Here is a 144,179-nt window from a genome sequence, read left to right as displayed (position 1 = left end):
TTGATCCTTACGAGGTTATATGCCGCCCTCAGGTCGAGTTTGGTAAAGACCGTGGCCCCTTTAAGGCGATCGAACAGCTCGGAAATCAAGGGTATCGGGTAAGCGTTCTTGATCGTGATGCGATTGAGACCCCTGTAATCGATGCAAGGCCTCAACTCACCACCCTTCTTTTTCACAAAGAAAAATCCAGCCCCTGCCGGGGACGAGGATTTGCGAATGTGTCCGCGTGAAAGCGCCTCCTTCACGTACTCCTCCATGGCCTCATTCTCCGCTACCGACAGTGGATAGACCTTGCCACGAGGAGGAACGGCACCAGGTTGTAACTCGATGGCACAATCGTATGGGCGGTGCGGAGGTAGGGCAACCGCGCGCACCTTATCGAATACATCCCGGTACTCCTCGTATTCAGGAGGCAACAGAGAGTCTGAGGAAGTACACAGCAACTTGACAGGCCCATGGATGCAACTAGCCCCACACTGCGGTGACCACGAGAGGATCTCGGCCGATCTCTAATCGAAAGTCGGATTATGCTTCTGGAGCCAGGGGTACCCCAAGACCACCGAGTAGTGTGGAGACGAAATAACCTGGAAGCAGACCGACTCTCTGTGAACGGCACCAATGGCTATCCCCACTGGAAGGGTCTCATGAGTCACGTGTGGCGGCAGAAGGGGTCTGCCGTCTATCGCCTCAAGAGCCAGTGGAGAACCTCGGGCCTGCAGAGGAATGGAATTGGCGGCAGCGAACACACTATCAATGAACAAACCACCAGCACCAGAGTCCACCAACGCCTGGGTCGTCACTGAGCCCCCGACCCAGGAGAGGACAACAGTGATCAGTGGTTTGTCAACACAGGAAACCGGGGACGAGGAGACTCCACCCAAGATCTGCCCCTGACAGGATCTCAGGTGCGAGCGTTTCCCGGACGGTTCGGACATGCCAACTGAAAATGCCCACCGAGACCACAGTACATGCATCGACCCTCGCGTCTTCGGAGTACCCTCTCCCCCTTGGACAGGCGAGCAAAGCCCAGCTGCATGGGTTCACCCCCAGCCAAGTCATCCCCAGGAGGCGTGGGAGGAGAGGGAGGCACGGGTGGGACAGCAAAGGTAGGCGCCAATCTGTTAGGAGGTCTCCGCAAACTCTCCTTAAAGGAAGGTCTCTCCCTGAGTCTGGTGTCAATCAAAATCAAGAAAGAAATAAGAGACTCGAGCTCCACTGGTAGGTCCTTAGCTGCAACCTCATCCTTCAAGGCATCCGAGAGACCATGAGAGAAAGCAGCGACCAGAGCCTCATTATTCCAGCCCACCTCTGCTGCCAGGGTACGAAACTCAATGGCGTATTCAGCTACGGATCGTGAACCCTGTCTGATGGACATAAGGAGCTTCGCAGCAGAGGCAGCACGAGCCGGCACATCGAATACCCTCCGAAGAGAAGCAACAAAACCGGAAAACTCGGCAACCACCGGATTGTTGTTCTCCCATAAAGGGCTGGCCCAGGCCAAGGCCTTGTCCGAGAGCAGCGAAATTAAGAAGCCCACCTTTGATCTCTCAGTAGGAAAGGCATGTGGCAGCAACTCGAAATAAATGCCCACCTGGTTAAGGAAACCTCGGCACTGAGTTGGCTCTCCCCCAAAGCGCTGTGGAAGGGGGGCAGAACCGGTCATACTCCGAAACACCGCAGGCGCAACAACAGGTGTCGAGGTAGACTCTGGCGCAACAACCGGAGCGGCAGTAGGAGCGGACCCAGGAGCGACAACCGATCCATCGGCAACGGGAGCGAAATGAGCCGTGCGTTCCAGCAGGGTTTGCAACGCCACGGCGAACCGACCCAACAGGTGATCCTGCTGATCAAGTCTGGCAACCAGCGTGGGTAGCGAGGATGGCCCTGTACCGTCAGAATTCATGGCTTGGTCCTAATGTCACGGAACCATGAACCAGACGTACAACAACAGATAAGTGAAAATAAGAAGGCTTTATTGAAAATCAAGCTGTAAAGCAAAAGTCCAAACGGAAGGCGAAACCGAGGCAGAGTCCTTGCGAAGCCAGAGGTCAGGAACCAGGAGGGTAGTCAGACGAAGCCGGAATCAGAAACCAGCAGGGTAGTCAGACGAAGCCAGGATCAGGAACCAGCAGGGTAGTCAGACGAAGCCAGGATCAGGAACCAGCAGGGTAGTCAGATGAAGCCAGGATCAGGAACCAGCAGGGTAGTCAGACGAAGCCAGGATCAGGGACCAGAAGCAGCAGCAGTCTTAGAAGCATGTGAACACAGGAGGACCAAGCAAGGAACTGAAGCCACAGACCTCCTATATATATGAGCTAGGCATCCAGCTCCTCCCAGTGGGAAGGAGGAGCTGCAGGGTGGGAGGCTACAAGAAACCCAGAAACCAAGATGGCCGCCAGCACATGTCAAACGAAGGAGAACAGCAAGAAGGTAAGACCATGACAGTCACGGAGTACTACTTTACTGGAGTGCATTTGGTCCAGACACCGCGCGTGCTGCCAGAGCCGCGTTCCCACTGTGTTTAGACACAGCGGAAGGCGGGCCGCGGGAGGAGAGGCGGCGTTTGACATGACATAAAATCTTTCCCATAGTTAGTAGACGAGATAACTTTTGCGGAAACCAATCAAAATAAGCTTATTGCGTTTTTTTTTTTTTACCAGAAATATGTAGCAGAAAACAAATTGGCCTAAAATGTTAAAAAATTTAGATTTTTAATTTTTTTTTTTTTTTTTTTGGGGAATGTCCTATAAGTGGTTAAAATGTGTCTTTGCACAGGGACCAGGAAACATAACACCTACTACTGTTATTATATTGTGTTCACTGAATGTATTTTTGAAAGACAATTTTAGTTGAATAACTGCTTTTCCCTTAATTAAAAGTGAGTCAAGAAATCAATTTTTAACAACTATTTTTCACAGATATTTCCAGTTGCTATGAGGAAGAGAGATGAGACTGTTAACTGCCGCCTGTCATAGAAGCTATTTATTTTCTCATAGGATGATGGATTTAACAAAGTGCAGTGATAGTTGAGATTAAGCAGAGTTCCAGGAGAGAGTGGGATAAGGTGGTGGTGATCATAGTCGCTGTATATCGCAAATAAAATATATTAATATCTGATGTGGAAACTCAGAAAATATGTCACTTCTAAAATGTTGCAGTTGATTGCAAAGATTTAAACTTTCAGGCTTATTTGTTAAACTTTTATAATTCAGAGTCAAAAGTTTTCGATTTGGAGATATTATGGTTCAGTATTGACTTCCTGAGATACTGGGATTGATTTATTAAAGGCAAATAGACTGCTCCTTTTGCAAAAGCATTATCGATTTGTAAGGAAATTTTATCTTAGCTTAGTGAATGAGGTGAAGCTCTGTTGACTCCCATCATCAGGGCAAGGAAGTTGTTTTTTACATTTTTCTTGCATGTGGTTGGGTATTATTTTCACATTCATTAAACTAAGTAAAACGACCTTGCAAAGTAAGCATCCTATTTGCCTTTAGTAAGTCAACTCCTTTGAATACTGAATTTAGTTGTGGTGCTAAATGTAGCAGGTCCGTGGCATATTTAGGTCGGTTAGGAAGAGGTGCAATTGTGACAGACTAAAGGCAGAATGTCCAAAAGGAGGAAGGGAAAATGAGTCATGTAGTATTCCATAAAGTGCTACATGGCATTTTGGATTCCATTAAATGACCTCTTAAAGTGGAATTTCAGCTTAGACCTAACTATCCTTACAACGGTCAACTTCACCCTCCTAAGTAAATACATGTCAAATACATATAGGGTCCATTCACACATCTGTAAAATGGGTCCGCATCCATTCCACAATTTGGCGGAACCTTTACAGACCCATTAGTTTTCAATTCCAGTCTGAAAAATTAGGCATTCACAGGAAAAAGAAGTAAGTGTCGGCCATTCCAGGCCCCAAAAATTAGCCCACATGCGTTTACCTGACAGCTAAGAACGTTGTATTCAATGGCTGAAGGTACATTAGGCATTCACAGGATACAGAAGTCAGTGTCGGCCAGTATTGGCCCCAAAAATTAGCCCACATGGGTTTACCTGACAGCTAAGAATGTTGTATTCTGTGGCTGAAGGTACATTAGGCATTCACAGGATACAGAAGTAAGTGTCGGTCAGTATTGGCCCCAAAAATTAGCCCACATGGGTTTACCTGACAGCTAAGAACGTTGTATTCTGTGGCTGAAGGTACATTAGTAGTGTTGAGCGAACACGGACTGTATTATTCGTGTTCGTACCGAATAATTGGATTTTTTGTACCCGAACACGGACACGGACACTTTACTGTATGTTCGGGTAAAAATCCGTGTTCGGTCGTTTTATTTCCGGGTTTTGCATGCTTTGGCGCTCTTTTCATGGCGGGCTTTCAACAGCCAATCAACAATCGTTTAACTGGTGTGCCTTAAGCCATCCCAGCCATGCCTGCAAATGTCTCAGTAGCTGTGATTGGCCGTCTGAAGCATGTGACCAAGTCTTTATAAGTTCGAGGCAGCCGCAGCGGCGTCATTATGCTGCTTAGATTCAGGGACAGAGCACACATCAACGTGCTGGCTGCTGATTAGGGAAAGATAGGCAGGAAAAAACCATTTGTGTCCGGATAGAATTGAGGGACAGGTCGGAGTGTTTAGGCAGGGCGAGTTGTAGGCATTTTAGGGATAGAGTCTGCTGAATTATAGGGTCAGTGTCTTCTACAAACTACAATCGATATTGCTGTGTGGGGGGTGGGGTGAATCTGCACTCAATCCTGATCTACGATCTCTTCTCAATCCTGTTAGGGACAGAGTCTGCTGAATTTTAGGGAAACTGTGTTCTACAAACTACAATCGATATTGCTGTGTGGTGTGGGATTGGAGATAGGCAGGTGTCAGTGATCCACATCCATTTTTCTGTGTGTGAGCTGCAGTGAACACAATCTTTTTGGGCTGCAGTGAACACAATCTTTTTGGGCTGCAGTGAACACAATCTTTTTGGGCTGCAGTGAACACAATCTTTTTGGGCTGCAGTGAACACAATCTTTTTGGGCTGCAGTGAACACAATCTTTTTGGGGTGCAGTGAACAAAATCTTTTTGGGGTGCAGTGAACACAATCCTTTTTGGTGTGCAGTGAACACAATCTTTGTGGGGTGCAGTGAACAAAATCCTTTGTGGGGTGCAGTGAACACAATCTTTTTGGGGTGCAGTGAACAAAATCCTTTTTGGGGTGCAGTGAACAACATCCTTTTTGGGGTGCAGTGAACACAATCTTTTTGGGGTGCAGTGAACAAAATCCTTTGTGGGGTGCAGTGAACACAATCTTTTTGGGGTGCAGTGAACACAATCTTTTTGGGGTGGAGTGAACAACATCCTTTTTGGGGTGCAGTGAACAAAATCCTTTTTGGGGTGCAGTGAACAAAATCATTTTTGGGGTGCAGTGAACACAATCTTTTTGGGGTGCAGTGAACACAATCTTTGTGGGGTGCAGTGAACACAATCTTTTTGGGGTGGAGTGAACAACATCCTTTTTGGGGTGCAGTGAACAACATCCTTTTTGGGGTGCAGTGAACACAATCTTTTTGGGGTGCAGTGAACACAATCTTTGTGGGGTACAGTGAACAGAATCTTTGTGGGGTGCAGTGAACACAATCTTTGGGGGGTACAGTGAACACAATCTTTGTGAGGTGCAGTGAACACAATCTTTGTGGGGTGCAGTGAACACAATCATTGTGGGGTGCAGTGAACTCAATCTTTGTGGGGTACAGTGAACACAATCTCATACTTCTGAAGGTTTGAGGGTGCTGCCTGTTCCATACTCCCCCTACTCCTCATCTAGCCTTTTAGGGGTACAAACAATAGTAATTGGGGCCTAGTGTGGTTGTGTACGTGTGATATACATACACTTTTTTGGGATCATATTTTCTATTCCGCTATTTAATCAAAAACCTTTGGGGATCAGTTAAATTGGGGGATAGTCTGTGTTGGTACGTGTGAGAGAGATCCACCTTTCCAAGTTGTTGGGGTTCATCTCATACTTCTGAAGGTTTGAGGGTGCTGCCTGTTCCATACCCCCCCTACTCCTCATCTAGCCTTTTAGGGGTACAAACAATAGTAATTGGGGCCTAGTGTGGTTGTGTACGTGTGATATACATACACTTTTTTGGGATCATATTTTCTATTCCGCTATTTAATCAAAAACCTTTGGGGATCAGTTAAATTGGGGGATAGTCTGTGTTGGTACGTGTGAGAGAGATCCACCTTTCCAAGTTGTTGGGGTTCATCTCATACTTCTGAAGGTTTGAGGGTGCTGCCTGTTCCATACTCCCCCTACTCCTAGCCTTTTAGGGGTACAAACAATAGTAATTGGGGCCTAGTGTGGTTGTGTACGTGTGATATACATACACTTTTTTTGGGATCATATTTTCTATTCCGCTATTTAATCAAAAACCTTTGGGGATCAGTTAAATTGGGGGATAGTCTGTGTTGGTACGTGTGAGAGAGATCCACCTTTCCAAGTTGTTGGGGTTCATCTCATACTTCTGAAGGTTTGAGGGTGCTGCCTGTTCCATACTCCCCCTACTCCTCATCTAGCCTTTTAGGGGTACAAACAATAGTAATTGGGGCCCAGTGTGGTTGTGTACGTGTGATATACATACACTTTTTTGGGATCATATTTTCTATTCCGCTATTTAATCAAAAACCTTTGGGGATCAGTTAAATTGGGGGATAGTCTGTGTCGGTACGTGTGAGAGAGATCCACCTTTCCAAGTTGTTGGGGTTCATCTCATACTTCTGAAGGTTTGAGGGTGCTGCCTGTTCCATACCCCCCCTACTCCTCATCTAGCCTTTTAGGGGTACAAACAATAGTAATTGGGGCCTAGTGTGGTTGTGTACGTGCGAGATACATACACTTTTTTTGATCATATTTCCTATTCCGCTATTCAATAAAAACCTTTGAGGATCAATTGAATTGCGGGATAGTCTGTGTCGGTACGTGTGAGAGAGATCCACCTTTCCAAGTTGTTGGGGTTCATCTCATACTTCTGAAGGTTTGAGGGTGCTGCCTGTTCCATACTCCCCCTACTCCTCATCTAGCCTTTTAGGGGTACAAACAATAGTAATTGGGGCCTAGTGTGGTTGTGTACGTGTGATATACATACACTTTTTTTGGATCATATTTTCTATTCCGCTATTTAATCAAAAACCTTTGGGGATCAGTTAAATTGGGGGATAGTCTGTGTTGGTACGTGTGAGAGAGATCCACCTTTCCAAGTTGTTGGGGTTCATCTCATACTTCTGAAGGTTTGAGGGTGCTGCCTGTTCCATACTCCCCCTACTCCTCATCTAGCCTTTTAGGGGTACAAACAATAGTAATTGGGGCCCAGTGTGGTTGTGTACGTGTGATATACATACACTTTTTTGGGATCATATTTTCTATTCCGCTATTTAATCAAAAACCTTTGGGGATCAGTTAAATTGGGGGATAGTCTGTGTCGGTACGTGTGAGAGAGATCCACCTTTCCAAGTTGTTGGGGTTCATCTCATACTTCTGAAGGTTTGAGGGTGCTGCCTGTTCCATACCCCCCCTACTCCTCATCTAGCCTTTTAGGGGTACAAACAATAGTAATTGGGGCCTAGTGTGGTTGTGTACGTGCGAGATACATACACTTTTTTTGATCATATTTCCTATTCCGCTATTCAATAAAAACCTTTGAGGATCAATTGAATTGCGGGATAGTCTGTGTCGGTACGTGTGAGAGAGATCCACCTTTCCAAGTTGTTGGGGTTCATCTCATACTTCTGAAGGTTTGAGGGTGCTGCCTGTTCCATACTCCCCCTACTCCTCATCTAGCCTTTTAGGGGTACAAACAATAGTAATTGGGGCCTAGTGTGGTTGTGTACGTGTGATATACATACACTTTTTTTGGATCATATTTTCTATTCCGCTATTTAATCAAAAACCTTTGGGGATCAGTTAAATTGGGGGATAGTCTGTGTCGGTACGTGTGAGAGAGATCCACCTTTCCAAGTTGTTGGGGTTCATCTCATACTTCTGAAGGTTTGAGGGTGCTGCCTGTTCCATACCCCCCCTACTCCTCATCTAGCCTTTTAGGGGTACAAACAATAGTAATTGGGGCCTAGTGTGGTTGTGTACGTGCGAGATACATACACTTTTTTTGATCATATTTCCTATTCCGCTATTCAATAAAAACCTTTGAGGATCAATTGAATTGCGGGATAGTCTGTGTCGGTACGTGTGAGAGAGATCCACCTTTCCAAGTTGTTGGGGTTCATCTCATACTTCTGAAGGTTTGAGGGTGCTGCCTGTTCCATACTCCCCCTACTCCTCATCTAGCCTTTTAGGGGTACAAACAATAGTAATTGGGGCCTAGTGTGGTTGTGTACGTGTGATATACATACACTTTTTTTGGATCATATTTTCTATTCCGCTATTTAATCAAAAACCTTTGGGGATCAGTTAAATTGGGGGATAGTCTGTGTTGGTACGTGTGAGAGAGATCCACCTTTCCAAGTTGTTGGGGTTCATCTCATACTTCTGAAGGTTTGAGGGTGCTGCCTGTTCCATACTCCCCCTACTCCTCATCTAGCCTTTTAGGGGTACAAACAATAGTAATTGGGGCCCAGTGTGGTTGTGTACGTGTGATATACATACACTTTTTTGGGATCATATTTTCTATTCCGCTATTTAATCAAAAACCTTTGGGGATCAGTTAAATTGGGGGATAGTCTGTGTCGGTACGTGTGAGAGAGATCCACCTTTCCAAGTTGTTGGGGTTCATCTCATACTTCTGAAGGTTTGAGGTTGCTGCCTGTTCCATACCCCCCCTACTCCTCATCTAGCCTTTTAGGGGTACAAACAATAGTAATTGGGGCCTAGTGTGGTTGTGTACGTGCGAGATACATACACTTTTTTTGATCATATTTCCTATTCCGCTATTCAATAAAAACCTTTGAGGATCAATTGAATTGCGGGATAGTCTGTGTCGGTACGTGTGAGAGAGATCCACCTTTCCAAGTTGTTGGGGTTCATCTCATACTTCTGAAGGTTTGAGGGTGCTGCCTGTTCCATACTCCCCCTACTCCTCATCTAGCCTTTTAGGGGTACAAACAATAGTAATTGGGGCCTAGTGTGGTTGTGTACGTGTGATATACATACACTTTTTTTGGATCATATTTTCTATTCCGCTATTTAATCAAAAACCTTTGGGGATCAGTTAAATTGGGGGATAGTCTGTGTTGGTACGTGTGAGAGAGATCCACCTTTCCAAGTTGTTGGGGTTCATCTCATACTTCTGAAGGTTTGAGGGTGCTGCCTGTTCCATACCCCCCCTACTCCTCATCTAGCCTTTTAGGGGTACAAACAATAGTAATTGGGGCCTAGTGTGGTTGTGTACGTGCGAGATACATACACTTTTTTTGATCATATTTCCTATTCCGCTATTCAATAAAAACCTTTGAGGATCAATTGAATTGCGGGATAGTCTGTGTCGGTACGTGTGAGAGAGATCCACCTTTCCAAGTTGTTGGGGTTCATCTCATACTTCTGAAGGTTTGAGGGTGCTGCCTGTTCCATACTCCCCCTACTCCTCATCTAGCCTTTTAGGGGTACAAACAATAGTAATTGGGGCCTAGTGTGGTTGTGTACGTGTGATATACATACACTTTTTTTGGATCATATTTTCTATTCCGCTATTTAATCAAAAACCTTTGGGGATCAGTTAAATTGGGGGATAGTCTGTGTTGGTACGTGTGAGAGAGATCCACCTTTCCAAGTTGTTGGGGTTCATCTCATACTTCTGAAGGTTTGAGGGTGCTGCCTGTTCCATATTCCCCCTACTCCTCATCTAGCCTTTTAGGGGTACAAACAATAGTAATTGGGGCCCAGTGTGGTTGTGTACGTGTGATATACATACACTTTTTTGGGATCATATTTTCTATTCCGCTATTTAATCAAAAACCTTTGGGGATCAGTTAAATTGGGGGATAGTCTGTGTCGGTACGTGTGAGAGAGATCCACCTTTCCAAGTTGTTGGGGTTCATCTCATACTTCTGAAGGTTTGAGGGTGCTGCCTGTTCCATACCCCCCCTACTCCTCATCTAGCCTTTTAGGGGTACAAACAATAGTAATTGGGGCCTAGTGTGGTTGTGTACGTGTGATATACATACACTTTTTTTGGATCATATTTTCTATTCCGCTATTTAATCAAAAACCTTTGGGGATCAGTTAAATTGGGGGATAGTCTGTGTCGGTACGTGTGAGAGAGATCCACCTTTCCAAGTTGTTGGGGTTCATCTCATACTTCTGAAGGTTTGAGGGTGCTGCCTGTTCCATACCCCCCCTACTCCTCATCTAGCCTTTTAGGGGTACAAACAATAGTAATTGGGGCCTAGTGTGGTTGTGTACGTGCGAGATACATACACTTTTTTTGATCATATTTCCTATTCCGCTATTCAATAAAAACCTTTGAGGATCAATTGAATTGCGGGATAGTCTGTGTCGGTACGTGTGAGAGAGATCCACCTTTCCAAGTTGTTGGGGTTCATCTCATACTTCTGAAGGTTTGAGGGTGCTGCCTGTTCCATACTCCCCCTACTCCTCATCTAGCCTTTTAGGGGTACAAACAATAGTAATTGGGGCCCAGTGTGGTTGTGTACGTGTGATATACATACACTTTTTTGGGATCATATTTTCTATTCCGCTATTTAATCAAAAACCTTTGGGGATCAGTTAAATTGGGGGATAGTCTGTGTCGGTACGTGTGAGAGAGATCCACCTTTCCAAGTTGTTGGGGTTCATCTCATACTTCTGAAGGTTTGAGGGTGCTGCCTGTTCCATACCCCCCCTACTCCTCATCTAGCCTTTTAGGGGTACAAACAATAGTAATTGGGGCCTAGTGTGGTTGTGTACGTGTGATATACATACACTTTTTTTGGATCATATTTTCTATTCCGCTATTTAATCAAAAACCTTTGGGGATCAGTTAAATTGGGGGATAGTCTGTGTCGGTACGTGTGAGAGAGATCCACCTTTCCAAGTTGTTGGGGTTCATCTCATACTTCTGAAGGTTTGAGGGTGCTGCCTGTTCCATACCCCCCCTACTCCTCATCTAGCCTTTTAGGGGTACAAACAATAGTAATTGGGGCCTAGTGTGGTTGTGTACGTGCGAGATACATACACTTTTTTTGATCATATTTCCTATTCCGCTATTTAATAAAAACCTTTGAGGATCAATTGAATTGCGGGATAGTCTGTGTCGGTACGTGTGAGAGAGATCCACCTTTCCAAGTTGTTGGGGTTCATCTCATACTTCTGAAGGTTTGAGGGTGCTGCCTGTTCCATACTCCCCCTACTCCTCATCTAGCCTTTTAGGGGTACAAACAATAGTAATTGGGGCCCAGTGTGGTTGTGTACGTGTGATATACATACACTTTTTTTGGATCATATTTTCTATTCCGCTATTTAATTTAACTGGGCCTCCATGCGAGACCTGTGTGCCTTGTTGCGCTGTTTTGAGTACTCCACCAACATGGCCAGTGGCAATGACGCCGTTCTCAGCTTAACTATCCCACTTCTATGCCTCCTTGAAAAAACAATTCGGGCGATGATGGAAGAGGATGTGGCACAGGATGAGGAGGAGGAGGAGGATGAAGAGGTAACATTTCCAAGGCTTTCAGGGCAGTCATTCGCAAGGGGCTCCGAGGGTGGGTTCCTGCACACGCAAACGCCAGGGACGCAATTGTCCAGCAGGGGCACAGTTCTGGAGGATGAGGAGGATGAGGAGGAGGAGGAGCTGGAGGAGGAGATGGAACCATGTTCACAGCAGGGTGGCACCCAGGCCAGCTCATGGCCATCACTGGTGCGTGGCTGGGGGGATACAGAGGACACGGACGATACACCTCCCACAGAGGACAGCCTTTCGTTGCCTCTGGGCAGCCTGGCACACATGAGCGATTACATGCTGCAGTGTCTCCACAACGACCGCCGAGTTGCCCACATTCTAACTTGTGCTGATTACTGGGTGGCCACGCTGCTGGATCCCCGTTACAAGGACAACGTACCGTCCTTAATTCACTCACTGGAGCGCGATCGCAAGATGCGCGAGTACAAGCGCACGCTGGTAGACGCCATGCTGCTGGCATTCCCATCTGACAGCGGGGCCACAGTGGAAGCACAAGGCAGAGGAGGAGGAGGAGGAGGTCGCCAACGCAACCAGGGCACCGCCAGCACCTCAGAAGGCAGGGTTAGCATGGCCGAAATGTGGAAAAGCTTTGTCAGCACGCCACAACAAACAGCAGCACCAGCAGCTCAGATGGAACGTCTTAGCAGGAGGCAGCATTTTACCAACATGGTGGAGCAGTATGTGTGCACACGCCTACATGTAGTGAATGACGGGTCTGCCCCCTTCAACTTCTGGGTCTCCAAATTGGGCACATGGCTTGAGCTTGCCCTTTACGCCTTGGAGGTGCTGGCGTGCCCTGCAGCCAGTGTATTATCTGAACGGGTATTTAGCACGGCTGGGGGCGTTATAACAGACAAGCGCAGCCGCCTGTCCAGAGACAATGTGGACAAGCTCACGTTCATTAAAATGAACCAGGCATGGATCCCACGGGACTTTTCCGTACCTTATGCAGAATAGCAATGGATACCGACCTTACCCACCCATTGTTCCATTTTTGCTCTTTCTCACTCTTTTGGGGTGTACCCTCATTTAAAATTTTTGAAAAGAAGCAGTGTTGGCTACCTCGTCCTCCTCCTCAGGGCCAGATTAATGTAGGGGCTATTGGAGCTGCAGCTCCAGGCCCCTACCTTTTATATAGGCCCCGGGTTGGCCATATTCACTGTTACCGCTCTTCTGTCACTTGTAAACACAGAAGTCTGGCTTCTATGCTTGCTTCCCCAGGCAGCACCCTCAGAACCTCCCCACACAGCGTGAAGGCCGGACAAGGAGGGACAGTTGGCGATGCATGGATGTGTTTATGGGCTTCAGAGACAGCATCCCATGTTGAATTAGGCATGCATGGCTGCACCCTTCCTCCTCTGGGTGCATGGCAAGGCACGGCCCTTAAGGCCCTTCAAAATCCTCAGCACCAAGCCCATGATGCTGTTAATCCGGCCCTGGTCCTCCTCCACCGCCGCTTCCACCTACACCGCCCATAGGTGTGCGCAGCCTATTGCATTAAGGTGTGCACCCCAAAGTTGAAATACACATGCATGTGTTTGCCAGCAGGGAGAGTAATGTATCGGGGCCATGTACCTGTAGGCAAGGAGAAATAGAGCAGAGCAGGTCCCAGGGAGATCTTTCCCATCTCCTCACTGGCAATGCTATGTGCCCTAGGTGATTAGGGTGTGCCCAGGCACACCCAGCACACCCTGTGCGCACGCCTATGTCACCGCCACATCCACCACCACCTCAACCTCCCTCCTACTCCATATGGGCCTCGTCCTTCAGAGATGAAGAAGAACATTGTTTTATTTTTCTGTTTTTTTTTTGTTGTTTTAAGTTATTTCCCTATCCACATTTGTTTGCAGAGCACTTGCCATGCTCTTAATTACGTTTTGCTGCCATTTGCAGCACTCTAGCCCTTTCCTTTGGTGTTTTAGAGCCATTTTAGTGCCTTAAAGTTCGGGTCCCCATTGACTTCAATGGGGTTCGGTGTCCGGGAAAAGTTCGGTAAAAGTCCGGGACACGGACCCGGACTTTTTTTTAAAGTTCGGCCGAACCCGTCGAACACGGACATCTAGGTGTTCGCTCAACCCTATACATTAGGCATTCACAGGATACAGAAGTAAGTGTCGGCTAGTATTGGACCCAAAAATTAGCCCACATGGGTTTACCTGACAGCTAAGAATGTTGTATTCTGTGGCTGAAGGTACATTAGGCATTCACAGGATACAGAAGTAAGTGTCGGCCAGTATTGGCTCCAAAAATTAGCCCACATGGGTTTACCTGACAGCTAAGAATGTTGTATTCTGTGGCTGAAGGTACATTAGGCATTCACAGGATACAGAAATAAGTGTCGGCCAGTATTGGCCCCAAAAATTAGCCCACATGGGTTTACCTGACAGCTAAGAATGTAGTATTTGGTGGATGGAGGTACATTAGGCATTCACAGGATACAGAAGTAAGTGTCGGCTAGTATAAGCCCCAAAAATTAGCCCACATGGGTTTACCTGACAGCAAAGAAAGTTGTATTCTGTGGCTGGAGGTACATTAGGCATTCACAGAAAAATAATTGTCGGCCCTGAAAGGCCCCAAAAATTTGGCATTCTATGGACATGAAATGCCTTTTATGCCGCTGTATTTAGCGAAGACAAGGACCAAGAATTGTTGTGGGTGGATGGCGGTCTGGCGGATATTTGTGGCCTGGCATGAGGAATTTCAATGAAACATGGTCTACTGGTCACATGTGTTGAATTCCTCAGAGATCCATGCCTCATTAATTTTTATAAATGTGAGGTAGTCTACACTGTCATGAGCTAGGCGAGTGCGCTTATCGGTCACGATCCCCCCTGCTGCGCTGAATGTCCTTTCGGACAGGACACTGGACGGGGGGCAAGCCAACATTTCCATTGCAAAATGTGCAAGCTCTGGCCTGCCCACCCTGTAGTCCAGGGGTTCATCACTCCTCAGAGCATCCACATCGGCCGTTAACCCGATGTAGTCGGACACCTGTCGGTCTAGGCCAGGGATTCTCAAACTACGGCCCTCCAGCTGTTATGGAACTACACATCCCATGAGGCATTGTAAAACTCTGACATTCACAGACATGACTAGGCATGATGGGAATTGTAGTTCCTGAACGACTGGAGGGCCATAGTTTGAAGACCCCTGGTCTAGGCAGTCCCTGATGCTGGATCCGGAGTACAGCTGTCGATCGTTTGGAGGAGTCAGCCGAGGAAGAGAGGGAGGATGGAGGAGGAGGAGTAGGAGAAGAAGAGGCAGGCCTTCATGCAATCAGTGCGGTACAACCAAATCTACACGGGTGCCACGGGTTACATGCTTGACCGCCGTCAGAAGGTTCACCCAGTGGGCAGTAAAAGTGATATACCTTCCCTGCCTGTGTTTGCTAGACCATGTGTTTGTGGTCAGATGTATCTTGGCACCAACACTTTGTGCCAGAGATATATTCACTTGCTGCTGAACATGGCCATACAGCTCTGGAATGCCCTTCTGCAAGAAATATTTCCTGCCTGGGACCTTCCATTGTGGTGTTCCAATGGCCACAAATTTCCGAAAGGCCTCCGAGTCCACCAGTTGATATGGCAGTAGTTGGCGGGCTATCAGTTCCAACAAGCCAGCAGTCAAACGTTGGGAAAGAGGGTTATCCGGCGTCATCATTTTTTTCTGCTCCAACATTTGGGCCACAGAAGCCTGCCTTCTTCCAGAAAAACGTGACAACGGCATGATGGAAGGTGGAGTGGAGGACAAATGTGAGGAGAGAGGAGAAGGAGAAGAGGCTGGACGGTGAGAGCCTGGAGTGTGGCTTTGTGGGTTCTCACAATGTTGCTCCCACTGGGCTCGGTGATGGGAGTTCAGGTGCCTTCTTAAGGCGGTCGTCCCTAGGTGAGTGTTGGGCTTACCGCGACTTATGCGTTGACTGCAAAGGCTGCAGATTGGCTCGCTCCTGATACATTTGCAGTCTGCTTTGTACCTCTTGTGCAATGCAAGTTCCGCCTGCCAGTCCGTCTCTTCCTCTGAACTCCCCTCCTCGTCTCTTGTGGCCACCCACGTGACGTCCATAGACACGTCATCATCCACGTCACCTTCCCCACCACTAACATTCGAGATCTCAGAGTAGGCAGCAACAGCAGGGACCAACCTCCTTGGGCTGATCTGGGTACTGTTGTCAGACTGCTGAGTGGCGGCTGTTGCTACCTCCTCTTCCTGATCCGATGCCAACAATGGCTGTGCATCGCAAATGTCTTGTGATGGATCGGAAAATAATTCCAGTGACTCAAGCGGAGGGTATGTGGTGGTGTTTGTGGTGGTGTCTTTGGGGGTGCACACAGCAGAGAGTGAAGAGGGTGCAGATAGAGAGGATGAGGAGGGTGCGGAAGAGGAAGGCTGAGTGAGCCACTCAACCAAGTCTGGTGCATTCTTTGACGTAATCAAATGCACCTTCTGAAACTTCACACTTTGGCTCCGGCCTACTGCTCCTGCCCTACCCCTGCCACCCCTGCATAAGTGTCTGCCTCTTCCTCTGCTTGTCATGTTTTTAAATTACCCTGTGACAAAAGTCTCTAGAGAATCGCAGTATATCTGGAAAAAGGTATATAACACCCGCTTCAATCTGTAGTATTGGGGGGCCTCAGGTTTATCACACCAGTTCTACAAATAATTGGCCAGTAACTGCTGTCACTGTGTTTAGCACAGTTAACACAGCAAAAGAGGCCAAATTTCTGCACGACTAAAATACAATCTTAGAAAAGTATACTGTTAAATAACACCCCGCTTCAATATGTGGTATTGGGGGGGCCACAGTTTTATCACACCAGTTCTACAAATAATTAGCCAGTAACTGTTGTCACTGTGTGTAGCACAGTTAACACAGCAAAAGAGGCCAAATTTTTGCAGGACTAAAATACAATCTTAGAAAAGTATACTGTTAAATAACACCCCACTTCAATCTGTGGTATTGGGGGGCCACAGTTTTATCACACCAGTTCTACAAATAATTGGCCAGTAACTGTTGTCACTGTGTGTAGCACAGTTAACACAGCAAAAGAGGCCAAATTTTTGCAGGGCTAAAATGCACTCTTAGAAATGTATACTGTTAAATAACACTCCACTTCAATATGTGGTATTGGGGGGCCACTGGTCTATCACACCAGTTGTTCAAAAAATTGGCCAGGGAGTTTGGCACTGTGTGTATCAGAGTTAATGCAGCAAAAGAGGCAATATTGTTGCAGGACATAAATACACTTAGGAAAGTATACTCAGATAACACCCCACTTCAATATGTGGTATTGGGGGGCCACTGGTTTATCACACCAGTTGTTCAAAAAATCGGCCAGTGAGTTTGGCACTGTGTGTAGCAGAGTTAACACAGCAAAAGAGGCAATATTGTTGCAGGACACAAATACACTTGTAAAAGTATACTCAGATATCACCCCACTTCAATATGTGGTATTGGGGGCCACTAGTTTATCACACCAGTTGTTCAAAAAATTGGCCAGGGAGTTTGGCACTGTGTGTATCAGAGCTAACGCAGAAAAAGAGGCAATATTGTTGCAGGACACAAATACACTTATGAAAGTATACTCAGATAACACCCCACTTCAATATGTGGTATTGGGGGGCCACTGTTCTATCACACCAGTTGTTCAAAAAATTGGCCAGGGATTTTGGTACTGTGTGTATCAGAGTTAACACAGCAAAAGAGGCAATATTGTTGCAGGACACAAATACACTTATGAAAGTATACTCAGATAACACCCCACTTCAATCTGTGGTATTGGGGGGGGGGGCACAGGTTTATTACACCAGTTCTACAAATAATTGTCCAGTAACTGTTGTCACTGTGTGTTGCACAGTTAACACAGCAAAAGAGGCCACATTTTTGCAGGACTAAAATACATCTTTAGAAAAGTAAACTGTTAAATAACACCCCACTTTAATATGTGGTATTGGGGGGGCACTGGTCTATCACACCAGTTGTTCAAAAAATTGGCCAGTGAGTTTGGCACTGTGTGTAGCAGAGTTAACACAGCAAAAGAGGCAATATTGTTGCAGGACACAAATACACTTGTAAAAGTATACTCAGATAACACCCCACTTCAATATGTGGTATTGGGGGGGGGGCACTGGTCTATCACACTAGTTATAATACCTTAAAACTGCTTTTGTCACTGTTTGTGGTATTGCTGCAACAACGTTCAGTCACCACACCAGTCACGATGCTGCACAGTGCACAATACAAATCCACTATAATATGCTTTCTGAATTACAAAGTATATTATACCGTGGATAACACCCCTATATAGTGCACTGCACACCTATACCAAATAAATTGCAGCCCTTTAAATTACTTTTGTGGACATTAACAGAGCGATTTGTGTCACTGCCGATCTCTATCTGTCCGTAAAGCACAGACTGGATACCTGTCCCTAAACTGAAAAGAGACTGTAATAGACTTAACCTGAAATACCAGCCCTGAAAAGGACTTTTGTGGATCTTAACAGAGCTATTTGTGTCTGGCAATCTCTCCCTGATGAACACAGCAGACCTTTCTCTACGCTGGCAAAAAGCAGAATGTGAAATGGCCGCCTGCTCTGGTCTATTTATAAGGTAGGGGGCATGTCCATGTGCTGAAATGTTTCAATTGGCTGTCCCGTTCCACCTGACGGCTGTGTCATGGGTCAATGTTCTCCCCAATGTAAACTAATATGGCCACCGCGAAAAACGACATGTGTTCGCAAAATTGGCGGGTAGCGAACAAGGAAAATTTGCCGCGAACTGACCGGCGGGCGGACCGCAAGGCCATCCCTACTCCTAACACCTATGCTGACTAATCTGTGTAAGAAAGATAAATATATCTACCTATTTTCATCCCTTTCTGGTCCGGTCTTCTGATCCCCTGTGCAAGTCAATGATGGCTGCAGGGGAGAGGATAAAGCGCTCAACACTGGCTTATAAAGCCTGGAGGGGTGACATCATCCATAATCCTTTGGCCCATCTTTTGTCAGCTCTCCCTCTTCCCCCCTGCAGCGGGTGCTGGCTTACACAGGGAAGCTGAATTGCGTGACCAGACCAGAGCAGGCTGAAAATAGGTAAATATACATATGTTTCTTTCCTGCTTGCCAACCGCCCACCACTGATTTACTGCGGCAGGCGGGCTCTGCTGCGCGAACCTACAAAGGGGTACGTCGGCTCGCGGGAGCGATCCTGGGGGGCGAGCGTTCGCCAGTGGCAGCACGCACTTGCCTCCAGTAGGCAGCGCGGATGCCGATGCACAGGACCGACTACCCCGCTGAGAGAGAGAACACCGGTCAGCTGTTGAAAACACAACAGACCGTTCTTCTCTCTGAATTGATCACATGATCCTATGTAGGATCACAGGTCTCTGTGATCATTTCACAAGACCTTCCCCGCCACAGTTAGAAAACACTACCCTAGGCTCACACTTAACCCTTTGACCACCCCTAGGTTAACCCCTTCCCTGCCAGTGTCATTATTACAGCAACTATGCATATTTTTAGCACTGATTACTGTAGTAATGTCACTAGTCCCCCCAAAAGTGTCAAAAATGTCAGTTAGGGGGTCCGATCTATCTGCCGTAATGTTGCAGTCCTGCTAAAAATCACAGATCACTGCCATTACAAGTAAAAAAAAAATGAAAAAATAAAAATGACATAAATCTTTCCCTTAGTTTGTAGACGCGATTACTTTTGTGCAAACCAATCAAAATACGCCTATTGGGATTTTTTTGTTACCAAAAATATGTAGCAGAATACAAATTGGCCTAAAAGGATGAAAAAAGTAGATTTTTAATTTTTTTGGGGAATGTTATATAGCAGAAAGTAAGAAATATTGTTTTTTTTTCCAGAATTGTTGCTCTTTTTTTGTTTATAGCACAAAAAAAAAAATTGCACAGGTGATCAAATACCACCAAGAGAAAGCTCTATGTGGCTGCAGCATTGATCCTATGCTGCAGCTGTCCCCCGCTGGTTCTAACACCAAGAACTGAGTGATAACGTGACCACTGATTGCTCAGTTCTCGTCTTCAGTTAGCAGAGAGCAGTGACTGTCAGTCACCAACTCTGTGCTTTGCCCTTCCAGGGGCAGGAGTGACGGGTTCAGGTTCTCAGTGGCATACTGAGAGGCTGAGCCAGCTGCTTGTCAGGCATCTGGGAAGGTTCCTTGAAGAAACAAACAAAAGGATCTAATGCTCTCTGATATGTCAATTAAATGATTTAATCAATGATAAAGCACTTACAAAGACGTCACTTCACCAGTGCAGGCTATATCACAATTCCGTACAATACACTGGAGAGGATGTGACGTATGACAGACAGGCTGGGGGCCTGTCTGTCATACGTAATTTGAAAAGAATTGTGGAAAAAAATGACAACTTCAAAAAACTCACAAAAAACACAATCCCTCTCTGACCCAAGAGTCACCAATGGGTCAGATACAGCAATACCCTTCAAGGGTTAAGGGATGGGAGGACAGATCAGACTTCACTTTACTCGTGGTAAAGCCCCAGGCATAGAAGAAATAAAGGAAGGATCTAATGCTCTCTGATATGTCAATTAAATGATTTAATCAATGATAAAGCACTTACAAAGACGTCACTTCACCAGTGCAGGCTATATCACAATTCCGTACAATACACTGGAGAGGATGTGACGTATGACAGACAGGCTGGGGGCCTGTCTGTCATACGTAATTTGAAAAGAATTGTGGAAAAAAATGACAACTTCAAAAAACTCACAAAAAACACACCATACTAAATACATTGGAATGTCTGCTTTCCAAAAAGGGGTCATTTGGGGATATTTGTAATTTACTGGCTTGTTAGGGTCTCAAGAAATGTACGTCAGTACATCGGGTGTGATCAATTTTCAATGATTGGCACCATAGCTTGTAGACTATAACTTTCACAAAGACCAAATAATTTATACTTATTTGGATTATTTTTACCAAAGATATGTAGCAGTATACATTTTGGCCAAAATTTATGAAGAAAAATTACTAAATTTGCAAAATTTTAAAACAGAAACTAAGAAAAGTGCATTTTTTATACCAAATTTTTGGTCTTTTTTCATTTATAGCGCAAAAAAATCCAATGATGATTAAATGCCACCAAAAGAAAGCTCTGTTTTTGTGAAAAAAATGACGAACATTCCATATGGGTACAGTGTTGCATGACTGAGTAAAAAAAATTGGTCTGGTTAGGAAGGGAGCTTAAGTGCCCAGTGGGTAAGTGGTTAAACCAGTCCACTCTACTTTCTTTTCATAGTAATCTTGGATTGCATAGAACTCAGATTAAAATAGTATTAACCCTCCTGTGTTAGGGTCAAAACTGACCCGTTTTCAGGTTTTGAATGTCTATAAGTATCACATAAATTTGTTTATTGCATCAAGATTTTTTTACTTTGTCAGGAACCTCTATTTAAACAATGTAATAGAAAAATAATCCTTTTCACTAAATTATAAAATACTGTGGTGAAAATTAAGACGTTCATGGTGTTAGGGTCAATTCTGACCCAGTTATAATATAGGATTTTAGGACACTAATAAGTGCCAAAACTGAAATCATAAACACTCTCTCTGCTTAGTAACAGTGACAGCGAATCCACTTTCAATCCTGTGAGCTGTAGTTAGGGAGGGGCCTATCTCTTTTCCTGCTTGTCTGCTTCTCTAAATAAAGTGAAGAAACATAGGACAAATTCATTTCAGAGTTGCTGACTTTATTTTACATTTTTTTCAATTTGACAATGAGAGGTATGCTATCAAAAGAAAGGTCTAGGGGTCACACCAAAAATATTAAAACCAATCTTTTCAAGGATAAAGAAGCCTAACAAGGTAACCAAGAGGTAAGAAACAAATTTGATGATAAATAATTATTCAGAGGGTATTTTATGGCTGATTTAAAACACGGGTCAAAACTGACCCTAACATCATGGATAGTAACGGAATTCTAACATAAGAGGAGGGTTAAACCCTCAGCATTTTTTTAGCTTACACATTGAGCATGGTAAAATGAACTACAGTATTTGTTAAAATTCTTACACCAACAATTGCAGCTTTCAACACTGCTGTCTCAGTGCTGCTTTCCTGAGCTTCTGGTGTTCACAGGAAACAGGAAGCACGGGAGCTAACAGTGGACAGTAGAGTCTGGAGTCATTCTGTTAGCTTATAGAAGGAAGGGGGAGGAGGAGAGAAAAGCAGGTGTGCCATGCCATCCTAGGCTATTGGCTTGTGTGTTTCTATTGATGCACACTGTGTAGGTAGACACAACTTTAGTCTCTGCATGCAAGGGTGGCTTCATAGGATGCTGCAAGAGAAAGGAGCCAGCGTGAAACAGGAAACCTGTGGCAGTGGTCACGGCACCAGCTGGAACATATTGTAGAAAAATATTAAACGATAAAGAAGCTGCATACTGAGTAGGTGATTAAAACAAGTGCTTAATACAGGTCTTTATTATAACTTTAGGTAAACTGGGAGGGTTTTATACTTTTGATTCATTGTAAATTTTCCTGAACAGTATCAACAGTTATTGTTGTTATTATTATTAATATTATTATAGAGGATTTATATGGCACTGACGGTTTATGCAGCCCTTTACAACATAAGAGCAGACAGTACAATTACAATACAGTTTAATACAGTACAGTAGGAATCAGAGAGCTCTACTCGTTAGAGCTTACAATCTAAGAGGGTCAAGAGATACAAAAGGTAATAGCTGTGGAGGATGGGCTGATGGAGAAAATAAAGTTCACTCACTGATCACTGACCTAAAATTTCATGCCAAGAACACAAGTCAGCTAGCAGTCCTGGCTCCCAAGCTTCAGCATCACTCCATTCCTGAATTGAGCCCGTCTCCAAACGCTACCTACTTACCGACAACTTTAACTTACGTTTCAAATCAAGACTACCTTTGCATGCAGAGTCAGCTGTCATTAGTCATCCAAGAACAATTTTGTATTTCTTGGTACAGGCATGTCAAGCTCAATTAAATTGGGCCAAACTGTGTAGAATAAATCTTCACAAGGCCATATAATGACCATTGAGGGTCACATCTACCAGAGAAAGATTATAGCATTTTGGTAATGTACATTATAGTAATATCTGCAATTCACCACCTTTTATCCCAGAAAAATGGTTTATAAAACATTTCCCAACTGTTTTTTGATTGTTAAGTAGGGAAAACATCTGTTGTATATTCAGATTAGAATTAGATACCCACTTCCCAAAAGTTGCACAAGTTGTTGGGATATCAAACATTACAATGAATGAGACCTTCCTCCCCTTTTCCTTTACTCTTCCTTTTTCCCCTTATCTTTTCCCTAACTGCCCACACCTGTTTGCCCTAATAATTGTCACTTTCAGTCACATGACTGTTATTGTCAGCCATCATTGGCTCTTGCCAGTAAAAGTCATTATAGCAAATGATGATTGTTCCAATTTAGTAAATTGAGCCTTTTGTCTTCTGCAAAGACATTGATAAGCACACCACAAATTGCTGTTTTTTAGTCTTGTTTTTTATCTTTCATAAATTACTTTGACTCCATTTATTCTCCAAACAGAGCAATAGTGTTTTAGTGAAATACGTGCATCATTGTGTGTCTTCTATTTATTAGCCGTGCATACAGCAGCGTTAAGTAAAGTGTTATCAGATTATCGCTTTTGCAGCTAGATCTATTTCCTGCTAATGTATTTTCCTCTGCAATCAATTACTGTGGTGGCTTTCTGTAATGTGTTTTAGGTGGCTCTGATACTTGTAATTCTTACATTAGAACAGCATTCAATGGAACAATTGACATTATTATTATTCATCTACTGGGCTTGTCTAATTTTTGTTTTCGTATTGTATGTTGTTATGTTCAGCAAATTCAATTATTTCTGCTGAAACAAAATAAGAGTAACAAACAACTGATTATTTGCTCACAAGATTAAACCTATCTCTATCAGTACACAACAACATTATTTAAATATACTGTAGGTGTATGTATTGGTAAATGTTTTTTTTTTTTGTTGTTTTGGATAGAGCAGAGAAGGGTTAGACACTTTGTCAAGTTTTTGTTGTTGTGTATGTCCCTGTGGGGGAGATTTGCCCTCTATATTGACCATTTCCTGTAAGCATGCTGGAAATCAGTACTCTGTGTGAGAGCTGTGGTCTATTCCCAGCAGTCTGGCATGCCCCCTGCATACTCCCAGCTACTCAACCCGAAAAAAAAGCCACTCCTACTCTGTACATGGATTCTGTTTGATCGCTGTAAGCAAAGCAGTCCTGATCTTTATCTATGTCAGTATAAATCTATTCTCACTGGCTGTACGGCTGCTGCAGAGCGAGTAGGCTTTAACACTGAGCTACTGCACATACACTATATTACCAAAAGTATTGGGAGGCCTGCATTTACACGCACATGAACTTTAAGGGCAACCCAGTCTTAGTCCGTAGGGTTCAATATTGAGTTGACCCACCCGTTGTAGCTATAACAGCTTCAACTCTTCAGGGAAGGCTGTCCACAAGGCTTAGAAAGGTATAGGAAGTGTCTATAGGAATGTTTGATCATTCTTTCAGAAGCACATTTGTGAGGTCAGGCACTGATGTGGACAAGAAAGGCCTGGGTCGCAGTCTCCACTTTAATTAATTCCAAGGGTGTTCTATGGGGTTGAGGTCAGGACTCTGTGCAGGCCAGTCAAGTTCCTCCACCCCAAACTCGCTCATCCATGTCTTTATGGACCTTGCTTTGTGCACCGGTGCACAGTCATGTTGGAACAGGAAGGGGCCACCCCCAAACTGTTCCCACAAAGCTGGAAGCATGAAATTGTCCAAAATGTCTTGGTATGCTGATGCCTTAAGCATTCCCTTCACTGGAACTAAGGGGCCAAGCCCAACCCCTGAAAAGCAACTCCACACAATAATCCCCCTCCACCAAATAATTTGGACCAGTGCACAAAGCAATGTCCTAAAACCATGGGGTTGATTTACTAAAAATCTGGTGAAGCTCTGCATGGAAACCAATTAGTTTTCAGCCATTTTTTCAAAGCTTAATTGAACAAGCTGCAGTTTTAGAAACTGATTGGCATGGGAAGAATAGCGTCTGTTAAAATGACAGTGACCTCTCCAACTCCTTTGAAGCCAGAGTGTGCAGGGCAGGGAGTCCCCAAATGGCGGATGGCACACAGTCACCTGCACAGGCTCTTCAGCAACTGCAGTTGCCAGTCTCCATGATGCTGAGCCCAGTCTCCGGGGGCTCCATGAGTAACTCCTATGTGGTCCCAATACCCTCAGCCTCCACCGAGTCTCTTATTGGCCACATGCTGGCTAACATCCCATGCTCCCTCATGGAGGCTGGGATTAGCCATGTACAAGGCCCAACACAATCCGCAGGCCTATTCCCTGGCAACTATAATCAGGTCTCATCAATGTTTAAAAGATTTGCCGAGCTGCTGGACAGAGGCCTTTCTAACACTGCATCCAAAATCACAGGGGACAATAAAGCTGATTTACAGCTGATTAAACCTGATTTACAAAACATTGGAGCCCACATTGAACCATTGAACTAAAACTTGACCATACTGTAGCCAAAACCAATCGAAATTCAAATTGCATACAAGATCTCCACACTCGAGTCTGCGTTTTTAAAAATTGATGACCTTGAGAACCGAAGCAGGAGATATAATTTCAGAATTAGAGGAATGCCTGAAATCGATTACAGACGTTCCTGAGGCTGTTTAAACTTATTCCAGATATTCAGCTCCATAGACTGCAACTGGATAAGGCACATAGGGCCCTTAAACCATCGCGCATGGATGGGGTACCTCGGGATGATATAGTAAAAGCACACTACTATAATGTTGAAGAAGAGATTATGCGGAGATCCCGCTCACAAAACCAACTAACCTTTCAAGGCCAACCTATCCAAATCTTCACTGACCTATCTCCAGCTACGATTCAAAGGCGGAGGTCCTTCAAGCCACTACTCACCATCCTATCTCAAAAGGAAATCAAATACTGGTGGCTTTTTCCATTCAGCCCTTAATTCATGCACAAACAGAAAACCTATTCTTTCGCCACCTTTGATGAAGGTGAGAAGCTGCTGCAGAAACTGAAGTTGATCCTACAAGAGCCCTCCTCTCCTCCACACGTTTAGACCTCAGGAGCCTCCAAGCGTCAACTACCATCCAGTCCACTATTTTCACTATGGCAAAAATCCAAGACCAAGAAAACTAAACATGGTTGTCCTTCCTGATAGGGAGCCTTAGGAACTGAACTGATTTTTTATTTTCTTTCAAGTGGAAGCCTTCCTACTTTTGATGATTTGTAGTGCTCTTGTTCATATAGTTGATAAACCTCTATTACCTTAATTATGATATGTTCTGCCAACTGTTATTACGGCAACTTTTTGTCTCCTGTTATATGTGTTTCTAGTTTGTCACCAGGAAGTCTATAGCTCTGGGTGCAATTTTGGGCCCTTCTCAGATCAGGTCCCATCTCCGGCGCTGACCTAGGGGTGACTCCTGAACTGGGAGAGAAAGTCATGTAATACCTTAGAAAAGCACTATTATACTCAGGGGTTGTACATATCCTAAGTTTACATATGACTTATTACTAGTCTATTGTCTAGCCCTTGTGGTTTTTTGTTTTCCTTTTTTTGTCCCTTCTTTGTCGGAGGTTGAGGATGTCGAGGCGGTACTCATGCCCCTCCCCCGTCCTGGAAAACTGTATTTTCAGTTTCCCCAGAACGGGACTACCTCCTTCCAGTCAGAGGAGGATTTTTTGCTTACCAAAGAAGGTCTGAGGGGTCTTCCCCCCTCACTCCTTCAGGGTCCATTCATGCCCTATCCTCTTTTTCTGCTTCCTTCATTTTGCTATCTTTCTCTTTCCTCACTAATGGTATATATTCTATTTCACAGAGACCAGTTTGGAAGATCCTTCTCCATGCAACCTCGATATTTACAAAGTTAGTCTTGACTCAATGTCCCATCGAAAGCTCATTGGGTGGAGACGATTTGTCTGATCGTGTTTACATGTGTGCTATCTTCATTTGTTTGTGAGAATAATGTATGTTGCTTTTTGATTTTAATAAACCTTTTTAGTGGTAATGCACTAGGTCGGTGCGCCCCTCTCTTGTTGTTGTCTTTTAGTGTTTTTGAATACCCTTGGTCCTGAGGGGGTGGCAAAATCACCTGTGATGCCTACAAAGACCATCTAAAATGATTTATCCTTTGTCACACACCACTCAGGAGAATTACCATGTTTTGACCTTTGCCAAGGCCTTGGCCTACGAGTAAACTATAATAAATTGCAAGCTTTAAATATCAACGTACCACCTACCCTGATCAGAACTCTCCAGGAATAATTTAAGATCTCCTGGAGTGACAAAACTATCCCGTACTTAGGGGTCAACCTGACCCCAAGGATGGATAAACTCTTTGAGGCCAATTTCCCTCCACGAATTGAAAAATTTAATTCTGACCTTGCCCGATGGAATTCCCTAGAGTTATCCTGGTTAGGATGCATACATTTGATAAGGATGACTTTGCTACCACAAGTTCTATATTTTTTCAGATCACTCCCTACTCCAGTCCCTAGGGATTTTCTGAGACACCTGCAGACCAAAATTGTTACATTTACATGGGGATCGAAAGGTCATCAGCTGCCCAAAACTGTTCTCTTTCGCTCACACAAACAAGGGGGCCTTGGTTTACCAAATATGCTTTGGTACTATCAGGCTGCCCAATTAGCCCAATTATCTGAGGTCTACAGGCGCTCAGATATTCTTGTCTGGATTTCTATAAAACAGCAAGCAGTACCCCGCTATACATTAGATTATCTTCTGTGGTGCTCGCCTAAATGAAGGCCCTCGATCTTGGCACCGACCCTCTCTCATTCATTTTCTCTATGGGACTCCTTCAGGAACCACGCACATCTGGTATCCTCCATTAAGCCTTTAGCCCATATCTTTAGAAATCCCCACTTCCCCCCTGGTATGGAAATTCAAGCCTTTAAATGGTGGCTAGACAAAGGGCTATATAGAATTGACCACTTTTTCCTTCCAGCTGGTCCAATATCTAAAACATTCTGTGTTAGTAAACTTAACATGCCACCTTCTGAGAATTTCAGGTTTTCCCAAATCTCCCATTATTTACATAAACTTTGGAACAAAACAACAAGTCCTCCATTTATCACGCCTTATGAACACTGGTGTGGTCAAGCCATGGAGCGGAGGGGAGGAATATCGGTGATATACAGCACGCTTTCCTCTAACTAGACCAAAACGAATTATATCTTAGCTTGGGAAAGAGATTTAGGCTTTGAGTGATCTCTTTTAGACTGGAATATGTACTCTCTTAGAGCCACCAAGAGTATTTTGAACACAACCCTGGCCGAAGCCAACCTAAAAGTTATAATGAGATGGTATTAAGTTCCCTCACGATTAGCTAAATATTATCCTTCCTCTACCCCAACCTGTTTCAGAAGCTGCGATCACATAGGGAACATGTTGCATGTGTAGTGGTACTGTCCCAAAATAAGATCTTTCTGGAATAAAACTTTCAACATGCTCTGCAAAATCACAGGCCTTCCTATTGCCAAATCACCCCAAATTGCCCTGCTCGACTTCCCCGATGCTTTGACACCTAAAAGCACCCAAAAACTCATTATATTCATTTTAACGAGAGTTAAGCTAACCATTGTTAGCTCCTTGAAACAACCTTATGTGTCTTTTTTTTTTTTTTTTTCCATAAGAAATTTTATTAAAGTTTAAATAGAAAACATACATAATATGTACGGTAAACAAAGACAGGTACATGAAACGTGTACAGAAAAAGTGAGGATGTCTTGGTAATACAAAGTTGACATAACAATGCAAAAACAACGGGTACATTATATATCAGTGTGATCGTAGTGGGTCAAGAGTATTCGGATATACAACTAGGCCAGGTGACATTATAACCTGTATGACAGGGTCCCTTGACGCAGGGGTCCCGTCTAACCGAGGGCAGGCATGGAGGAGAGATCATGAGCCACAGCGGCTTCTCTTACTGAGTAGTGTTAGCCAGGTTGCATGCAGGGTATGAAAAGAAATTGGCCAATAGGCAGGAAAGGACCCACTGGGTTTAGGGTTATGAGGCGGTTACAATAGATAAAGAAGACAAACATCAATATGGGAGGGAGAGAGGGGGAGGGGAAGGAAGGGAGGGAGAGAGAGGGTGAGGGAGGGGGGGTGAGGGGGGAGTGTTACTGAAAGGGGGGAAGGGGCAGAGAAGGTAAGAGGGAAGGAGGGAAAGGCGGGACGGGGTCGGAAGGGTGTTAGTGGATCACCTTAAGTTGGGTGGCAATGTGGGGTTAAAGTACAAGTTTATGCTTTAGTCTTGGTGGAATGTATAAGTTTACGTGGGAGGGCCCTTGGTCTCCATAATTGATTTGTATGTGGCGGTGTCTTTAAACCGGATCCAGTCGATCCATATGGCTGAGAATTTGTGGATTCGATCATTTGAAATGCTGATCAGTTCCTCCATTACCTCAATTCCATTGAGTCTAAGGAACCACTCTCTAGACGATGGGATGGAGGTTGATTTCCAGTGGCACGGTAGGCAAAGTTTAGCAGCATTTAGCATATGTCGGGCAAGAACGGGCCTGCGTGCTTTATGAGTATCTGGGGTATGGTTGAGAAGAAAGTGGCCAGGGGTCAGGAGGAGGTCACAGGACGTGACTTCGCGCACCAACCTGTGTACCATCTCCCAATAGGGTTGGATAATGGCACAATTCCACCAGATATGAAGCATGGTGCCTGGTTCCTTCTGACATCTCCAGCAGGTGTCTGGAACTCCCGGTTGGAATTTATGAATCCTGTCCGGCGTTCTGTACCAGCGTGTTAGGATTTTATACCCATTTTCTTGGGTTGTGACGTTAACAGAGGCCCGGTGGACTAAGCTACAAATAGATTCCCAATCTTTCTCAGAAAGAGAAAGTTGGAGGTCACGGGACCAGGCCTGTGTAAAGGGGGCAAGAGAAACTAAAGGGGCGTCAAGTAAGTGGCAATAGAGTTCAGAGATCAAGTGTCGCTGGGGTCTGGCTCGGATGCTAATAGCCTCCATGGGGGTCGGGGATCGCGACCACTCTCTGGGGGTCGCTGAGGTGTTAAGAAAATGTTGTATCTGAAAGTAGGACCAGAGTGGGAGGGTGCAAGGGGCTAGGGACCGGTTGACCTCTTCCCATGATAGGAGATTCCCATCTTTAAAGAATTGTCGGGCCAAAATTTCTTGGTGGGGCCAACTGTGTCGAAGGAAATTCACGGAATTGCCGGGTGGAAATGCGGGGTTCAACCTCAAGGAGGTCAGAGGGCCCACATGTGGGTCAATTTGGAACTTTTTCCGCCATTTATCATGGGCCAGTAGTGGTGGGCCAATTAAAGGATGGCGTTTAAGAGTTGGAGAGACCGCAGAAAGGGGCATCCAGGCCAGCAGGTGAAGCGGGATCTCCGAGAATGTGTTTTCAAGATTAACCACCAATTTGCAAGAGGAGTGGAGATTCCAGTCCAGAAGTCTAGCCAGGATGCAGGCCTTGTGATAGGTTTGCAAGTCCGGGAGACCCAGACCCCCTTTGTGTTTAGGGGCCGTCAGGCGGGCGAGCTTGATTCTGGGAGGTTTCCCATCCCATATGAAGCGAGAACTGTCAGTCCGAAGGGCCGAGAAAAACGATGTCGGGAGTTGGATGGGAACTGCCTGAAAAAGATACAATAGTCTGGGAAGAATGGACATCTTAAGTAGGGCAGCTCTGCCGAACCACGAGATGCGTAAAGTTTTCCACGTCTGCAAGTCCCTGCAAATAGACGACAGTAAAGGCTTATAATTGGAATCGAAGAGAGAATCGAGGCGACGAGGTATTTGTATACCCAGATACGGGATGGAGGCTGGTGCCCATAGGAAGGGAAAATTGGCCTTGCAGCTCTCCACTTCTGCTTCAGAGAGAGTGACATTCAGGGCCATGGATTTGGAGTAATTCACTTTGAGGTTTGAAAGGGAGTGAAAGAGCGTGAGGTCTTGAAGTAAGTTGGGCAAGGAGATGTGTGGTTGGGAAAGAAAAAGCAGCATATCGTCTGCAAAGGCCGCCACCTTATGGGTGGCGCCACCAATCGGAATCCCGCGAATATTGGGGTTCGAGCGGATCATGTTTAAAAAGGGTTCCAGGGAGAGTACGAAAAGGAGGTACAAAGTGAGGTGTGAGTATGTCCTCAAAAGCTCTAAAGTAGAGCAGGGGAAGGCCATCCGGTCCAGGTGCTTTACCCGGTTTCATCTCACGAAGAGCCCTAGAAAGCTCCCCTGTGGTGATGGGAGATTCAAGAGCTTCAGCGTCTTGAGCGGAGAGGGAAGGCAGGCCATAAGATTTGAAGAAATTCCCAAGTTGGGCATCCCTCGAGGCAGTCTGAGAAGGACTGTTGTGAGCGGGGGAGAGGTTGTATAAGCCTTTATAGAATTCTTCGAACTGGCGGGCAATATCTACGTTAGAGGAGTGTAGGGTGCCAGCCGAGTCCCTGATCGTGTGTATGGAGGTGAGATTAGTTTTGGGACGGGTGGCTCGGGCCAGGAGACGGCCACTTTTATTACCTTGCTCGTAAAATATTTTACGACTGAGAACAAGTCTTCGATGTGCCTGGAGACCCAGTAGGTCCTTCAAGCGAGTGCGGACCTCCAAGAGTTCTGCTGCGGCCGCTTGAGCAAGAGAGCGCTTGTATACCGTTTCAAGGACGGTCAGTCGAGAGTAGAGGTCTCGGAGGTCACGTTGGTGTTGCTTTTTCAGGGATGCTGCTAAAGATAGGAATTCGCCTCTAATTACGCATTTATGCGCTTCCCATTGGACTAAAGGATTAGTGTCGGGGGTGTCGTTGATCTTGAAATATTCCTTAAGTGTAGATGACAAACTGGAGAGAACTGTCCCGTCTTTGAGGAGCGAGGGGTTTAATCTCCATGTTTTGGACTTCGTGACAAGTTCGGGAAATCGGAGTGTCATGGTTATAGGGCTATGATCCGAGAGGACTCTAGGCTCAATAGAGGCTTCCGAGAGGAATTGCAGGTCCGGCTGTGAGAGGAAGATGTAATCAATCCTCGAGAATTTTGAGTGAGGGGCCGAAAAGAAGGAGTAGTCCCTGTCGTTAGGGAAGAGCGTCCTCCAAGAGTCATGGAGGTGCAGGGATCTAAGCTGGAGGTGGATTTGGCGTAGCGCCCGGAATGGTAGAACCGAAGTACCAGTTGAGGAATCCAGGAGGGGGTTGAGGGGGGCGTTAAAATCACCTCCAAATATCAAGAGCCCAGTAGCAAAATCCGCGAGTTCTTGGCATACTGTTCTGAAGAAGGGTACTTGTTTGGTATTTGGCGCATATATATTGGCCAAGGTTACTGGACGGGTGTCTAGGTGGCCTTTCACAAAGAGGAATCTGCCTTCAGGGTCTAGTCTAACATCCAAAGGCTTGAAATCAACGTGTTTGGAGAGTAAAATAGAGACACCCCGCGACTTGGAACCCTCAGAAGTGGCATGGAACGCCGTGGGGAAGTGCTTGTTGGAAAAAGAAAGCGGATCGCCCGTTCTGAAATGGGTTTCTTGAACTAATACTACTTGGGCCCGTAATCGCAAGGCTTCGGCTAGGAACTGTGAGCGTTTTTCGGGGACGTTCAATCCCTGGGCATTGGATGAGAGGATCTTAATAGTGCGATGTGTTTTGATCACTGCAGGGTCAGACATGGTAGCGTCCACCAGGGGAAAAGTTGTGTTAGGAGGTAAGGCAGAAGATATCGGAGGTTAGGGGAGGATGAGGGAAGGGGGGGAGAAACCGGGGGTAAGAGGGAGAGGGTGGGGGAGGGAGGAGATAAGGAGGGGAAGTAGGAAGGGGGTTGAGGGAAAGGGAGGAAAGGATTAGGGGGGGGAAAGGTGAGGAGGAACAGGAAAAAGGGCCGGGAAAGAACACAAGGATGAAAAGAGCAGGAAAGATCCCCTAGCCGCCCTCTATCAGCAAATCAGATCAATCCACCGCTAGAGGGGGGGTAGGGGGGAAAGACACAAAGTGTCACAGGTCAACAAACAGTTGTGAACTGTCGTTGAGGTGGGGAACAATAGTCCGGATACGGCCCCAAGTCAGGCATGGGACGGCTCTGCACTGGGGATCAATAGACCACGTATGGGAAATGTTAGCGGGTGCCTCGAACAGGCTGGCTAAGAGGGTCAGTGGAAGCATTAGGGTGATAAGGAAGTAAGGTGGGGATCATCGGACGCCCATCAAGGAATGAGTTTTCAACTATTTCATTCATAACAGGGTCAGGGGAAGTATGGCACAATCATAAAACAAGAAATTGGTAACATTAGCTGAAACAGGTAAACTGTACCACATGAGGGTAAACATTAAGATCAACAGCGTAGCGAGTCTGCAACTGGAACAGGCAGTTAGTAAATTGGCAGTAGGTACTCTCGACCCAATCCCGTTCCCCAGTCTTCCAGAGTCGGGGAGGGGGGATGGGAACAAGACAGAGTCAAAAGTTCCAAGGGGGGCCAGAGTCAATATTGGGAACATAGTACAGGGAGGTATGGGGGTCCCCTCAGGTTCACGTGATGTCAAGTAGAGGTTGGTCGGGAAGGGGGAATGTAGGAATACGTGGGATGTGGCGAGAATGGCTTGGGGATCTTCAGTCCAGTAGGGAAGTCTGGGATGTTAGGGAAGAAGTAGTCACAGGAGGTCAGAGGGAGAAGAGGTGGGGGGAGAACGAGAAGTCTGAGGAGGAAATACAGTCATCACTAATAGGAGTGGGGAGAATGTGGGAAGGGCAGTGGCAGACAGTCAAGGGACCAGTCATATTCATTATCCCATACATAACCACCTTATGATACATAACATCCTAGTTATACTTCAATATTCTGCAATGGCTATAGTGAGATTACAGGCAAAGTAAAGCGAGTCATCTCCCTCACCCCCCATACCTTACTCAAGCGTTAATCCCCACATAAAGTAGATTAGCAGAGGTTAGTATCAAGCCAACATGTGCAACAGACAATGAGGACTAAAAACAGCAGTAAGGAAAAACCTGTTGCAGCAAATGATGTTGCGGGGGGCACGATGCCCGGGGAAGGGCGATGAACCTCGCGGTTTGCGAGATAAGGTCAGGCAGACCAATAGTCCCAGATCTTCGGGGAGGTTGCATCGGGATAATAAAACCTGTGGAGAGTCAAACAAAAAAAAAAAAAAAAAAGGGGGGGGGGAGAAGCGAGGGGGGAATAATGGGGAGAGAAAAAAAAAAAAAAACAAACAAAAAAAAGTCAGTAGCAGTTCCATGGGTGACATAAGAGAGGGATCGATTGTCCAGGAAGGGGGGGGGGAAAGCAAGGACTGAAACATGATAAACAGTCTTATTCAAGTAGTGTCAGCTCCCGGCAGACGGTGTTCAATAGAACAGGGGAGGGAGGCTGTTAAGTTCGAGGCGCTGATTGGGATAAGGCCACAGTGGCAATGTCCAGAGTGGGGGAGCGTAAGGGGGACAAAGGAAGGCAGGGGCAGGGGGGGAGACAGGGCCGGAGTACCTTATAGATGATGCAAGCAGAAATCAACGATCATCTTGAGGGGTTAAAGGATCAACTTCTCCCGATGGCTAGGTGGAGATCGGAGAGGGCTGGAGCGACGATCTTCTCTGGAACGCATGGGGGTCGCATCATGTTGGGAATGACGGCGTCTGCGCTGTCTACTCCTCTGTGTTTTAGGAGTAGTGGAGGTGGTGACTGAGATCCAGGGATCCGAGGTGTAAAACTCGCCATACCAGTCAGGTAAGTCCAGCACTGGGATCTCGAAGGCTTCGCAGAAAGCAGGGATGTCGTCAGGAACTTTCAAAGATGCAGATCTGCCTCGATAGGTGGCAAAGAGGCAAAAAGGAAAACGCCATCTGTACGTAATCCCCCTGGTGCGGAGAGCTTCAAGTAGGGGGCGTAGGGCTCTGCGGTTCTGCAGAGTGATGGGCGAGAGGTCCTGGAAAAATTTCAGCTCCGTCCCCTCGAACTGCACACGGTCCCGGCCCCTGGCTTTCCGAAGAATAGCTTCCTTAAGGGGGTAGCTCACCAGGCAGCAGATCACATCGCGAGGCAGATCGGATTCTCCCGCTCTAGGGCGTAGGGCTCGATGCGCCCTCTCAAACTCAATCGGGGTATCTGCCGGTCGTTCAAGTAGGTCATTGAAGATCGTGGTTAGCGAGGTGACCAGATCGGGGGTTTCCACTGACTCCGGGAGGCCCCGTAGCCGGATATTATGCCTCCTACCTCGGTTGTCCAGATCTTCCAGGTGACGGTTGATCTCGATGAGGTGGGATGTATAGTGGTCTGTACCCCTCTGAAGTTGTTTGATGGCGGCCGCATGAGTGGCAGAGGCCTTCTCTGTGATGTCCAGCCTGGCAGTTACTGAGCGCAGTTCCGCAGCTAGTTCCGAGATGGCGGAACCCAGCGTTGATTTAATGTCAGCGGCCACATTCTGGAGGTCCATGAGGCTCGGAAGAGGTACCGCTGCGGTCGGCTGGGGTAGGGATCCGGTGGATGTGGATGATTGCGCCATAGGAGAGTCAGGCGTAGGAGCCGGGGAGGAGGCCGCACGGCGGTCAGACTTCTGTGTGCGGAAGATGGCCGGGATGTTTCCCGTGAGCTGGGATTCTTGGTCAGGCATCACCCGGCTGGCTGAAGCGCTGCGACCCGATCGTAGCATATTAGGAAGGTTATAGGCACCCGAAAAAGCAAGATATAGATCCCCAGTGCACGGAGCCGAGCTAACAAGCGGCCATTCGGGTCCGATGCCAAGCCACGCCCCCCCTTATGTGTCTTTTACTAGAGCTAAAAGAAAGATCTCCTGGATCATGACCCAGGAGAAGATGGTTGGCAAGCTTTTAGGCACCTCTGAAGAATTTGAAGCAACTTGGGAACCTTGGGCTAAATTTATGAAAATTCCACTCCCATGATTCTTTCACCACTATATCATATAAAAATGTCTTGTTCTTCTCTGGTCTGCTTTTACCTTTTTTTTTTTCACCGTGGTTTCTTTTTAGCCTTTCAAGCTTTCTCTTTTTCTCTCTTTTTGCCTAGTCTTACATTTACTGCTTTTTCCCCATTTTCCCCTGCAACATCCAGATTCATGCAAAGAGTCCTCACTCTATCTCCCAATCCTAACTACTTTCCTCTTCCCACTCTTTGCGTGGTCTCCTTCAGGTGACTTTACCATTGTGGTTTGCTCTTTGTCTTTTCGGTTATCCCTATACCGGGATTACCGGGATGTTTTTCTGTTAAGATATCTTAACCCTACTGTGTATTTGGGCATCTGGGGTGTTCTGTCAATCTCCCCCCTGACACAAAATGTTCCCATTAGGGGGTCTCAGGAGGTGAGCGATAACTCCCAGCATTTCATAACTAAACAGTGTTAAAACCAATATAGTTAATGATGACATTCTAAATGGATAAAGTCAATGCAATTCTATCTATACTCATTATTAATGTATGTTGAGGATCAATGACTGCATCTCTTCTCTATCTGTTCTGTTCTTACAATAGAAAACTAGAAAACAGACACAGAAGATGTGCCTGTAAATTGTTATTTAGCATGATACAGACGTGTCAAAAACACATGTAAAACGTGACAATATTGAATCTTAACGCAATAGATGCATTGATGGGCATCCATGGTACCTAAAATTTTAAATTACATCTAAACGATCCCTAAGTGTTATGTGCTGTGAGGCATAATTCATAAAATATTAAAAAAGTTGGTGTCTTAGCAACTTAGCAAGTATTTGGGATTTATTACACAATAAGCCAAGAGAACCTCCTATGAAAAATGCTGTGTACTTTTTTTTAAAGAGACTGATAAGAGCAAGCATTAATAGGGTATCTTTAACCTATAACCAAGTGGTCTCAGCAATTTATTTCTAGTGTTTTTTTAGAAGTAAATGTAGAGTTACAAAGTGCAACTACAGCAAGTTTACTGACCCACTGATTTTTGATTGAAGCAAACCATTAAAGGATGCAATTAAGATGCAGTTTCAAGGTAAGGATGCATTTGATAAGAAGCTAGATGTTTCCAGAGCACTTACTGCATTGAGACGGACAGAAAATCAGTGAATAAATATGTAATCGCTGTTCTTTGTGTTAGGCTTTTATTGTCCAGGTTCGTACACTGTTCAATTTAACAAACCATTTGATCTGCTCCATGTTTCCTGCATGCTGAGACAGAGCACAACCCGCTGAGCTGGCTTTAACACCCCAAAACAAAATGTGTAGTTTTATACAGTATAAACAGAATTTTTTTTCTTTTGAATATTAAAAATTAATTAACTAATTGAAAAGCCAGAAAAATAATTAACAAATTGAATAATACAGGTAAATGTGATATTGCTGGGTGGAAAAGCTAAAAAATCAGCTTAGTTAATAGTTATTATTACATCTTTTCCTTATGAATTTTTCATAAGGCTAAACTCCAGACAAACAGCTACATACACAAATGAAATGCATATATGGGAGCTGTTTCACCTACCAAAATATTTGTGTATTTGTTCATCCAGTCTTGAGACTAAGTGCCATTTCACATTTATGCGATGCGGGAACGCTGCAAATATACAGCGTGTTCACGCTCGCATCCGCACAACAGGCAGTTCCCACTGCCATATGCGATACGCTGGGGGTGTCAATTCAAAGTTAACGACACCCCCAGATCAGATCGCATATCGCAGTGCGATCTAAAAGTTCGCACAGAATCGGATCACACTAGTGTGAACCACCATGCGATCCGATTCTGTTGCAGACCACAAAAAGGGTCCTGTGCGTGTACAAACTGTATGGCTGAATTTGCACCGCATAGACATCGCATGTAATTTTAGGAACAGTGCACTCCAAATTACATGCGATCTTTGTGATCGCACAAATGTGAGCCGACACTTACACAGCTCTGCCACACAGCACAACCCCGATTTGGAGAGGAGCGAACTTGATTTTTCTCTGCTGCAGTTAAAGTAGTATTACCCTCAGTCAATACAAAATCCCCACACCCGCACAAAGCCAATATTTAATTAGAGAAGAAAATAAACCCGCACAAATAAAAAGTGAAATATCAAAATATGCTGATATAAAATAATGAAATATGTATGGGTTGAGTGCTTCTCGTCATAAGATTTACAATTAAGTCTAAAGACCAACCAAACAACCAAAAAGATGAACTGCGCTCTCACAATCCCCAGAGAAGGATAATACTGTCATCAAAATATAAATCTGCATGTAATTGAAATGTCCATAAAAAAGTCGAATTAATGTGCTCAGTGCAAAAACGCCTAACGTGATAAAAGGTGACAGCAAAGGATATCATGCTCTTCCTTTCCACCAAGTAAGTGCACAACACACTCAAAGACTCAAAAAAAGTCACAAAGCACTTTATATATCCCCAACTGGCAGTCTCTCATATGGGGCTATGGAGTTCAGATCTCTGTTCCATCCAACATAGAATTTGGACAAATGGATACCAGCATACACTTATTGGTGCTCCTGCACCTTTAGTAGACTCTACAAATAGCTTAGTGACATTAAGCGAAAGCTAGAGGACCTTCTAATAGTATAGTACATTTAGATTGTAAGACGAAACGCATTGGAAAGGACTTTCTACGACATGTTACTTCTTACTGTTTGAAGTGCAGGTGGAACACAAACCAGCTTTTTTAATTTCCTTTTTAGTACCTGAGTATTTTTAATTGATGTAAGTGCAATTTTATTTTTTCCATTCATTAAACTGAATGTACTACACTATGAGAGGCTCCTCTATCTTTCTCTTGTGTTTTTTAGCAGAATGTAAAAAATATATATATATATATTTTTTTTTTTCAGAATTGTCGCTCTTTTTTTTGTTTATAGCGCAAAAAATAAAAACTTCAGAGGTGATCAAATACCCCCAAAATAAAGTTCTATTTGTGGGGGAAAAAAGGACATCAATTTTATTTGGGTACAGCATCGCACGACTGCGCAATTGTCAGGTAAAATAACGCAGTCCCGTATCACAAAAAATGGCCTGGTCATTAAGGGGTTAAACCCTTCTGGGGCTGAAGTGGTTAATGCAAGGGTGGCTCCATAGAATAAACAGACTATTCACTTTTAATCAACCCTAATTTGCAGATATGGTCTACTATTGTCACTTTTAGAAAACCCACACTGAAAAAAGTCATGTAGCCATTGCTGGAGTACACAGAAAGTGGCTGCAAGGAAGCTGCAGGAAAAAAGCAGCACGGAGATGTAATAAGGGATAAAAAAAAAATGGAGAAGACAAGTATTTTATTTAAAATAAAAAAGGAAATTACATTTGTTTAGGGTACATACTGCTTTAGCAAATGGAATGCCAGTTAGGGTTTACATCCTATTTTAAATTTATAAACAATTCATTTCCCTTCAGCTAATATCTTCTAGGGGTGAAGTAGGGTTTAGTGAATATTACGTAGCTTATCTTTATTTGTTTAATCTAATTCTAGCTTCAGTCAAATAAAAGGTGAAAATTAGCAAGAACTATTGTGTTAGACTGTGTGATGTCCGGGAGCTGAACATAATCTGCCCACAAAATCTTCACCAAAATCAATACGTGATGTAGGCGAAAAACACAGTGTGGCACACTAATGTGAGCATTTTTTTTTTTTTGTCTTCATGTCAATGCCAGCAATATTTTTTAATCATATTAAAAATGTTAATTTAAGTCACACTACTATGGAGGTAATAATCATTATCATCATCTGTATTATTGTTATTATTAATATTATTTTCCCTAAGGTCTCAAAGTACTGTACAGAATATGATAAAAAGAAAGTAGCATCGTCAAAACAGTAAATGGATCCCATAGGACTGATAAATATGTGCATTCCGTATTTACAGCTAAGCTCTGGCACAAGAGAAGGAGAGTGGCTACGATAGGACTGTTAGGCTAAGCCAAGCATTGCTGTTGTAGCACATTATTAACCTGAATGGTCAAGTTTGACACTCAACTTGCCATTCAATGTTAAATTTGCTGCTGTCGGCTCATAACAGCACAACATGGTCAGTTTTCTGGCTGTGCTGGGAACTCAGCCTGTTGACACCCCCCCTCCCCCCCCCGCACAGATATTCACTGCAAAGACCAGTATGCTGCTGTTCCTCTTTCTCCAGCTCTCTGAGCTCTTTATGCACCTGAGAATAGAGGGAATGTAATCACAAAAATTGTATTTATAATGTTTTTCATATACATGCACATAACTTTTGCCTTTCATTTATATTTTAAACTGAAAGGGTTATTTACAAGGTGAGGGTTCACATATACTTAAAGTGAGAGAAAAACACAGTACCTACATAATAACACCCATCTTATTTGATTGATGGGACTTCTAATAGTTTGTAAGGAACTCTGTAATGCTGCGGTTAGAATGTGGAGAATCATAAATTATTAACCAGTTATATTAACCACTTAAGCCCCGGAGGATTTGGCTGCTAAAAGACCAGGGGGTTTTTACTGCGTGACTTTAACGGACAATTGCACGGTCGTGCAACGCTGTACCTAAACAAATTTGATGTCCTTTTTTTCCCACAAACAGAGCTTTCTTTTGGTGGTATTTGATCACCTGTGCGATTTTTTGATCATGCGCTATAAACAAAAAAAGAGCGTCAATTTTGCAAAAATAACAATATTTTTCACATTTTTTTATATGAAATTCCCCCCCAAAAAAATGTAAAAATCAAAATTTTTTAACATTTTCGGCCAATTTGTTTTATGCTACATATGTTTGGTAAAAAAAATCTCAAAAAGCGTATTTTGATTGGTTTGCGCAAAAGTTATCGTGTTTACTAACAAAGGGAAAGATTTTTGTCATTTTTGTCATTTTTGGTGTTTTTCGGCGATCTGCGATTTTTTTTCAGTACTGTGACATTGCGGCGGACAGATCGGACCCTTGACTGACATTTTTGACACTTTTGGGTTTACCAGTGACATTACTGCAGTAATCAGTGCTATACATATGCACTGTTACTGCAAAAATGACACTGGCAGGGAAGGGGTTAACTGTATTGGAGAGGGAGGGGTTAAGTGTGTCCTAGGGGCGTGATTCTAACTGTATAGGGACATGGCTATTGGTGTAAAAACAAAGATCAACGGTCCTACATAGTAGAACCGTCTGATCTTCATTTTTACACCAGGGAGAATGACGGGCGGCTTGTTTACATAAGCCGCTCCGCCTTTCTCCCTTCACCGGAGCGATCGTAGTGTGACCGGCGGACATCGGGTCCGCCGGTCACACGCACTGACTTGTCAGTGAACGAGCCGCGGCGGGCGCGCGCCTCAGCGGGCGCGCGCCCGCCCGCAATTGGCTCTCAAGTCAGTGACAGACGAGTGACGTACCCATACGTCACTCTGCCTGGCCGGGGCTGACCGCTGCAGTATATAGTCGTGCGGCGGTCGGCAACCGGTTAATGTGTGCTACTAGTGTGAGGGTAGGCAAACTATATCCTGACTTATGTTTAAGCCTGTGAGTCTTTAATTGGGTCAAGGTTAATAGAGTTCAGGGCAGCATCACTCCTACAGACAGCTATCTGGTGACTCCACCTGGTTCTAGAAAGTTGGAGAACATTATAGAGACTGGAGAGCAGAGGCTAGGATTGGCCGTTCTGTCTATTTAGGGGCCCTTAGCCAATCCCCACGAAGTGGGCCTGGTAGGGAACTATTGGCACTTTTCCACTGCAAGTACCGGCTCGTACCGGCTCGGCTCTACTCGGCCCGGCTTGGCCGGGTTTGCTTTTCCACTGCTGGTACCGCATGGTATAGTGTCGAAACGGTTCGGTACGGTACGGTATAGGTTTGCTTTTCCACTAAAGTAGTACTAAAGTTAAGTGGGTGGGATAACAACGGGGTGGGTGGGATTCTCTGACCAATCAGTGGCTAGTAGTGACTGCATGCAAAGGATTGTGGGATATGGTACCAGTTTGGTACCTGTTGGAACCACAATCGAGTAGGTACTATTTTTTCAGAGCCGTACCGTACCGTTCGGTTCCATGCAGTGGAAAAGAAAACCTATACCGTACCGTACCGAACCGTTCCGACCCTATACCATGCGGTACCAGCAGTGGAAAAGCACAAAAGCGTGCCAAACCGGTACGGTTCCATGCAGTGGAAAAGCGCCATAAGTGAGCCCCTTAAAAAGACACGAGTCATGCTGGGTAGTGAGTCGGGTGGAAGATGGAAATGCAATACTGAGGAGGCTGTCAGTGGCCCTTGAGACAAACCCCCTAGTCTGGGGGAAGGTGCTCTGCCTCAGGCCGGGGCTAAGGTGTTGGCCTGGAAGGATCCTACCGCAGAAGAAGTTGGAAAGAGGCTTTCCTGAGAGGCAGTGGGAGCAAGAAGGACAGTGTGAGTACTACAGCATGGTGCAGGGATTTACAAGGAAAGAGACTGCCACAAGTAGCAGTTCTCTCTTTAAGTCTTGCCTTGCCTTGGGAGATCTCCAGTGTCAGTCGAGTAGACTGGTGAAGAGTGTCAGTCAGATAGAGTGGTGAAGAGAAGAAGCCAGGTGGGCTAGCATTTCCTGCAGAGGTAGAGCTGGGACCAGTGTTTACAGGGGACTGAGAGATCCTAGCCTGTAAGGGGCTGTTGCTAAATTCAACAGAGACTGTTAGCCTGTGCAGAAGGATCAATTGGAGCCAAACAGAGGAATCAATTGAAACTGTAGAAAATAATCAATCAGAGTTGTACATAGGGAGGAATATGTCCCTGGTTTTTGATACGTTCATGTTGGGCATCCCTTAATTTCTGTCCCATTCCAAGTTATTATTCCCCAATAAAACAACCAAAAGCAAAGCTCAAAGATTGATCCCTGTGTTTGAATAAATGCTGCAAATGTTATGTGCCTGGCTGTGCAGCAGTGGTGAACCCTGTCACTTGCAGCCCCTATGGGGGTAGTGCTACATTAACGTCATATGAAGTCCTCCCGGATCATGCTCGGCTCAAGGCAGCAATGTGGCGCCATCTGACACTGGTTGTGTCCATCGGACACAGCTGATGATTAAACAGTGTACCGGCCCGCTGCCGGTAACATGTGATCACTGTGACCAATCACAGCAGATCACATGACAATTGTAAACAATGGATGGCTTCCTTTCTTGCCATCCATTGTGTACAATTATGTTGCTAGCTGTGATTGATCACAGTGATCACATATAGACATAGTCAATCACAGCCTATCTAGACCACAAGATTAAATGTGGCCAATCACAGCTAATCACAACAAAACACACTGAATGAATCCGTTTCATTCAGTAAAAATGGTTGCTTATACCAGTGAAATAAAAAAAATTAAAAAAAATTAAAAAAAATTATATTATTGTTTTTTTTTTAACATACTGTCACCAGTCAGTGTCCTTGATCACTGCAACGACTGTTATATGATAATGCTGTTCTGCACTGGTGACAGTATGTAAAAAAAAATATATATATATTTTTTTAATTTCTTTATTTTCCAGAAAATTGTGACAAAAAATTACAACTTCAAAAACTGGCCATGCCTCTTACTAAATACCTTGGACTTTCTACTTTCAGGCCTCAAGAAGTGACATAAGCCATCAGTACATCAGAGAATTGATCGATTTTCATATATATATCATTGCTTGTGGACTCTATAACTTTCCTATAGACTAAATAATATACACTGACTTGGGTTATTCTCACCCAAAAACTGTAGCAGAATACATTTTGGCCTAAATTTACGAAGAAAATTATTTATTTGCAAAATTTTATAACAGAAACTTTGTCTTTTTTGTTTATTTAGCAAAAAAATTTAAAAAAGGAAATTTAATACCACCAAAAGAAAGCTCTATTTGTGTGAAAAAAAAAAGATAAAAATGTCATATGTATACCGTGTTGCATGACCGAGCAATAATCATTAAAAGTGCGACAGCACTGAAAGCTGAAAATTGGCCTGGGCAGGAAGCGGGTGAAAGTGCATGGTAGTGAAGTGGTTAACATGAAATATCCACAACAGTTTGCCTAATGGGGCAAATGTATCAGTTTTTTTTTTTTTTTTTAAAGAACTATTCCTTCCACTGATATTCATCTTCTCTATACTCTCACATTATGAAGGAACTGGGAGTCTAACCCTGTGTGATCTACATGCCAGACATTGTTGGATCTTACCCAGGAAATATTGGCCTAGGGGTCAGGGAGGTTCCATGGTTGTTGGACTATAAGAGATGGCAATTTCAGAGTTCCTCCACATTTAGTTAGAGAAGCACTCAGTACCAATACAGTAATGTACTTCTTCCTTGTGTAGCACTGCCTCCGCATCAACTGCTCGATATTGTCTTTGCGGGCTCCCCTGGTTACCAGCACGTCTTTACTTAAACAAGTCTCTGAATCCCTCCTTGTTCCCAATGGCTCGTCACATAAATGAACAGTCTAGGGGTGTTGTTTGTTTTGTTGTGTATTGATAATTTGGGATAGGAGAAAGGGAATAGTGGGATACTCCAATTGAACTATTCACATCGTTTGAGGACTTCTAACTTCAGAGTTCTGCTTCAAAATATGGAACAGCCAGGCTGTTAATCCACACTGCCACTAGTATGGATGGGGTTAAGTCTCTTGTTCTCTTTGCTCTCTAACAAGGCAACTTGATGGACGATAATCTTTCTTCAGGACACTCTCACTAGCATACTCTTCTCGCTGACACGCGTCCACTGACTATCCTAGGAGCAGGGGTGGCCCCCTCAGGTCAGGCCCCTTGACACGAGTTCCTGTACTCACAGTATTGCAGTGACAGGTCCTCCAGTGTCTCCCCTCTCAGTCAGCTTCCCTGGACCTCTGTGTTCAGCTCCTCTCTGCTACTCTCCAGGGCCTCAGGGCGACCCCCTCAGGCCGCATGGCACCTCTACAGGGGAGGAGGCAGCCGCCCCCTCCCTCTGGGACTCCGCTTCCACATGAAAGACCTCAAGCACATGTGCTCCTGGCTTTTATACAGTATCCCAAAATGCACCAAGGGGACTTTCCCTCTGCCAATCATCAGGACTGTATCAAAAGCCCATGCACCCATTCGTCAGATTTCCTCTCACTGTCCAACATGCCTCCCTATTCGACCAGTGTGAAACAGTCTCTAGACAGAATGAGTTGCACCCTGAGCACAATGAGCAGACCTCACTAACAGATCCTGCTCTCTGGTAGGCAGAGAACAGTATAGATTTACCTGCAGTTCTTCTGGACTGGTAAGCAGACAGAGCTCAAACTATACTTTCTCACTAGCACCTACCTAGGAGGGTGCTACACTTGACCGATTGCATTTCTTGTAGTTTCTAGGGTTCTCTGTGATGCTTTAGCTAGAATTTGGAGAATCATAGATTTATCACTTCCAAACCGTACACTTTCACCCCCTTCCTGTCCAGGCCATTTTTCCATTTTTAGCGCTGTCACATTTTGAATAACAATTACACAGTCATGCAACACTGTATCTAAATGAAATTTGCATAATTTTTCTAAAACATAGCTTTCTTTTGGTGATATTCAATCACCACTGGGTTTATTTTTTTTGCTATATTAACTAAAAAAAAGGAAAATTAAAAAAGCACATTTTTTTTTTTAGTTTCTGTTATAACATTTTGCAAATAAATAATTCTTCTTAATAGCCTAAGACACCGTTCACATTAGGTCGCTCCGACTTCGGGGGCGACCTGTGAAGTCGCGTGCAGCGTGACTTCGGCGTGGCTTGCACGGACTTCATAACATGAATGTCTATGCAAGTCGCCTCCAGGTCGGCCCGAAGTAGCACAGGACCCTTTTTCTAAGTCGGAGCGACTTGTGTCGCTCCTATTAGAACGGCTCCTGTACTACACTATGGGAGCGACGGTGCACGACTTGTCAGGCTGACCAAGTTGCCTGACAAGTCTTAATAGTGTGAACCGGCCCTTAGTCCAAAATGTATTCTGCTACATTTCTTTGGTAGAAATAACCTGTGTATATTATTTAGTCTGTGTGAAAACAATAGAGTCTACAATTTATGATAAATATATTTGACAAGTGAGCAATCCTGATATACTGACTACCTATCTCATTTCTTGATGCCCTAAAATAAAAAATACCCCCAAAATTACTTCTTTCTGGAAAGGTGGCAGTCCAAGGTATTTACTAAGAGGCTTGGTGAGTTTTTTTTAAGTTGTAATTACGTTGTCAAATTTTTTTAGGAAAATTTAGGATATAAAGGCAAAAATAACATCTAATTTCCTGACTACCTATCACATTTTTGGAGGCCCTGGAGCGCCAGGACAGTGGGAACACCTATAAAATGACCCCATTTTTAAAAGCAAACACTCTAAGATATTTTCTGAGACTGGTGTGGCTGTGATCAGGGACACTGTAACCTGTGTGGTGGTGATTAGAGACACTGTAAGTGGTGTGATGGTGATCAGGGACACTGCGACTGGTGTGGTGGTGATCAGAGACACTGTAAGTGGTGGGGTGGTGATCAGGGACACTGCGACTGGTGTGGTGGTGATCAGAGACACTGTAAGTGGTGGGGTGGTGATCAGGGACACTGCGACTGGTGTGGTGGTGATCAGAGACACTGTAAGTGGTGGGGTGGTGATCAGGGAAACTATAACTCATGTGGTGGTGATGGGACACTGTAACTGGTGTGGTGGTGATCAAGGATACTGGGACTGGTGTGGCAGGGTTTGGGGCACTGAGACTGATGTGGCTGTGATCATGGACACTCTAATCTATGTGGGGGTGATCAGGGGCACTATAACCTGTGTGGTGGTTATCAGGGGGACTGTAACTGGTGTGGTGGTGATTAGAGACACTATAATTGGTGTGTTGGTGATCGGGGCACTGAGACTGGTGGGGCGGTGATTAGCGACAACATGACTGGTGTGGTGCTGATCAGGGACAATACGACTAGTGTGGTAGTAATTAGGGACAATATGCCTGGTGTGGCGGTGTTCAGGGACATTGTGACTGGTGCAGAGGTGATTAGAGACACTGAGTGGTGACAGTATGTGTAAAAAAAGACATACAGTATATATATATATATATATATATATATATATATATATATATATATATATATATTTATATATTACCAGACGTATTGGGATGCCTGCCTTTACATGCACATGAAATTTAATGGCATATCAGTCTTAGTCCGTAGGGTTCAATATTAAATTGGCCCACCCTTTACAGCTATAACAGCTTCAACTTTTCTGGGAAGGCTGTCCACAAGGTTTGTGAGTGTGTCTATGGGAATGTTTGACCATTCTTCCAGGAACGCATTTGTTAGGTCAGGCACTGATGTTGGACGAGAAGTCCTGACTCACAGTCTCCACTTTAAGTCTTTCCAAAGGTGTTCTATTGGGTTGAGGTCAGGACTCTGTACTGGCCAGCCAAGTTCCTCCATCCTAAACTCACTCACCCATGTCTTTATGGACCTTGCTTTGTGCACTGGTGCGCAGTTATGTTGGAACAGGAAGGGGCCATCCCCAAACTGTTCCCACAAAGTTGGGAGCATGAAATTTTCCAAAATATCTTAGTATGCTGACTCCTTAAGAGTTCCCTTCACTGGATCTAAGTGGCCAAGTCCCTCCCCTGAAAAACAACCCCACAACATAATCCCCCCTCCACCAAATGATTTGGACCAGTGCACAAAGCAAGGTCCATAAAGACATAGATGAGTGCGTTTGGGGTGGAGGAACTTGACTGGCCTGCACAGAGTCTGGAACTCAACCCAATAGAACACCTTTGGGATGAATTAGTGTGGAGACTGCGAGCCAGGCCTTCTCGTCCACATCAGTGGCGCAGACGTACACCTTGAGGTTGGCCATGCTTGTGGTTTGAGACTTATTATAAGTTTCCATCTTTGTAACTCTGCTTTCAAATTTTATATGACTGTGAGTATCTTGTGCACAGCTTGCTTTTTAAACTTAATAAATTGCTCTCAGTGATGCTTGCGCAATGATCGTTTTTTATGTTTGCATACACACATTGGTGGAGTCCTTTTCCATGAATCCAAGGATCCTGGATTAAATGACGGTGTGATCATATGAGCATGTGAGACTGCTGCTAACCCCAGCAGTCACCTGGATCTGGTAAGAGTCAGTGTGTGTCTCTCTCCTGGTGGTGGATCCATTTTTCCCCTCTTCACAGTATATGTTCTGCTTCACTGGAGAATCTTGTACTATTATCTGAGTGTTGCTGTTTTTTTTTTTAATCGTCCACATCAGTGCCTGACCTCACAAATGCACTATGATATACATTTTCTGTTACAATTTTTTTTACATACTGTCACCAAGGGCAGTGTAGTGTGACCATATTGGTGATCACATGGTACCAGGGCCGCTCACAGCAGTGGACACAGTGGTCACAGGTTGTGCCGCTGTGTGCTCTAGAGAGTGCGCACAAGTGGCTGATGTGGGGGGACATATGGGTATGTCCAGTTGCATTGGGGCTGCTCCCATCAGGCCGTTTATATATGTAGCACCCTCCTAGGTAGCATCTATTTGCTCCTTTCGCTTATCAGGGGAGCCTGATCTGTTAGTTTGCCGGTCACATGTTTCCAGGTGTGATTCACTGGGTCTGAGGGAGTGTCCCCACTGTATCTAATAAGGGAGTTGTTGGACAGTGGAGGAAACCTAGCCAGTGACACATTGTGTTTTATGGCAGTCCCAGTGGAAGGGCATTCCTGCAATGCATCCTGGGATTGACCATACATATGGAGGGGACATGTGACAGGGTGTCTTTGGCGGGAAGCAGAGTCCCAGGAGGAGGCAGACGGCTGGTCTCTCCTCCTGCAGTGTGAGAGGTAAGTGGTCTTAGGCAGTCGGCCTAATGAACTGGGTGTGGAGCTGAGCTGCAGAGGATCCAGAGTGCTGACGGTGGAGTTGGGGGCAGAGTCTCCCAGGAAAAACAGTGTCGTGAGTACTCGGGGACTTGCCAAGGGGTCTGCCCAGGAAGGTAGACCACTCCAGAGAAGTCAGGAGAATAAAGGAGCTAGCTCACACAGGAAGTGTAACAGTAAAGGGGGTGACGTGTAGTTGACCCTGAAGTATAGGAACAAAGGGGGTGCCAGGAAGGACCCTGAAGTTTGTTCTGCAGCACAGTACAGTTTACCTCAGACAGTTCATTTCTTTCTATGTCACTGCTACTGACAAGGTAGAGCAGCGGCCTAGCAACATTCAGCATTATTCAGTCGTCCCAGCTACTTGCAAATTATTGCTGCAGATCTGGTAAGGAGCCATCTGACAGTGTATGTCCAATCCTATTTTTGTTTGAAGTTGGAGTGTTTGGACTTTTCTTTCACTGGAAATCACATTTAGCACCTTTTACAAGAAGGAATCACCCGATATACACCTGTTTGAGAGACTTTCTTCTCCCGAGATATTTGTGCAGTCATATACTTAAGGTGTTCCTCTATTGCTAATTGCACGTAGCACTTTATGTGAAGGGATCTTTGCATTCACACTTATGTTGAGAGACTATTGCACATTAATTATGTTTTTTAGTAAATTTGTTGACAGAGATCAAGTGATATTTGTATCATTTCTCACATTGATGTATTCGTTTGCATTACATTCAGTTGGTGTTGTGTGAGTTGAGACTCACACATAATACTAAGCACAGGTAGAGCGCACTTATATTTTTTTTCTTTTTTTTCTATACTCTCTAGTTCTTAGAGTTTAAGTGCAGCCACCATATCATAGGTTAGCGCACCCATCTACATTTATTATAATGTGATCGATTGCCATTCATCCTCATGTGACAGCTCTTAGTCCTCAAATATCTACCTGTCAAGGCCTGAACTTGACCCTGGTACCTGTGCTGTGCCAGGCATTGACTCTTCTTGCTGAGCTACCTGAGATGCCAGACAACACCCTGCCTGATCCATTGGAAAACACTGCCTTGTGCATTTACTTCTGCTGAACCTCAAACTATTTGCTCCTCCCATGAAATTCCTAATTTAAGCCATTTCTCTGCACTTCCTGTTTGCCAGATTTTTGAGCTCCACACAATATCCCGCCCGCTACCTCAAGCTACCTATATTGCTATTTGGAATCAACCTTGTCCTGTGAGCCCCAACTATGAAACTCTTCTTCTACCCCAACCTTGGCTTGTGACTTCCGACTACGAAACTGCTGTTTTCGGCCATTGGTCTCCACTCACTACAGGTATTCTCCTAACAGAATATTCTGGCCAAAAGAACTGGCACACTTCACGATCCCTGAGTGAACATATGGTTTCCCTAACTGAGGCTGTTACAAACCAAGCCCAGATAATTCAAGGCTTACAATCACAAGTACAAGAGTTACAAGGGTATTTAAATTTAATTTCAATCACAACTTTTGCAGCAACGACAACAAATAGCTACAAACAGTGATCTTAACTGTCTTCCTCTGCCTAAAAAATTCAATGGGAATCCAAAATGTTATACAGGCTTCATGAATCAATGTGAACTGCACTTTTAGCTGCAGCCTTACGAACCTGCAACCCCACGTTTCAAAACAGGCTTTATAATATCTCTGCTCATTAATGAAGCCTTGGCATAGCGTTCTCCATACTTGGAGCAAGACCAAGCTATTCCAAGAGATTTTGAGGGTTTTGTGGCAATCATGGATTTCATTTTCAAAAATATTAATCACAGAGCAAATGCTGAAGCTGTTTTATTTAACTTGTGCCAAAGGAAAAGTCCTGTTGGTGAATATGCGGCCGAATTTCATAGATGGGTAACTGATACCACTTGGAACAACAGTGCAAAGCCCTCTCACTTTAGAAAAGGAATTTCTGAGGATATAAAGGATAAGGTATCCAGAAAAGATACACCAAATTAAACTGAGCATTAAGATCGATAGACGATTTATGGAGAGATAAATTGAGAAACAAGGATTAGTTGGCTTTAATTCCTCTTTTAATCTTCAACCAATGGCTAGACCTTTTACTAGCTCTGAACCGGAACCTGAACCTATGAAGATTGGATCTCTCAGCATTGCTAAAAACAGACTTAGACGTGAACTGAATCTTTGCTTGTATTGCGGTCAGTCAGGTCACTTCATCCACAAGTGTCCAAATAAATCAAGACAAACAATTGCAGTGGCCGGTCAAAGAGAATTATCCACATCTAGAAAAGAAGTGGGATCTATTACACAAACCTTGTCTTCTGTAACACAAGAAGAAAATGAGATTGTCCATCATCAGTTGCACTTTTTTTTTTAATCATCACTCTTAAAGAGAGAGACCAGTTATTCTCCACCTCAGCAATGCTGGATACCGAACTGGTGGTAACTTTATGAATTTAAAGCTTGCTGAAGAAAATTGCAATACACTAATACCTAAACCATCCCCAGTACATATGGAGACAATAGATGGATCTTTACTCACCTTTGGAGTAATCATTCATGAGTAGGGATGAGCTCTGTGTTCGAGTCAAACGAGTTCGAGTTTGTGTGTTTGCAGAACACAGGAACAAATGGGGCGCTCAGCAGGAAGTTTGCCCGCCTACGAGTGCCCCATAATGCACTGTGTTGTTGCAGTGCATGGATTGCTGATGATTGGCCAAAGAATGCACCTGACCTGTATGCTTTAGCCAATCACAGCACAATGTCCTGTCAGAGCCATGATTGGCCAAAGGCAGAGCACGTTTAGCCAATCATGGCTCAAGAGCTAAGTCCATGCCCCACACTATATAAGGCTGATGCTTACACAGCAGCCATGTATAGTGTTTTACAATAGAGATTAGGCAGATAGTTAGTGGATAGTGTGTTGAGTTAGTTTAGTGCAGTTAGTGTAGTGTACAGGCAAACTCCACTTCTAAATGTATGGATATGTTGTAGTCCTGGGTCTCCTCTCGGTGCTCCCCAAGTTTTGTGTCCCTGTCATTTAAAGTTCTGGAGCAGCGCCATGCCAAGCTGACCAATATTTCCCATAGACACTAATGTTAAAGACAGGGAGCAGTGCTATGCCAAGCTGAGCCATATTTCCCATAGACGTCAATGTTAAAGACGGGGATCTGTGCCATGTCAAGCTGACCAATATTTACTATAGACGCCAATGTTAAAGGCAGGGAGCAGTGCCTTGTCAAGCTGACCAATATTTCCCATAGATGCAAATGAGCACTGAAAGCTGAAAATTGGTCTAGGCAAGAAGGGTGTGAAAGTGCCCTGTATTTAGGTGGTTAAGGGGAATCGTATGACAGAATTAAAAAAAAAAAAAAAACAGACCCTTTGGATCTGGTATAGATTTTAAGGGGAATTCCACATCAAAATTTAAAAAAAAAAATGGTGTGGGGTCCCCCCAAAATCCATACTAGGTCATTTGGGTCTGGTACAGAATTTAAGGGGAACTCCATGCCAAAAAACAATGGCGTGTGGCCCCCCTCAAAACCCATTCCAGACCCTTATCCTAGCATGCAGCCTGGCAGGCCAGGAAAGGGGGGGGGGGCAAGCGCCTCCCCCTCCTGAACCATACCAGGCCGCTTGCCCTCAACATGGGGAGGGTGCTTTGGGGTGCCTCCAAAGCATCTTGTCCCCATGTTGATGGGGACAAGGGCCTCTTCCCGGCAACCCTGGGCTATGGTTGTGGGGGTCTGCTGGTTGGGGGCTTATCGGAATCTGGAAGTCCCCTTTAATAAGGGGGCCCTCAGATCCTGCCCCCCATGTGAATGGGTATCGGGTACATCATACCCCTACCTATGCACCAAAAAAGTTTAAAAAAGTAAAACCACAGAACACAGTTTTTGCAAAGTCCTTTAAAAAGAAAAAAAAATTGTGTCCCTCGATGTAAATCCATCATCAATCACACGCCCGCCGGACCCGGAAAATAGAACAAAATTAAAAACGCTTTGCATCTTCCGAGGCTACCCGCCGTATGCCTGCTCTTCAGCTTTGACAGCTCTTTTATAGGCAAGGAGCGGGACCACCCAGTTACGTCACCCAGTGGCATTGCCTCCTTTTGACTTCACATGATGCGCCAATTTACAGGCACATAAAGGGGACCCCCCAGGCACGATATTTGAAGGAATTTTTCATTTTTATTGTTTCACTGCTCCTGTAAAAACGATTGTTTAAAAATGTTTTTTTGCATTGATACATGTCCCCCAGGGCAGTACTCAGGTCCCCATACAATTTTTATGTCAATAGCTTGTATATAAGCTTTTAAAATGAGGACTTTTGATTTTTCATATTCATGCTCCATAGACTTTAATAGAGTTTGCATGTTTGTTAGAACTTTTTCCCTGTTTAAGATGTTCTAGTGCGAACCGAACAGGCCTTTGCAGTTATGTATCGAACCCAGACATCAAGAGTTAATATCTTTCAATCTGATGTCTTCCCCTCAATTTCCTGTTTTTATAGAAATACCATGGCTATCAGTTCATAACCCCACTATTGACTGGCAGGCCAGAAAACTTGCCTTTTCTTCTGTACATTGTCAGTTACACTGTCTAAAGAAAGACATCTCGCCTGCTATTATCAGAATGACATTGACTAACCCGGAAAGAAAGGAATTTGATCTGCGGGGTGCATACAATCTTGTTCGCATTCAACCTGGAGAGGAATAAAAGACAAGATATGGGCATTATGAATCCTTAGTATTGCCCTTTGGACTCTGTAATACTCCAGCTACCTTCCAACATTTCATAAATTATGTTTTCAGAGACCTGTTGGATCATTAAGTTGGAAAGAATTGATTTTGAACAGACCCATATACAGTTTTTGGGTTAAATCATTTCTCCTGAAGGCCTGAACATGGATCCCCAGAAAGATGCAGGACACCCTAGACTGGCCTACCCCCAAAAACAAAAAAGACGTGCAACGGTTCTTAGGAATAGGATTCGCAAACTTTTATCAGGGATTTATTTTAACATTTTCAAAAATTGTGGCCCCCATGACTCTAGTGACTAAAAATGAGTCATGTTTTCAGTGGTCCACAGAGATGGAAATGGCCTTCTCACATTTGAAAACCTTATTCACCACTGCACCTGTACTAGTACACCTTAATCTAGAACTTTGTTTTATAGTAGAAATAAATGCCTCCAATTCAGCCATTAGAGAAGTTCTTTCTCAAAGAATTGTTTAAAAGATGTTATTACATCCATGTGCATACTATTCTTGTCAAATGACAACAGTATTCTTCCCACATTTGTCACTTTTTTCACTTTTGTTTGTGTTTTATTTCACTGGATGAAGAGCGTGGGTCCTTGGACCTACCCTGAAGTCTAGGGGAAGGATGGGTGGCCATTAGGTCCCTTTCTCCCCTGACCCGAGCGCCTCACCCAGTACTCATTGGTCAGCTTCAGCTGACCATGAGGAGAGGGGTCCACCATGTCTTTTGGCCGGGTGGACCATGTTTGAACTTGTCCCAGAGGTCGCCAGAAATGAGGACAATTAAAGAAAAAGAAACCACAGTTTAAGCATTTGTGATTTTGCTATCCACACCACAGGCAAACAAATGTCACATTAGAAATAAAGCCCAGAGGAAGATACAAACTACTGAAGGAAAATGTTACCACTGCGGTCTTTTGGGGGCATGCATTGTATCAGCAAACTCTTCCTTATTATGGCTACCTGTCTTTCTTTCTATCTCTGCCATTTCTCTATTCCATCTATAGCTCATGTCTGATTTTTTCTGTCATGTCTATTTGTACTTTTTCCCTCTGTTATAATGACATTTCTATCCAATTTTTAGTGATCAGGCTTGATACTGGTCTCACTTTGGAGGGGATCTGGTGGTCGGCAGAAAATCAGCAAGTCTCTGCTCCCATGAAGCTTTCCTGACTCTCTTAACTCACACCCCATAGTCACCTGGGGCCCCTACACAGCACCACAGTCAGTACAATGTGGTATGTTTACCCCTGAATTAAATTATCTGCAATAGCAATGCACATATGAAAATCTGTTCCAAGATATTTACTTTCAGAATATTTAGCAGGTACAATTTGTTCAAACTTATTTTAGGTTCTGTTGTTTCCAATGTCAGTACATATTCATTCATTTCAAAATTCAAGGTTTTAAAAGTCTGCACACAGCTTGAGAGACATGTGTTCTGCAATTAATACAGCAATAAAAAGTGCTAATTAATTCAGCGCAAGCTATATATGTAAATTGGCAGTGCTGTCAAGAACTAATAATTCAGAAGATTGGAATTCAATAGCATACTTTATTTTACTTTAAAGTTTGCCCTTTTTAACTTCAGGGCGTAAGTCAGTCAACTGTGTATGTTGAAAGAATATTGCCTTGCAGTAGTAGATAAGGACTTCTAAAGGAACCCACACAGAAAAGGAGTATAGAGCCCTTAAAACGCTATTTCCTGTTACCTTACACAATTTATTTTCTGATGCCAGGGTCAGATCATTTTAAGTCCATGGTCCTTTTTCCTTATCAACCCAATCAGTCATATTACATGCATTGCACTCCTCCCTGGCTGTTGCATTTTGTAAGGGCCTAGGATACTTTCAACCGAACAAAGTAAAAAAAGTCAGTCTACCCAGAAATGTTACTGCCATAAAAAGAAAGGACTTCTGTGCAAGTGCAAATATGGCATGCACAAAACACAATAGTGTGAACCTAGCCTTAAGTAGTGACAGGCCTATGCTTTGTGACGTAATGAGATGGAATATGGTTGGCATTGGTTACTAAAGTTTGTACATTGAATGTTCATATTAAATATTCCCATCTGAACTCAACATATGCCCTATCTCCTAAGCTGGTTCTGCTTATGGAAAAAGTGGCCAGTAGCCTCTGACTTTTAGGGAAGAACCCAAAGAGAAAATCTCTTACAATACAAAGAGAAAAAACAAATAACTGTGTTCCACTAGTAACCATCTACAACCCAACACTAGAAAGGAAAAGAAAGATAATCAAAGAACTTCAACCCATTATAACAGAAAATGAATCGCTGAAAGAATTTTTCCAGCAACCTCCAATGCTGGCCTTCAGGCAACCTCAGACATAATTTACAAGCAGGAACTTCATTTTGATTACAGGGATGTGAACAAAAAAAAAAAAAACCTTGTAACATTAAATGCTGCAAATGATGCAGTCACATCAATCCATTAAAAAGTGTCACACACACAAAAGGAACCTTCAATAATACAGGATTATACAGCGGCACCTCCAGTAATTTGGTGTACCTAATCCTATGTAAAACGTGCAATCAGGGATGTTACATGTTGATTGGTGAAACAGGAAAGAAATGACTGATTAAAAAGAGATTAAATCTTCATAGACCCATTATAAAAAAAACATAGCGAAGGTGATTACTGCACACCTGAGGGACATATTTTCTCACAACCAGACCATTTTATGGAAGACTTGAATACTTTGAATTTAAAGGGAACTTCAAAACTACTCAGAAAAGGAAAACTTGTAACTAAGAATGATAATTCTATTTGACACAAAAGATAATAGACCTCAGTTTTCTAAATCACTATCAAATCATTTTATGACCATTCTCCCCTCTTTGACTCTTACCTCTATCTTACTTTTATTATCCTTTGTCTGTGTGCTTCTTTTTTTTTCTTTTTTTCAGACATGTTTGTTGTGAAGATTTCTTAACATTTTGGTCAACTTTTGTGTTTTAGCACTGCCTAACCCATTAATGCAAATCTTAAAGACTCATATATACTGGCTTTTGTTTCCATATGGGCTGCTTTTCTTTTACATAAAAGCCAAGATAATAGAACATGAAACTCCTTGCAGCTCAATGTGACTGAGGAGCAGCTTGAAATGACTCAGAAGCAGATGAAAGCAACCCAATGAGCATCTAAAATAATTGAAAGCAACTCAAACACATATCAAAGCATATCAGAAGCACTTGAACTACATTTGGCTTATGAGACTGATGCATGTATACATGAATACCTAAAGTTCCTTTTAGAGGAAACTAACAAACTACCATAAAAGTAGCAATTCAGGCAATAAGAGCCTTTCAATGGAATACAAAGTCTACCAGGACTGTATCTGCATGCTTGTTTTGAGTAACTCAAAGCATTAAAGTGATTGTACCCAATCACCTTGTAAAACAACCTATTCAGTTTAAAATAGAAATGAATCAGCACGATCCAACGAAACATAAATATTCCTTACCACCCCACTATAGCAGCTATATGTAAGAGCATGGCAATATCTTCTAATCTTAAGCTTAAGAAAGACTCAGTGTCTCTATCAGTCTATTATATCCCCTTACAGACTTATGAATTCTTAATGCCTGCCTTCTCCCTTATTCCTTGGAGATCCTTATGCTACGAAACACTAAAAGAAGTACCTGAGACAATTAAAAATAAGGATGATTTTAAATGGATACAAATTAAACATCTCTTACTCTCAGACAAGGATAAAATGGTTTACCTAGACCATAAATTATGGGATTATTATCATAACCCCCTACCTCTCATGGTTTTACTCCCACCTACATGCATGCTCACAAACAAACCAGACTAAATGGGAGATGTATCTAGGGCCTCTAGGGATCTTTTACTGACCAAAATTGGGATGCTGCATTTAAATCTCTTTATACGGCCTCACACTGTAGCTCACATTTGGAATCTACATTAAAAATAGCACACAGATGGTACCTAACTCCAACTAGACTAGCACATATGTACCCATCTTCATCCTCTGATTGCTGGCTTCATTTCAGTCAGAAGAGAGTCATTTTCCACATTCTATGGCATTGCAAATCTGTACTTAGCTTCTAGAAAACTGTATTTGTTCTAATCTCCACCATCACGGGTGACCTTACCCTGCCTTAACCTCAATTGGCACTACTAGTCCTGGAAATCGAAAAATTCACCACCAAGCTACGCACTGTGGCAGTACACATTCTAATTGCAGCCCGACTAACATTACTATGCACAGGAAGAACTGATAATGCACCTAACCTGTCAGAGGTCATACACCATGTACACCTACAATGATCACATGAACATGTTCATTCCGCCGGTAATTCAAACTTCAATGGGAACCTTGGATTAAGACATATAACCTCAAACATATATCTTGAAGTACAATGTCATCTTTTTCTTTGCTAGCTTTAATATTTTTAGTTTTCCCTCTTTTTAACCACACTCTGCACTGTGGTAGCACCTATGTAAGACAGTTTTCCCTCTTACTTCCTCTTTTATCTACTAATATGTCTGTCGTCCAGAGGTGCAATATATTTGAGGTCCAGTAGGACACATAAACCTACATGTAGCACACTATTTAAGTTCATATTTATATGATTATCAATATAAGATAATATGTGAATTGCACTGACTGCCAGTTGTGTTTTCTTTATGACTAAACAGTTTTTGTAAAACCTTTTTCTTAAATAATAAAATAACATTTAAAAGAAAATAGAAATGAAATGCAAAACACTTGTGTATAGATATAAAAAAAAAAAAAAATTATAAATATTTTTGTTTCCCTTTTTTTATAAGTGATTACATTCCCTCTGTTCCCAGCTGAATAAGAGCTGGGGGGAGAAGAAGCAGCACCATGCTGAGCTTTCCAGTGAATGGCTGTGCAGCTAGGGTGAGTCATGACAAGTCTGATCATTGGAAGAGAGCATACTGCGTTCCCAGCACAGCTAGAGAACTGACCACAGTGTCCTCTCCTGCTTAGTGTGGTCAGTTTTTAATAGGAAAGCAAGGGGACTAGCAAGAACACCAAGGAATTTACACAAAGGAAACAATACAAAGAGAACAAGAGACTTTCTCATACAAGTACATGGTACAGCAGGAACATATCAGGAATATGACGTGTTGGAGTATTAAATGCTTTAAAGCAAGGGCGTAAGCATAACAGCCAGACCCCTAGCATTTGTTAAGTACAATTCTAGGCAATGGCAGCATCTGTGTTTTCTCAGAGAAATTTTTACTTTAAAGGAGAAGTAGGGCCAAAGCTCTTTTGGCCTTATTTCTTCTGATGATCTCAGAAGTGCACTTCGTTCTGCATTCCTGTGACCCATTTTCAGTTGACAGTAGGCTAAAGCCAGTTAATCAGCCAATCTAGACTCTGGTGAGAGCACAACTAATGTCAGGATCTACCCAGATGCCTGACAGGCAGCTGGCTTAGCCTCTCTGTGCGCCACTGAGAGCCTGAGCCAGCCGCGCCCACCCCCTGCACAGCCCAGCACTCCAGTAAGCGCTGGAGGGGGAGAGCAGAGAGCCAGTGACTGACAATCACCTCTTTCTGCTCACTGAAGACCCTGAACTGAGCAATCAGCAGTCTTTGATCACTCAGTTCTCGATCTTAGAGACAGCGGGGACGAATGCTGCAACCACTTAAGCGAGTATGTAGGTTTTTTTTTTTTTTTTTTGTTTTTTCATATCTAACACTTCTCTTTTAATTGTATATTTTAAAGAATAATTCCCATTTGTTAAATTACATTTTTAGCTAGTATCACCCTTTTCTTTGAAAACATTTGACCAATATATGATATTTGAGTTTAAAAAAATCCAATTTGCCAAATTTATCCCTTGCATTTTCTGCATTAAATAAGTTCACACTATATGTCATAGGAATGAGATGTTGATGGTGGACTAAGGATTACACCCACACTGCTTCAAAATGTGTTGGTAGTTCACTATTTTTAATCAATAAAAGGATTCTTTTATCCTTCAGAGACTTCAATGGTCAGACTGGAAGTAATAACTTCCTTTCTCTATGCCATGACTATTACCACAGGGTTTTATCCTGCCTTCAGGGTCTCACTTTCAGTTTTCTTATTCTCTGTTTATTTTACATGATGGAAAATGTGGCAGTATGATTAAACATCTTTATTGTCAGTAGCTAGTCTTCCTAGTGGTGCTGTCCGACACACAGAAAAGAAATGTAGGAAATACCACAAATTTATAAACTTTATGTTGGAAAGGTATTGTTGTGTTTTTAACTTCCATCTAGACAAACCATCAGCGCAAATTCACACTGGCCTTTGTGGTCTGTTATGGTGTATTAGGCCTCATGTACACAGGATGTTTGAAAACCTCTCCTGAACGCTGGAACTTAACAACTAGTAACTGACAGTTAAAAACGATTGTTTTGCCACATTTATATGCAGCATTTATGCGCTTCTAGCGCCGTTAGCGTTTAGAAGTGTTTTTACATTGTAAAATGGTCAGAACAAGCATTTGGCGTTTCAAATGGCAATAAACTTCAGCCTGAATGCATTTTTTTGCTTTAAAAAAAATGCCACTAAACTCAACTGCCTCTAAATGACTATAAATGACTCAAGATGAAATAACATAGAGCAAAGTTCAGGGGCTGCTGAAACAAACACCCAACTGCTCCTAAACATCCGTTTAACAGCAGCAGTGTACATGAGGCCTAAAAGTTAAACCTAATTTACATATATATTGCTTGCTCTGGTTCCTCCCTTTCCAACTCATCAACATGTTAATGATTGTTATTTGATAAAACCTTTTCATTTTCATTGCCTACCTTACTTTAGATTCAGTGACATCATCATTGGGTCTCCGTGGCCCTATTTGTATTGCAGGCAGATTATAGCTGGTAGGAAACACTGGCAGGGTGCTCTACATAGCTTCCTATAAAATATCACAGCACCCTGCCCTCAAGAGCCCCCATCCCTGAGGCAAGCAGTGGGATGGCTCTTGAGAGGAGTAATGCAAATATCAAAATAGCCTGATGGGTGGATGCCAGTCTGGAGGAGAGAGTGTTATTAGGCAGACTGCATTTGCATGCAGACTGCCAAACATAACACTTTTATTTGATGCTGAGCTCTTTATGATTTGGCTGCCCCATGTGCAGATTTATGTCTATTATCAACAAACTCAAGGCTTTTTTAACTGGTTTAGGACCACCTTCCACAGATGTACTGTGGCAGGCAGCTGCTCCCAGGCAAATCGCCATACATGTACAGCGCTTGTTCTCTGGAGTCTAGGGGGCGAGTGTGCACCATTAGCGGCGCGCACCCGCCCCCGCTCACCAGCGGGGAAGCCGATACAGCGGGCAGGCGGCTCCGATTGCTGCCTGACACCCATGATCGTTCCCTTCTAAAAGAGAAGGACAGTCGGCTGTTGTAAACACAGCTGACTGTCCTTCTCCCTGGGATGATCATAGAGCCCATGTGATCCTGCTATATAGGATCACATGTCTCTATGGTCATTTCAGAAGCCCAACCCCCATACAGTTAGAATCACTCCCCTAGGCTTACATTTACCCCTTGATCACCCACAGGGTTAACCCCTTCGCTGCCAATGGCATCATTACAGTAACAGTGCATATTACTGTAGTAATGTCACTGGTACCCGCAAAAGTGTCAAAAATGTCAGTTAGGGGTCCGATCTGTCCACCGCAATGGCGCAGTCCCGCAAAAAATCTCAGATCGCCGCCATTACTAGTAAAAAAAAAAAACAATAAAAATTACATAAAGCTTTCCCGTAGTTAGTAGGCGCGATAACTTTTGCGCAAACCAATCAAAATACGCTTGTTGCAATTTTTTTTACCAAAAATATGCAGCAAGAAACAAATTGGCCTAAAATGTTAAAAAATTTAGATTTTTCATTTCTTTTTTTTGGGAATTTCATATACCAGAATGTGAAAAATATTGTTTTTTTTTTTTTTCGAAATTGTCGCTCTTTTTTTGTTTATAGCGCAAAAAATAAAAATCGCACAGGTGACCAAATACCACCAAAAGGAAGCTCTATTTGTGGGAAAAAAAGGACGTAAATTTTGTCCGTTAAAATAACGCAGTGCCGAATCGCAAAATAGGGCCTGGTCAGGAAGGGGGCAAATCCTTCCGGTCTTAAAGGAATTTTTCCTCCTAATTGTGGAGGGTGACGGTCAACTGCTCAGTCTTAAAATGTCTTTGACTCTGTTAAACCACATCCTTATCGAAGGAGGTGTAGTGGACTAGAACACACGCTCCGGCTGCTACCAAAAGTTAAGGCTATAAGAGAGGAATTTTAACGTTTCAACGGCACCGCATTGACCTGCAACAGATAACAAATAGGGTTACTCCTTAGATCTACAGATGTGAGTTGATAACAGAAAGGGCGAAGTAACAGGCAATGCCAGAAAATATGAATTAAAGACCCCGGGTCTTGCTGGCTCGCCATCAGGTAGGGGGAATGTGTGGAAACTGCTTATGTAAAGTCACCGGTACCTGATACCAGTGCATCAAAAGCTTGTAGCTTTGCTCCTGAAACTTGTTGGCCAAGTAAGCCCAATGAGAAAGTAGAATTGCTCTCCTTATCTGGGGTTCAGTAAGTGTTATATGTAATGCGGCTTCCCATTTCGCATATAGGGTGAAACATAGTTCTCTGGGGGTGAAGTAAGGAGTCTGTATACTGCAGAAAGGTAGTGTGGAGATGAAGTATTGCAGCACATACACTCAAAGGGGGAAAGTGGCCTCGCAAACTGTTTGGCTGGTGGTAAAGATCTAAGAAAGTGTCTAACTTGCAGTGCTGCTAGAGGAACCAGCGGGAGCGTGAGCATCCTTTGGATCTCTATAGTACCCATCCATTCTTGGTTTAAGATAAATTGTTGAATTCTACCCTTCCCTGCCTCTAAAAGACATCATAGTGGTTTGCTGTCCTTACCAGTGAGGAAGTCCAAGTGCGCTTCCACAGGAGTAAAAAGTGAAGGGTCAGGAGATATCATTGTAGACCTAAAAGTTTTGTTTACAAACTTAAAGGTAGGCCTAATCATCACGTTCATTTTGAGATTCTTCTATGTGCCAAAACAGAAAGAGAGATGGAAGTATTTTCTTGTTCTGCTGAGATCAGCTGCTTAAGTGATGACTGGGAACTCCGGGTCATTACTCTGATCAGATGAGAGGCTTTGTAATACTTGCTCATGTCTAGTAGACCGACACCGCCATTTACCTTAGGCAGAGACAGAAGTGAATAACTCAAACTCCGATGCTCTTTTGCCCAGATAAAAGACCTCATCAGGGCCCAAAGGTGTCTAAAACAGGCTTGAGGAACATAGATCGGGAGTGACTGAATAAGATAAAAAACTGAAGAAGAATAGACGAGTTAAGCACATTACACGTCCCAAACCATGTCAAAGTAAATAATTGCCAATTTTCTGGATCGGATTTTATCTTCTTCAATAAAGGTTGATATTCACTTCATATAGGTTAGAAGAATCTGAGGTGATCCTAACCCCCAAATAATTGAGGTATGATCCCACCCACTGAATGGGGAATTTCACCTTCAGTCTCTGTACTAAGGCTCTGGTATGGAAACATTAAAGCAGAGTTCCAGTCAGTTTTTTTTTTTTTGCCCAAAAAACACATCTGCGATAGTCTTAGGTTATCTAATCCAATTCAGGCATATTGTAAATGTAGTCTTTTTTTGTTATATAGTTATAAAATGTACTCACAGTATACTCTGTAACAAGAATGCCCTCATCTTCAGTGTGGGCATCTGAAGCCCACTTGTAGTTTCTTCTGGCATATGGTGCTGCTGGCTACCCAGCATGCACCTCCTGATCTCGCGCATGCACAGTGCATACAAAGCGTGGCGCACTGATTGAAGCAAAGGATGCCCATTGACTCCTGGAATTGATGACACTTATATCCCACAAACCCATGGGTGGCCTGATATAACGTACCTCGCTGCGGTGAGGTATAGCAGAAGTGGAGCTATTTACTGAACAAAAAAGGTAATATGCTTTACAAAAAAAAAAAACATTCCGAACAGTAATGGGACTGTGATTAGCAATGTCTAAAATAGGGTGGAACTCTGCTTTAAGTGCCTCAGATTTAATGTAATTAATTTTTAAATTAGACAGGTCCCCATACTAGTGAAGAGCATTTAGCAGAGTGGGGAGAGCAGAGGTTGGATTAGAAACAAAGAACAAAAGGTCGTCAGCAAATGCTGCAATCTTATGCTTTATCCCGCCTGTTCTAAAACCCGGGATTGATGACTCAGCTCTGGAGAGTGGCTCCAAAGTAAAAATAAATAGCAGGGGTGAAAGAGGGCACCCCTGTCATGTACCATTTGTTAATGAAAAAAAGGCTGAATGTGCTTCATGCACCCTTACCGACGCTTAGGTGTGTAAAAGCCACAATCCTAACTTGGTTTCATGCAGTGACCCAAACCAATATGCTGCAGGACGCAATGTAGAAATTGCCAGTCTACCCAATCGAATGCCTTTTCCGCATCTGTAGAAAGCAGCATTAACAGGGGCCTCCTTGACCTGGCAGAATGATTCAGATCTATTACTCTCATCGTATTGTCCTGGGCTTTCCGTTATGCCACAAATCCCACTTGGTCCACATGGATCAGTTGGGAAATATAAGGATTCATTTGCCACTGCCTTAGCAAAGAGCTTTCCCCGGATTTAAACCTTTAGATACCCAACAATGTACACACTGCAACAAGAAATGTAAAATATAAATTCCCTCTAAAGTGGAACCTTGCTGTATCTAAGTGCCACAAACTGAAAAAGCTATTTAATTCATGTTTAATATTTAAAGCAAACTCACCCTTCCATTCATGTCTCAATGCTTTATTTTGTTGAGAAATCACATTGAAAAACAGTCCCCTAGCATTTCCATCCATGGCCATCTTGAGTAAGGGCGGATGATTCATGTAGCATTTACTTCCTGGAATCCCTCTGCCTTTAGCTCAGGCAAGCAAAATGTGGTTGTGCTTAAATAAGAAAGCCCCTTCTTCCTCATGCAGGAGAAAGTAAAAAAAAATGCTCATGAAGACTTCTGGGATGTATTTAGAAGTTTAAAACATGTAAATATAATTTACCTTCCTTATCTATTTACTAATGCTAGCCGCATAAAAGTTAAAAAAACGTAATTTTGATTGACAGAGTTTACTTCCACTTCAAAGTCAACTACTTTTCAGAAAAGATAAAAGTTTGCCCTTCTGATATTTTTAAATGACTAAGCAACATTTCCTAGTCAATGATACCTTTAGTATTATAGCATAATATAGCTTGAAAAAAAACTTTAATTTTATCCAAAACCTTCTTGATATAATGGACTGAATTCACTCCACTTGTGTCTTCAGGCTGAATCATTATGAAAAGCAGCACAGTGTTGAGTATCATTAAGTAAAAGCAGAACATGCAATGTGCATTATGATAGTCCATAAAAATAATATTGCAGAAAGACATAATATTTTTAATGAGGTACAAAAAAGGGTTTGCCAGTGTAGCATTTTCAATAGACACTGCTGTTTAACAGCATAATCAGCAAAACCAAGTTGAACTAAGTTCTCAAAATGTTCTGAAAGTATAGGAGGAAAGTGTCATGCTCCATAAAACCAAAGCACCATCACTGGAATCTACACTTCAGGTTTCTGACATAAAATTGTAAAAGAGAGAACAGTTCCTCTTAAAAGGAATGAAGTGTATTTTAGCCATATACATTTTTTTATTTTTATTTTTATTTTTTTTTATTAAAGTGACCCTGTCCAAAGAACAAACATGCTTAAAAAGAACTATCTGCAAAAAAAAAAAAAAAAAAGTAAAAATGTACATTTCCAATGCCAGTGCTACCAGAGCAGTTCTCCATTCAAGAGAAATTAGCCCTTTCAGGAGGGTTGATCATTTTGGCTCCCTCCTGTGCTCAGTAATTTCTCCGAATGACCTTAGTAACAGTGACATTGTGTACTTAGATGCAGGGAAACGCCCTGTATTAAATGTTCACTAAATATTTTTATGCATTGCTACCTGAAGTCTGCAGCCTATTTTCCCCTGTATTGAAAAAGTGGAAATGTTTCTGTAGTTGGACCTCAGCTGAAAAATATATAATATTTGCTGTAGGGTAAACCCTGATTTGTGTTCCAAAGGCTGCAGCCTATTCCAGTGCCCAGGCACTATAAAGTTGTCACACAATGTTTCTGCAAATACAGTAAAACCTTGGTTTGAGAGTAACTTGGTTTGAGAGCGCTTTGCAAGACAAGCACATTTTTAAAATAAATTTTGACTTGATATACAAGCGATGTCTTGATATACAAGTAGCGTCATGTATAAAAAAGAAGAGAGGAGCCTCTAAAGTGTAGCAATATGGTTACATTTAATGAAGGTTCAATATTTAGCAACTCACATGGTTGATGATTGGAACAGGCACATCTAAGTATGCAGGCATTTGGGGTAAAGCTGTCCACATAGACCATCCTCTATACAGCCATCTTCATCATCCCTTCCCTGCTGCGCTCCACGAGTGATTCAAAGCCTCACTTTCAGATCACTCTACTGCAGGCTATTCTTCCCGGTCACGATTGCAGACTGACAGTGATGAGAGCCGGTGGTTTAGAAGATGGACAGCTTTACCCCGGATGCCTGCATACTTAGATGTGCCTATTTTAATCATCAACCATGTGAGTTGCTAAATGTTGAACCTTCATGAAATGTAACCATATTGCTACACTTAGAGGCGCCTCTCATCTCTCTTATACTCTGTAGCTCTGCTAGATTTTGCTTCTAATCCCCTTGGGAAGGCTGCATATTGTGGATGGACATTTTATGGTTACACAACCTATCACATTGCTATAATCTTTGTATATAGACTATAAACTGAAGGACTTGTGGAACGAATCATCTGAGTTTCCATTATTTCTTATGGGGGAATTTGCTTTGATATAAGAGTGCTTTGGATTACAAGCATGTTTCCAGAACGAATTATGCTCACAATCCAAGGTTTTACTGTAGTCTGTTCAGAGCTGCACACCCCTTCTGTGGGATTAAAGCAACTTTATTCTAGTGCCACCACCATGGGGACTGCATGGTATTGCTTGTCCTCCTGTGCTGCAACCTGGATTCAACAGTCTTGTGTATTAATTACTCAGCAAAAAAGGGTGTATACAAGCGTCAATCAGCCAAATCCTGGGAAAACACCCCAAAACCTGGTTGAATTTAACACTCAGCAGACTGATATGTACAAATAATAATAACAGTAAATGACAACAGCACTCAAATTTACAAAACAATCACAGACACCTAGCAATGAGATTATCAAAGTGACTTTAACTGATTATGCTACTACTAAAAGGGGAAAAAGGCTGGCCTAAAGTGACTCTAATCCTAATCAGTGATTGAGCTGTATAAGAACCACTCCCACTTCCCTTTAAAGACAAGAAGTGTAGTAGTCCAAAGGTTAGGCCCAAGGGTCATCTTCATCTGCAGAGTTGAAGCTCAGATGTGAGCAAGAAATCCTCACCATGTACCATAATGGTTCAATAATCAGCAAAGGAATGCTAGGTATGGCAATGTGTCAGATCCCTTTTTAATACAGGTTATGTTATGTTGTCTGCATGCAGTGTCCATATGTTGTATGTTATTGACAGGCAGGGGAGGGTTTGGGCGTAAGCCCGGTCACCAGATCCTGGAGACGGCTGACACTCACGCAGGAAGCGATGCATGGTCTGTACACTAGTCAGCAGGGAGCTGGATTCAGTGGATCAGTCAGCTGGGTATTCAGTGATCTAAGTTATCACCCACTGCGCTGTCTCTCTTTCATCAGCAAAGGTCACAGGGGAGTCTTTAGCGCAGCGATGCATTGCAGGTCCTCCTGGGCAGAAACAGCAGTGACTCCTGGTGCCGGGGTAGGCTGCAATTCCCACAGCTGGCCGGCGAGGCCAGTGCTCACTCGATGGATCCCAGGAAGAAGAAAGCATGGGCCTGTTAGGAGAATTTTTTCATAGCTTCTTCCATAATTCTCACTTTTGAGAGATGTAGTCTGCAAAGGATTCAATTCAATTCAGCTGCTCAGAGGACTACAATTGCCACAATGTTCTCCTCTGGAAATGTGATGCAGATGATCTGAGTCCAGCACTAGGGGGAAACAGAAATTGCTTGCAGAGGTGAAGATCAAGTCTGCTACATCCATATTACAGTAGTCCACTCCCAGCTACATTATTATTCCAGCACACCTATAACCTTTCTTATGTGCTATCTGATCAACATCCACAGCAAACGTAACCCAATTCTACCTAACCAGTGGGATTTTTTAAAATCCTTTAAAAAATAAAATGAATCCCTGAAAGAACCCCTAACCCCAAATTAAGAATCCTTGTTTTTTTAAGCAAAAATGTATTATGAAAATATGTAAGGGTTAATATATGTTTACACCTCTTTAGAATCTCATTTATTGTATATATGGAAGAAGTTTAGGACCTAAACACAGACATAGCTCCATTCCTTCTGCATAGTGCAGATTAGAAAGGAGCAGGAATGCCTGAAGCTGCTGGATTGTTCTTTAATGGATCAGAAATTATGCTTTCAGTGCTGTAACCCACCTTATTATCTGGTGTCTTTGGGACACACTTGGTTATGTGAATAGATAATTATCTTTACTGTTGGTACTGCCCACTGTTTTAAACTGTTTTAATACTGTGTGTATATATACCACCATTCTACTCCCACTTAAATACTTAAAGGTAAACTAACCTTTTTTATGACTAACCGATCTACATTCAAAACACATTGAATTTACAATTCCTACCATTTCCATAAAACCAGTATTTCTTACAGTACTAAAAAAAAAAGAAATGTATCCCTGTATTATTTACATTTGAAACACTATATTCTTTGAGGACTTTCATATTTCAAAGTTGGTGGACTATTTTGGTGCTCTAGCACTTAAAAATATTTGTGGCTATTGTCTCTTAAATTAAAGCGGAGTTCCACCCTAAAATAAAACTTACCTCCATCTTCATGCCCGGGGTCACCTGAAAAACAAATGGATAATCGCAATTTTTTTTTTTTTTTTTACTTACCTGGTTTAGAAGAAAATATACTCACCTTACTTCCTCTTCCTCCCCTCGGCGGTCACAGCGATTCATCACTTCCTGGCTTTGCAATGATTCCTGGGAGCTGAACATCATCGCTCCCAGGAATCAATGCGCCTGCACCGGCCCCGACGTCAGTTCTGGTGCAGGCGCCGTCATACCTTGCTAAACAGCTTCTGGGCATGCCCTGAAGCTGTGCAGGGATGACGCTGCGGCACCGGAAGTGACGGCGGGGCCGGTGCAGTGCATCGTGGGACCGAAGAAGACAGAAGAGTACGCAGAAGAGGATCGCGCTGGCTTCAAGCTGCCCACACCTGAGATGGCAGCGCTGGACAATACTTTTTCAAGGTAAGTATTTCTTCTAAAAGGTAAATGCAACCCGGGACAGATCAGAGGCTAGCCATTGTGGAATGTACTAGCCCTGACTGTCCCGGGGGTATTTTTATTAAAAAAGTATTCCCAGGGAGGAACTCCGCTTTAAGTTTATTACAAGCTAAAATCTGCCTTGTCTTGCACTTTTATATTGCAGCTTTACCAAGCAGCTTACATACTGTCCAGCCACTGCAAAATAGTTTTGGCTATTGTCGCTCAATTAATACAATCTAATTTATAATTCAAAGTAAAACATGCCTTGTTTTTCCTTTTTACATTGTGGCCTAACCAAGTTGCTTGGTTGTCCACTGAACATGAGTGTACTAGCCACTTAATATGTGGGGCTATAGTCTCTCAGGTAATACACACTGTTTATTTTACAATCAAGTCTGCTTCATCCCTCTCATTGGAGCCTTACTAAGTTGTTTACATGAAAAACCAGAAAAGCAGCGCTTTTGGTTCTAAGTTTTTCACTTAGTGGGCAGCAGCTGCATTTCATCAATTATATATTTTTTAACAATTCCTAAGCGCGGATTTAAAATCATTGTACTAAGTTGTTTACATACTGTCTAGCCACTGTAAAATATTTGTGGGCATTGTCTCTCACATACTGTAATATAATATACTCAAATTTTTATTGCAAGGTCAAACCTTGCTTGTTTCTTTCTATGTACTTCCTATTTGAGTACTCATGTAATGCCCTCTCAGTAACCAGTTTCTACCAAACACACACCTAAAGTCTATATTCTGAATAATTTTGGAATGATTGGGCATGTAGATAAGGGAGGACGATTTATAATAAAATTAAAATATAGTGCTCTAATGTAAAGGCCAAATGTTCAATAAAAACAGCAATGTGCAACATTCAATTTATTGCATGAATGCAGGATAAATTGACAATGCAAAAAAGATAGTGATATGCAAGCAATACAGGCAATGCAGCTATTATATTATAGTGATTGTAAAGTCTCATTTTTTTTAAACATATATGTTATACTTACCTGCTCTGTGCAGTTGGTTTTGCTCCTCTTCTTGGGTCCATCTTTGGTTCTCCTGGCCCCTCCCTCCTGTTGAGTGCATTCAGACACCACCTCTCTCTCCTGATTGGCTGAATGATTTTGATTAACAGCAGCAAGAGCCAATTGTGCTGCGCTGATGTCTCAGTCAATGAGAAAGGGGGGTCCCAGGCAGCTTAGACACTCCTGAAACATCCCTGGATAAAGACGGGCTCAAGTAAGTATTAGAGGGGCTGAAGAGGGCTGCTGCACACAAAAGTTTTTTTTTATCTTAATATATAGAATGCATTAGGATAAAAAAACCTTCTGACTTTACAATCCCTTTTAACAGCAGTTGCCCAGGAGCAGCTTCCCAATAAAGGCCCTAAGTGGCAACAAGGAGATAAACTGTCTATGATGACGTGGGTGGCCAGCTGGAAGGTTCCCTGGACCTATTCCACAGGCAAGGGGCATAAGGAATATCTGGTCTTAACACCAGAGTGAATGGCTGTGGATGCAGGACCACTGGAAAATCAACTTTTTTCTAAATAGCCTCCATATCAGTGTTCAACCCCTCATACTTTCTTTTCAAAATAGCTGCATATAAGCTTTTAAAATGGACAGAATTTAGTATCAAGATTCTCCAATTGACTTCAGTAGAGTCCACAGCTAAGTTCTAACTTTACAGAGTTCACAACAAATGTAATAAAGCCCCCCCCAAAAAAAAAAAATATCTAAAGTAGGGTTAACTCATCCGCCTGTAAGACCAATAGCTTTGCAATCAGAAAAATTCATACTCCTATATGATTGGAGAGTTATAGCTCTAACTCAGCAGGGAGCCTGATGGGGGCTTCCATATGGATAGCTAGAAGCTTTCTTTATTGCATCAGGCAGTATCTGCTTTTTAAATAAAAAAAACTGTAAGGAATAGTACAGCCTTTGTTTTTATGCACTTAAAATGTATTTAGTATTTAGTTGATTTATTCTGAAAGTTAATTTGGGCTTTAAGCATGCAGCCTTCAAAATTTGTACATTACACATTTATGTCTTGCTACACCTTAACCTACTATGAACTCTCATTTATCTGTGGCTTATAAGACTTGTTAAAAAATGTTTGACAATACATATTAAGTTTCACTCATCTAACGAAAGGTATAGAATTATGACAGCCAATTAAACCCCATCATTACAGAACCTTTTCACAGTAACTGTTTTATTTTGTCTTGAAAAATTCATATCTTCTCCCTGAACTGTAATTCCAGTACAGAATAAAGACAAGCAAAATGCCATATATTTCCTTAAGCATTTGCAGCTTACTCTGTAAACTGCTATTTTAGGCACTTAGAATTTGGTCAGCCTCAGAAAAACTGTCACGCAGAATTCAAACTGTGTCTTTATAATGTTAGATTGAATTATTTTATGGAAATGGAACAAGTACTCTGGTTTGAATACAGATATCTTCATTATATGCTGCACCAAGCTGATGTGCATAATTGTGATGTGTACCAAATTTTCTTTTTATTTGAGCTTATCTTTCAGGCGAAATTTCATGGACCCTTTGAATACATTTTGATGGCTCTTTTTAAGATTGTATCAGCTGAGAGAATTAAAAATTGCAACAAAAGACAGTCTTTGCTGGAATATGCAGAACAATGTAGAAGAAAAGCAAAGTCACAGAATAAAAGAAACAAAGTAACAGCAGAAAAAAAAAAAAAGGTATCATTTTTTATTATCAGAAGGCATTGCATTCCTTTTAAAAAGCAGATTAGACCTTAACAACAAAATACCGATTAGATCTGAAGTGTGTTATTGGATTTTTGGATGGTTTGCTGTTATTTATATCCATTGCAGAACTATGCATACGATACTACAATTTATCTGATTTGTATTGAAAAATGAATAGGCTTCACGAACCCAGAAGAAATATTAGGCAATAATACAAATATTTTTTTGGTTCTTTATATTTTATTGCTGGATGTCCAGTCCTGCTAGTTTATGGGGTAGAGTTTTGGCTGCAGAAACACTAGAAAAAGGTGTATGTGTGTATATATATATATATATATTTACACTACTGTATATTGTCTAAAGTATTGGGACGCCTGCCTTTACATGCACGTGAAATCTAATGGCATTCCAGTCTTAGTCCGTAGGGTTCAATATTGAGTTGGCCTACCCTTTGCAGTTATAACAGCTTCAACTCTTCAGGGAAGGCTGTCCACAAGGTTTAGGAGTATGTCTATGGGAATGTTTGACCATTCTTCGCATTCGTGAGGTCAGGCACTGATGTTTGACAAGAAGGCCTAGCTTGCAGCCTGCGCTCTAATTCATCCCAAAGGTGTTCTATCGGGTTGAGGTCAGGACACTGTTCAGGCCAGTTAAGTGCCTCCACCCCAAACTTGCTCATCCATGTCTTTATGGACCTTGCTTTGTGCACTGGTCCAAATAATTTGGTGGAGGGGGGGGATTATGGTGCAGGGTGGTTTTCAGGGGCTGGGCTTGGCCCCTTAGTTCCAGTGAAGGGAACTCCTAAGGCGTCAGCATGCCTAGGCATTTTGGACAATTTTATGCTTCCAACTTTATGGGAACAGTTTGGGGATGGCCCCTTCCTGTTCCAACATGACCTCGCACCAGTGCAAAAAGCAAGGTCCATAAAGACATTGATGAGCAAGTATGAGGTGCAGGAACATGGCTGGCCTGAACAAAGTCCTGACCTCAACCCAATAGAACACCTTTGAGAGGAATTAGAGTGGAGACTGTGAGCCAGGCCTTCTCATCCAACATCAGTGTCTGACCTCAAAAATGCGCTTCTGGAAGAATGGTCAAACATTCCCATAGACACACTCCTAAACCTTGTGGACAGCCTTTTAACATATTCTATGAAGCTGTTCTTTGGTTTGCAGATTTTACAACAGGCATCTTCTCCTGAAGAAGTGAGATTAATTTACTGAAACGCGTTGAGCTAAGGGATGTATCCATCATTATGTTTTGTGTAAAACTTGGAAGACTGGAATTTGTATATGTATCATTATATGAATAATATGTTGACATGTGTGTCATTCTGTGCAGAGACAGGCCAAGGAGGAGGCAGTTGCAATACCTGAGGTGAGAGATAACAAGGAAGTGAATAAGTAGCTTGGGGGTGTCATTAGTTGTCAGAAGGGAAGGCGCCAAGATTTGAACAGTGATTGGATCTGAGGCTGAAAGGGAAGGTTGGAGTATCAGGGAGAAACTGAAAGTTGTATTTTCTTGCTGAAAGAAAAAATCAGGGGACAGGCATAGGTAAGGGATGAAGAGAGAAAATTTAGGAGCTCAGGTTTAAGAATATTTTGTTTTAGGAAGTGGTGTGATATCTATACCAAATTAGTGCACAAGGAGATTGAAGGGGTGGGGTGAGGAGTAGAGAGATATATTTGGGTGTCATCAGCAAAGAGATGGTATTGAAAGTTGTCAACTGAAAAGTGAGGAGGTGAAAAAAAAAAAAAGAAAAGAAGAGGTCAGAGGACAGAGCCCTATAGGAAGAAGAGATGTATTGCAATATAGGAGCCAAATGTGAAACAAATCCAGTATGCAGGCACAATTATGAATAGTCAGAGTACTGTTTTATCAACACAGTGCACCAGGAGGCAGAATTTATGAACCAAACTGCAATCTCATGGTACATCTGTCTTACAATCATTGCTATTGTTCTGTGCTGGCTTGATATGAAGCAAGTGTGATAAACCTCTATATAAGCTTTACATTTCTGCCCTTATTTAAATAGCTTTAATTATTAAGACAAAGTATAATCAGATAGGTTATGGCGGGGTTAGCCAAAAGGAATCAAAATGCCTCCATTAAAGCACAGCAGAGCCTTATAACAATAGAATGTATCTACATGTCTTGCTTCCATCGCAAATATAAAAAAGAAAGAATTTATTCCTCAATTTGGCATGGTGAGCACAGTTTGGCTTTCAGCCTCTTGGCTAACCATACATTCAGAATCACCGGTTTATAACATAGACACATCCTAAAAGTATACAACTGTTTATTTCGATCTACTATATGTAAGGGTGTTTTTAGGTTTGCTGGCCATCAACTGTGCAGTGTTTGGAATGGTGTCTATGGAGAAGGGCTTTGGGACACAAAAGAAAGTATAGATAGACAGGTTGTTCCCCTTAACCATAACTTGGTTGTATAAGCTCAAAGCTGTGGTACGCTCCCCTCACCACCACTGACAACACTGGGAGTCTGATCATCAGGAACCAGTATCACATGATGGAAGTGGAGTGAGTTTCATGCTCAAGTCTGTTCAAAAGTACAGAGCTTTTCTTTTTTCTGATGATGCCTAAGCAAAGCAGCATGTAGTTAAAAAGTAGGTGATTATGTGCTGCATGATAACTAAGGTATAGGCTTTGAATTTTATGAAACTCATGTTTGTAAAACTGCAATATGTTATGTACAATGTTGTATGATATACCACATTTCCTTGTCAATAAGGGACATTGCAGCTGCACTTTGGAAGGTGAAGAAAAAAGGGGGAGAAGTCCAAGTACAGAGTGACCACATTTTTATCTATATCTTGATACTGAATAACAATGGTATTTGATGTACATTACACTGTGAGATTGTTGACTGCATTTTTCAAAATGACAGATATAAACGACAAGCGTTTTAAATGTTTGAAATACTTTACAAGACTATGTGAGACAATTTCTGTCAGGGAACTTCCCACAAGAGAGCTGGATCTTCCGCCCACACTAATGCAGCGACGCCCAGTGGCCTATTTAAACCAGCCTGCTCCAGCCATTAGTTGCTGGATGATCTTCAGCTTCCTGTTTCCTGTGTTCCTGAGTTCCTGTTCCTGTTTACTTGGATTACCTGTTACCGACCCGGCTTGTCTCACCTGTCTTGTCTCTCCTCCTGGCTCCGACCATCGGCTTGTTTACCCACTCTGCTTCAGTCTGCTGTTCCCGTGTATGACCCCCGGCTTGCTCCTACGGACTCCTCTTCTGCTTGATGAACTGTGTTTGACCCCTTGGCTTGATCTTGACCTCGCTCTTGTCGCACGCCTGGCTACCTTCTCCAGTCACCTTCAAGGCATCCTGCATTTCAGCACGCACTACGTGTCTACAACCACCGCAGTCACCTATTCACCGGAGCTTGCCGCAGCTGGCGACCCCTGTTCCTTTGGGCACAGCATTCCCTGTCTCCACCTCCAGGGGTGCCTTGCACTTAGCCACAAGGGAAGCCCTCTCAGCACCTCGGCCTCTGATCAGGTACGTGATAGTATCATCCAGCCAGAATATGTCAGAGGCCGACAGAGGTGCTTCCCAGCTGGAGGCTCTGTGCCAGCAAGTCGCAGCCCTCACCCAAGCAGTGACCAACCTACAGGACGGGTACTTCCAGTTGGAGGGTCGTTTACAGAACTTGGTAGTATCTTCCGCAACTACAGCTCCTCCTTCTGCAGGTCTTGCATCAGCCTCACTGACTCCGGAGCGTCACTCACCCACTCCTATGATGATGGCTCCTCCTCCTGAACCCAGGGTGCCCACTCCAGAGCGTTTTTCCGGCAATCGGAGGAAGTTCAGGGCTTTTAAGAATGCCTGTTCTCTCTACCTGGCTCTGCAACCAAGGACCTTCTCCCTGGAAACAGTTAAAGTGGGATTTGTCATCTCTCTGCTATCCGATGAACCGCAGTCCTGGGCTCATCACCTGTTGGAACAAAAAAGTCCTGTCATCAACACTTTGGACACCTTTTTTGAAGCCATGGGCCAACTATATGATGACCCACAACGCAGGGCCACTGCAGAGGCCACTCTCCATACCTTACAGCAGGGGAGGCGCCCTGCTGAAGACTACACTGTGGACTTCCGCAAATGGTCAGCGGATACTGAATGGAACGATGCCGCCCTCAGGCACCAGTACCGACTTGGCCTATCCGAGGCCCTCAAAGATGAGCTGGCACGAGTAGAAAGCCCCACCAGTTTGGAGGGCCTCATTCAGCTCGCCATCCAACTGGACAGACGCCTGCGGGAGCGGCGATCTGAACGTGTTCAGTCCTTCCGGCCTTCCTGGATGCTACCCAAGGTCCCAGTTGTCCCTGCACCTATTCCAGCCACAGCAGCCTCCTCTGAAGGAGAACCTATGCAAATTGGCATGGTTCGTTCTGCCCTGACCTCTGATGAGAGACTCCGCCGCAGGCGGGCTAACCTCTGCCTCTACTGTGGGGAGGCTGGACACTTTCTCCGCAACTGCCCTGTGAGGCCCAGTAAGTCTTCCCCACACAACTCCATGTATCAGCAAGTCCCAGGATCTTCCCTTACTCATCTTGTTCTCCATGTCTCCCTACAGGTAGCGAAAGGGGAGGTCCGACTCCCAGCAATAATTGACTCTGGGGCATGTAGTTGCTTCATGGATGTAACCCTTGCTAAGGACTTCCGGATTCCTATTCAGACTAAAGAACTTAAACTCAAGGTCCAGTTGGCCGACGGTACCACTCCTCGATCCGGGCCTGTTACTCACGAGACGGTACCTATTCTTACCATTACTGACTCTGGCCATCAAGAGTTCCTGAAGTTTGATATTTTATGTTCCCCCATGTTCCCCATAATTCTGGGGATACCATGGTTGCAGGCACACAACCCGCAGATAGACTGGATCCGAAGGGAGATCTCCTTTGGGTCCCCCTACTGCCTTCAGCACTGTCTGATGCCCAAACCTGTGTCTCCTTCCAGTTGCCTGACCGTCCAGCCAGTCTCCGACTCCAGCCAGGACGTTCCTCCAGTTTACCATGATTTCCTGGACGTCTTTGACAAAAAGAAGGCCGATATACTACCACCTCATCGCCCCTACGACTGCCCTATCGAGCTATTACCTGGTGCAGAAGTTCCCTTTGGAAGGATTTTTCCACTTTCAGAGACTGAGCTTGAGGTGTTGCGCCAGTACATTGATGAAAACCTTAAAAAGGGATTCATCCGCCCCTCATCTTCTCCAGCTGGCGCCGGAATTTTCTTCGTAGAAAAGAAAGATCATACCCTCAGACCCTGTGTGGATTACAGAGAGCTCAATAAAATCACAATTAAAAACCGGTACCCTCTTCCGCTTGTTCCTGAGCTCTTTCAGAGGTTCCGTACCGCCCGGGTCTTTACTAAATTGGACTTGCGCGGTGCCTACAACCTAGTACGCATTCGCGAGGGCGATGAATGGAAAACAGCCTTTCGAACACGTTTTGGGCATTTTGAGTACCTGGTTATGCCTTTTGGTCTATGTAATGCTCCAGCTACCTTTCAGCACTTCGTGAATAATATCTTTAGAGAATACCTGGATAACTTCATGATTGTGTACCTGGACGACATTCTTGTCTTCTCCCCTACCCTGGAACTACATAGAATCCATGTCAAGAAAGTGCTGTCCACACTAAGGGTACACGGACTCTATGCAAAAGCAGAGAAGTGTTCCTTTGAAAAGACTTCTATACAATTTTTGGGTCTGATCATTTCCATTGATGGGGTAGCCATGGACCCCCAGAAGGTATCTGCCATCCTGGAGTGGCCAGCTCCCACGGACAAAAAGGGCATTCAGAGGTTCGTAGGGTTTGCGAATTTCTATCGGAGGTTCATCAAGGACTTTTCTGGCATTATCGCCCCGATTACCCAGCAAACCCGCCAACACTGCCGCTTCCAGTGGTCCCAAGAGGCTCAAGAGGCTTTTGATAAATTAAAGGCGTTATTCACTTCTGCCCCTGTCCTGCAGCATCCCGACCCCGCCCTGCCCTACGTACTGGAGGTTGATGCATCTGAAGTCGCCACAGGGGCCGTCCTATCTCAACGTCTGGGCCCTAAAGCACTATTGCATCCAGTGGCTTTCTTCTCCCGAAAGCTCTCTCAGCCGGAAAGGAACTATGATGTTGGGGATCGGGAACTGCTGGCCATCAAAGTCGCTCTGGAGGAGTGGAGATATCTCCTGGAGGGTGCAGCGCACCCAATTATGATATTCACCGACCATAAGAACTTGGAGTATCTCAGATCTGCCAAGCGCTTGAGACCACGACAGGCCAGGTGGGCCTTGTTTTTCTCAAGGTTTAATTTTCACCTCACCTATCGCCCAGGATCCAAGAATGGTAAAGCGGATGCTCTGTCACGAATGTTCCCTGAGACCCCAAATACTGCCACCCCCAGCACCATTCTGTCTCCCCAGAACTTTCTTCTTATCCAGCCTGATCTAAGGGCCACCCTGGAACAGGTTTCTTCCCGGTGCCCTGAGTCCGAAATCCCCACACTTAGAAGGCAGGAAGGTCTTTTGTGGCACAGGGATAAGATTTTTGTACCCGAGGGAGCCAGAGTCCAGGTTCTTAAAACGTTCCACGACCACCAGCTGGCAGGCCATTTTGGAGTCCGCAAGACATTAGAACTGATCCAACGTTCCTATTGGTGGCCCAACCTTAGACAGGACTGCAAAGACTATGTAAGTTCTTGTACGACCTGTACCCGAAGTAAAGGAAGTCTCACGCAGACTTGGGGCTTGCTAAGACCTCTGCCTGTTCCGGACCAGCCTTGGAGGATGTTGTCTATGGACTTTATTGTAGAACTGCCCCCTTCTGAAGGTTTTTCCACTATCCTGGTAGTAGTAGACCGCTTATCAAAGATGGCACACTTCCTGCCTATGGTGGGCACTCCCTCAGCCATGGACACAGCACATATCTTCATCAAGGAGATTGTAAGGCTACATGGCGTACCAAACAGTATTGTCTCGGACAGGGGGGTACAATTCACCTCTCGATTCTGGAGGGCCCTCTGCAAGGCTTTGGATATCAAGATTTGCCTATCTTCTGCCTATCACCCCCAGAGCAATGGCCAAACGGAGAGAACAAATCAAACGTTGGAACAATACCTTCGTTGTTTTTCTTCCTTCTCACAGGATAATTGGGTGGCCTTACTGCCCTGCGCAGAGTTTGCTTACAATAACTCTATTCATGCTACCACCAACCAATCCCCATTCTGGGCCAATTACGGCTTTCACCCCTCTTTTTTACCCAACTCTGTACCAGAAGCAACGGTACCCGCGGTTCAGGATAGATTAACCTTTATCCAAGAGAACTACCTAACCCTCCAGGCAACCATGCGTAAAGCGCAGGAAGATTATAAGAGGTCATATGACAAGAAGAGAAAGGAGAATCCAGCCTTGAAAGTGGGGGATGAAGTGTGGCTCTCCACGGCAAACCTCAAACTACCCTGCCCATCACGGAAGTTGGGTCCAAGGTACATTGGCCCTTTCAAAATCAAGAAGGAAATCAACCCTGTAGCCTTCGAACTTTCCTTACCGGATTCCTACAGGATCCATCCTGTTTTTCATATCTCCTTGCTCAAGTCTGCCTCTTCTGGCCCTTTCTCAGGAAGGGGTGATCCACCTCCACCTCCCATCTCGGTGGGTGAGGAATTTGAGTATGAGGTAGAGGCCATCCTAGACTGCCGAAAGAGGGGAAGACAGGTCCAATACCTGATTAAGTGGAAAGGGTATTCACCTGAGGAAAGTTCATGGGAACCTGCAAATAACGTTCATGCCCCCAAAATTCTTAGAGAATTTTTTAACAAGCATCCTGAGAAGCAGGCCCAATTGGGCATCCGGAGGCTGCCCTTTGGGGGGGGGCACTGTCAGGGAACTTCCCACAAGAGAGCTGGATCTTCCGCCCACACTAATGCAGCGACGCCCAGTGGCCTATTTAAACCAGCCTGCTCCAGCCATTAGTTGCTGGATGATCTTCAGCTTCCTGTTTCCTGTGTTCCTGAGTTCCTGTTCCTGTTTACTTGGATTACCTGTTACCGACCCGGCTTGTCTCACCTGTCTTGTCTCTCCTCCTGGCTCCGACCATCGGCTTGTTTACCCACTCTGCTTCAGTCTGCTGTTCCCGTGTATGACCCCCGGCTTGCTCCTACGGACTCCTCTTCTGCTTGATGAACTGTGTTTGACCCCTTGGCTTGATCTTGACCTCGCTCTTGTCGCACGCCTGGCTACCTTCTCCAGTCACCTTCAAGGCATCCTGCATTTCAGCACGCACTACGTGTCTACAACCACCGCAGTCACCTATTCACCGGAGCTTGCCGCAGCTGGCGACCCCTGTTCCTTTGGGCACAGCATTCCCTGTCTCCACCTCCAGGGGTGCCTTGCACTTAGCCACAAGGGAAGCCCTCTCAGCACCTCGGCCTCTGATCAGGTACGTGATAATTTCATTGCATAACAACAGGGGAAAAAAACAAATACATATGCATGGACCTCAGGTGTCAACTGTTAATATCATTTTTAACAGAGGACCAGAATGTTTATGAATAATATCAGTATAAGACAAGAGCGAATTCAACATTAATCGTACACTGTCGGAAAAATGCTCATTGGCTGATAGTACAGAGTACATGCACAATAGTGCCTCTCATCCTGACCTTTTTGGTGTACACATAGCTTATGATGGCTAAGGGGTTATTTCATATTACCTTCCAGCTTGCAAATCCTTTGGATTTATCAGATCTCTAAGGATGCAATAAGATAGTTTCAGTAAGTGTAGCACTGAACATGGTTCTTGAAACGATCTTATCATGCGCATGAAAGCTCCCATTAATGCTACAAGCACGACATGAATAACAATAGAACTGCAATATATATATATCACATGACAAATGCCTTATAGAAAATTCCTCCTGCAATTTCCATATGAAATAGTATGGCACAGGTTTTAACAAAGAGCTGCATATGACTGTGAGAAAGTCCTGAAGGCAAGTACTTACTCTCTCTTCGGAAAAAGATTTATAGAAAGAGGACACAACACAGTGTGGTACAATTCAGTAGGGAACTGGTTGTGTTGAGAAGTCATGCTTTTGATTGAATAAAGTAGCTTTCAGAGGACAGATCTCCAAGTAGTTTGATTAGGCTTTCTCCCAATGTTGGTTGAGCTACCCCATGGTGCTAAATTGAGCCTTCTCTATGGAGTTGAATCCCTGGACCTCAGTGCAACATAAGCAGTCCACAAAAAAGTTTGTCTAAATAAAACACCTGAAAATGAAAGGAGACTATTAACAGAATTATTAAGGAAAAAATTACAGCCATCCATGTTTTTGAGAATGAACATTCTAGTGAAAAACCTGAATGTAGTTAACTACATCTGATGGCTTTCACAGTGGGAATAGAAAATGTCAGCCTCCCCAGGGGAAAAAGAAAAATTAAGATAAGTTCTATTCACTTGGGAGAGACTCTAGAGAAGTAGTGATAAGTCTTTGACCTTGTGAGGTCCTGATTTTGATAAGAAAACACAAAGTTGGGCACACTGACTGCAAAGTGTAGTCCTGAGGTGTGGAAAACCACAGTAGGTGGTCTCTGTGAGCAGTCATGAACTGTAATGTTATCCATTGAACCAATAATTGATCCAAGAAAAGGGATGACCACACTTTATTGGGTTTTCAATTATGTCTGCATAGACAATCGTAGCTTTGTGAAGGCATCTATAAAAAGTGTTAAACAGAACAGGTCATTGTCTGTCCAAATGATCAGACTGGGAGTAACTGTACCTTTTAGTTTACTAAAGAAGTGCAGATAGAAGCAATCAGGCAAGAAGGTTTAAAATGGCAAAGTGCATGCATACAATACAATGGAGAATAATACAAAGCAGATTATGAAAGATGCACAAAAATGAACTCTTCACAGCATCTCTATAAGACTGTATAGCAACAGAGAGTTGATTGGAGAGTCACTACTTCATTAAAACAGTTTAGAACATAAACGGCAACTTGCACTTCCCTTCATAAACAGCACACCTTTTAGTGAAGAGTCCAAGGCAGCTCTGGTAACACAGGTGAACAGCTGGAGGCCAGGCCCCAAGGACAAAGGACCACAACACTAGAACTGCAGAGCTCTGGTAGCAATTGGGAAAGCTGGCATTAATACTTCCCACAGTAGCTTGCTCTTTCAAAGAAGCTGCATGCTATTAGGCTCCTGACTAAGGGCCTAATGCCGGTTCTGACAGTGGAGAGCCATTCATCTGGCTGCAAATCACTTGCCCAGCTACCACTGCCTCTTCAAGTGTGGCCTCTATAAGCTTCTATAAGCTTCTAAGGGAGGGAAGCTGAGTTATGTATACTTCCTGGGCTATTCCAGTGACCTGAAAGTCGTGGGAAATGGATTAAAAGGGGCCTGAGCATAGTGAGTAAATGGGAACTATGCTACAGGTGAGTAGAGAAGAAAGGTATACAGTCTATGAAACATACTATTTTACAATGCTGTGCTTCTTTAAATATTGATTTATTGAGTAACAGCATCCCAATACAGTATCAATGGTCTTCACTGCTATCCAATTCCATAGTAGGAACTGCATTTTCCATCCTGTATAGTATTTTCCTTAAAGTGGCTGATTTACTGAGTATGCAGTAAGTGATCTTTGACTTTTAATCCTTGCCTGTGTTCTAGTTTAAAGTGGTTCTAAATGCTCAACATTTTTTTCCCTAATGCATTCTCTGCATTAAGTTAAAAAAAAGTCCCAGTTATTGTATCTGTTCTTCACCCCCATCTTGATCCAGGACTGTGCCTGTCTGCAGCGGCTCTCTTCTCTATCTCTCTCTCTCTCTGTTCACAGATGCAGCAGCAGAAGCCATTGGCTCCTGTCAAAAAAAACATGTGATCTCAAGCTCACAGGTGCACCCCATAGGAAGAGGCTTGCTATGGTGGCACAATGAGAAGAGAAGGAGCCTGAAGCACCAGTGAGGGATCCCAGAGGAGGAGGCTCCATGCTTCTCTGTCCAATTCCAATGTGCAAAAAAAAAACCAAATATATCCTTTAGAGTCCATTCACACTGCCGCGACTTGTGAGGCGACTTGTGTGCCCTCAAGTCGCCCCAAGTCGCTTGACATAACAAAAGCAATGTTAATCAATGAGTGCCATCTTAATTCACACTACTGAAGTCGCTCCGACTTCTGAAAAGGGTCCTGTACTACTTTGAGGCAACTTGTGATCCGACTTGTCCCATAGACTTCAATGGGAGTCGCCTCCTTATCTTATTTGAAGCGACTTGTGATCCGACTTGTGATCCGACTTTCCACTAAAATGGTCCTGAACAAGAAAAAAAGATAATTTTTCTTTTTTGTTGCAGGCATTTATCTGACATTTTTGGAGGCAGGAATTACTTTTTTTGGATTAAGTGTCTGGGGGGTCTAAAAAGTGTACCTGTGAAGTTTCAGCTCTGTAGCATGTCCAGAACCATAAAAAAAAGATAATTTTTCTTATAATTATTAATAGAGCAGGGTAGTGGCTTCTCTCAACCTGGGCGTTTTTTTTGCTGGCATTTATCGGGCATTTTTTGGGCGTCTTTGGAAGCAGGCATGACTTTTTTGGATTTAGTGTCTGGGGGGGGCGGGGGATCTAAAAAGTGTACCTGTGAAGTTTCAGCTCTGTAGCATGTCCAGAACCAGAAAAAAAAGCTAATTTTTCTTATAATTATTAATAGAGCAGGGTAGTGGCTTCTCTCTTGCTACACACAGCGCCAAATGTACTGGATAATTTTTTGTACAACTGGTGTGATAAACCAGTGGCCCCCCAATACCACATATTGAAATGGGGTGTTATTTAACAGTATACTTTTATAAGAGTGTATTTTAGTCCTGCAAAAATGTGGCCTCTTTTGCTGCGTTAACTGTGCTACACACAGTGACAAGAGTTACTGGCCAATTATTTGTAGAACTGGTGTGATAAACCAGTGGCCCCCCAATACCACATATTGAAGTGGGGTGTTATCTGAGTATACTTGTCTAAGTGTATTTGTGTCCTGCAACAATATTGCCTCTTTTGCTGCATTAACTCTGCTACACACAGTGCTAAACGTACTGGCCAATTTTTTGTACAACTGGTGTGATAAAAGAGTGGCCCCCCAATACCACGTATTGAAGTGGGGTGTTATTTAACAGTATACTTTTATAAAAATGTGTATTTTAGTCCTGCAAAAATTTGGCCTCTTTTGCTGCATTAACTGTGCTACACACAGTGACAACAGTTACTGGCCAATAATTTATAGAACTGGTGTGATAAACCAGTGGCCCCCCAATACCACATATTGAAGCGGGGTGTTATCTGAGTATACTTGTCTAAGTGTATTTGTGTCCTGCAACAATATTGCCTCTTTTGCTGCATAAACTCTGCTACACACAGTGCCAAACGTCCCAGTTACAGTCCCCCAATAAAGTAAGAGGCTTTTAACCTATGTAATAAAATTTGCAACATCGATGGCATTACGCTATGGTCTGCCTTATTCTATATTTTATTGGGGGACTGTAACCATCTGAGTGGCAAGAGGAACAGAAGCCCACTGGAGAGGTTGAGACCTGAGTCCATATCCCCATAGTGTTACTTCCGGAGGCTGGCTCATTACTACTGTTATATGCTGTATTTTCGCAGCTCTCAGATGAGAGGCTGGTACTACTGGTGGAGGATTTGAGCACTGAGTGAGAACACTTTGATCTGTGTTAACAAGTTTACAGCGCTGTGCACCTTAGGTTACATGGACTTGTATGAACTTTCCCTTATTTTCATGCAGAAGGATTTTACCTATTTATTTATGGACTTTTTATGAATTTTAGTATTTATTGCATCCTTATTGAGATTGTAGCGCTGCACTTTTTATTGCTGTGTTTTATATCTGGTGTTGTTTTTGTACCTGGGTGTTCAGCAGCTTGGTTATATTATATATTTTATGTTGCGCCGATATAATTCTTTCTATTTAGTCTGTTTTTCAATTTACAAATATCTGGCAGCAACATTATGGACATCTTTAACTACGTAGAGAAGAGAGAAATCAATTTGGGAGAAGTATTCTCTAACCATCCTATTTCTAAAGCAGACGGGGTTGTAGTGTCTCTCTTTAAGAAATTAGGTTATGCTTTAGAAAAGAAAATGAAGCTCTGGTGGGATTTCACCTCCTTTGAGCATTACATACTTGCTAAAAATCATCCCAAGGCGTCTCAGGTGGGATATCTCTCCCAATGATGGCCTTGTAGATAAGGAATCTATGGATGAATGGAGGTATTTCTTTACCAGGAAAGGCTTTGAGCTGATTCATTTCATGCTTCAGAGAAAAAAAGAGGAAAATGAAAACTGTTGAATGCCAGATTAAAGATATTCAGTCTTCCCTTGAACCTCATAAAGGCACTGAGGAATATAGGAATATGGGAGATTATCAGGCATTCTTAAGAACAGATTAGCGAAATGGGATTTAGAGATACAAAACAAAAAGAAAAATACATTTATAAGGGATCTAACTGATCTAAATACAGACAGTGTTTTTAAGTGGCAAAAAACTATTGTTAATTCTGATCAGGATATGACCTTGGAGGAACCTGACAGAGGTGGGGGAATCAAGTCACTGACTTGACTTAAGTCAGACTTAAGTCACCAGTTTGAGGACTTGAGACTTGCTTGACTAAAATTAATAAAAGACTCGACTTGACTTTGACTCGGTATTCATGACTTGAGACTTGACTTTGACTTGAGACATATGACTCAAAATGACTTTACTTTTTTAAGTTATTAAATATTTGCATTTTCTCAAGATGTGTTAAAGCAAAATTAATGTGCCTGTTATGTTTCTGACACCACAGTCACTTAAAACACCTCAGTGTGTTCTGATTTTTAGGACACTGGCTGTTTAACAGTGGAAATACTTAACATTTTTTAGTGACTGTGGTGTTGAAACATGACCGAACAAAGGATTTTGAGCTGTTTGGGCATTCAAAGTGTTTCTTTAATATGCCAAGAAAAAAGCACTAAGCAGTTTTGTTAATGTTGAAAATAAAACAAAACCTTTCCTGACCACTGACTTTTAACTGATTTAAAGGTGAAAATGGGGTAGATCAGAATTTTTTACTTGATTTGTGACTTGACCAAAATAAATGACTTGACTTGACTTGCTTGACTTCTAGCAGGGACTCGACTTGACTTGCTTGCTTTTCGCCACAGTAACTTGGGACTTGCTTGAGACTTGAAGGTTAAGACTTGAGACTTGCTTGTGACTTGCACATGTGTGACTTACTCCCATGTCTGGAACCTGAACCACCCCCTACCCCAGTGGTTATACCAGTAAGACCCCCCGTTCGCCCCCCCAGCCCAGAATGCTGGGACCCAAGATTATTATGCACCTGTTTATAATAAAAATGGTAAAAATAAGACGGGAGGCAGAGGAGGGAGAGGTGGACACCCTACAGGAGGAAGAGGGAGGAGTCAGGTTTATAATGGCGGGACACCTAGAAACAATTATAGCCATTCAGACTGGAATCAGAGAGACCAGTCTTATATTCATGGTTCTGGCCATTATACATCCAGTCCATTCAGAGGGAATAACCGAGGTAGAGGGAGACCACCACCCCCCGGCCATATAATCAAGTAGCCACTTACAATAGATTTGAACCCTTGCAACATGAGGATAATTTTTTAGGGTACCAGGGGGGATGGGAGAGGGCTCCCCCTACCCCCCTTCCCCCTCGAGTCATGCAGGAGGACGGATGGTGGAGAAAACAAATCCCGGGACCAGCCAGCCCACACCAAGGGAAAATAAAAAATTCAGAGGAAATCGAGGAGGCAGGAGAGTACAAAAGAAAAAAATCCCGGTAGGAGCTGGAATCTTTAATTTAAGTGGAGTCCCTTTGGACCCTAATGAATTAAGGGTACTTGATAAAGGTCTTAAATTTGCCCCTGTCAAAAACTTAAATAAGTTCCAGACATATGTAGGGATACAAAAATTCGTAAGAAGCCTGAATGTCAAAAAGAATTGTCCCTCAAACCCTATTCTGAAAAACTCCGCCCATACTAATGGTAGTAGTTCTGGTATAGACACCCATTTGGGCACCAGTTTAAAAAAACAAGTCTACATTTAATCCCGTCAATAAGGATAACAAATATTTAGACGTATAAGATCTTACCAGGAGATCCACTCCTGAAATATAAAGGAGAACTGCATAGGTTAGTTGACTTAGGGAACAAAAGAGGGATTCTCAGTAGGAAGGAGTCCTTATACCTAGACCCGCTGTTTTGCCGTACGCCAATAATATACTTTCTGCCGAGAGTGCATAAAAACAGTGAGGCCCCTCCAGGGAGATCAATAGTCAACGGTATTGACTCGGTAACCTCAAGATTAGGCCAATACATAGACCTTCATCTTCAACCTTTAGTGGTGTCAACGCAGGCATATCTAAAAGATACAAAACATATTATTAAGTTACTACAAGATCTCCCATGTAGTCCTACATCAATTTTGGTGACGGCGGACGTGGGATCTTTGTACACAATTATCAGCCATACAGAAGTGCAGGAAGCAGTAAAATGGGCTTTTAGGTCATCTGACCTTCCTAGAAAACATAGAAGCTTCTTATTAAGTAGTATTTGTTTTTGCCTATCAAAGAAATATTTTTGGTATGATAAAAAGTATTTTTTACAAACAAAAGGTGTTGCCATGGGCGCCCGATTCTCTCCCAGTGTGGCCAATTTATTTATGGCCCACTGGGAGGAAGAGGTTATTTTTATAGAACGCCCATCTGAATTAATATGTTATAAACGCTACATTGATGATTTATTTTCCGTTTGGAATGGCAGTAGAGATAGCCTTGACGTATTTATGACGAAAATGAACGACAATGATAAAGATATAATCCTTACATGGACCACCAGTGACAGTGAAGTGGTGTTTTTAGATTTAGTTATCTCTAAAGATAATGGTCATATAAAGACACAAACCTATTTTCAACCTACGGACCGAAATGCATATATCCCTCTAGACAGTTGCCACCACAGGTCTTGGCTGTGTAATATACCCAAGGGACAATTTGTGCATTTGAGACATAATTGTTCATTGGAAGAAGATTATGTTGCGCAGTCAAAGATTCTAAAAGAACGATTTGTGGAAAAAGGGTATGTTGACAACAAGTTGGATGAGGATATTATTGTGGTCAAGAACGTTGAGAGGAATAATTTGTTGTCTAATAAGAATTCCGCCCAAACTAAAGGCAATGAAGGATGTAGAATCATTTTAGACTTCAATGTTCAGCATAAGAAGGTAGAAAAAATTATTGCTAAGCACTGATCAATACTCCAACAGGATAAAGTTTTAGGCCCAACTCTACCGGTAAAGCCATTATTTGTATACAAAAAAGCTCCCACCATTAGAAATGTGTTGGCACCGGGAGTTATTGATCCTCCAGTACAAGGCGAGAACAAATTGTTTTCCTTCCTGTCTGGATTCCATGCATGTGGGAGGTACGTGGCTTGTCGTACATCTAAAATTAATTTAAGGAATAGAAAGGAATTTGTTGCTCATACTACTGGCAAGTCCTATAAAATCAAAGACTTGACTACCTGTACGTCTACGGGAGTTGTATATATGCTAGAGTGTAATTGCGGCCTGCAATATGTAGGCCGCACATCAAGAACCCTACAAGTTATGGTGGCAGAACATATGAGTAGCATAAAAAAGGGGCGCAAACCACATCATGTTGTGCAACATTTTAAGCAATATCACAACAAAGATCCTCGTGACCTAAAATTTTGGGGGATAGAGAAGGTCAAGAAACATTGGAGAGGAGGCAACTTTGTTCGGCAGCTTAGTAAAGGGGAGTCCTATTGGAGTTTTGAGACCAAAGTTGGTGTCCCTAGAGGCCTCAATGTTGATTTTGACCTTAATTGTTTCATTTCGGACCGGTAATTTCTATTATAATTTTTATTGTAATTTTTATTGTAATTTCTTACTGTAATCGTTACTGTAATTCTTACTGTAATCGTTGCTGTATTTTTATGTATTTTTATGGTATTCTGTATTTAAGTATATTTTAGGGATATTTAGGGACTTTTAGATTTTCAAAATGCTTGTAATCCAGATGACTGCGGTTGATGTAACAAGTATCTCCTCCCATTTTTCCGGGAATATTTTAAATATCTCTGGAATTATTTTTATTTTATTTCATTTTATTGTTCCAATCATGCCACCATTTATGGTATTGGCGTATTGTTTGGATTTTGTAAGGATATTCCTTAGTCCTTGTTTGCATTTATATAAAGTTTGCACTTTAATATATGCAATTAATTTTTAAATGAAAATCGGCTATATTTTGGGAGCAGTGTCTCTGTGTATATTGTCAGTTTTATATCCGGTTTATCCTGTATCAGGAGTCCGGGTTTATATATTACCATATGGGCGCCTTGAGGTTTAATATGGCTGCTTTGTTAGCCTACTTCCGGGTTAGCCTATTCTCAATGGCTCCCCTCCGGTTGCTAGGCAATGGTATACATTTGAATATGGGGCCGGAGTTTGGTGTATAAAGAGGTGACGTCTAACCTCCTCCCACACCGCTGACAAAGTCCCGCCCTTAGGGACGTAACGCGCGCGGAAGGAGGGAGGAGATCCTGACGTCACCCGCAGTCCTGCCGGAGGAACGAGCAGCGGCGCTCAGGACGCCGATCGCTTTGATATCTGACAGCCTGGTTTTCTGCTGTTTTCAAGTAAGAGGCTTTTAACCTATGTAATAAAATTTGCAATATTGATGGTATTACGCTATGGTCTGCCTTATTCTATATTTTATTGGGGGACTGTAACCATCTGAGTGGCAAGAGGAACAGGAGCCCAGTGGAGAGGTTGAGACCTGAGTCCATATCCCCATAGTGTTACTTCCGGAGGCTGGCTCATTACTACTGTTATATGCTGTGTTTTCACAGCTCTCAGGTGAGAGGCTGGTACTACTGGTGGAGGATTTGAGCACTGAGTGGGAGCACTTTGATCTGTGTTAACAAGTTTACCGCACTGTGCACCTTGGACTTTTTATGAATTTTAGTATTTATTGCATCCTTATTGAAATTGTTTTTTTATTTTCCTTTTTAAATTTAACCTGTTTCCTATATTCCTATACTGGACTAAGTAACATGTTTTTGCTACCGCCTTTTTCCATGAATGATTACATTCACCCTTATTTTTCTACCTTAACGGTCTGTTTGTCCGTGGGAGTGAAGATGCGTGGTTATAAGGGTTTCATGTGACCCTCTCCTTTGCCTCCAATGATAAAGCACTTGGTGCAAGAGAGAAAAAAGTGCTACCAGTGGGGCTAAAAGAGAGTCCTAGCCTTTTGTTAGTTCAGACATGCGTGACTTGAAGCTTACCAAGGGCTTTTTCTCTTTAAACTGCAGGTGAATGGAGGAACAAATGCTAAAAAGGAAATTATAAACAGCCAGAAAGTCAGCATTTAGGTTACCCTGCATAGCACAGACCATACTAAGAAATCAAATGTTAGCTTTCATTCTCTAAAGTACAGTAGAGATTCTTATTGGTCTATATGGTAAAAAGATTCATCATTATTTCCTTCTTTTGTAGAAACCAACATCTCTGTAAGATGATGGAGGTGTAAAATATTACCTTTAAATATATCTAAAAGTCTAAATTATTCCTTGGCCGAGTAACATTCTGGTGTCATTTATTATTAATGCACATTGGAATAACACAGAAATTTTATATTTCAAGATCACAATTGAAAGAGTGACAGGTTTTCATAAAAAATCACCTAACACAATTGATTCAGATAATTAAATAAAAATATCATGGATTTCTTTTTGCCATATGCCTATATCCATTTTCCAAAGCTTGCTGGAAAATATCTAAAATGCCTTGAAGCAAAACTTGCAGAATAATTCATTAGCTAAAAGTTCAGAACTATTGAGAGTCTTACTTCCTTAGTAGAAATCTAACTTTGGATCAGTTATAGAATACATTGAAAATTAATTACATGTCAAATACATTATAAGAATAGAATTAATTTATGAAAATACTTAGTTAAGTTTGGTTAATGATTCACCTGCATAATTTAAGCATTCTTCTTTTTTTTTTTTCTAATCTCTTAGCCAGTGATTTATTGTTTTCAATAGGGGAGCAGTATAACTTTCAAAGAATACTCCACTAAGTATTATTACATTTATACGCGTAAAATACTGTAATGATAACAACTCTTTGTGAGCAAAAGCACCTTTAACCCCTTGGTGCATGCACTATAGCTGAAATACGGCTACAGCGCGGGCTTAAATTGCCGGGAGGGTGTACATGAACGTTTTCGCACGCACTCTGTGATCACTGAGTCCGTAGGACTCGGCTGATCACAGATCAGAGTAAAGTGCCGATCCTGGCCCTTTACCACGTGATCAGCTATCAGCCAATGACAGCTGATCACATGATGTAAACAGAAGCAGAATTGCAGATTATGGTTTAGGAGGAGGACTAATAGAAATGTTGCTGGATGAAAGTCATTATTAGAAAATAGATTTGAAGAGTTGTGACATGTTCTGTTCAGGCATTAAAACAAAAAACTATGCCTGCAAAGTAAAGAATTAACACTTAGCTGCCCCCCTACCTGTATGACTGATCTTTTCTATGTAGAAGAACCACCACTACAGAAAAATCTTCTTCACCCAGCACACTTCTGGGTCCCCCACTGCACTGCATGTCACTAGTCCTGCTGAGAAGTAGAAACTATAGCACTCAGCATTGGATACATGTCTAGACCCTGCTGTCAGCAAAAAACTAGACCAGGAATCCAGCTAGTCCATATTGCCAGACTGGGGACAGGGTTATTACCCATGACCACAGCTCATTTACATTATCTACAGTGCTTTGCGAAAGTATTCCCATCTCCACCCACACCCCCCCTGCTGACAATTGCTCGGCCGGAGAGATTCCCCTGTCAGAACACTTCTGTGTTGATGAGGAATCATGTGAATTTCTTTCCTGCAACCACGGGTTGCAAGAAATTTGCACCATCTATGGCCTGCCTTAGCCTTTAGTGAAACATCTTCTATTGCAAAGCAATATATAATACACTGCTATACACTAATACACTGCTTCACTTTCTGTTTCCCTTACTACAGATGCAAGCGCCTGCACCCGAAGCCAATTGATTAATTGACTAGGGGTGCCGATATCGCGGGATATCTGGACATATACCATACCTCTTCTGCCGTTTCCATCAATGCCCTGGGAAAAGGCTGAGGCCACCGTGGGGGAACACTCAACCTGAAGGCAGACCTCTTTTCCTACAAATAAATGTACATCATGTACACTTGCACTGTAACTGTTCTCTAGTTAACTCTCGGGTCCCCGTGACAATGTAAACCTTCTCTGTTACTTTAATTTAGGAGGAACACACTGAGCCTCATTCACATCCACCGGTCCAGCATAATCCACTACCTCTCGTGGTAGCAGAACTGGCCTTGTCGTGCACTTAGCACAGGCTCTGTGCATTGCACTTAACTCTTGAGCTTTTGTACCTTGGGTGAAAACCTCTGTGTCATAGATCCACTCCTGTTACAATAGGAGACAGACCGCTGGCGGAAGGAGTGCCGACAACATCTCCCTCGCTGCTAGAGGCCATTCCACCTTTAACAGGTACACGCTACTGACAGGCTGCTTGAAACTTCAGTTACCCTAGGGTACCCCTTGTGTCTCCAAACTGCATTACTCTAGGACTTATGTCTTCATACCACAAAGTGCTTTAGTGACCTGAACCATGGAATGGTGCCAGTTACTTGCATTAGTCCCCTTAGGAACTTCAGGCCAGGCAGGAACAAGGTTTCAAAACTTTACTTGAAAAAGTGCAAAAGCCATTACAAAGTCCTACTTGCTGAGACATTATTCTTTTCTACATCGCTAACCCTAACTCAGGCTATGTGCCGCCCAAGCATAACTGAAAAGGTAGAGTCCATGTAAAATATAGAGTCCATCAGAGGCATTCTCCAGCAGCTTGTGTCTTTGGTGCAAACCCCAAGTTCTGATGACCTTTACATCACAGCATTGGTAAGCAGCATTTTTCTGCTTCTCAGGGGTGCTGTTTTCTGTCTCTTCCTTATGAGCCCTGGACTTCTCTGTTTTGGGACTCCTGGGCCTGGGGGTTCTCTGTATCGGACCACTTCCCCTCTTTTATATCACAGGATCAGTGGGTTGGACCCAGAGAAAAACCTGCCAAAAACCAAAGAACATGGAAAGTGTTGAAGCAGAGTTCCGGCCCATAATCGATTTTGGGCCATCCGCTTGCTGAGGGCCACCTGAAAAAGAAATGGATGCTCCCAATTTTTTTTTTTGGTCACTTACCTTGATATTGAAGAAAATATACTCACCTTCCTTCCACTTCCTCCCTCTGCGGCCGCGGCCCGCGCCGTCTCTTCCGGTTTGCGATGACTCCTGGGAGCTGAACGTCATCGCTCCCAGGAGTCAATGTACCTGCACCGGCCCCGCTCGTCACTTCCGGTGCAGGCACCGCATTCCCTGCTTAACAGCTTCTGGGCATGCCCAGAAGCTGTGCAGGGATGCCGAGCCTGCACCGGAAGTGACGAGCAGGGCCAGTGCAGTGCATTATGGGACTCTGACGTCACCGAAGAGGCCGCAGAAGAGGACGGGCTGGCTTCAGCTGCCCACACCTGAGATGGCAGCGCTGGAGAAGAACTTTTCAAGGTAAGTATTTCTTCTTACAGGTAAGTGCGACCCGGGACAGTTAAAGGCTATCCATTGTGGAATGTACTAGCCCTGACTGTCCCGGGGGTATTTTTATCTAAATTTGACCTCCGAGGCCGGAACTCCGCTTTAACTCTTACCCTCCCATCTGGGATAGCTCCTAACTGGCTATTTCCAACCTGCTTACAAGCATTTAGTAGGCTGTGCTATGTAAAATCATTCATTCAATCAGACTGACTGGACACTATTACAAATTCCTTTGGCTGGTAAACATTAGACATACATGTATTTCAAATATGTATTTAGATGATTGCTCAAAATTCTACTTCAAAGCAAGACTCCAGGCAAAAAAACCCTTTATCATTAAATTTTTTGAAAAAAGTTACCTCTACTAATGTTTACCCCACATCCAGATTGCTGCTCTTAACAGCACAAATCATTATTTTGTTCCCGCACAAACTACACTGTACTTCTAGCTTGTGGCTCTCACTAGTGTCATTTAACCTTTCACAGAACACTTATGATCCATTCACAAAATACAAGGCTTTCTGTGAATGGACAAGTGGAGAGAAGGGGTGGATAGAATTAAACTAGCGTGAGCCACAGCTGTCATAACTGCGACGGGCCAGATGTACAAAGAAAGCTACATGATCTGGTGTAAAAAAAAAGTGACTTTTTTTGCAGAACAGAAATGAGAAAAGGCTCTGTGCTTGGAGCTTCACTTTAAAGCCTTATGATTTTTTAAGCTCCTTTAAACAATATTGTCAATCTTTGTGCATTTTATTCAAATATACCCAAAACACATATTAAATATAATATACAAAAATATAAATACAAATGTCCACAAATGATTGGGCTTGGCAAAGAGGTGCTTCCTTTTAATCGCGACCTAATCTACAAACTACACATCATAGTTTTAATTCACAAATTTACAAAATGCATAAATAAATATATAAATGCTAAGAGCTAACATTTCTATGCTGCTCACTTCCAGCAGCTGAGAAGGAGCTGTATTTCCTAGTGCTTCTCTTCTAGGGAAAACGCTGCTTTTATAGCCCAATAACTTTTTACAACATACTATGTTTATTTCAAATGCCTTGGATTTCAACAGCTCTTTCTCTGCCAGATGAAAATGTTACCTATACAGTACTGTTCAGAAGTAGGTGAAGATTGGGGAAAACTAGAAAGATAGTATAAAGGTAATTAAACAGCTTATAGCTGCTTTTAAGGATGAGCGCACTTTTCTATCCCTTTACCCAGAAGTCTGAGCATATATTATACATACCCACAACAATACTGCCTGGAGATCTTCACTCTAACACCTGCCCATCATGGCATGGCCTCTAGTTAAAATCGTCAGTGTTCCTCCATATTTAAACACTATATGGCCAAAAGTTTGTGATCACCTGACCATCACACCCACTCTATAGCTAAAAGTAAACACACTCCAATGTCTTATGGAAAGCCATCCCAGATCCCAGCAGAGTAGAGGCTGTCTTAGTCACCTGGGGGGGGGGGGGGGGTGTAGGCAGATGCAGTCTATTTTTTTTTGTGAATACACCCAAAAGACTTACACCCTGTGCATAAAACAGTGCCCAGTGAAGAACACAAAAACTGCACAGGGTGTGCGTGCGGAATGGTCTGGCCTCCAAAGAGGTTGGACCCTGACCCTGATCCCCCGGGGTGCAAGGCTCCTGGCAGGGACTGAGGTACTTCCGATGGTCTGCCTGGCTAAAACCACGCAAACCCCGTTCTCTAGGGGGACTGCCAGAACAGCCCTCCCCAAGTACTAGGTGGGGCTCCCCGAAGGGAGACCCCATGAGAGAGGGCGAACTAAGCCAGAAGGCTATATCTGCCCCCACCCAAGAATAAAAAATTCCTCCGGTCCGAGCCAAAAGGCCTGTCCCAAGAGGCAGGTGTGAAAAAAGTGTGTATGGTGCAGTGAAAAAGGTGCTGAAAAACTCAAGGCGAGCTGCCCCTCACCATTTAGAATTAAGGCACCCCTGGGCTGCCATCCCAGGGGCACGTACACATTATGGGCTTTTTCCGGTCTCGACCTCCAGCAGACCCGTTGTAGCCCATCCCTACTAGGAGGCTTGGAACGTGGACAGCATTAGGGAGAGCCCACCTTCAACTGGAGAAAAAGGCCCCCCCTTACAAGGCCAGATTCAACCCAGGAGGTAAGGCCCTCCCACCGCCATCCCAATTCCTTACCAATTACATCCAGGAGCAGTACTAGCCAGAAATTGGCGAAACCGGCTTTCTCGCTCCCTTCAAACTGATAGGGGCGGATCCCATTCAAATCAGAAAGCAATGGACCCATCCGGCTTTCTCTGACAGTGCCTACTTCCCAGTCCCCCAGATTCGCCTGGAGCGCCCTGGTTCATTTCAGCCCCTGCCCCTACTAACCTTCAGGGTCCATACCAACTGATAAGAACAGATACTACACTTGATCTTAGCCAAGATGGCAGATGCAGTCTATTTTCTTAACTGCTGGTGGCTCTGTCCACAGCTGCAATGCAGATGAAGGAGGCAGTCGAAAGAAACCTGATTCCTCCATGGTTTCCTCGGTCACAGGGAGGCAGCTATTCAAATGGATGCTGGAATCCCTGATGACTTTGGTGACTATCTTGGATCAGGAACAGTCAATATAAGACCCTGGCTCCCGGGTTAGGTGCATTTTGCGAGTGGCTAGAGTAGGGAGAGGCATAGAGGAGTAGAGAGTGCAGGGATACGCCATCCTTCCTGGAAGCCTGCCCATTTGGGTGCAGACTGATCCTGGAGGTGCTGTCAACACCTCTGAGTCACCAGTCTGCTGTTGCATTGTTGGTTCATCTAGTGAGTGTTCCCAGTCAGATTGCCTTCCTGCCGGCTCTCTTGTGTATTGCTGGACTTCTATTACAATATATTCATATTACTGCACTTGAACTTGTGTGATTTCTGCCCTCTGCATCATGCTGAACCTACCCACATGGGGATGATAAATTTGTGTTAATGCCTACAATTTTAGACCAGAATAGCCAGTAAGCTCATACAAGTGTCCTCACACTTTTGGCAATGTATTTTACTAGTGCATGCACACCACAGTATCCCTTCTCTTCAGTGGAAAATATATCCAGGACCTTATAGTTTCTTGAAGTTCGAATCATACAAATGTCCCATTTGAAGTAATCCAAACCACATTCTTAGTGTCCATTAAGTAGTAGTCCATAATTTTCTTGGTCACCCTGTGCCCCTAATAGACACAGGGTGACTTACACGTAAGAGGGTCATGCGGAGCTGAAACAAGGGTTTCCCAATCTCTCCAAGGGAAGCCGGGTTCCATGGCCCCCCACCCAATGTGACTCCAGTCACAACACCCATGCAATCCGATTCTGAAAATCGCATTGCGTTTTGGGAACTAATTTTGGGGTGTCATTAATTTACACACCCGCAGAGGTTCGCATGAAGGGGGTGTGATTTCGATGCGGCGCAGTATCCGCACAGAATTCGCAGTGAATTCTGCACCGCATCAGTGTGAATGGGCACTGAAAACACCTGCTGGGTGTTTTCATTAGGGGACTGGCAGTCCGCCATAAGAGACTGTTCTCATAGAAAAAATCTGGAATTTCAGGGCCTATGTTGTGAAGTTTGGAAATGTTTTTCTCTGCAATGCTTATAGATAGAGAAATGAATAAATGCTTGTTGCTTTTATTGCTTGTTCAGAATTTTCAAATACTTTAATGTGGATAATCTTGGTTCAACATAAGGTGCAACTAGTCATTTTTAGCTGGAGGTTGGTCAGTTTTTGCATAATAGTAGTATTTTATGCTATTATTCCTTAGCATGACCCACAGATAGCAGCATACTTGTGGTGTGGAATACTGACAATTTTCCACAAAAAACAATGGTTTTCTACAAGGACACAGAATTCTTTCCTATACCCCAGACTACCTAAATTAAATTAACGCAGATTTTAATAATTTACAAAACCCCATGATATATCCTTTGCTGATCTAAAACTGGTCGCTGAGTCTATATTTGATCCGGATATTCCTTGCAAAAAAGGAAGACTAAATATTTCAAAGTGAATATATATTGCTGAAATTCTCTGTACAGTGGACTAAGAAAAAATAAAATATCCTGCTAGATTGTACGGTGTCAGCTCTTTAGTTAAAAACTGCTGCTTTTCTATCTTGGAATTAATGAGCACATTAGAGTTGTTTTGATGTCCCTGCATGCCACCTCTCAGAGTTGAGATGTTTATGTGCTTTATCAAGAGTGAATTTTAAACTTACTAAATGTTTCCACTGAGCAAAATTGTATTTATCTGCTACTTATGAAAAAATTCAAAATTGCTGTTAGAAAATGGAAAGAGCAGGGCATTTCTTAAATTTTGTTTATAATTTGAAACCTATTTGTTTAATAAATGTAATATAATCAGATTTCTGCACAGGTTTTTTTTCTTTCTTTTGTTTCTCCAGAAATCATTGGTTTAAAATATTTATCTGGTGTCGTACTACTTTTCTTTATATCAGTCACGGCAGACCCACTCTATGGCGGAGCTCTTGGAATATGTGGAGGCCATCCCGCTGTTGTCCCTGTCCGAGTCCGAGAGGGGCCTTCTCGATGCCCCCCTGACTCTGGAGGAATTACACCATGCCACTTCCCTCTTTCCTAATACTAAAGCCCCGGGCGAGGATGGGATCCCGATTGAAGTGTATAAAACGTATGCAGAGGAAACGCTGCCGCATCTTTTGGAGGTCTTTACGGAGGCGAAACAGAACATGCGGCTGCCCCTTTAATGTGTAAAGCTAACATTATCCTCCTACTGAAGCCAGGCAAGGATAGACTGGATCCGAGTTCTTACAGACCTATATCACTTTTGCACTTTTGTGACATTAAAATCCTAGCGAAGGTTCTGGCTTTGAGACTTAATCAGGTGATTGCCTTCATCATTCATTCGGACCAGTCAGGGTTTATGCCTCAAAATATTTGTCAACTGAAAATGAAAATTCGTTGATGGGTACATGTCTGTAATTGTCAGTGTCATGTATTGTACTGTACGTCAGGAGATGTTTTGAGGAGCTATACACCAACTGCCTAATGGAGCTACATTATAGCCAAGCTCCTTGCCCTATGGGCCCTCCACAGGTGACACCGCCTCCATTGATGAAATGCTTGTCATTTCCAGGTTGTTAGACCATAGATATGATCCTGGAGCTGGCAGAACCGCCGTCTGCACCCCAGTATAACCACTCAAATTTAAGCGATGTACTAGTACGTCACTGGCCCACAAGTGGTTAATACACTTGCTTTTTTTCAAATATCTTCTGATCAGTCACATGATGCATTGGGATTGATTTACTAAAGACCAATAGACTGTGCACTTTGCACAGTGCAGTTGCAGTTGCAAAGTGCAGTTGCTTTAGAGCTTAGTAAATGGGGTAAAGCTTCACTTTACAAAGAATTCCCAATAACCTGCAAGCAAAATGAACCACTTGCCACTCAGGCCAATTCTGACATATGTCTCCTACATGTAAAAATCATCATTTTTTTGCTAGAAAATAACTCAGAACCCCCAAACATTATATATTTTTTGGGGAAAAAAAACCCACTAAAGTTAGCCTGATTATTTTGCATAACGTGAAAGATGATGTTACGCCAAGTAAATAGATACCTAACATGTCACGTTTTAAAATTGCGCACACTCGTGGAATGGCACCAAACTTTGGTACTTAAATATCTCCATAGACAACGCTTTAAACATTTTTGCAGGTTACCTGTTTAGAGTTACAGAGAAGGTCTTGAGCTAGAATTGTTGCTCTCACTCTAAAGTTCATGGCGATACCTCACATGTGTGATTTGAACGCCGTTTACATATGAGGGCGTGACGTATGTATGCGTTTGCTTCTGTGTGCGAGCACACAGGGACGGGGGCGCTTAAATTTTTATTTTTTTATTATTTTTTTATTTTACTTTTATTTTTATATTTTGACACTTTGCCTTTGCATTTTTTTTTCCTTTATTCCTATTACAAGAAATATAAACTTTCCTTGTAATAGGAATAGGACATGACAGGTTCTCTTTACAGAGAGATCTGGGGTCTATAAGTCCCCAGATTTCTCCTTTAGGCTGGAAAGCCTAAAATAAAAAAAAATGAAAAAAAAAAAAAAAAAAAAACAATTTCGGCTTCCCGCCTGCAGCAATGGCAGTGTTTACAACTACTGAGGCCGGACATGACGTCATAACCTCGCGCCCGGCCTTCGAAGGTCATAGAGATGACCGGGAACCATCTTATCCGCAGTCAGCTCTATGTTAAAACAGCCACCGATGGCCAATTCATTCTCCGGCTCTCCGGGCAAGCCAGTAGAAGCAGCCACTATGATTGTTTTTATGGGGCATGGGAATCGCGGGCTGAAAAATAAGATATGTGAATGATGCCTGTAGTTGCAGGAATCAATCAGATATTCCTACTCAAAATCTGTAATGTCATATGATATCGTTGGGTGGGAAGTGGTTTGCTTGCACATGATTGGATGATGAAAATTTGCAGAACTTCCTCTTATTTACTATGCTCTGGAGCCACTTTACTTACAAAGGGCACAATCCAATTCGGTAAATTAACCCCATTGGGCCATATCTCAATCTCCTGTAGTGGGTAGTCCTAAGAGATGCAGTGATCAGCACTGATGTGATGATGTGCTCCTGTTCAGATTAGAGTATTTTTAATTTGCATGTAGACCCTTACTTCAGTTGGCTTGCTTTGGGTTTCAACTGCACCTTCTAAAGCTGCCGCATGAAACTCTGAGCAGTCTTGGCGGGTATCACTTTGCCATCCAATTATACTACATGGAAGATTAAACATGTAATCAAGACATTGCTCTCTCCAAATTTTTCAACAGAGACCAGTGTATTAAACGCATCACAATGTCCTCTCTACAATGTGGCAGGTGCCATAACAGAAAGCACATTCTCATACATAAAGTGTTGAGGTAAAAAACCTTCTGTGAACAGGATCCCCCCAGTTCGCTCTAAATACTTACCTGAGTCCCATCCCAATCCAGCGCTTTGACCGAGAGCAGGGGCTCTCTTCACTTTCTCCCTCCTCACAGGACAGAGGGGCAGCAGCCAGAGCAATTAGCTCCTGTTGCTGTCAATCAAATTGTGTGATGAGGGAGAGGGGGGCAGGGCTGAGCTGCACTTTCTGTGTCTTTGAATGCAGGCAGCGCAGCTCGGGATTGATCTTGCATGACTGCCCATAAGCGGCTTGCTTTGGGGGCACTCGTCAAAGAGGAGGAGCCAGGAGCACCAGCGGTGAACCCTAGAAAAGAAAGATCAGGGCTGCTCTATGAAAAACCATTGCATAGAGCAGGTAAGTATGAAATGTTTATTACAGTATTAAAAAAAAAAAAATATATCTTAAGGTTTAGAATCACCAGAGCCAGATGTGACCCTTTCCTTGCCTTTATCCAGCCCTTGGGGCACTATTCTTCCAAATTATATGAGACATTATTCCTCCCACTGACACCAACAATGGGGCTCTATTTCTTCCACTGATACCACTGATAGGGCACTACTCCTCCTCCTACTGACCACCAACCCTGAGGCCATCTTCACCCTCACTGATGCTGGTCCCAGGACATTTTCCACCCCCAATGTCCACAATCTTGCTCCTCTAAAGTCTGAAGGACAGAAAACTGGCCCTTTGTTTAAAAACTTTGCATACTCCTGGTTTAGGGGAGAGATGATAAAAAGTGTAGCTTAAGGTTTAGAATCCCTTTAAATGTTTGTTATGTCTAGGGGAGAGATTAAGAAGCTTTATCACTTACATTTTACCTTAAAACAATATTCTCCCCTTCTGCCTGAAGCTCCAATCTGTAGTGAGATCCTTGGCATCGTCACAAACAATACAGGGATATTAACAAAGTATGATACACTGAGGAGGTTGGAGTGCTACCAAAGATGATTGAGCCCTCAAGACCAGGCTTCAGGGGACTGGTCACATTCCTGGAGGGAGCCTGCTGGAGCAAGGAAAAAAGTAAATATTTACCCCTTTATTTTCAGCCCCTAGACTAAACAAGCATTTAACCTTTGCAAAGCAGTGGGGGGGGGGGGGGGTGCAAAGGGCAGTTTTTACATTTTCCTAGAGCTGGGCTTTAAAGTTATGGTAAAGTCTAATTTTTTTTAGTTAAAAATAGCAAACATGTTATACTTACCTCCTCTGTGAAGTGGTGTTTCACAGAGCAGCCCAGGTCCTCCTCTTCTCGGCTCCCTCTTCGGTGCTCCTTGCCTCTCCCTCCTGTTGAGTGCCCCCACAGCAAGCATCTTGCTATGGCGGCACCCGAGCTGAGGCACAGCTCGGTGTGTCCATTCAGACACGGAGCTGAGGCCCAGCCCAGCCCTGCCTCCTTTCTCTCCTCATTGACTGACTAACTTTGATTGTAAGCAGTGAGAGCCAATGGCATTGCGCTGTTGTCTCAGACAATGAGGAGGGGAGCCCCGGGCAGCCGAGACACTTCGGCAACATCGCTGGATCTAGAGGGACCTCAGGTAAGTATTAGAGGGGGTGAGAGGGGCTTCTGCACACAGAAGGCTTTTTATCCTAATGCATAGAATGCATTAGGCTACAAAACCTTTTACCTTTACAATCACTTTAAGGACAAAACTTGAAATACTGTTTTGTGAGATACAGAATAATACCACATGCAATGTATCTGTTTCATATGACTGTTTACAATGTAAAAGAAAACGCTATAACTTGGTCCATTTGCTAGCACAGTATGTGATAATTATGTATAATGAGTCTTTCAAATTGCTATATTTTGTTGACATGAGTTAATTACCTTGTTTAAGACACAACATATTACAAAAGATCCTACAATCATTCAAATTACAAATCCGAAGATAGAGCTCCATTCCTCTGTTCATAAACATGGTTATGATCACAAACTACAAAAAAATGAATAGCTTTGGCTAGCCATCATTTACAATGATTGAGAGAAAATGATCACTGGATTGCATACTCTAGATACACTGATACTGTTTTGACCTCCCATCCCAGCCATCATTTATTCAAATTATTCCCATCTGGTAGATGTTATGGGAATATTAAGGTAAGGACAAAAAATGCAGAAAATGCTTTTTTAGGAGGGCAAATAAAGCAATAAACGTGAAAATTAAATCAAGTTAGATAGCCAACTGATAGGGGGTCACTGTTTGTTATACCATGGATGTTAATTATTTATTTTTTGTTTCATATAATTTTTTTTTATGGACGTGTGAGGGAAGTATTATTTGTTTTTTTAATACAGGGAATATTCTTGAAAACTATATATATTTTTATTGTACAATGACATTGAAACTTCAGTAAATGAGAAGCAACATCAGATCCCTAGTTACATTTTTCAAAGTGCAGGAAAGAGTAAAACGTATTGGTGTTTCGGGCAGACTTTTTTTTCCCAGGTGTCCTTGCTCCATTTTTTTCTTCTTTCAGGTAATTTAGGGGGCTTGGGGGAGGATCCTGTTCACAGAAGGTTTTTTTTTTACTTAATGCAGAAAATGCATTAAGGTTAAAAAAAAAAATAACCTTAAGCCTTTGGAACAACTTTAATTCTTGCAGTGGGGGCATCCACTGCAAGGTTAGATTTTTAAATGTTTTAATTTTTCTGGAGTTGGTCTTTATTAGGGGCTATACCACATATTTGGTTTTCAGCTTTTTCAGAAAAGCTCCATACCCTTGCCCATGCTGTACTTTTTATCTTAGAAATGGTATAAATAAGGATTTATCTCCCTTTGTTGCATGAGACTGAGACACTCAGAATTAACACATTGAATTTGGGATGGCTGGACTGGGAGGATTGGCAACATTTATTTGCCAATTCTTCCTCTTTTGTGAAACTGGAAGTGCTTTATTCTGAGCACTTACAAGTTCACAGCCATCAGATCCTGCTGGCAACCAGGAATGTAACCAAATTGAGTAATGTTTAGTTGATTTGCTTGGAAGCATTGCAGGGGTGATGTCAGGGGTCTAATTGACCCATGATGTCTCCATAAAGTGGATCAGTTGTGCACAGTACAAATATATAGGGGGCATATCACCCTCTTTGCAATTGTTAAAAAGTGAAGCCAAACTACAAAATCTACCAAAATCTACATGAAAAATGCACTGAATCCTCTGAAAGACTGCTCTTACCCCGGAGCCACTGCCAGGTAAGTGTGCAACTGCAAAAGAGCCAAGGAGGCACCACCAACAAGATATCAGAGAATCAAAGGGGGACCATATCGCCAATATGACAATCTAAAATATATATATATATACATATCTACCATCATAATTGAGACAGTGCCAGAAAGATCTTTCTGGTATGGTCTCAATTATGATAGTGGATCTTTATATATATATATATATATATATATATATATATATATATATATATATATATATATATATATAATATTTTTTTTTTCTTTTAGATTGTCATTGTTCTTAGATTCGTTGTTCTTAAATGTATAATTTCTGTCTACAATGAACATTTTGTACAATAAAATAGAAAAGCCTCCTGAAGAAGCCTTCTCCTGGTGAAACATGTTGAGCAACGATTGCTGTACAGTATACCTGGATCACATAAGATTTTCACTCTGAAAAATACAGTTTTTAAGGCTGGAATGCCATTTTAATGTGTTTAATAAAATTTTCTATGAATTTTTAAAAAAATATGATGTAGTATATTATCTTTGTTTGGCACCTTAAAAGTCCCCATTTACTATCCCTTTATGTATTTGGACTTTAGTTCCTCTTTGAGGATGTCTAAAAGAGCTTTCTTTTATTCCTGCCTGGAAATGAACTCTAACACCTTCGTGGCCGCCAGGAGGGTGGGAGATTGCAGGAAGGATTGGTGATCATGTGACCATTTGATTGACTGTCACATATTCAGAAGCCAGTCCCTCAGATAACTATCGTTAGTGGGGACTGAAAGCTGTCCCACCCTTTTACCACTGCACATATGTGTTACATGGGTGACAATAGGTTAAGGGGATAAAAAAAAAATACAATGGGTGAGTGTGGAGGGTGGGGTAATGGTTAAGGTAAGGGCTTAGGGATGCAGGTTCCTTTTTTTACACTTTTTTTATTGCTGAAAACCCTGTGCAAAAAATTACCGCCACCAGGTTCTCACCACACCACCAAATCAACCCCATGACCCCTTATCTTTAAAGGAGAAGTGTGGGCTATCAAAAAACAAACATACATACTCACGTATATGGCTAAAACATGGATCCAATGCTGCAGCTGTCCCCCACTGGTTCTAAGATCGAGAACTGACGATCACATGACTGCTGTTTGCTCAGTTCTTGGTCCACTCTGAGCAGAGAACAGTGACCAAGCGCTGAAGGGTCAGGGCAGACCACTCTCTATTCTGCCCCTCCAGTGATCTGTGGACTGCCGGTCTGTGAAGGGGATGGGAGCAGCTGACTCAGACTCTCAGATGCATGCTGGGAAGCTGAGTCAGCTGCCAGTCAGGCATCTGGGTAGATCCTGACATTAAAGTTGGGATCCTTCCAGAGCCTACATCGGCTACGTTGTAGATGGGCAAAAAAAAGAGCACTCCTGTGACCCAGAAGAGAAGTATGGTCAGAAAAGTTTTGGCCATATTTTTCTTTTAACACTGGGAATTCCTGAGTACATATAATATGTAAAGCATAAGTCCCGGTTCACACATATTTGATGTGGGAACCCTGCGAATCCACTATGGATTCCTGCATTGCATTCAAATTGCAGGCAGTTCACACTGCCATATGCAAATCGCTGGGGGTATCAATACAAAGTTAACGACACCCCCAGATCAGTTCACATATCGCAGTGCGAACTGTCAGTTCGGACATGAATCAGATCGCATAGTGTGAACACCCATGCGATCCGATTCTGGTGCGGACCCAAAAAAGGGTCCTGTGTAAGTTGTGTCTGAATGTGATGCAAATTCAGCCATACAATCTGTATGGTTGAATTTGAATCGCACAGACATCGCATGCAAGTTGCAGAGCAGTGCGCTGTGAATCACATGCGATGTCTGTCATCGCACATATATGAACTGGCACTGAAATGCAAAATGTAAACAACCTAAAAAAAAAAAAAATTAATAAATGATTTATGCTTTGATCCATGCTCTGCTCAAATATATAAAATCGTTTTTAAATATTTTCAATTATTTTATCTCTTTCTTGCACATAAAAAAATTATATTACCCATTGCTGTTAAATAACCAAATGCAAAATGCAGAGCAACAGGTGTTTATTGTACATTATCTATTTGACTACATATTGAAAAATACATCACGGTAGCTGTTACTATATCCCGAGGGGGATGTCTGAGACAAAACTGCAAAATGGCTTTATCATGTTACTAATGCTGCATTAATTAATTCTAGGTGATAGATTAGCCATTTGCTGTTGAATGTAAAAACCCACAGGACTCTGCCAGAGAACACACACTATAGAGGTAAAAATGAAATTATTTTTGTCTCCTGTGTGGTTTTCACGATGCTAGAATCCTGTCTGGCTAAAGCACTAGATAAGCCAGAACTCTACAGCAGAACTGCTCCCAAATGATTCCCTATTTTTATTTATTGAATTTGATTTCGGTGGCTGGTGACAAGTGTTAGTGATTGATAATGATACATTGTGAGCGGTTCCAAAAGCATTACCAGGCCTGAAACTGTGCTGTGTGCCAGTTCTTTCAGCTGTGGGAAAACTGGAGACATGCCCGGAGCAACTTCCCCGTAATTCTAAAAGAGATAGAGAAAATAATGGCTTATTTGCTACTCTGCAAAATAATGTATCTTTTTAAAAGAGGGTCAGTTTCTTAGATAAAACTTCAGGAAAGCTGTATCTTAAAAGTTGCATGCAGAAATGTACAAAATATGTTGACTCCATGATGACCTTTTCTTGCCATGCACAGATATTGAAAGGCAAAACTAAGCAGGAATTAAATAATACTTGAATGTTTAACATGCAGTTTTTATTGTTAAGCTGAACTTCAAGCAAAGAGCTAAATATACTGCTGGAATACATAAGCGGGCGCTTGTTGGCTAGGTGCAGAAATGTGCGGCATGCAAAGAACACACAAAGTTTGGCAATAGCAATATATTATAGAAGGGTTCAGCAAGACACACAGGCACAGCAGGGAAGCACACCCTATATGCCCACTTACAACTGTGACAGCAGTAGTTTTCAAAATAGAAGATGCCAACAGTGTCTGTGATGAGGAGCAAGATGTGGCCTAGCTGATCAACACCCAAAAGGGAAGGCATCCTGAGAGGTAGACATAGTCCCTGCACTGTTTCTACTCCTCAGGAACCTTTCCTTATCTGTAAGCATTGTCCCTGCCAGCCCTGGGGGGGGTGTTGCCGGGGGAACCTTTTCTTTTTTTTCTTTTGTTAGCCACTCGCATAAAGCGAGCCAAGCCCAGGAGCTGGAGTTTTAAATAGACTCTGTCTGAACCGATATGGCCGCCAAAGTCACATGCGGTGACCGTATCCAATCACATAGCAACACCCTTGTGACCAAGGAAATCATAAAGTTCTCCTGACTTCCTCCCCGCTGCGCTGCAGAAGAATGGAGAATACAGATTTCACCTGCCTACCGGCTGTTTTACCTGCCAAAGATTTGTAGTTTTGTTCTAGTCCTGGAATACATGCATCCCTACCAGGTAGGAAACAAAGTTTAGTAACCTGACTTTATGATACTGAAATTAAGCCATATAGTGTGGACATTGGTAATCACTCACTTTTTGTAAGTATATTATTATATATTTTCATGTGACAACACTAAAGAAATGATACTTTGCTACAATGTAAAGTAGTGAGTGTACAGCTTGTATAACAGTGTAAATTTGCTGTCCCCTCAAAATAACTCAACACACAGCCATAAATGTCTAAACCGCTGGTAAACAAAAGTGAGTACACCCCTCAGTGGAAATGTCCAAATTGGGCCCAATTATCCATTTTCCCTCTTCTGTGTCATGTGACTCTTTAGTGTTACAAGGTCTCAGGTGTGAATGGGGAGCAGGTCTGTTAAATTTGGTTGTCTCACTCTCACTCTCTTATACTGTTCACTGGAAGTTCAACATGGCACTTCATGGCAAAGAACTCTCTGAGGATCTGAAAAAAATAAATAATTGTTTCTCTACATAAAGATGGCCTAGGCTATAAGAAGATTGCCAAGACCCTGAAACTGTGCTGCAGCATGGTGGCCAAGAACATACAGCGTTAAACAGGACAGGTTCCCCTCAAAACTCAAGAAAGCTTGCAAACAGTTTGCTGAAGACAAACAGACTAAGGACATGGATTACTGGAACCATATTCTGTGGTCTGATGAGACCTAGATAAACTTATTTGGTTTATATGGTGTCTTGCCTTCAGTCAAGCAGGGTGGTGGGAGTGTCATGGTCCAGCACTGGGGAGCTACAGTTTTTTGAGGGAACCATGAATTCAAAAATGTATTGTGACATTCTGAAGCAAGAGCATGATCCCCTCTCTTCAGAGACTGGACCGCTGGGCAGTATTCCAACATGATAAAGACCCCAAACACACCTCCAAGATGACCACTGCCTTTGCTAAAGAAGCTGAAGGTAAAGGTAATGGACTGGCCAAGCATGTCTCCAGACCTAAACCCAACTGAGCATCTGTGGGGCATCCTTAAACAGAAGGTGGAGGAGCGCAAGGTCTTTAACATCCACCAGCTCCAGGATGTTGTCATGGAGAAGTGGTAGAGGACTCCGGTGGCAACATGTGAAGCTCTGGTGAACTCCATGCCCAAGAGGGTTAAGGCAGTGCTGGAAAATAATGGTGGCCACACAAAATATTGACACTTTGGGCCCAATTTGGACATTTCCACTTAGGGGTATACTCACTTTTAGTTGCCTGCGGTTTAAACATTAATGGCTGTGTGTTGAGTTACAAAAGCTGTACACTCACTACTTTATATTGTAGCAATGTAGAGCAAAGAGGTTCCCCTAGGGGTGGGATTTTTAAGGCAGAAACCAGGACTTGAGTCGTTCAAAAAAGTAATTTTATTTAACAAGTGATTGACATAAAATAAAATTGGTGTTACATGTAACAAAACCACATGGAAAAATATATGAAAGAGAACATGGTCATAAATACGTCTTTGAAGAGGAGAACTGTCTGAGATGGCTGGAGAGGACCAGACGCGTTTCGGTTTTGCCTTTTTCAATAGTCCAGTGAAGAGAGCCAAATTTCAGACTGGAAATGCAAAAGATGGTAATTAGCACTCCAAAATTGACATTCGTAGAAGTACACATATTACAATAGTAGAAAGAAGAAAAATACATGTTTACAAAAACGTATTACACATAGTATTTGCTTTATCAATGCGTATAAACCAAGAAGTCAATGGAGTGCCAATGTTGATACATACCCAGATGGACTGTTCTCTGTATGACAAAACCCTTTTTTCAATAAATTGTCTGGAAGATATCACACTATCGGCTGCTTTATCTTTTACATCCTATGCTTGGGGATCAACGGCTTTGTGGTCTGAGAATTACCCTGCTATAGGCTGGATACAGAGGAGGAGGTAGTGGATACTATTGGAATTACAAGCGCTTATTACCTGCTGTCCGGTAAGGGACTAATTTGGGTGTTCTCACTTGGAGATTGGAAGCACTTTAAATTTGGTGGTTATCAGTTGATTTGTATTTTGCATGCACCTTATTTCCGTCTGGTAAGGAGGAATTTCACCTGGTGGTGGGTTTTTCACACTGAAGTTTAAGAAGCATTGTATTTCGTGAATCATCAGTTTGGATTTATCACATATGGACACTTATAATTTATTTATTATGGACTTTTGAACATATTATTTTATAATATCATGCACCTATTATCCAACATTTATGTTTGATTGTAACTTTGAGTTGCTTAGGTTGGATTCATTCATTGTTTTAGTGCACCTTCACCATTTTCAGTAATTAACACATATCATAGTGCCATAACCCCTTAGTAGAGGGAAGATCCAACGCATTTCAAAATATGATCTGAACTTGTAGTTCTATTCTTCGTCAGGGACTGTTCCCAACTCTACAAATAAAGAAATGACAATAGTTACATGAATCATGTGTCTACATATAGACATGTGAGGTAACAATATAAATATATGTGGGTGTTGTACTATTACTGACCACAGGAGGAGAAAATCCAAATAAAATCCTTTCTCCAAGAAAGCCATATAGAAATGTTTAGCCAGAAAGCAAATGTCTCCAGAGAAACTCAAAGTCATCATAAGCCGGATTTATCCCATATCTTCCTGTAGGGCCACGGGATATAAAAGATAGAATCCCAAAAAGAAGGGCGGTGACCCCTATATGAAGAAATATGAAAAAAATATATAAGTATATATACCCCAGATGTGTCAGGGGAACCCTACAAACACATCATAATGGGGTGTACACACCGACATTCAAAAAAAATTGAAAACAAAAACAAAAATATTGTCAGCAAAAAATGATGATGACAATAGTATTGGCTCCCCTATCCAAGGAATAGAGGGCATACATATATGAATATGTTATGTGTCTAGATAGAAACACAAAAAAACACAACAGATGGTTGGTGACCCAGGTGGTGGTGTTGCTGGCTGACCCTCTGTTTACGGGGTGGCAGGTGCCACTGTCACTACAGAGGTGGATGAAGAGGCTGAGACTGCAGCAGAAGAGGAAGCAAGAGCAGCCAGAGACCTTTCTTGGTTTTTGAGGTGTCTGCCTACTCCACTGCAGCTTGTGCTTTGCACTTAGATGCCTGGTCATGCAGGTTGTGCTCAGGTTGAGAACGTTTATGCCTCGCTTCAGGCTCTGATTGCACAGCGTGCAAACCACTCGTGTCTTGCACATTGTCTGAAGAACTGCCCTGCTGGGGAACTCCTTGGAGCTGGCTTTGGTGTGCTCAGGCCCTTGCTGCCTTGGGCAGTAGCAGGCGTACTGTCTAGGGGATGGCCGCTCTGCTTTTGCACTCTGCTCCCTCTTCTGCTGTGCTGGTGGCTCTGTGCGACCACCGCCTCTTCCTCCGAACTACACAGGTCACCTGCATGACGTTGATTCCATGTGGGGTCGAGGACCTCATTGTCCTCCACATCATCTTCCACCCAGTCTTCACCCCTGCCCTCCTTGTCGGTCTGCACAATTCCGTAAGCCGCAGCAGTTGGCACCTGTGTTTCATCATCATCCAAGACGTGCTGCGATGGTCCTCCCATGTACTCATCTTCAAACATAAGTGGTTGGGCATCGGTGCACTCAATCTCTTCCACTTCTGGGGCAGGGCTAGGTGGATGGCCCTTGGAAACCATGCTAACAGAGTCATCAAAAAGCAGAAGAGACTGCTGCATGGTTTTGGCCTCAGACTGCTTGGCTGATTTGCAAGGGGGTGAGGTGAAAGACTGATGGACATTGGCTGCAGGTGCCAACTCTGATCTTTCAGCAGGAGACTGGGTGGGAGACAATGTGATGGCACTGGAGGCACTGTCATCAACCCAATCTACTATCGCCTGTACTTGTTCTGGCCTCAACATTCGTAGAGCCGCATTAGGCCTGACCAAATACTGCTGCAGGTTTTGTCGCTTACTCGCAACTGAGAAAGGTGTTTCACTTGTGCGTGTAGCTGGCACAGATTGACCACGTCCTCTCCTTGCAACAGGAGCTCCACCAGCAGCACCACAACCGGGGCCACGTCCCTTATTTGACATTCTCCTCATATTTCTCAAATTTGAGGACAATTTGAGCAAAATAGAACAACAGTATCTAAAGGGTGTATCTCACAGTAACATAGGCAGCAAATGCTGCAAAATTATTTTTTTTGCCCTAAATGGGTGTTTTTTGAATAGCAGATTAGTACAACAGTATGTTGTGTATTTTGCCCAAAAAGGGTGTTTTTTGACTAACACAGTAGGACAGCAGCTTGAATTCTGCACGTACAGATGCAGCAAGCAAGAGCTATAAAATTGTGGATTTTAGCCCAAAAAAGGTGTTTTTTAAAACCCAGAAAATTATAGCTTTAAATGCGCACTGAATAATGCGACAGAGCCCCAAGATGGAGGGTGATGTCAAAAATGGGTGTTTTTTCAAACCCTGAAAATTATTGCAGTATTTCAAGCTTGTTTTTATCACACATGCAGCAAGTAAAGGGCTGTGAAACTGTGTATTTTGCCCGAAAAAGGTGTTTTTTGACTAACACAGTAGGACAGCAGCTTGAATTCTACACATACAGATGCAGCAAGCAAGGGCTATAAAATTGTGGATTTTAGCCCAAATAGGGTGTTTTTAAAAACCCAGAAAATTATAGCTATATATAGCTTTAAATGCGCACTGAATAATGCGACAGAGCCCCAAGATGGAGGGTGATGCAAAAAATGGGTGTTTTTTCAAACCGTGAAAACGATTGCAGTATTTCAAGCTTGTTTTTATCACACACGCAGCACAAATGCACACTGAATATGCTGGTGCACTGAGCTTGCATAAAATGCCCCCCCGCCGCCCACCTAACTAACAGATGGATAAAAGTATTTTTTTTGTCACTGGGATCAGGGCAGGGTAAAAAGATTGTGCACTGCACCCACACAACAAAATCTATGTAGATCGCTGAGTTGAAGTTCTGATTAAAGAATAAAGATTCTGTCCTCCTATATTCTCTCCCTCAAAGCAGCAGCAGTGCCCTAGTACACAACAAAATCTATGTAGAATGATCGCTGAGTTGAAGTTCTGATTAAAGAATAAAAATTCTGTCCTCCTCCTATATTCTCTCCCTCAAAGCAGCAGCAGTGCCCTAGTATACAACAAAATCTATGTAGAATGATCGCTGAGTTGCAGTTCTGATTAAAGAATAAAGATTCTGTCCTCCTATATTCTCTCCCTTAAAGCAGCAGCAGTGCCCTAGTACACAACAAAATCTATGTAGAATGATCGCTGAGTTGCAGTTCTGATTAAAGAATAAAGATTCTGTCCTCCTATATTCTCTCCCTTAAAGCAGCAGCAGTGCCCTAGTACACAACAAAATCTATGTAGAATGATCGCTGAGTTGAAGTTCTGATTAAAGATTCTGTCCTACTCCTATATTCTCTCCCTCAAAGCAGCAGCAGTGCCCTAGTATACAACAAAATCTATGTAGAATGATCGCTGAGTTGCAGTTCTGATTAAAGAATAAAGATTCTGTCCTCCTATATTCTCTCCCTTAAAGCAGCAGCAGTGCCCTAGTACACAACAAAATCTATGTAGAATGATCGCTGAGTTGAAGTTCTGATTAAAGATTCTGTCCTACTCCTATTCTCTCCCTCAAAGCAGCAGCTGCACACTTTCCCTACACTAGATAGAGGAGAGTGACGTGTCGCGCTATGTGACTCCAGCTTATATAGACGCTGAGTCATATGCTGCACTGGCCAATCACAGCCATGCCATTAGTAGGCATGGCTGTGATGGCTTCTAAGGGAACACCAGTCAAACGCTTGTGGATTGGCTGCCCTGCATCTTTTTTTTTTTTTTACGCACCATTAAATTGCCAGACACCGAACTCGAAAATGAACATACAGTACAGTGTTCGGTTTCGGGTATGGTACCGAAAACCCTAAAGTCTGGTACGAACCCGAACTTTACAGTTCAGGTTCGCTCAACCCTACTTATGGGCACTAGGTGAACTTATGAGTTTCTTTATAATGACTTGTTAGTAAGAGTCAAGCTGGCCTTACACCTGTAGAATTGTGTTAGAACAATATAATTTTTAGAACATTAGCTTGATTATCTAAGAGTTAAAGTTGTAAGAGTTCTAAGAGTTAAAGGGGACAATTCAACAATCAGTTTCAGCTGGAGCAAGCAAAAAAAAATCAAAAATTTAAAATTTTTCTAAAGTTTAAAACCTTAACTAGTCACTATGACATAGTTCTTGAGTAAAAGTTAATTGATGGGTCAAACAAATGTTTTTTATACTTTCTACTGCAAATGTTTGAACAAACTTCTACAGGTGTAAGCCCATCATTAGTCCTGCAACATCATAAAAAAATGCAAATTTGCACATGTAAATTCTGATACCCTTCAAATGAAACAATGAGCAAGCACAACGAGCGGAGCAAGTAAACGACAACTGTCATTTGTATGGTGTTTATAGGCCTGTGCTCCAGAGAGGCTGAGACGCACTCTGCTGCCACTATACTAACTTCACAAGTTCTTGTTTTTTTTTTAAAAAGGGTCACTTTAAGTACAGATGTGGCGTATTTTTAATTTACAAACCTTGGGCTCACCCAGCTGTATGTGCCTGAAATAAATGTTGATCATTTCTAGCAGTGGTTCCTCTCTACTTGTCAGGAGACTCCCAAGTTACAACTGAACACTGACAGAAGATTAATGGAATGTAATAGAAAATTACATTGTGTACCTTCTGCTACAAGAGCTGGGAGTCAAAGAAAAGAACATTTTATTTTGTTAGACTTTACTGAGTGCTAGCTCTCTATTTGCTGCCTTTCCGTATAGCAGAATATTTATATTTCAATACTAATACTAATGTTAGTTGTTATTATCTATAATATATGAGTTAAAATAAACCTTCAGCTTCTACCCTGCACAACTGTGAAGCACAATAGAGCTTCTCACAATAAAAGGAATCTACATGTTTAATTCTCATCATAAAATCCCCCCCCCCCCCCCCAAAAATAGAGATTTTTTCTTTAATTAAAGATAGTGGACAGCATTACGCAAATCATCACTTTATGCCCCTGGGCCAATTGTTCATCCAGAATGGCTGGTACAGAAAAAGCCTAATAATATAGCCAACGGTTCTAAATGTACCGTTAGCAGGGAGATGGTTCCTTTAACCACTTCTGGAGCCGAAGGTTTTGCCCCCCTTAATGAACAGACCATTTTTTGTTATTCAGCACTTTGTTCATTTAACTGACAATTGCGCAGTCGTGCAACGCTGTACTCTAATAAAATTTATGTCCCACAAATAGAGCTTTCTTTTGGTGGTTTTTGATCACCTCTGCGATTTTTATTTTTTTGCGCTAAACAAACAAAAAGTGACAATTCTCAAAAACAAAACAATATTTTTCACATTCTGCTAGATAACATTCCCAAAAAAAATGTAAAAATCTATTTTTTTTTTTATTCTTTTAGGCCAATTTTATTCTGCTACATATTTTTGGTAAACAAAAAAATCCCAATAAGCGTATTTTGCTTGGTTTGCGCAAAAGTTATCGTGTCTACAAACTAGGGAAAAGATGTAATTTTTATTTATTTATTTTTTACTAGTAATGGCGGAAATCTGCGATTTTTTTAGCCGTACTGCAACATTGCGACGGACAGATCGGACCTCTAACTGACATTTTTTACCCTTCTGGGGGAACCAGTGACATTACTACAGTATAAAGTGAACTTTTGAAGCTGTTGAGACTTGATTCTTTTGAAGTTTGGCCATCGGAAGTGAAGAGAAGTTTGTTATAAATTAACAGCATACTGTTTTACTTTCATCTCATAAGCAGCCTGTGTGACCATCATTGTCTGATGATTTTAATGTGATTCTGGTGACGGTCTTTCAGTTTTAATTATCATTTTTCTGGTGAGCTGCCCTTTTTTATCATTTATTGAGGGGCCTTTCTAGCTCTCGGTGGCGGGTCTTTGCTCTTAATTTAAAAGTTGGGATATACTGCACCATGAGATGTTTTCTTGTTTATTTGCATATTCCCTGCCATCTACATTGATCTGATTGAGCCAAGCTGGATCATTAAGCCAAGCTGGATTAGTGAGATTTTGCATCTACTCTACCTATCGATAGGTCTATTTTATCCTTTCATCTGGTAAGCAGATTGTATTGTCCTTATTTCTTCAAAAGGACTATTACCTGAGCGCCGCAAACCCATAACATAATTTATTTGATCTGAGTCGTCTTTACCAGAAATTGCTGGCAGCCACCCATCTTTGGACTTTATTATTGAAACCTGAGCGTGGATTTCCTTTCCATTATTGATTTAGGGGATAAACCCCAAACAAATCCTCAATGGATGATGGAACAGCCTACTGACTCACGGCTCCACTCCAACTCCAGCTTCAATATAGGGACATATAAAATACAAATGCTCATAGTGTAGTATATCTTCAAACTGCAATCAGTAGTGTAGCTCCACAGCTCATTAGTGTGTGTTCATGCTCTCTTTTAGTGGGTTCCTGGCCAGTTAGGATGTCCCTCATTCTAGGTTAGCGCTGCCATGGAACAGTTACTCCCCGGCTCTCCCACACTGTCAGCTTCCTGGGCTCCCACTGGCCATTATTTATTTCTAAACACTCATGTATGGACTTTTTCTTGGAAAGGACAGGCTTTTTTTTTTTCTTTGATAAGCGCTGCACTTTGCGTGAATAAGATATAACAAAATGCTTTCAATTTACTAGACCAAAAAAGAAAATAATAACTTAAGTTTATCGTTATTACTTAGATACACATTTAAATAATAATTAAAAAAGTGAGGAGACTGACGGCATGCAGGCTGAAAATAAATGTAGTTTTCTACATTCAAATCAGTGACAGATAAATGCTAATTGGTTATTTTTGCTTTCAGTACTTTGCCTATTGCTCTAAACCTTGTTGCAGGATTAGGCAGTAATGTTTCAATCACAATCTACCTGTAGACCACTAATAGGCCCCTAAGAGAGCACAGGGTTGCCTGAGTTTTCCGAAGCAAATGATGGAAGATAAGTAGAAACTGCACAGGCGCTACATGCCGGCCAGTCTCGATATTATGTACTTCATATGCATTGATAGAAAATAGCTGGAGCTTAACCCTGTAAGTGTTAAAGAAATAATTGTATTCTTGTTGTGTATCCAAAAAGAGGAAATGTGGACTATACTGGTACAAATGGGATGGAATTGACATCAGGGCTGTCCCAAGACGTTGTGCTGCCTGGGTCCAAGAATGAAATGCTCCCCCCCCCCCCAAAAAAAAAAAAAAATCAAACCTCAAAAAGGCCCCCCACGTCGATTATTTTATATCATGATGATTAAAAATTAAATTAAATTTATCAGGAAGTCAGATTTACATGCAACAGCACCTTGCTGTATGCAAAATTATATGACATCCCACTATTTTACGGCTCCCCCATCTTGGCGCCCTACTAGGGCATCCATTGGTGCAGTGTGTGTCAGCACTACAGGCTAGGGTATTATATAGACAGGCTAGGGTAGTATATGAAAAGGCTAGTATATGGGACAGGCTAGGGTAATATAGGGGCAGGCTAGGGTAGTATATGTGTAGGCTAGGGTAGTAAATGGACAGGTTAGGGTAGTATAGGGGCAGGCTAGGGTAGTATATAGACAGGCAATGGTAGTATATGGACAGGCTAGGGTAGTATATGGACAGGCTAGGGTAGTATATAGACAGGCTTGGGTAGTATATGGGCAGGCTAAGGTAGCATATAGACAGGCTAGGGAACTATATATGGACAGGCTAGGGTAGAAAATGAACAGGCTAGAGTAGTATAGGGGCAGACTAGGATAATATATAGACAGGCTAGGGAACTATATATGGACAGGCTAGGGTAGAAAATGAACAGGCTAGAGTAGTATAGGGGCAGACTAGGATAATATATAGACAGGCTAGGGTAGTATATGGACAGGCTAGGGTAGTATATGGATAGGCTAGGGTAGTATATAGACAGGCTAGGGTAGTATATGGACAGGCAAGTGTAGTATATAGACAGGCTAGGGTAAAATAATGGCAAGCTAGGGCTGTATAGTGATTTTTGAGCATGACAGAGTTTGCAACATTTGGCCATCCAGCAGATCAGCAGCCTCTACTAGAAAAAATGAAGGAGGCCCTTTGTTTTTTGTCACATAGAACTGACTTATATTACCTCTCTGTTGCTCTATCTCAGTGCTAACACAATCTTCAGTGCCTACCCTCACGCATGCACCAAAGCAGAATTAGGTGGACCCGGGCGCGAGGTTGGCCGCACTCCCTCCTCCAGTTCCACCCAATAGAAATGCAAGCCTCGCAAGCTGCGCCTGAACATGGACTGCTGGCGGAGCAGGTGGGGAAGGGGTCTTTTATTGCCCCCTGTCTCCTGTGGGTACCCCACCCCCAGCAGCACACACACCTGAGCTCTTCATGTGTACTCGGGTGTTTAACAGCCAATGTTAGACTGTGTGCGAGCGGCCTCGCACCCAAGCAACTATAAGTATGCATGTTGAGGGCAGCCTTTTTACAGGGCAGCAGAGCAGATGCCCCTGGATGACACACAAAACTGCTGGAAACAAAATATTGGACGTTAATTTGCGGCCCCTCTCAAAGTGTCGTACACGAGTTCAATGAACCCAGCAGGACCCATGGTAGGGCTAGCCCTGGCTGACATATAAAAATTATACACATATAATATATCTATTATTCCTATACAAGGTATACTGTATATACATTAGATATACGAGGTATATATACATTGGGGTTGATATACTAAAAATGAAGAGTGTGCCACCAACTCCGCTACACCCCTGATGTATTGTTGCATATTTTTTTGCATTTAATTATGAAGATTGTATGTCACAGGTGTCAAACACAAGGCCCGTGGGCCGAATGCGCCCCCCCAGGCCATTTCATGTGGCCCTCAAACCTGTCCTGCAGCTGCGGCACCCCCTTGTCTCTGCCTCCCACCTTGTCTCAGTAGTTGGCAGCAGAGGACAGAACTCCTTAGCCAGATCCTGTGCTTCTCTGTGCTGCTGCAGAAAGGCTTGTCTTTGCCAACCCTCCTTCTCAGCAGTCTGCAGCAGAGAGGAGGGCAGAACTCCTCCTACAGATCCTGCACCTCTTTGTGCAGCCACAGCACCACCTTGTCTCTGCCTCCCCTGGTCCCAGCATTCTGGTCCTCCTCCAGACCTTGCACTTTCTTCTTCCCAGATCCACCCGCATCTTCTTCCTGGCAGTAGCACCAGGTAAGGGGGTCTGCATTGTGATGTAAGGAAGGGTGGATGACTCTTGACATCTGATGGTGGGGGGGCTCTTGACATTTCATGTAAGGGTGTAAGGGGGCGTGGGGTGCTCTGGACATCTAATCCTACAGATATAACCGGCCCTTTGAGGGCAACCATAATGCTGATGCGGCCCACGATGAAATTGACTTTGACACCCCTGTTGTATGTAATGTTTTTAAATATATATATATATGTTTAATAAATATATATATATATATATATATATATATATATATATATATATATATGCGCAGTATATACAGTATATGCTTTGTATATCAAACTAAGAGTGTACATTTAACGATGGTTGTTGCCAACTATGAGGAGATACTGTGAATCATGGAAATTTTCGTTTTTTTTATAAAATAAACATTTTTAAAGGAATAATAAAATTATGTATAATTTTTATGATATGTTAGCATTATTGTACAAGTAAAGTCTGCATTTCTTCTTCGTGGATACATAGTAAAATTTTAGATGAGATACAGTGTTGATGGCCCTTATATGCTATTCATTTTAAACTTGAGTAAAATGAAAAAGATACAACACCCTGTAAAAGATGCAGCTTAATGATAGGGACTTGGGACCCTGTAGTGATAATTGATGATTTTCTCCAGTTCATTGAATCTCTCCCACAGCTGTGTCCTGCACATAGATGTGGCTGCCCAGACTCTCCCTGTCATTATGCTGAATACTCATGGGAGGCAGCTCTCCAACTCAGTAGCCCAGTCCCAGTCTCTGGTTACCTCTGACATTGCAAGTGAGATTGCCCAAGCCCCCGGCTTCTCTTTCCTTCTCCTCCTGCTGCGAGCTTTCTGTCCTCCTGGGACTTGTAGTCCCATCCAGTCCTTGGTTTGATAAGAACTGTCTCTTTGGGACTACATGCCCTATAGTTCCAGGTGGCTCCCAGCAGTCTTTTTTCTCTCCCAAGCTCAACAGCAGCCATCACAGTGTCCTTTGCTGTGCCTGGTGGTGGGTCAGGCATCCTTCTCTGTGGCAGCGTAACAGGCCCAGCAAAGTGTTCCACTCTCTCTCTTTCTCTCCTCTTCTGGCTCACTGTAAGTGGGAAGAGGGAGAAAACATGTTTGTGGATAGCTTTAGCATTAGAATGACAGCCTGGTTCATGCAGCAGCAGGCAGGACAACTGTGGACCCAGGGCTACAGGCCTAATCAGTTACCTGTTTTAATAACACTGTTAGGATCTGCTTATTTTTATTCAATGTGAAACAAGCAAAATTCAGAAACCTTCTTATGAGCAAGAATGCTATCACGACAAATAGTTTTAGTTGAATGGGCAAGATGCCTTGCTGGACAGCATCCTCCATCTTCAACTCTGCCATTATCGGAACCCTTAGTAATATGGCAGCTCAATTGCAATAACAAAACAAAAACGTATTCCTTTCCTCACAAAAATAAGACATTTCAGCTGATTTTCATTCGTTTCGGGGTAATAGGTTTCCTAATGAAACCTGCCATACCTGTAATTATTTTTTTGTTCAGGAGAAGCTTTAGCAGTGGTCTTTTTATAAGAAAAGTACATTGGGATTAAATTCAGAGGACTGTACAATTTATTTAGTGGTACCTGACATAATAAAAAAATGTTAAGCTAGACTTTCTTTAATTCTCTACAAAGAGAACAACCAGGCATAGCACAGTGAAATATTAACCTGAATTTTTAGTTCTTTGGATGTAGAATTAAATCACAGACCCGGGACTGATATGTTACAAAGGTTTAGCTAGCTCTGTGCAAATGATTTGGGAGCAGTGTCTGTTTAATTTACTCATTTCCAAAAATGTCAGTAATTATGTTTCGGCTCACCGACATCTCATTTGAACATTAATTGGGGAAAAAATACTCAGGATTCTTAGTTAATAGGGGCATTTAGGAAGACTGTTTTATCCTGACAGATAATTATTAGCCTGATTCCGAACGTGAAGGAATGCCTTTAACTTAAATAAATTATGTTTAATAAACTGAAAAGTAGAGCAAGCAGAATGAGACTAGTTACCGTATATTGGTTCTGATCATCCAACGTCACTTGTCTATTAGTGAGTAAGACAGGTGTCAGACAGTCTGAAAACTGATAGGTGCATTCCATACATGAGTACAGGCTGTTATTTATGGACAAATAATGTTGCACATCATGGATCATCTAATAAACAGTCACATATGGCATGTGAATATTCACACAAGGCTAGCATGATGATGAATGCAATCTGAGGTCAACTGCAAAAGAGATGCAACACACCAGTCATCTTTAAGGGGTTAGATGAGAGCTCCACCCAAAAGGGGAAGCTCTGCTTGTCTGCCTCCTCCCCCCTTCCAGTGCTACATTTGGTAACTTGTGGAGGGGAGTGGGTACCTGGTTTTGACAGGGAACCGATTCCACTTTCTGCTGAGTTTGCCGCGGCAAACTCAGATGGAAGTTATGCTCTCGCTGCAGCTGGCCCATTGAGAAAGCACAACGCGATTTGCTCATGCACAGTGGCAAACTGGCTGTGAAGCTGCAAGGACGCCACAGATTCCCTGGACAGGTAAGTGCCCTAATTAGTAAAAGTCAGTTAATTTTTGGTGGTGGGGGTGGGGGGCTGGAGCTCCACTTTAAGGCTTATAGTTGCTTGTTTCTCTAAGGCTAAGATTTTCTAAGTGTGGCTAAGCAGCCACTGTCAAGGTCCATTCTTTGTGTGCAGTGCAATGCTATTGGATGACTGCAGTGATAATGAGCCAATCATGGCACATTGCACTGTTCACTTTTTTAGATTACCTCGTACTGTGCTGTGCTGGAAAAAAGTACGGCCTGCTATACTTTTTTTCAGCGCACACCACTGCAATGGAGAGGTGTGAACTGGCCAGGTAGTAGACAAGGCATTGTTCCTTGTCTTGTCTTGTAGGACTGGGGTGAGACTGCATTGGAATAGCTGCTGTCTTACCACAGCTGATGTGAATAGACCCTAAAGCATTAGGAAGGTGATAAATTGATGAACGGCAAATTTTAATGGGATGCAAAAGAAAGCCAATACACAATGGATGCGGGCTCTACCTTTCACCATACTCACTAAATTGTCAGTTATGACTATTGCACGAAACACACCACTTACCACGTACCCCTCTAAATATAAAGCTCAACTCCCAATTGTTAAAATAAAATTAAAATCTTTTTTCCATAGAGAAACAAAAATGATTCCACAGACAACATGTAAACATATATGGTTAAAAACAACCTGCTACCCCAAATCCACCCATCCAACCTATACAATTAAGGTATAGATGCATTCATAAAATCTTCAAAAGACAATAGCAAAATTTCTTCAGGTAGCCACCAGAGAGAATATAAAAAAATGATGAAAAAGAAAAACTTTCCAGAGGGCAAATAAAGTTGGTAGTGAAAGCCCACTGTAGTTGTATCAAACTGACTCTGCTTTAAGGATTAAAATTACCGTATGAATATTTTGTCAAATCAAGTTACAATGGGACTAATGCCCTGCAACCAAATTCCAAACATTTGGCTTGTGGGATGGCTTCAATGGTTTAAATGGCGGAGTCTGACAGGTGGTTTCACCTGTCATGCCCCGTTAACTTTGTCACAATGCAAAGCATAGTGGCCATGGCATGTGCACTGCTCTCCTCTGGCCGCATTGTAGGTGGGTAGTTAGGGTTGGTAAAACCACAGCTGAACCCTCTGTTTACTCTGTATATAATGCCCCCAAGAGGTCTAAAAGACCTGAGAATTGTGACTCAATAAATAAAGTGAATGTTTTACTTCAATTTTCAAATAACATTAAAAGCAAATTCCTGTTTGTTAATTTTATCTGCACATGATTGCATACTCAAAGTGAACTACAGTTTATCAAGTGGAGAAAAGAGATTCTTAAAGCAAAATTCAATCTAAAAAAAAAAAAACGCTAACAGAAGTGACCTTTTGGTGTATTCTGTCATAAATGCTTCTCCCTGCCTGTTAGCATTAATGTACACATTCTCAGACCAACATACATTTACAGCACTGCTCTGTGCCATGAGGATGTGACTCCTATGCGTATGTGTTGGATTGACATCACTGTGGCCCAGCCAATCAAGTAGTCGAGCAGTCTGAACCTGAAAGGAAGACCAAGAAAAGATGGAAGTATCTATGATGAGCAGGAGCGTTGACAGCACTGGAGTGGATAATTTAAAGGTCTACCATAATGTGCTAATATGCAATGCTCCCGGGGACCCAGGTAATAAAAATAACTGCAGAGCATTAACTTATTTAATAAATCTTTTAGTGTGAGCAAGACATTACATGTTAATTAATATACATTGTGTAGTATTTGGATAGGCTCCCAGTTTTCCATGCCATCGGCTACCCCGCTGTCTAGAGCCCCCTGTTGCCACAGTGAAGGCAGTCACAATGTGCATGCACTCTTCGCGCACTGCCTGACTATTGGACGCCCAGGCTCGATTAGAGTCACATATCTCCTCAATTGGGTGAATGTCCTCTGAAGACATCAGTAGATGAAACGCGTAGCAAGATGTTTAGGAATGACATTAATAATTATTGGCACTTGATTTTGTAGTTGAGCTACCAAATGTTTTGGTTTTTCCCCTGAATATAAGGCTAATGTATTATGCATATTGTTTATTTTCATTCTCCTTTTTTTTTTCTCTTCTGCTTACCTCTTCTTTGTTTTTTGTTTTCTTGATCTTTGGCAAAATTGTAAGAGGCCTTTTATACTGTTTCGAGATTATGGACATATAGTCTGTACATGCCTTGGGATTGATTGCCTCAATTTTGTAAGTGTGTTTTCTTCTAAACGCTCAACAAAAAGCATTTGTAATAAAAAAAAAAAATTAATGGCACTGCTCTGCATCTGCATAGGGGCAGCATGCATTTGTGCATTGCAGGAAAGCATGTGATTTTGTTGTGTGTTCCTGCAATGCACTGGTGTGACCGAAGCCGAAAAAGCAGTCCTTATGCTCTAGCCATTGACTTTGTTCAAGATGAGATGATGTCATCAGTCTGCTGCAGGCAGGAGGGAGCATTTTTTCAGTATCCTCAAAACACACAAATGAATTGTGCAGGCACCAGGATTTTCATGATTGTGCCATCTCATCCAATATCTCAGTCCAGAAAGTAAAAGCTGACCCTAAGTGATGTCTGAAATAACATGACACCATTGAAACAATATCAAATGAAGGCAGTTTCAGAGGGAGTACAGTGATCTCTCTGAGCGGTAATAAATATCTAGTATTAATCTTACACAATAGTCTGCATGTACTTATAAAAAACACATCTTATGCTAGATCTGGTGTAATTAAACTGTATGTACTTAGGTGCAGGATGCTTGATATGCTTTTTAAGAATATTTCCTGTAACAATATATACAACTACTAGCTTTCCAGGTGATTTGTTTATTCATGCTTATTTCACTTCACATTTTACACCTAATGATTAATATTAGAGTTCTTCTCCCAGTGTATTTTTCAAGGTTATGCTATCATTTCTGTTGTAGCAATACTTTAGATTAAAGGTTTCTTGGATGTAATCGCACCAAAAGATTACAAAATTAAAGTTGCATTGTTCTATCGGGATTTCAATGATTTTTTTAAAAAAAATCATCTTTAAAGGAATTATTTATCTTTGCGTCCCTTGTTCTTTAAATTTATGAATACCTTTTATGTTAAGATACCTATATGCATTTTAATTATTTGGCAAATAACGTTATAAACCTTGATTTGCTCATACCTGCTGTAGATAGGCAGTCAAAGACCTTTAAATTACACGGATATTTACAGATGGATGGTGGTTGCACAGGTTTCACAGGTAAAGTATATCACAAAGGTGAGTACACCCCTCACATTTTTGTAAATATTTTTATTATATCTTTTCATATGGCAACACTGAAGAAATTACACTTTGCTACAATGTGAAGTAGGGAGTGTACTGCTTGTATAACAGTGTAAATTTGCTATCACCTCAAAACAACTCAACACACAGCCATTAATGTCTAAACCGCTGGTAACAAAAGTGAGTACTCCCCTAAGTGAAAATGTCTAAACTGGGCCCAAAGTTTCAATCTTTTGTGTGGCCAGCATTATTTTCCAGCACTGCCCTAACCCTTTTGGGCATGGAGTTCACCAGAGCTTCGCAGGTTGCCACTGGAGTCCTCTTCCACTCCTCCATGACAACATCATGGATCTGGTGGAAGTTAGAGACCTTGCATTCCTCCACCTTCTGTTTGAGAATGCCCGCAGATGCCCAATAGGGTTTAGGTCTGGAGACATGCTTGGCCAGTCCATCACCTTTACCCTCAGTTTCTTTAGCAAGGCAGTGGTTGTCTTGGAGGTGTGTTTGGGGTCGATATCATGTTGGAATACTGCCCTGTGGCCCAGTTTCCGAAGGGAGGGGATCATGCTTTGCTTCAGTATGTCACAGTACATGTTGGCATTCATGGTTCCCTCAATGAATTGAAGCTCCCCAGTTTCGGCAGCACTCACGCAGCCCCAGACCATGATACTCTGACCACCATGCTCGACTGTAGGCAAGACACACTTGTCTTTGCACTCCTCACCTAGTTGCCGCCACACATGCTTGACACCATCTGAACCAAATAAGTTTGTCTTGGTCTCATCAGACCACAGGACATGGTTTCAGTAATCCATGTTCTTAATCTGCTTGTCTTCAGCAAACTGTTTGCAGGCTTTCTTGTTATCACCTTTAGAAGAGGCTTCCTTCTGGGACAACAGCCATGCAGACCAATTGGATGCAGTGTGCGGTATAGTCTGAGCACTGACAGGCTGACCCCCACCCCTTCAACCTCTGCAACAATGCTGGCAGCACTCATACGTCTATTTCCCAAAGACAACCTCTGGATATGACGCTGAGAACATGCACTCAACTTCTTTGGTCGACCATGGTGAGGCCTGTTCTGAGTGGAACCTGTCCTGTTAAACTGCTGTATGGTCTTGGCCACCGTGCTGCAGCTCAGTTTCAGGGTCTTGGCAATCTTCCTTTAACCTAGGCCATCTTTATGTGGAGCAACAAATCTTTTTTTTTTTAGATCCTCAGAGAATTCTTTGCCATGAGTTGCCATGTTGAACTTCCAGTGACCAGCATGAGAGTGAGAGCGATAACACCAACTTTAACACACCTGCTCCCCATTCATTCCTGAGATCTTGTAACACTAACGAGTCACATGACACCGGGGAGGGAAAATGGCTAATTGGGCTCAATTTGGACATTTTTCACTTAGGGGTGTACTCACTTTTATTGCCAGTGGTTTAGACATTAATGGCTGTGTGTTCAGTCATTTTGAGGGGACAGCAAATGTACACTATTATACAAGCTGTACACTCACTACTTTACATTGTTGCAAAGTGTAATTCCTTCAGTGTTGTCACATGAAAAGATATAATAAAATATTTACAAAAATGGGAGGGGTGTACTCACTTTTATGAGATACTGTATGTAGTCATTTTGGGAGCTTTGCATGTGCCAATGTTCAAACATTGGGCTCCAAGTGTTGGTCACATAGGAGGCCTACACCAGGGTGGGTTCTTCTGGGCTATGCTAGGCACTTTGGATAGGGTCACTGCCTTACACATGGGGTGACTTTATGGGAACAGATGACTGAGTTCTAATAAACTCTTAATGTAATATACACCACTATGGTCTTTTGTTCAATTAGGAGGGACACGTAGAACCAATGCCCTCTTCATCTGTAAAGCGTATCACAGCTACTTCACTCGGAGTAACAGTATGGAGGCCGGCCATGCACCTAGCAGTGACACCATGCGTGCATTTCACTTAACTCCCCCTCTTCTGTACCTGTGTACAGGCTGGAGACCTCTGCAGTGCTGATCTGCTCCCGTTGCTATGGGAGACGACCTACTTATGAACAAAGTGTAGACAACAACTCCTCCTGCTAGAAGCTATCCCACCGGCCACATGTACACACTTACGACCAGCTGCTAGAGAAACTTTTGTTACCAATGGTAACCACTGTATCCTCACACGGTTTTAACTTCTGTACCATTAACTATATACTTAGTGACCCGAGCTGCAAACTATATGTTCCGGTTACTTGCATTACACCCTTTGAGTGTAAGATTCTGGTACCTTTGGTACCCTTATTTACCATTTTCCTTTCAAACATTGCGTCCCACCTTTCTAGTTAGGTGGAACGCATACACCTTTAAGACGGATGACGTCATCACTGAGCGCCGCTGAGCGGCTATTTCAATCACCGGCGTTCTCTCTCACGTTGTTCGTTCAATGTGTGCCTACATGCTTACAAGCCTTGTCTTGCTGTCGGAACCTCCAGCTATTTGCCTTTACCTGGAACAGACCGGAACCTCGCTACTGATCCCGTATCTCGCTACCGGATCACTCCCTCACTACTGGACCCCTCTACTTACTAAACCTTACTAGTGATAAGTACCCCACAGGGGAATCCTCCATAACTAACTTACACTATCATCTTCTGCACATTAAGGACTGTTACTATCTATGCATACTAATTCTACCATCTGCACTGTTACATAGATTGCTAGCTCTTGAGTCTACTACCATCTATCCTTGCACTGGGTTAGTCTATCCTGTATATGTCATCTGCTGTCCTTACCACCTGTTACCATACTTGATTACTAACCTATCTGCATTCTACCTATTACCATCTACTACTCTCCTGAACATTACTATCAAGTGCTTACCATTACTGTCACTGCTCACACCTGTCCCTTCAGCACATCACCTCCATACTATCATATACATCCTATCACTCCAGGAACATCTTATTGATTGTGTGTATATCTGTATGCTGAAGCAGACAGGCCCACAGTGATGAGTCTGGAGAGTTGGATCTGGTATTCCAACACATCTCTACATGACTACTGAGTGGAGATTCTGCAGCTGCAAATCCAGCTTACAATAAAAACGCAGGAGCGTTACAGATTGAACGAACCCTAAAAAAATGGATTCAGCAGAATTACCCACTCAAGTGACACAATTAACACAACAAGTAAATGCATTAATACTTGCTCTTACTGAAGTAAAAGAAGACAATCAGACTCTGAGACAGCAGGTAACCCGTCTTTCCCAGCTTACTGCTGCTCAGCCCCCTGAACCCAAAATAAACCCTCCTCTAGTGTTTACAGGTGATCGGAAAAAATTTTGTGAATTCAAAAACGCATGTCAATTGCATTTTTTGCTAAAACCGCGTACTTACCCTACTGATCAAATTAAAGTCTGTACCGTCATTTCATACTTAACGGGTGATCCACGGGCCTGGGCAGACTCTCTCTTTGAGAAAAATGATCAGCTTCTCAACTCCTATCCTTTATTCCTAGCGGAACTCGCTAGTTTATATGATGACCCCAATAGGCAGAGTACTGCTGATATCCAATTGAGGGCTTTAAAACAAGGAAGGAGACCTGTAGAAGACTTTGTAGCAGAGTTCAAAAGATGGACCCTTGATTCAGGGTGGAATGATAAATCTCTGCGAACTCAGTTCAGACTCGGTTGTCAGAAGCCGTTAAAGATGAGCTCGCCCGAGCGGATTTACCTGGCACTTTGGATGCCTTAATACAACTCAGTATCAACATTGACAGGCGACTGCGAGAAAGAAAGGCTGAAAAAATGGGAATGCCATTGTCTAGTCCTTCTCGGATTTCGGCCATTGACCCTACTCCTATGGAGGTAGGAACCATACGCCCACCTTTATCAACTACTGAACGAGCCAGGAGAAGATCCAGTAATCTCTGCATGTACTACGCATCCCCGGATCATTCGATAAGCGTCTGTCCCCTTGTCCGCAAAAAAGAGGGTGAGTGTTCACATGTCTTGCTAGGGGGATTAACGACTTCCTTTTCTAAACCCTATCTCTTTGTTCATTTAACATTACAGTGGGACCAGACTAGGATTACCACCAAGGCTATGATCGACACAGGATCTTGTGGGAACTATATCGATACACGTTTTGTTACCTTAAATAAAATACCTATTATTTCAAAACCTAAACCTGTTTCTGTTAGTTTCATTAACGGTATTCCGTTATCTTCTGGTCCAATCACTAATCAGACACAAGCACTCCTTGTCACTGCTAACGAGTCTCATATGGAGACCACCTCCTTTGATATACTATCTTCACCCCATTTTCCCATTATTTTGGGACTCCCCTGGTTACACACACATCAACCAATCATAGATTGGAAAAGACGGACTTTAAACTTCCTTTCTCACTATTGTGAGATTACGTGTAACCTCCCATCTTATGGAAAGATCCTGTTTGTGGTGTCAGACGAGATTGCACCATTATGCTATCAGGATCTGTCCGAAGTATTCCTTGAGAAAAATGCTCAAGTGTTGCCTCCCCATAGGGATTATGATTGCACTATCGATCTACTCCCTAACAGCAAATTGCCTTTCGGTCATGTTTATCCTCTTTCACAGGATGAACTCTCTCATCTCAAGGAATACTTGGATGAGAATTTGACAAAAGGGTTCATCAGACCCTCTACTTCTTCCACAGCTGCAGGACTTTTCTTTGTCCGCAATAAGGATTTAAGTCTTAGGCCTATTATCGATTATAGGCAATTAAATACCATTACAATAAAGGATCGCTATCCTTTACCGCTCATCCCTGAACTCATTGAACAAGTGCGTGGGGCTACTTACTTCTCTAAATTGGACCTAAAAGGGGCATACAACCTAATCCGAATCCGTGATGGAGATGAGTGGAAAACAGCATTCAGAACCAGATACGGATTATTCGAATATCTTGTGATGCCATTCGGGTTGTGTAATGCTCCCGCAGCTTTTCAAAGGTTCATAAACGACATCTTTAGAGACTTACTTGATGTCTGTGTTGTGGTATATCTGGACGATATACTTATCTATTCTCGATCTCTGTCTGAACATATAAAACTTGTAAGACTTGTGTTATCCAGATTACTCGCACACAATCTATACGTGAAATTAAAAAAAAGCCTATTTCATAAAGAAGAAATATTATTCCTAGGATACATCATATCCAAAACCGGAATCAAGATGGATATGAGCAAGATATCCTGTATTCTGGATTGGCCTATACCAACAACTCGTAAGGCATTACAGCGATTCCTTGGATTTTCAAACTTCTATAGGAAGTTCATCAAGAATTTCTCTGCTATTGTGAGACCTCTCACACAACTTACAAGTATAAAGAAACCATTCAAATGGTCAGAAGAAGCAAATGGAGCTTTCCGCTTGTTAAAATCAAGCTTTACTTCTGCTCCCATACTACGCCATCCAGACCCATCCCTCCAATATATTCTGGAGGTAGATGCGTCAAATATGGCAGTAGGAGCAGTTCTCTCCCAACGACCAACAAATACTTCACCACTCCACCCAGTTGCTTTCTTCTCAAAATCACTAAGCAGCCCAGAGGTGAATTACCCAGTGGGTGAAAAGGAGTTGCTTGCCATAAAACTGGCACTGGAGAATTGGCGACATCTACTTGAAGGTACCCAATTACCAATACTCATATATACAGATCATAAAAACCTTCAATACCTCCAGACTAACAAAACTCTTTCCCACTGGCAGGTACGATGGTCATTATTCTTCCTAAGATTCAACTTCCTAGTGACCTACACGCCTGCAGACAAAAATAAAAAAGCGGATGCGCTATCACGATTAACCGAAGATAACTGCGCCGAAATCCCTTCTATTCCTATAATACCCTATGAACGTATTATTGGTGTTGTTCGTTCCCTGAAGGAAGAGATTTTGCACAGTATAGGATTGGATTCACCTCCACCACAACTAAGTACTGATGCAGAAGGCTTCCTCTATTACCACGATAAACTCTACATACCCCCTACTATGCGCACCAAGATCTTGGAATTATCACATGATGTGCCCATGGCAGGACATATGGGTATGACGAAAACCCTTAATTTGCTTACCAGGCAGTTTTGGTGGCCTGATATGAAGACGTCTGTACAAAAAATTGTTTCTTCATGTGACATCTGTGCAAGGTCCAAAATTGACACTACAAAACCATCTGGTCTACTCTGCAGTCTACCAATACCCCAGGTCCCATGGGAAGTTGTGTCCTTAGACTTTATAGTAGAACTACCACCTTGCAAAGGATTTAATACCATTTTAGTGTCAGTGGACCATCTGACAAAGATGGCACATTTCATTGCTATTCGCAGACTACCTTAATCTAAACAAACAGCGGAACTATTAATGAAACATGTGTTCAAGTTACATGGAATTCCAAAGACTCTTTTAGCCGACCGTGGTTCACAGTTCATCTCCAAATTTTGGCATGCTCTATGTCAAATACTACGGATTGAGCGAAAGCTCACTTCTCCCTACCACCCTCAGACCAACGGACAGACTGAAAGAGTCAACCAGTGTATAGAACAATATCTGCGTTGCTACACATCATACCTACAGGATGATTGGGTGGACCTCCTCCCTCTGGCGGAATTTGCTTATAACAACGCAACCCACAGTACTACTAAGCAAAGTCCGTTCTACTTGAACTATGGGTTTCATCCCACACTTCTTCCACCACGCATCCTACCATCAAGTAACCCAGTAGCCTTGGATTATCTTACCCAAATAAAAGACTCTCTGGGTTTACTTAATACCACCATCTCACACGCTCATAGTCAACAAAAAAGGTACTACGACCTTCGTAGAAGACCTTCTCCGCAATATGCTATTGGGGACCTCGTTTGGCTATCGACAAAAAATTTAAGATTAAAGATCCCTAGCAAAAAGCTTGGACCTTTATTTCTGGGACCCTTCCCAATTAAGAAACTCATTGGAAAAGCTGCAGTACAACTCACCTTACCAGCAGATCTCAAAATACATCCCATCTTTCATGTGTCGCTACTGAAGCCACATGTTCCTAACCAAGGAATAAGGCCTACCATCTTGCCTCCACCTCCAGTACAAGTTGAAGGCGGAGAAGAATATGAGATTAAGGAGATTTTGGATTCTCGTATCCAAAGAGGAAGACTCCAATATCTCATAAGATGGAAGAACTATGGACCCCAAGACGACACCTGGTTGGATACCTCTGATGTTCACGCACCTAGGCTTATACGAAGGTTTCACTCGAAATACCCGGAGAAACCAGTGCTATAGGCCTTCCGGAGCCGGCCTTAAGGGGGGGGTACTGTAAGATTCTGGTACCTTTGGTACCCTTATTTACCATTTTCCTTTCAAACATTGTGTCCCACCTTTCTAGTTAGGTGGAACGCATACACCTTTAAGACGGATGACGTCATCACTGAGCGCCGCTGAGCGGCTATTTCAATCGCCGGCGTTCTCTCTCACGTTGTTCGTTCAATGTGTGCCTACATGCTTACAAGCCTTGTCTTGCTGTCGGAACCTCCAGCTATTTGCCTTTACCTGGAACAGACCGGAACCTCGCTACTGATCCCGTATCTCGCTACCGGATCACTCCCTCACTACTGGACCCCTCTACTTACTAAACCTTACTAGTGATAAGTACCCCACAGGGGAATCCTCCATAACTAACTTACACTATCATCTTCTGCACATTAAGGACTGTTACTATCTATGCATACTAATTCTACCATCTGCACTGTTACATAGATTGCTAGCTCTTGAGTCTACTACCATCTATCCTTGCACTGGGTTAGTCTATCCTGTATATGTCATCTGCTGTCCTTACCACCTGTTACCATACTTGATTACTAACCTATCTGCATTCTACCTATTACCATCTACTACTCTCCTGAACATTACTATCAAGTGCTTACCATTACTGTCACTGCTCACACCTGTCCCTTCAGCACATCACCTCCATACTATCATATACATCCTATCACTCCAGGAACATCTTATTGAGTGTGTGTATATCTGTATGCTGAAGCAGACAGGCCCACAGTGATGAGTCTGGAGAGTTGGATCTGGTATTCCAACACATCTCTACATGACTACTGAGTGGAGATTCTTCAGCTGCAAATCCAGCTTACAATAAAAACGCAGGAGCGTTACATTGAGTAGCTTCAGACCAGGCAATGTTTCAAAAACTTTACTGAAGGATAAGTTAACAAAACAGTACAACATAGAGTTCAGTCTTTTCCTAACATCCCTCGTCCCTAACTTCAGACTTGTGGCTGCCCCAGCATACCTGCTCAGGAAAGAGTCCATCTTTGGCAGAGTGCATAGCGGTGGTATCCAGTATTGGCATCTTCAGAGCAGACTGCAAGTCCAAACAGTACCTCCAGGCTGTCGCAGGGTCCCGTGTGCAGATGTACACTCATGGTCCCTCTGGGCTCAGCATGTTCACTCTTGCACATACTTGCTCCCATGTTTTGCATTTGCTCCCTTCTCTGGTCTGGACCCCTGTCCCTTTTTATAACACACAGAACCAGGGGGTCAGGCCCAGGAAAGCCCGCCAAGAAAGAACCTGGAAGCCGGGGCTCCGTCTTTCCGGGTCCCATTATCCTGCTTTTATCGGAGGGAATCCGGCTGTGTTTGGGGGTTGGGTTGTCAGGGTGGGGGGGGGGGACTTTACTGTTTTGATGTTGCTGTTTGTGTGACTCCCCCATGTTGGGGTGAGCTGGTCTATTGTTTTTGTATGTTTTGTTTGTGTGAAAACTTCAATAAAAATAATTTTACAAAAAAAGAAAGAACCTGGAAACATAATTAACACATAACATTCTGAGCTGAGGCAGCATAAAGGTGGCTGCCTATATATCTCCCCCCTAAAATGCAAACTGCCCCAATAATACACATGTATAAAAAACAGAGAACAAATTGTGGCCAGTTTCCTGAGTGCATGTGGACTCTGTAATGGTGATGCAGGACAGCAGCCCGACCCCTGGAGCAGCGGGAGAGGCCAATCTGGGGAGGTGGCTCCGGCTTGGCTTTAGAATCTTCGCCGTAGTTTCAGCTGAGGTAGCATCTCCAGCAGCAGAGATCCTTGGACAAGTCATCAGGACCAATGTCACCAGTGGGCTCTTCCTCGAACACAAGCTGGAACAGTAGTATGTCACACATGTGACCGTGAGCCTGGGGGGCAAGTGTAGCCAGGCGACTCTTACATGTGGAACACAGGACTCTGAACTCTTCCCAGGTGCCCAAATGCCAGAAATCAAACCCATGCACCAGTTGATACCATTCTCGGATATCGGAGCTGGGAGGGATCTGTTTCCACAAAAGCTGGTGTCTGGCCATAGAGGCTGGTATCAATGTACGTGGTGTATCTCAGTGTCTTTTCTGGGTTCGGTTGCTATATGCCCCTTACAAGGACATCTGTCAAACTTGTGAAAGTACTTTGTGCAGAAGCAAATCAGGAAGCAGACATGTATAGTTCACATGGACTATTATTGGACAAGCCTGGACAAGTTCTAACACATGCCATGAACACTTTAGAGATGGTCTTCAGGTATATACAGTAGGCGTAGCCCCACATTGGGCAACAAACATTTAGGCAGGGTAGGGTGACAGTGTTGTCGTCACATTCTCCATGGGCGCCAAGTGGGGGTTACATAGGAGGCTATGGGCTTCTGGGCTATGTAAGGCACTTTGGATAGGGTCACTGCCTATCCAAAGGTACACAAATGGGGTACTTTTATTATGTGTACTCTTGCGCGCTCCTGCTCCCTTTTTTTTGTGCTCTCTCCCTCCTCTGGTCCAGACCCCTGTCCCTTTTTATAATACACAAGACCAGGGGGTCGGACCCAGTAAAGTTCACCAAGAAAGAACCGAGAAACATATTTAACACTTAACACTCCCACCTGGGGCAGCACAAGCTCCACCTGCCAACAAGTTCTTAACTCTTCCACCCCCCTCTCTTTTTTTTTCCCCCATTTTCCTGTATTGCTTCATTCTCTTCAATATATATACTCACCTCCACAGCAAAACCAGCGTCATCCACTGTTTGGGTGGCATAGACAGAGCCTCCCACTATCCTCTTGGTCCTCTTTAGCTGGCTACTTCTTCTGGGTTTTCGCAGCCAGTTACTGATGATGTGCCAGGCCTGAGGCCTGCTGGGAAATGTGATGTAAGTATCCCAGGAGGCTGCAGGATCAGGCATCTGTTGGTCTGGCTTAGGCTAGAATGGCTAGAAAGGGAGATATAATAATAATAATAATAATAATAATAAAAAGAGAGACAAGAAACTCACATCTGACTTTGGAGGCAGGGAGGGTTTAAATACAGCACACTCCATTTTGGGGGTTAAGTTCCACTTTAACCCAGAATATTAAAGCTGTGTCTAAGGTCAGGCATGGATAAAATTTCAGAAAAGTTACATTAGACCATTTTTGGCAACATTTCACCTGCAGGAGTCATTTTGCTTTGGAGTCTGTGAAGAAGTCTGGTAAAATGATGGTGGTTTAGGGTTATTTGTATTGCTTTTAATTGATTTATTTATTTGAAATGCTCTGCTTGCCTTTTCTTTATGTTCAAAATGTTCTTTTGTATATTTGGATGTAGTTTGCTATTGATTGAGTTGTGAGTTGCTGTAGGGATTTGTATGAACATTTCTCTTCATGTTGGAGATACAACAGCTTTTAGCTTATCAGATAAACTGCAGTTCACAAATAGGACAGTAGATGTCGCTAATGCTAAGTGATATGCTATGCATTCTCCATGATGTATTGTCATTTCCTGTACACTGCCCTGAACTTGTTGGTTATCTCTTCCTGTCTGTGTTTTTATTACCATGAGAAAGTGACATGTTTGATTCCTGTGTTATGTTCCAATAAAGAAGCCAGTTCCTGTTTACTCCACAATGTCTGATCTGAATGGACTCCGCTGCACCCAGTGATCGCACTCTGCAACAGGTTATGGGCCCAGGATCCGGATAAAGTCTTATGACCAGGTGCGGCCCAGGCAGAACAAAGCCTTGAATAGGAGACAGTGTGACTGATGCGGAGATCGACATAAGGAAGCTTTCCAGTGACATCTCCTATAGACAAGTAAGACTGTTTATATATAAAGGAGGGAAAAATGTCTGGAAACTCAGAACTTAAACTCTCAGTGGCCAAGCTGAACAATGACAATTATCAGCTATGGAAGTTTAAAGTGGAAATGCTATTATCTAGAGATGACTTGGGGGAGGTTACCACTACAGAGAGGCCACAGGACAGTAATCAGGACTGGGACAAGAAAAACAGACAGGCACGGGCCACCATAAGCTTACTAGTGGAGGATGATCAGCTCATACATATACGCCATGAGGACAGCGAAAGGCATGTGGGACATTCTAAAAAGACTGCATGAAAGATCCAGTTTAAACAGCAAGCTGTTTGTTCTGCGGAAACTTTACAAAATGAGACTTAGCAGAGAACAGGACATGCAGGAGCACATAAACGCAATGCTGGAAGTGATTGCACAACTCAGATCAATCGGGGAGAATATAACAGACAGCCATGCTGTAGCCATGTTGTTATGCAGTTTGCCCGATACATATACTGCACTGATCAATGCACTGGAGACACGACCTGAGACAGATCTGACGCTAGCATTTGTAAAAACCAGGCTCATAGAGGAGTATCAGAGAAGAAAGGAATTGCATGACTCCACAGAAACCGACACCAGAACCGCTCTTAAAGCTACAGATGCAAGGTTACACAGGAAAGAGACCAGAGTGTGTTTCAGATGTCACAAACAGGGACACATAAAGAAAGACTGTACTATATGGAAAGCAGAGCAAATAAGACAGCGTCCCTCTTTGGCTAAACAAAAGGTGAAAGCCATAATCAATGATCCATGGGAAGGAAACTGGAATGCCACATTTAAAGCGACAGGCAACCATAAATGTCAAGGCTGGTGCATCGATTCGGGGGCAACCAGTCACATGACAAGTGATAGAAGTTTTTTGCACAGAACTTGATCTGAACAACAAAGAAACTATTTATCTTGCAGATGGAAGCAAAATACATGCAGAAGGATATGGGCATGGAACCCTTGTATGCCCTGATGATGCGGGACACAATCTAGCCATACCAGTGAAAGATGTGCTTTATGTTCCTAATCTAGAAGGAGGACTCTTATCTGTGAAGCGTCTGACAGCCAGAGGACTCACTGTAAAATTCCAAGGTGACAGTGTTCAATCCTAAATGGCAACCAGACAGTAGCAAGTGCCAAGCTGGATGATCATCTATATCACCTTGACACAGTGAAGGAAAAGGTGAGACTATGTGCACACAAGCACAATGACTGTATACATATATGGCACAGACGTCTAGGTCACAGACACCCAGAATGCATACAGGAACTACAGAGGAAGAATCTGACAAGGGATCTAACAATATCCCCTTGTCAAGTTACTGTTAAGTGTGAATGTTGCATTAAATCCAAAGCTACAAGAGCAACACTCCCCAAAGTCAGTCAGAACAGAGCTTCAAGACCACTTGACTTAGTTCACAGTGACGTGTGTGGTCCCCTAAACCCACCCACACCTGGAGGCAAAAGGTACATAGTGACTTTCATAGACGACTATTCAAGATAAACAAAAGAGAAAACAGGCGCCTCTGAGTTAAGACTGCGATTTAATATGGCAAACAAGTAATAAAAACTTACATCAAAGTAAGTATAAGCAGACAAGATGGGTCCTTCCGGTGTCCATGTGGAGGCTGGGGCTTGGAGTCATCACTGTGGGTCTGTAATCATCTCCTCTCTTCCTCTTCCTGTCCAGCAGGAAGTGGAGGGTGTCACAGCAGTGAGATGGAGCCTCCATCTCACTGCTGTGACACCCTCCACTTCCTGCTGGACAGGAAGAGGAAGAGAGGAGATGATTACAGACCCACAGTGATGACTCCAAGCCCCAGCCTCCACATGGACACCGGAAGGACCCATCTTGTCTGCTTATACTTACTTTGATGTAAGTTTTTATTACTTGTTTGCCATATTAAATCGCAGTCTTAACTCAGAGGCGCCTGTTTTCTCTTTTGTTTGTTGCATGTTTGGAGATCGCTTCTGCTCCCCAACAGGCTGGCCCTGAGCATTCAGACTATTTCCTCATATCACCTTAAGACTTTATCATAGCCTTGATGTGCTATTATATGGACTATCGTTTTTATGAAGTGCTAACAGCTTGCGCCACTTGTTCCATTTCTTGTGACTATTCAAGATACACAGTCACCTACCTAATGCAACACAAGAGTGAAGTTTTTGACAAATTACAAGACTATATATTAAAGACCAGTAACAAGTTTCAGAGGAAGCCTCTCATACTTCGGAGTGACAATGGAGGTGAATTCACAGGATATAAGATACAAGAGTACTTAAAGCAGAATGGAATATAACATCAAAAGACAGTCCCATATACACCAGAACAAAATGGAGTAGCTGAAAGAAAGAACAGAACTCTGACTGAAATGATCAGATGTATGCTGACAGACTCTGGACTACCACAAAAATACTGGGGTGAAGCAGCTATGACAGCTACATATTTGCAGAACAGACTTCTTTCCAGAACAGTAGAGAAAACTCCATATGAACTTTGGCACAATGAGAAGCCAAATGTAAAACACCTAAGCGTTTTTGGATGCAAAGCATTCATCTACATACCTGAAGAAAAATGCACCAAACTCCAAAACAGAGCATTTGAAGGTATCTTCGTTGGATACAGTGACAATGTCAAAGGTTACAGAATCCTTATTTCGAAAACAGACAAGGTTACCATTAGCAACAGCATAACTTTTGTTGAAGATTTCAGAGACAATGTAATGACTACAGTAGAAGCAAGAATAGAAGAGAAAACTGACATTGACCAGCCCATCTCCGTAACTTCTGAACAAACAGTTGAAGTGAGTGCAGACTCTACCAGTACTGAAGAGCAGACACAAGAAGGCTCAGACACAAAACTGAGACGTTCAACAAGAGAAAACAGAGGTAAACCACCTGTACGTCTCTCATACAAAGCAAGTACTGCCAGTATCAACGAACCTGCAACCTGGGAAGACATATCTCAACTTTCAGAACAAGAAGCAAGTAAATGGATAAAGGCTGCTGATGAAGAGATAAAATCCATGCATGACACTAAAACATGGACACTTACAGAACTACCACCCGGAAGGAAAGCCATAGGCTGTAAATGGACTTTTAAAGTGAAATACAATGCAGATGGCACAATTGAGCGATACAAAGCAAGACTAGTAGCCAAGGGCTATTCTCAAAAATATGGAGAAGACTATGACGAGACATTCGCACCATTAGTCAAGCACACTACAATACGGACTTTACTGACAGTAGCCGTCACAAGGAAAATGCAAGTGAAACACTTTGATGTGAAAACCGCGTTTCTACATGGCGAGCTAACAGAAGAAATTTACATGGAACAGCCGCCAGGGTTCAAAGATGAACAAAGGCCAGACCTAGTATGCAAACTTCGCAGGAGTATATATGGTCTAAAGCAGGGGTAATGAATTAAAATTCAAGGAGGTCCGGTTGCTAAAATTTTCTTTGGGCCGAGGTCCGAATCTGAAGTCTTTGCTATGACTCAGAAAGATTGGCAAAACAAAACGTGTCCATCAGCGTTGCTCTTAACATAAAATATGCCTGAGTGCCCCCTAACATAAAATATGCCCATCAGAGTGCCCCCTAACATAAAATGTGCCCATCAGAGTGCCCTCTAACATAAAATATGCCCTTAGCATAAAATTTGCTCATCAGCGTGACCCTTAACATAAAATAAGGGACACGCTGATGGGCATATTTTATGTTAGGGGGCACTCAGATGGACACATTTTATGTTAGGGGGCACTCTGATGGGCACATTTTATGTTAGGGGGCACTCTGATGGGCACATTTTATGTTAGGGGGCACTCAGATGGACACATTTTATGTTAGGTGGCACTCAGATGGACACATTTTATGTTAGGGGGCACTCTGATGGGCATATTTTATGTTAGGGGGCACTCTGATGGGCACATTTTATGTTAGGGGGCACTCTGATGGGCACATTTTATGTTAGGTTGCACTCTGATGGGCAAAACAAAACGTGTAAATCAGCGTTGCTCTTAACATAAAATATGGCCATTAGAGTGCCCCTTAACATAAAATATGCTCCTCAGCGTGCCCCTTAGCATAAAATATGCCCATCAGAGTGCCCCTTAGCATAAAATATGCCCATCAGAGTGCCCCTTAGCATAAAATATGCCCATCAGCGTGCCCCCTGACATAAAATATGCCCATCAGAGTGTCCCCTAGCATAAAATAGGCCCATCAGCGTGACCCTTAACATAAAATAAGGGGCACGCTGATGGGCATATTTTATGTTAGGGGGCACTCTGATGGGCACATTTTATGTTAGGGGGCACTCTGAAGGGCACATTTTATGTTAGGGGGCACTCTGATGGGCAAAACAATACGTGTAAATCAGCGTTGCGCTTAACATAAAATATGCCCATTAGAGTGCCCCTTAACATAAAATATGCCCATTAGAGTGCCCCTTAACATAAAATAAGGGGCATGCTGATGGGCACATTTTATGTTTAAGGACGGCACTCTGATGGGCCCCTTTTTTTTTTATGGGGCACTCTAATGAGCACTACAAAATATGCCCATCAATCTGCAGACTTTAAAAACCTCCCATCCGCTTTAAGTGCAGCTATGACCACATTGCATTCTCCCCTTGTGCTCCACATACCTGGAGCCAGGAGCCGAGCCAGAAGCCGCGAGCAGGGGGGCGGGGCGCGCACATAATGTCACGCCCCAACTCGCTGCCTGGCTGAATGGGAGCCGCAGTCAGGAGCGGGGGGCAGGGCGCGTGCGTGACGTCACGCCCCTACTCGCGGGCCGACAGGACACCGGCCGGGAGCCGCAGCGCACACACAGTACGTCACTGGTTGCTGGGACACCCGCGGTCCCAGCAAACCATTGAATCAATACAGGAGGTGGCCTCGCGGTCCGGGTGAAAGCATCGTGCGGGCCGCCAATGGACCGCGGGCCGCCATTTAGTGACGGCCGGTCTAAAGCAAGCAGCCAGAGCGTGGAATATAAAAATAAATGAAGTGCTTACACATCAAAACTTTCTGAGGAGTAAAGCAGACCCCTGCTTATACACAAAGAAATTGGGAGACAGATGGGTCTATATGCTTATTTATGTGGATGATATCCTGATTTGCTTTGAGCAAGAAGGGATGAAGCAGAAATACTAGAAAAACTAAATCGGAACTTCAACACCAAAGATCTTGGCAACATAAAGAATTACCTCAGCATCCAGATCGAGATAGAGGAAGATGGCAGCTTTCTTCTGAACCAAAGACACAAAATACAAGAAATAATTGAAACATTTGGAATGGAAGACGCCAAACCAGTAAAGTCTCCTATGGAAACCAACTACCTAAAGGAGATGAATTGCCAAGATAACCCATTACCTACTAATACTCAATACAGGAAGGCAATAGGGAAATTGCTGTATCTTACCACTGCTACAAGGCCGGACATTGCAGCAACTGTTGGAATCCTATGCAGAAAGGTTTCAATGCCAAGTCAAAAGGACTGGAATGCTGTAAAGCGAATCATTCGCTATCTTAAAGGGACTTTGCACTACAAGTTAAAGTTACCAGCAAGTGATGAAAGCACCTTGACAGGATATTTGGATGCTGACTGGGCAGGAGACACCAGCGACAGGAAATCTACCAGTGGATACTTATTTTTTCTGTCAGGAGGTGCCATCAGTTGGACTAGTAAAAAGCAACTCTCTGTTTCACTGTCGTCTACTGAAGCAGAATACGTTGCTGCAGCGCAAGCAAGCCAAGAAGTTATATGGCTGAGACAGCTATTAACAGACTTGGGTCAACCACAGTTGGGACCAACAGAAATCTACGAGGATAATCAAGGATGCCTTGCACTTGTGCACATGGAAGGAGTTAATTCAAGAACCAAGCACATTGATGTGAAGTTCCACTTTCTTAGGGATCTTCAAGAGAAAGGTCTTCTTGAGTTACTTTATTGCCCAACCGAGGATATGACAGCAGATATCCTTACAAAGCCTCTGACTGCTGAAAGACACTCAAGGCTTACAAAGAAGATGGGTTTAATAGACTAAGCCTTAGCTGTTGAGAAGGGGTGTTGGGGATACAACAGCTTTTAGCTTATCAGATAAACTGCAGTTCACAAATAGGACAGTAGATGTCGCTAATGCTAAGTGATATGCTATGCATTCTCCATGATGTATTGTCATTTCCTGTACACTGCACTGAACTTGTTGGTTATCTCTTCCTGTCTGTGTTTTTATTACCATGAGAAAGTGACATGTTTGATTCCTGTGTTATGTTCCAATAAAGAAGCCAGTTCCTGTTTACTCCACAATGTCTGATCTGAATGGACTCCGCTGCACCCAGTGATCGCACTCTGCAACAATTCAAAGTCACCAAAAAAAAAGCAAATTAAAAAGGCCATGACTTTATTGTACTTTGTTGTTGATTTTTTCAAAGTTTTATTTCATCACAACATGCTTGGTTGTAAACACTATTTATGATCATACATAATGCCATTAAAACAAGTAACATTTTAGGGCCTTTCCACTGTATAGTTTTCTTTTTTTACCTTTTGGGGAAGGGGGGGGGGGGGTTAGCCAACAAAAAAATTGAGTTCAAATAGCAACTTTAAAATATTACAAAGACAGTGCACTTTTTTACTTTTTTCCTTAATTGGTATATATTACTGTTACATTTTAGTAAAAAAAAAAACATAATAACAGTTGAAAACTGGGCACATGCTTGTGCTAATAAAGCAATATACACTACCAGCTCTAGATTTGGATTTACTGCTGATCTTTTACAGTAACAAGCTTAGATAGTCAACAACTCAACTTGCCAGAGCATTCTAAAAAGTCCCCAGCAATAAAACTGAGTGCAAAAAAAAGCAAAATAGCCTAAATAGCCAAGTCTGGTAATGAGTATACACAGGCAAGGTATTCAGCTATATCTATTATGGCAGTCAAGTGTCTTGCTTAAAATTCAATAGTGCACAGAAAAACCTCCCACATTATCACCACATGAGCAGCTGTGATCATTAGCTACAAATTTTAATGCATGCCAGCAATGTTCTTGATCTTAAATTCACATAAAGATATAATGGTGTCCATCTGGTTGCATAATAGTAGAAATCATGAGGCATTAAATCAGTAGTTTCAAATACTTTATCATATTCTTTAAGGCCATTTTAAAATTATACGAAAATAAATTGTTACACAGTTGGATTTTGCCAATGAATGTTGTTGAAAAAAAAAGAAAAAAAATGAGCTACATTGCATTTCAGATATAGAGAATATATTAAAAATAAGCATGCAGTTCTCCATCTAGGTCTAACTGTGAGCAAGCTGAGTCTCTGAATAGCTTTCATTTAATTCAGATTAAATATACGGCAGGAGAAAACTCCTTCTCATTGTACTTTTCTCTCAATGGCATTGTCCTTTCACATTTCACCTGCTTTTCTGTAATTGTTCTCTTCAATAATATTATTTCATCTTTACACCCACTTCTTTTAAGTTATCTCCTGTTGATTTGTATTCTGCTTTCATCCATTGACACCTGTCATTCTTTAGGAGAACTGGCTCTTGACTGGAGGACAGAATTGTCAGGGTTTTGTTTATTGTGCAGAAGCATGGTTTATATCTTAAAGTGAACTGTAACGGAACAGGGCACCCCGACCAGGTACCTCCAAAGATGCTCCTAGTGCTTCCCGAGGGCTCCAAGCACTCCACCAGACACCGTAGCCACTTCAGACCCCACGAACCGCCGCAGCTTGGCTAGGGTCTTGGCATCTCCTACCCACCCTGGACCTACGACAAGGCTCCAGGTTCCTGTGGGTGAACCTCTCTTTCCCCAGAGAGTGCAGCAGGACAAGCTCTTACACAAGTTCTTACAAGAACTCAGTGATTCTCTAAGGGAGTATGGAAGACCATAGCAATCCCTTGCCGCAGATTCCCCCAATAAGAGACAGAACTCTAGATTGAGGTTGAAGGAACTCAGCACAACTTTATTTGAACAGACTTATATACAGTTGTCACCCACAAAGTTACCACCCAGATGGACCTTGTTGAAGACTGAACATAATATTCACCATCCAATAGGAACAGAGTTTTACACTCTCATACAGTGTACAAAATTTACAATGTGGGACAATCCCCCCTCCCCCTTAGCATCCAATCCACATTCCTATAAGTTTTAAGGCAGACAAACAGAACAATGGGAGGTCATTATCACGTAACAATGCAAAAGGGCAATCCACATTCCCTCCCAATACACAACAGAAGGAATACCTGTCTGACATTGAAAGCCATGTAATATACCCAGCATTTAGGAATTACAGATTTAATGGCAAAAGGGAATAAATCTTAGTATTTCTATATGGAGATATTGCTGGCAAATATGAAGTAATCATTCCAGACCATTACTTATCCGTCTTTAGATTCCAGTGACAGTGAATACTGTCACATGAACTATGTTTTTTTTTTTTGCACTACTATATCACTGGCTGATGCAAAAAAAACGATGCCTGCAAATATCTTCAGGTCGAGAGTTGGGAGACAAAGTGCTATTTTACAAATAACTTCATTACCTGAGGTTAAGGCCTGCCCCACTCTCCCTTCCAAATGTCACTGTTGGTCCATTAGTTCAATGGGCACCCTCGATGACCACAAGTAAGGGAACCCAAAGCTTGACTTAATAAAAATGGATGAATGCAAGGATTTTTTATCACCAAACTAGAAAATTTCAGTTTCACCCATTAAGCTTCATATGCAAAATTAGTTTGAAAAAAAAAAAAAAAAATACGATCCCTTTATTTAGAGGGTGTGCATGCATGTATGGCTGTATGTGTTAAGTTATGTTATATAATTTTGTGTTTTTTCGTGTTTTGTTTCCATTTTTCTGCATATTTAAATGCTATTGGCGCACTGTTTCTTTACAGTTTTTCCTTTTCCTTTACTGTTTTTTTTTTTTTTTTTCTTTAGGTGAAAAAACCCCATAAATAATGAGGCTAATTAGGGACC

The sequence above is a fragment of the Pelophylax lessonae genome (assembly GCF_965119305.1).
Source record: "Pelophylax lessonae genome assembly, chromosome: 3".
Classification (NCBI taxonomy): domain Eukaryota; kingdom Metazoa; phylum Chordata; class Amphibia; order Anura; family Ranidae; genus Pelophylax; species Pelophylax lessonae.
This window is presented reverse-complemented; position numbering follows the sequence as displayed.